The sequence below is a fragment of the Arachis stenosperma genome, chromosome 2 (assembly GCF_014773155.1).
Source record: "Arachis stenosperma cultivar V10309 chromosome 2, arast.V10309.gnm1.PFL2, whole genome shotgun sequence".
Classification (NCBI taxonomy): domain Eukaryota; kingdom Viridiplantae; phylum Streptophyta; class Magnoliopsida; order Fabales; family Fabaceae; genus Arachis; species Arachis stenosperma.
The window spans coordinates 79,533,616-79,677,794 of NC_080378.1; the positions used below are offsets into that span (position 1 = coordinate 79,533,616).

Consider the following 144,179-nt stretch of genomic DNA (forward strand, 5'->3'; position numbering starts at 1 on the left):
CTATAATGCTATTCTGTAAGTCAGAGGACTCTTACAGAGGTATCAAGAAAACACAATTAGCATGAACTCCTATAAGTCAAAGGACTCTTACAGTGAGTGTGTGTGTGTGTGTGCACTCCTGTAAGTCAAAGGACTCTTACAGTGAGTGTGTTGGGCAGATATAAGTTAACTAGCTCCGCCATGCAAGTCAAAGGACTCTTGCAGTGGGTTGCTAGTGCCGCCCTATAAGTCAAAGGACTCTTGCAGTGGTTTGCCTCGCAAGTCAAAAGACTCTTGCGAGGAGCATTGCCAACAGGGAAGCCTTACCTGGTCAAAGGACTCTGGGTAACGTCGGGAGCGGGTATGTAACCGACAAATGAGCTCATTACCTGCACTAGGGCTAAACATGCATCATACTTGGTTGTGCATTTCCTCTGTTATGTTTGTTGTATGAACATATGCTTTCTTTGTTTGTATTATATTCTTTGTATTTGTGTTTTATTTTCTTGTATTCTTTTGTTTGTGTTCTGCTTTTTGTTTTCTCTATTTTCTTTATTTATCTTTGTCTTCTGTTTACTACTTCACTGTATTATGCTATTTGTCTACGAGAAAACACAGAATCAATGAACTTAACTAATAACCCCGGCCCTACTAAGAACTCCCTAATTCTTACCCCTTATCTCTCCCTTCCCCCTTCAGATGGAAGTAAGAGTACCTTACCATAGTTCGTTGATGATCTGCAAAGAGGATTCCACTCTAGATAGTCTTCTAAGTCTTGGGTGAATCTCGTTCTCTATTTATATGTATATACTGTGAGACCAGCCAATGTCTGCACCCCATTTGTACGTGAACTTTAACCTAAATTATGTGTACGAGACTCCTGTTGTGTGGCTATTTGATGAGGTACCAGAGAGACGACATATGACAATGTCTGATCATGCAGAGGAGTAGCAGATGATGTTCTACCTTTTGATGACGTTCTACCTAACTTGTGTTTTGAAGACTTAGAACGCATTTTCCCTCGCTTTAGTAGTTTAGATGGACTAGGTAAGTATAGAGTCTAGGCTAGCCTAGGTGCCAGCTTAAGGACTTCTTGAACAGGTCAGGGCCTGTGATGTTGTATGTATATACATGTATATAGTTATTATCTACCTATATCTAGGGGTGTTCTAACTAAAAGTCTATACTTAAATAAAGGCTGGATCACTGAATGTTGTTAACTGCTTGTGATGTATTTATGTGTGGTTGTTTATAACTGTTTTATCTGTTATGAGTTGCGAATTAATTAAGAATAATTCTGTCTATTAATCCAAACGTTTTAAAAAAATACTTCGCAAATTGACTGCATTTTTAACAACGAATCAGGCTCATATGATAAATAATAGATAATAATTAGGAAGACAAATTGGTAACGCTCAGTTTCCGATATGATCTAGACATATTGAAATTTGGGTCGTTACAATTTGGTATCAAAGCTGTTCATTCCCAGTAGAGCCTAGGGAGTTGACTGACTATGCTTTACTGCAATCTGCTTGTGTGTCTCATGCCGTTAGGGTATCTTTAAGATATATTTGGCATGAATGTCTATGAGCGCTCATTCTGGAAATGTTCGTGCTTAACTTGAGATATTAAGATTGATCACCTTAATGTTGATTGATTGGTGCGGATAAGACCTCAATGACTGTGAATAGGCATGGTTTAATCGAGTTCTGAATGAGGAATCGATGTGAGCCACAGCTATCTTCATAGCTGTTATGTCCATGGCTATGAGCCTAAGACTATGTGAGATTTAGGTGTTATAGGGAACGGATCGATCTTTTCGTTAGGATGGCTTGAAGGAAAAAGATCGCTTGAAGATGGATTCTTACATATGGCTGAAATTTTGAGGGCAAAATTTTCTTTTAGGAGGGTAGAATGTACAACCCCGTTTTTTGAGTACGCGAGATCTTTTTTGAAGACACGGATTTTTTCAGAAGATTAGTAAAGGAAACACCTCTGCTGTATCATCAAGCATCTCAATCCTCATTGTCATTATGTCATCTTTAAGCTAGAACCTCTTTTGGCGTACGCTTGACAACGCAATCACGAAGAACCTAGTTTTTGAACCGTATCGATTGGCAGATTTGATTCTGATTTTCGTAAGTAGTATCAGTTTGACGAACCAGACTCGATTCATGAGAGAAGAGATATAATAGTATAATATTATCATTAAATTATTATTAGAAGATGCTTGAATGATATTATAAGGTTACCTGGCCTGTTTTAGTTAAAATCAGGAAATCGATTTAACCGGGTTCACAGTTTACTGGTGCAGCTTAGCACCAGTACTCCCTGATGATTTTAGCAATGCTAAGGCTTCATCATACATGTTCTATTCTCATATTAAATATGTTACTAGTGTCATTTATGCTAGTAACTCAGAAAAGAATTTTTAGAGATGTTTTTACAAGTGTTCCGATACATCTAGTTTTTGTAGTTGTACACCAGAGATATTTTAATATTATTTTAATCCACCTCCAAGACAACCAATCACAAGTCACCCTACACCCCCAAAACCTCTAAGGCTGGTTCATTTTCACTTTGTGGCCGAAATTTCCAAGAGAGAAAAAGAGAGAAAAGTTCTTAGTTCCAAATCTTCAAAGCTTGATTTCTGCTGAACTAAAACTCAAATCAAAATTCTAATCCAACCAAAATGATACTCTATTCTTTCTCTACATGATCATATGACTTATCAAGGCTGGAATCAAGGTGAGTTGGCTGCACCATCTCCCTTTTGCTTCGGTTTCAAGGAAACATGCTTAAACATGTGTTTTCTTGATGTTCTTCCTTAGGAATCATGCTTAACCTGACTTGAGGGTCAAGAAATGTTAATTTCCAACAACTCTAAGGTGAGAAATCCTTTCCTAATGTGATGAGTGAGATTTGGTCAGTTGAGAGTTTTTGGATTTAAAGTTGTTCTTGATGTGATTTAGGAGGAAAAAGTGCTTAAGCACCACCTGAAAGTCTAACCGAATTAGGAGCAACAAAACTAGGTAGGGTTTAACGAAATTAATCTTGATTAATTGTGTTTGAGTTGTGTAATTATGATATGGTTTGGTTATGCTTGAAATTAGTGGTTTATATGAGTGATTCTTGTTGAAATTTTGGTGAAAATTTGATGAAATTTGATGATATTCAACTTTGAACTTATGTTCTTCATGGCTGCTGGAAAAACGAAACCATAGGCCCTAAATTGGGGTTCAATTTGTGTTAAAACAATGTAGAAAAGATGGGATTTTAGTGGCTGGGAATTTCTTTTGAATTATGGTAAAAATCGGTTGCTGAAAAGACTGAAAAATGGGTAAAAGCAGAGAAATAATCTGAAGAATTTATGAAGAACACGAAGAACACTTTGAGTGTGATGAAGAACATGGAAGAGCAGCCCTTAGATCTTGAAAAGGGCAAGGAAGTAAAATTTTTTGTGTTTGGGGGGTTATTTGATAATTTCCAAAATTTAGGGTGGTTAAAGTAGAAATATTAAAAGTTACGGGTGGTAAAAAGTAAATTTTAAAGGTTAAAAATTAAAGTGGGGTAATTTTCAAAAATTTAATGATAAAATAATAAATAATAATAAAATATTAAATAATAATATTTAAATAAAAATAATATTTTAATGAAAATAATAAAATAATGCAGAAAAGGTAGTTTTTCGTAAAAACTTTAGAAATACAACTATGAGCTCAGAATCTCATAATCACCTTCATAAAATACTTAGGGAGTGGTAAAAACATATTAGTGAGATAAAGACAAAGGAAAGATAAAAAGTTAAAGAAGAGATAAAAATCAAAGAAAAAGTCTGTCAAGTTTTAATGACAAAAAAATGGACAGAGGTTAGTGAACGAACTAGGACAACATAGTTAGTCCTTGAGTTGCGACTAGGGTTAGGTATTATATGAAAAGTTAAACTATTTCAGTATAGACTTAATGAACCTATACTTGGGACAAGCTAACTATTCATACCAAAATTTACATAAGCGTTAAATACATACGTTAAGCAAAGAAATCAGAGCAGAATAAAGAAACACAGAGAATAGAGTAATCAGAGTAAAGTAAATAGATAAAAAGAAAAAGAGTAATACAGATACAGAGGAAAGAGAAATCAGAGAAAAGTATAGAGATATAGAGAAAAGAGTAACCAGAGTAAAATAAAGGGATACAGAGAAAAGAGAAATCTGATATAGAGAAATGGTTTGAGTTAAGATGTTGTAAAAGTAAAAGCTGTAGAGTTTGTATAGCATGATTGAACAGAGAAAGAAAGAGGTACTGCATAAGAATGTGAATGTGATGATGAATAATGAGAATGATAATGAATGATGACAATCAGAATGATTATGTAAGAATCTGCTGCAGAGAGGCAGTCAAATAGATGGTGGTACGACCACTGAGAGCTCTTCCCTGGGATACTTAGCTATGATGCTATTCTATAAGTCAGAGGACTCTTACAGAGGTATCGATAAAACACAATTAGCATACACTCCTTTAAGTCAAAGGACTCTTATAGTGAGTGTGTGCGTGTGTGCACTCCTGTAAGTCAAAGGACTCTTACAGTGAGTGTGTTGGGCAGACATAAGTTAACTAGCTCCACCATGCAAGTCAAAGGAGTCTTGCAGTGGGTTGTTAGTGCCGCCTTACAAGTCAAAGGACTCTTGCAGTGGTTTGCATCGCAAGTCAAAGGACTCTTGCGAGGAGCACTGCCAACAGGGAAGCCTTACCTGGTCAAAGGACTCTGGGTAACGTCGGGAGCGGGTATGTAACCGATAAATGAGTTCATTACCTGCACTAGGGCTAGACATGCCTCATACTTGATTCTGCATTTCTTCTGTTATGTTTGTTATATGAACGTATGCTTTCTTTGTTTGTATTCTCTTTTTTGTATTTGTATTTTATTTTATTGTATTCTTTTGTTTGTGTTCTGCTTTTTGTTTTCTCTATTTTCTCTATTTATCTGTATCTTCTGTTTACTACTTCACTGTATTCTGCTATTCGTCTGTGAGAAAACACAAAATTAAAGAACTTAACTAATAACCCTGGCCCTACTAAGAACTCCCCAATTCTTACCCATTCTCTCTCCCTTTCCCCTTCAGATTGAAGTAAGAGTACCTTACCATAGTTCGTTGATGATGGTTCTGCAAAGAGGATTTCGCTCTAGATAGTCTTCTGAGTCTAGTGTAAATCTCGTTCTCTGTTTATATGTATATACTATGAGACCAGCCAATGTCTGCACCCCGTTTGTACGTGAACTTTAACCTAAATTCTGTATACGAGACTCCTATTGTGTGGCTATTTGATGAGGTAGCAGAGAGACGTCAAATGGCAATGTCTGATCGTATAGAGGAGTAACAGATGATGTTCTACCTTTTGATGACGTTCCACCTGACTTGTGTTTTGAAGACTTAGAACGTACTTTCCCTCGCTTTAGTAGCTTAGAGGGACTAGATGAGTATAGAGTCTAGGCTAGCCTGGGTTCCAGCTTAAGGACTTCTTGAATAGGTCAGGGTCTGGGATGTTGTATGTATATACATGTATATAGTTATTATCTAGCTATATCAAGGGGTGTTCTAACTAAAAGTCTATACTTAAATAAAGGCTGGATCACTGAATGTTGTTAACTGCTAGTGATGTATTTATGTGTGGTTGTTTATAACTATTTTATCTGTTATGAGTTGTGAATTGATTAAGAATGATTCCATCTATTAATCCAAATGTTTTCAAAAAAAAATACCTTGCAAATTGACTACCTTTTTAACAACGAATAAGGCTCATATGATAAATAATAGATAATAATTAGGAAGACAAATTGGTAGCACTCAGTTTTCGGTATGATCTAGACATATTGAAAATTGGGTCGTTACAATTTAGTATCAAATCAGTTCATTCCCAGTAGAGCCTAGGGAGTGGACTAACTATGCTTTACTGCAATCTGCTTGTGTGTCTCATGCCGTTAGGGTATCTTTAAGATATATTTGGCATGAATGTCTATGAGCGCTCATTCTGGGAATGTTCGTGCTTACCTTGAGATATTAAGATTGATCACCTTAATGTTGATTGATTGGTGTGGATAAGACCTCAATGACTGTGAATAGGCATGGTTTAATCGAGTTCCGAATGAGGAATCGATGTGAGCCACAGCTATCTTCATAGTTGTTATGTCCATAGCTATGAGCCTATGACTATGTGAGATTTGGGTGCTGTAGGGAACGGATCGATCTTTTCGTTAGGATGGCTTGAAGGAATAAGATCGCTTGAAGATGGATTCTTACATATGGCTGAAATTTTGAGGGCAAAATTTTCTTTTAGGAGGGTAGATTGTAACAACCCCATTTTTCGAGTACGCGAGATCTTTTCTGAAGCCACGGAATTCTTCGGAAGATCAGTAAAGAGAACACCACTGCTGTATCATCAAGCATATCAATCCTCATTGTCATTATGTCATCTTTAAGCTAGAACATCTTTTGGGGCAAGCTCGACAACGCAATCACGAAGAACCTAGTTTTTGAACCGTATCGATTGGCAGTTTTGATTCTGATTTTCGTAAGTAGTCTCAGTTTGACAAACCGGACTCAATTCAAGAGAGAAGAGATATAATAGTATAATATTATCATTAAATTAGTATTATAAGATGCTTGAATGATATTATAAGGTTACCTGGTCTGTTTTATTTAAAAACAGGAAATCGGTTTAACCAGGTTCACAGTTTACTGGTGCAGCTTAGCACTAGCATTGCCTGATGACTTTAGCAATGCTAAGGCTTCATTATACATGTTCTATTCTCATATTAAATATGTTACAAGTGTCATTTATGCTAGCAGCTCAGAAAATAATTTTTAGATATGTTTTTACAAGTGTTCCGTTATATCTAGTTTTAGTAGTTGTACACCAGAGATATTTTAATATTATTTTAATCCACCTCCAAGCCAACTGATGAGCGGATATTTCATACGCTTTTTGGGGGTAATTTCATGTAGATTTTAGCATGTTTTAATTAGTTTTTAGTTAAATATTATTAGTTTTTAGGCAAAAATCATATTTCTGGACTTTACTATGAGTTTGTGTGTTTTTCTGTGATTTCAGGTATTTTCTGACTGAAATTGAGGGAGCTGAGCAAAAATCTGACTTAGGCTGAAAAAGGACTGCTGATGTTGTTGGATCCTGACCTCCCTGCACTCGAAATGGATTTTCTGGAGCTACAGGAGTCCAATTGGCGCGCTCTCAACGGCGTTGGAAAGTAGACATCCAGGGCTTTCCAGCAATATATAATAGTCCATACTTTGCGCAAGGATAGACGACGTAACTTGGCGTTAAACGCCAAGTTCATGCTGCTGTCTGGAGTTAAACGCCAGAAAAACGTCATGATCCAGAGTTGAACGCCCAAAACACGTCATAATCTGGAGTTTGACGCCAAGAAAGGTCTTTACACGTGGAAAGCTTTAGTCTCAGCCCCAGCACACACCAAGTGGGCCCCAGAAGTGGATTTCTGCACCAATTATCTTAGTTTATTCATTTTCTGTAAACCTAGGTTGCTAGTTTACTATTTAAACAACTTTTACAGACTTATCTTGTACCTCATGACATTTTTAGATCTGAATTACATACTTTGTGACGGCATGAGTCTCTAAACTCCATTGTTGGGGGTGAGGAGCTCTGCAGCGTCTCGATGATTTAATACAATTCCTTTGTTTTCCATTCAAACACGCTTGTTCTTATCTAAGATGTTTATTCGCGCTTAATTGTGAAGAAGGTGATGATCCGTGACACTCATCACCTTCCTCAACCCATGAACGTGTTCCTGACAACCACCTCCGTTCTACATCAGACTGAATGAATATCTCTTAGATTCCCCAACAGAATCTTCGTGGTATAAGCCGGATTGATGGCGGCATTCATGAGAATCCGGAAAGTCTAAACCTTGTCTGTGGTATTCCGAGTAGGATTCTGGGATTGAATGACTGTGACGTGCTTCAAACTCCTGAGGGCTGGGCGTTAGTGACAGACGCAAAAGAATCAATGGATTCTATTCCAACCTGATTGAGAACCGACAGATGATTAGCCGTGCTGTGACAGAGCATAGGAACGTTTTCACTGAGAGGATGGGAAGTAGCCACTGACAACGGTGACACCCTACATAGAGCTTGCCATGGAAGGAATCTGCGTGTGAGAAGAGGATTTCAAGGAAGAGTTGAAGTCAAAGGACAAAGCATCTCCAAAACTCCAACATATTTCCCATTACTGCACAACAAGTAACGCTGTTATTCTCTATTATTTTAACTTACAAGTTTAAGTAGTTTGTAGTTTGGCTTTTTACAAATAAATCCAAATAACTCCCTTAGCATCCTGACTAAGACAAATAAAATAAGTATTGATTGCTTCAAGCCAATAATCTCCGTGGGATCGACCCTTACTCACGTAAGGTATTACTTGGACGACCCAGTGCACTTGCTGGTTAGTTGTGCGAATCACAAATTCGTGCACCAAGTTTTTGGCGCCGTTGCCGGGGATTATTGAGTTTGGACAATTGAAGGCTTATTTTATTTCTTAGATTAGGAATAATTTATTTTTATTTTTATTTTTAGTTTTATTGTTATAGAGTCATTAAATCTGGATAGGATAGTTTCTTTTCAAAAATATTATTTTTCTCAAATTAATTGTTAATTTTTCGTGAGTTTAGTGTCTTGTTCTAAGTTTGGTGTCAATTGCATATCTCATATTTTTCTTTAAAATTTTCGACTTGTGTTCTTTGTTCTTCATTAATCTTCAAGTTGTTCTTGCTTAATTTTCTTGTTTGATCTTGAGTTTTTCTTGCTTTGTGTCTTTTCTTGTTTCACTTGTGTTCTTTTTAAAGCACTAATTGGAATATCTAGAACAAGTGTTATATTTATTCCCAATTGGCTAAAGCATTAGCTTATATTCTTGAAGAGGGAGCACCAGTACTTTTGAAAATCTTTTTCAAAAATAATTTTTCTTGACTTAATCTTGTGCCAAACTTTAAGTTTGGTGTTTTCTTGTTAATCTTTCATAATTTTCGAAAATTTCATCAAAGTTTTCTAAAAATTTTAAGTTTGGTGTTCTTCCTTGTGTTCTTGGTGTTCTTGTGAATCTTCAAGGTGTTCTTGAGTTTTTCTTGTGTCTTGATCTTAAAATTTTTAAGTTTGGTGTTCCTTGGTGTTTTTCCTCCAAAAATTTTCGAAAATAAGGAGCATTAGATCTAAAAATTTTAAGTCTTGTGTCTTTTGTGTGTTTTTCTCTTTCATCATAAAATTTAAAATTCAAAAAAATTTTATTTTTCTAACTAATTTTGAACTATTTTTTTTCGAAAATCTTTCATAAAAATTCAATTTTCAATTTCAAAAAAAAAAAAAAATTTCCACTTTCTTTTATTTATTTCGTTTTTATTTTATTTTATAAAAATTAATTTTCATAAAATAAATAATATCAACATATAAATTATCCCTTGTGATCTAGTATGGAAGCAATTGGGAAAGAATAGTCCAAGAGGACTTTGGGGTCATATGCTAACCCCACTACTGCTTCATATGGGAGTAGTATCTGTATACCCTCCATTGGAGTTAGTAGCTTTGAGCTGAATCCTCAGCTCATTATCATGGTGCAGCAAAACTGCCAGTATTCTGGTCTTCCACATGAAGAACCTACAGAGTTTCTGGCACAATTTCTGCAAATTGCTGATACAGTACATGATAAGGAAGTAGATCAGGATGTCTACAGACTATTACTGTTTCCATTTGCTGTAAAAGATCAAGCTAAGAGGTGGTTAAATAACCAGCCTAAGAACAGCATAAAAACATGGAAACAGCTGTCAGAAAAATTCCTGAATCACTATTTCCCTCCCAAACGGATGACACAGCTAAGGCTAAACATCCAAGGCTTCAAACAAGGAGATAATGAATCCCTTTATGATGCTTGGGAGAGATACAGAGAGATGCTAAGAAAATGCCCCTCTGAAATGTTTTCAGAATGGGTGCAATTAGACATCTTCTACTATGGGCTTACAGAAAAAGCTCAGATTTCTCTAGACCACTCAGCTGGTGGATCTATACACATGAGAAAAATAATTGAAGAAGCTCAGGAGCTTATTGATACAGTTGCCAGAAATCAGCATCTGTACCTAAGCAGTGAATCCTCTATGAAAGAAGAAGCTAAAACAGTAACTGCAGAACTCAGTCCAGTGGATCAGGCTAATGAATTCAATCAGCAATTAGATTTTCTAACCCAGCAGCTAGCCGAATTCAAGGAAATATTACAGGAAACAAGAATGGCTAACAAGAACATGGAAGTACAATTAAAGCAGACAGAAAAGCAACTGTCAAAACAAATAACAGAAGAATGCCAAGCAGTTCAATTAAGAAGTGGGAAAACATTAAATACCTCACTTCAAAGTAGCAGGAAACCAAGAAATGAACAAGAGGATACTCAAAATCCCTCTGAGGACAATCAGAGCCCAGAGAGGAACAAAGCTGGCGCTGAACGCCCAGACCATGCTCATTCCTGGCGTTCAACGCCAGAAACAAGCATGAATCCGGCGTTAAACGCCCAAAGGGAGCATGGTTCTGGCGTTCAAACGCCAGTAACAAACAAGGAAGTGGCGTCTAATGCCACTCCAGCTCCCACCACTGGCATTCAAATGCCAGTGGGGAATCAGTCACATACAAGTGCTGATAACAACCTTTCTAAGAAGGCTTCCCAACCCACTTCTGTAGGTAATAAACCTGCAGCAACTGAGGTTGAGGAATACAAAGCCAAAATGCCTTATCCTCAAAAACTCCGCCAAGCAGAACAGGATAAGCAATTTGCCCGCTTTGCAGACTATCTCAGGACTCTTGAAATAAAGATTCCGTTTGCAGAAGCACTTGAGCAAATACCTTCTTATGCTAAGTTCATGAAAGAAATCTTAAGTCATAAGAAGGATTGGAGGGAAACTGAAAAAGTCTACCTCACTGAAGAATGCAGTGCAGTCATTCTGAAAAGCTTACCTGAGAAGCTTAAAGATCCTGGGAGCTTTATGATACCATGCACATTAGAGGGTAATTGTACCAAGCAAGCTTTATGTGATCTTGGGGCAAGTATCAACTTAATACCTGCATCTACTATCAGAAAGCTTGGTTTAACTGAAGAAATTAAACCAACCAGGATATGTCTTCAACTTGCTGATGGCTCCATTAAATACCCATCAGGCGTGATTGAAGACATGATTGTCAAGGTTGGGCCATTCGCCTTTCCTACTGACTTTGTGGTGCTGGAAATGGAGGAGCACAAGAGTGCAACTCTCATTCTAGGAAGACCTTTCCTGGCAACTGGACGAACCCTCATTGATGTCCAAAAAGGGGAAGTAACCTTGAAAGTCAATGAGGAGGAGTTCAAGTTGAATGTTGTCAAAGCAATGCAACATCCAGACACCCCAAATGACTGCATGAGTGTTGATATTATTGACTCTCTGGTAAAAGAGGTCAATATGGCTGAGAGTCCTGAATCAGAGCTAGAGGACATCTTTAAAGACGTCCAGCCTGATCTGGAGGAGTCAGAGAAAATAATGGAACCTCTGAAAATCCCTCAGGAAGAGGAGAAACCTCCTAAACCCGAGCTCAAACCATTACCACCTTCCCTAAAATATGCATTTCTGGGAGAAGGTGATACCTTTCCTGTAATCATAAGCTCTACCTTAGAGCCATAGGAAGAGGAAGCACTAATTCAAGTGCTAAGGACACACAAGACAGCTCTTGGGTGGTCCATCAGTGATCTTAAGGGCATTAGCCCAGCTAGATGCATGCACAAAATCTTACTGGAGGGTGACGCCAAACCAGTGGTTCAACCACAAAGGCGGCTGAACCCAGCCATGAAGGAAGTAGTGCAGAAAGAGGTCACTAAGTTACTAGAGGCTGGGATCATTTATCCTATTTCTGACAGCCCCTGGGTGAGCCCTGTCCAAGTCGTCCCTAAGAAAGGTGGCATGACAGTGGTTCATAATGAAAAAAATGAACTGGTTCCTACAAGAACAGTTACTGGGTGGCGCATGTGTATTGATTACAGAAGGCTCAATACAGCCACCAGAAAGGATCATTTTCCTTTACCATTCATAGACCAGATGCTAGAAAGACTAGCAGGTCATGAATACTACTGCTTCCTGGATGGATATTCAGGTTATAATCAGATTGCAGTAGATCCCCAGGATCAGGAGAAAACGGCATTCACATGCCCATCTGGAGTATTTGCATACAGAAGGATGCCATTTGGCCTGTGCAATGCACCTGCAACTTTTCAGAGGTGCATGCTCTCCATTTTCTCTGATATGGGGGAAAAATTCCTGGAAGTCTTCATGGACGACTTTTCAGTATTTGGAGACTCATTTAGCTCCTGCCTTAACCATTTAGCACTTGTTCTGAAAAGATGCCAAGAGACTAACCTGGTTTTAAACTGGGAAAAATGTCACTTTATGGTGACTGAAGGAATTGTCCTTGGGCACAAAATTTCGAACAAGGGAATAGAGGTGGATCAAGCTAAGGTAGAAGTAATTGAAAAATTACCACCACCTGCCAATGTTAAGGCAATCAGAAGCTTTCTGGGGCATGCAGGATTCTATAGGAGGTTTATAAAGGATTTTTCAAAAATTGCCAAACCTCTGAGCAACCTGCTAGCTGCTGACACGCCATTTATCTTTGATGAAGAGTGTCTGCAGGCATTTGAGACCCTGAAAGCTAAATTGGTCACAGCACCAATCATCTCTGCACCAGACTGGACATTACCATTTGAATTGATGTGTGATGCCAGTGACCATGCCATTGGTGCAGTGTTGGGACAAAGGCATGACAAGCTTCTGCACGTCATTTACTATGCCAGCCGTGTTCTAAATGATGCACAGAAGAATTACACAACCACAGAAAAAGAGCTACTTGCAGTGGTTTACGCCATTGACAAATTCAGATCCTATTTAGTAGGATCAAAAGTGATTGTGTACACTGATCATGCTGCTCTTAAATATCTACTCACAAAGCAGGATTCAAAACCCAGACTTATAAGATGGGTGTTGCTTCTGCAAGAGTTTGATATAGAAATAAGAGACAGAAAAGGGACAGAAAATCAAGTAGCAGATCACCTGTCCCGAATAGAACCAGTAGAAGGGGCGTCCCTCCCTCTCACTGAAATCTCCGAAACCTTTCCAGATGAGCAACTGTTTGCCATCCAGGAAGTGCCATGGTTTGCAGACATTGCAAACTACAAGGCAGTGAGATTCATACCCAAAGAGTACAGTAGGGTGCAATCAAAGAATTTAATCACAGATGCAAAGTACTATCTTTGGGATGAACCATATCTCTTCAAGAGATGTGCAGACGGAGTAATCCGTAGATGTGTGCCTAAAGAGGAAGCACAGAAGATCCTTTGGCATTGCCATGGATCACAGTATGGAGGACATTTTGGAAGTGAGCGAACAGCCACAAGAGTCCTCCAAAGTGGCTTCTACTGGCCTACTCTCTATAAAGATTCCCGAGCATTTGTGCTTAATTGTGACAGTTGCCAAAGATCAGGCAACCTACCTCACAGTTATGCCATGCCTCAACAAGGAATCTTGGAGATTGAGTTGTTTGATGTATGGGGCATTGACTTCATGGGACCTTTCCCACTATCATACTCAAACACTTATATTCTGGTGGCAGTGGATTATGTATCCAAATGGGTGGAGGCTATTGCAACACCCACTAATGACACTAAAACAGTGTTAAAATTCCTCCAGAAACACATCTTCAGCAGATTTGGTATCCCTAGAGTGTTAATTAGTGATGGGGGCACTCATTTCTGCAATAAACAGCTTTATGCTGCTCTGGTACGTTATGGAATCAACCACAGGGTGGCTACTCCATATCATCCACAAACTAATGGGCAAGCTGAAGTCTCAAATAGAGAGCTCAAAAGAATCCTGGAACGGACTGTAATTAACCGTAGAAAGGATTGGGCAAGAAGCTTGGATGATGCTCTGTGGGCATACAGAACAGCATTCAAGACCCCCATAGGGACCTCTCCATACCAACTTGTGTATGGAAAGGCATGTCACTTGCCAGTGGAACTGGAACATAAGGCCTACTGGGCAACCAAATTCCTAAACCTTGATGCCAAATTAGCTGGAGAAAAACGATTGCTCTAGTTAAATGAGCTAGAGGAGTTTAGACTCAATGCTTTCGAAAATGCAAAAATTTACAAAGAGAAAGCAAAAAGATGGCATGATAAGAAATTGTCATCCAGAGTCTTTGAGCCGGGACAGAAAGTTCTGCTATTTAATTCAAGGCTCAAATTATTCCCCGGAAAATTAAAATCCCGGTGGAGAGGACCATATGTCATTACAAACGTATCACCATATGGATACATAGAGCTTCAGGATAATGACTCTAACAAAAAGTTCATTGTTAATGGACAAAGAGTCAAACATTATCTTGAAGGCAATTTTGAGCAAGAATGCTCAAAACTGAGACTTGATTAAAACTCAGTAATAGTCCAGCTAATGACATTAAAGAAGCGCTTGCTGGGAGGCAACCCAGCCAATCACAAAATTTAATTTTATTCGTATTTAATTGATTTTTACAGGTTTAAGTCCAAGTATCTCCAAGGTAAAATAGCAATTGGTTGGATTCACAGAGTTATAAAGGAAATTGGAAGCTTACTGGCGTGAAAAAGCCAGTAAGAAACATTTTGGGCGTTGAACGCCCAAAAGAAGCACCCACTGGGCGTTCAACGCCAGTAAGGGTAGCCTTCTGGGCGTTAAACGCCAGAAAGAAGCACCTTCTGGGCGTTTAATGCCAGTTTGGCAGCATCCTGGGCGTTTAGAAAAACGCCCAGTAACAAAGGACTTCCTGGCGTTCAACGCCAGAAAGATGCAGCAAATGGGCGTTGAACGCCCAGGAGAAGCAACTATTGGGCGTTAAACGCCCAACACATGCATCATGTGGGCGTTTAACGCCAGGATGGTGGGAGGAGGTAAAAATTCGTTTTTCTTTACAAATTTTCTAAATTTTTAAGTTCAATTCATGATTTCTTGCATAAACATGTTTCAAAATGTCATCTTTCAAAATCAAATTGGTTTTCTAAGAACCCTAATTTCTAAAATCCCTCTTTCAAAAATATCAAATGTATCTTAATTCATAAAATCTTTTTCCAATCCAATTCTTTTTCAAATATTTTTAATTTCTTCTCATATCTTATCTTTTTCAACTCATCTTATCTTTATGTGAAAATGCCTTTCCTTCTACTCCTCTCCTTTCCTTTCTTTTGCTTGAGGACAAACAAACCTCTAAGTTTGGTGTGATTTGCCATGATCACTGAGCTAAAACTCATTAAGATCATGGCACCTAAGAGAACAGGAAGAGCAAGGATGTGAACTTAAGGGAGCTGAAGCGTCAGAAATTTATTCTTGAAGGCACCCCACAGACTAGAGGAACATCCACTTCCCAAAATACAGGTTGTTAAGTTCTAATTCCAGCTTTAACTCTGTGATAGTATTATTATAGGATTTTACCTTAGGAGATATTTAGTTTGTCTATTTTGATTTTATTTCCAATTAAAGCTATAATTTATTTTTCTCATCATCATCAGGCATGAATAAAGTAGTAGAATTTTTTTTAGAATAAAGAAGTAATCTATATTTATGAGTTCTTAGTAATAAAGACTATAATATGTGGTGGCAATACTTTTTGTTCTCTGAATGAATGTTTGAACAGTGCATAAATTGTACTTTGAATTTGATGAATATTGGCTCCTGAAAGGATGAGGAACACGAAAAATATTATTGATGATATGAAAAATCATGAAATTGATTCTTGAAGCAAGAAAAAGCAGTTCAAAAAAAAAAAAAAAAGCCATGAGCACTAGCCAAGAGTAAAAAAGGGATCCAAGGCTTTGAGCATCAATGGATAGGAGGGCCCAAGGAAATAAAATCCAGGCCTAAGCGGCTAAACCAAGCTGTCCCTAACCATATGCTTGTGGCATGCAGGTCCAAGTTACAAGCTTGAGACTGAGTGGTTAAAGTCGTGATCCAAAGCAAAAGAGTGTGCTTAAGAGCTCTGGACACCACTAACTGGGGACTTTAGCAAAGCTAAGTCACAATCTGAAAAGATTCACCCAGTTATGTGTCTGTGGCATTTATGTATCTGGTGGTAATACTGGAAAACAAAGTGCTTAGGGCCACAGCCAAGACTCATAAAACAACTGTGTTCAAGAATCAACATACTACACTAGGAGAGTCAATAATACTATCTGAATTCTGAGTTCCTAAGGATGCCAATTATTTTGAAAATTTAAAGATACAGGGGGATGCCAAAACTGTTCAGAAACAAAAAGCTACAAGCCCCGCTCATCTAATAAGAACTTGAGCTTCATTTAAAACTCTAAAATATTTATTACTTCTTAATTTCTGTTAGAACCTATTTTATTCATCTAGTTGCTTGAGGACAAGCAACAGTTTAAGTTTGGTGTTGTGATGAGCGGATATTTCATACGCTTTTTGGGGGTAATTTCATGTAGATTTTAGCATGTTTTAATTAGTTTTTAGTTAAATATTATTAGTTTTTAGGCAAAAATCATATTTCTGGACTTTACTATGAGTTTGTGTGTTTTTCTGTGATTTCAGGTATTTTCTGACTGAAATTGAGGGAGCTGAGCAAAAATCTGACTTAGGCTGAAAAAGGACTGCTGATGCTGTTGGATCCTGACCTCCCTGCACTCGAAATAGATTTTCTGGAGCTACAGAAGTCCAATTGGCGCGCTCTCAACGGCGTTGGAAAGTAGACATCCAGGGCTTTCCAGCAATATATAATAGTCCATACTTTGCGCAAGGATAGACGACGTAACTTGGCGTTAAACGCCAAGTTCATGCTGCTGTCTGGAGTTAAACGCCAGAAAAACGTCATGATCCGGAGTTGAACGCCCAAAACACGTCATAATCTGGAGTTTGACGCCAAGAAAGGTCTTTACACGTGGAAAGCTTTAGTCTCAGCCCCAGCACACACCAAGTGGGCCCCAGAAGTGGATTTCTGCACCAATTATCTTAGTTTATTCATTTTCTGTAAACCTAGGTTGCTAGTTTACTATTTAAACAACTTTTACAGACTTATCTTGTACCTCATGACATTTTTAGATCTGAATTACATACTTTGTGACGGCATGAGTCTCTAAACTCCATTGTTGGGGGTGAGGAGCTCTGCAGCGTCTCGATGATTTAATACAATTCCTTTGTTTTCCATTCAAACACGCTTGTTCTTATCTAAGATGTTTATTCGCGCTTAATTGTGAAGAAGGTGATGATCCGTGACACTCATCACCTTCCTCAACCCATGAACATGTGCCTGACAACCACCTCCGTTCTACATCAGACTGAATGAATATCTCTTAGATTCCCCAACAGAATCTTCGTGGTATAAGCCGGATTGATGGCGGCATTCATGAGAATCCGGAAAGTCTAAACCTTGTCTGTGGTATTCCGAGTAGGATTCTGGGATTGAATGACTGTGACGTGCTTCAAACTTCTGAGGGCTGGGCGTTAGTGACAGACGCAAAAGAATCAATGGATTCTATTCCAACCTGATTGAGAACCGACAGATGATTAGCCGTGCTGTGACAGAGCATAGGAACGTTTTCACTGAGAGGATGGGAAGTAGCCACTGACAACGGTGACACCCTACATAGAGCTTGCCATGGAAGGAATCTGCATGTGAGAAGAGGATTTCAAGGAAGAGTTGAAGTCAAAGGACAAAGCATCTCCAAAACTCCAACATATTTCCCATTACTGCACAACAAGTAACGCTGTTATTCTCTATTATTTTAACTTACAAGTTTAAGTAGTTTGTAGTTTGGCTTTTTACAAATAAATCCAAATAACTCCCTTAGCATCCTGACTAAGACAAATAAAATAAGTATTGATTGCTTCAAGCCAATAATCTCCGTGGGATCGACCCTTACTCACGTAAGGTATTACTTGGACGACCCAGTGCACTTGCTGGTTAGTTGTGCGAATCACAAATTCGTGCACCACCAACCAATCACAAGTCACCCTACACCCCTAAAATCCCCAAGGCTGGTTCATTTTCACTTTGTGGCCAATATTTCCAAGAGATAAAAAGAGAGAAAAGTTCTTAGTTCCAAATCTTCAAAGCTTGATTTCTGCTGAACTAAAACTCAAATCAAAATTTTAATCCGACCAAAATGATCCTCTCTTCTTTCTCTACATGATCATATGACTTATCAAGGCTGGAATCAAGGTGAGTTGGCTGCACCATCTCCCTTTTGCTTTGGTTTCAAAGAAACATGCTTAAACATGTGTTTTCTTGATGTTCTTCCTTAGGAATCATGCTTAACTTGACTTGAGAGTCAAGAAACGTTAATTTCCAACAACTCTAAGGTGATAAATCCTTTCCTAACGTGCTGAGTGAGATTCGGTCAGTTGAGGATTTTTTGATTTAAAGTTGTTCTTGATGTGATTTAGGAGAAAAAAGTGCTTAAGGACCACCTGAAAGTCTAACCGAATTAAGAGCAGCAAAACCAGGTAGGGTTTAACGAAATTAATCCTGATTAATTGTGTTTGAATTGTGTAATTATGATATGGTTTTGTTATGCTTCAAATTGATTATTTATTTGAGTGATTCTTTTTGAAATTTTGGTAAAAATTTGATGAAATTTGATGATATTCAACTTTGTACTTATGTTCTTCATGGCTACTAAAAAAACGAAACCCTAGGCCCTAAATTGGGGTTCAATTTGTGTTAAAACAATGTAAAAAAGATGGGATTTTAGTGGCTGGAAATTTCTTTTGAATTATGGTAAAAATCGGTTGCAGAAAACACTGAAAAATGGGTAAAAACAGAGAAAGAATCTGAATAATTTATGAAGAACACGAAGAACACTTTGAGTGTGATGAAGAACATGGAAGAACAGGTCTTAGATCTTGAAAATGGAAAGGAAGTAAAATTTTTTGTGTTTGGGGTTATTTGGTAATTTCTAAAAGTTAGAGTGGTTAAAGTAGAAATTTTAAAAGTTAGGGTGGTAAAAAGTAAATTTTAAAGGTTAAAACTTAAAGTCGGGTAATTTTCAAAATTTTAATGATAAAATATTAAATAATAATATTTAAATAAAAATAATATTTTAATAAAAATATTAAAATAATGCAGAAAAGAGAATTTTTGGTAAAAGCTTTAGAAATACAACTATAAGTTCAGAATCTCATAATCACCTTCATAAAACACTTAGGGAGTGGTAAAAATACATTAGTGAGATAAAGACAAAGGAAAGATAAAAAGTTAAAGAAGAGATAAAAATCAAAGAAAAAGTCTGTCAAGTTTTAATGACAGAAAAACGGACAAAGATTAGTGAACGAACTAGGACAACATAGTTAGTCCTTTAGTTGCGACTAGGGTTAGGTATTATATGAAAAGTTAAACAATTTCAGTATAGACTTAATGAACCTATACTTGAGACAGGCTAACTATTCATTCCAAAATTTACATAAGCTTTAAATACATACGTTAAGCAGAGAAATCAGAGCAGAGTAAAGAAACACAAAGAACAGAGTAATCAGAGTAAAGTAAAGAAATAAAAAGAAAAAGAGTATATAGATACAGAGGAAAGAGTAATCAGAAAAAAGTATAGAGATACAGAGAAAGGAGTAACCAGAGCAGAATAAAGGGATACAGAGAAAAGAGTAATCTGATACAGAGAAATGGTTTGAGTTAAGATGTTGTAAAAGTAAAAGCTGTAGAGTTTGTATAGCATGATTGAACAGAGAAAGAAAGAGGTACTGCATAAGAATGTGAAAGTGATGATGAATAATGAGAATGATAATGAATGATGACAATCAGAATGATTATATAAGAATATGCTGCAGAGAGGCAGTCAGATAGATGGTGGTACGACCACTGAGAGCTCTTACCTGGGATGCTTAGCTATAACGCTATTTTGTGAGTCAGAGGACTCTTACAAAGGTATCGAGAAAACACAATTAGCATACACTCCTGTAAGTCAAAGGATTTTTACAGTGAGTGTGTGTGTGTGTGCACTCCTGTAAGTCAAAGGACTCTTTCAGTGAATGTGTTGGGCAGATATAAGTTAACTAGCTCCGCCATGCAAGTCAAAGGACTCTTGCAGTGGGTTGTTGTGCCGCCCTGCAAGTCAAAGGACTCTTGCGAAGAGCATTGCCAATAGGGAAGCCTTACCTGGTCAAAGGACTCTGGGTATTGTCAGGAGTAGGTATGTAACAGACAAATGAGCTCATTAACTACACTAGGGCTAGACATGCATCATACTTGGTTGTGCATTTCTTCTGTTATGTTTGTTATATGAACGTATGCTTTCTTTGTTTGTATTTTATTCTTTGTATTTGTGTTTTATTTTCTTGTATTCTTTTGTTTGTGTTCTGCTTTCTGTTTTCTCTCTTTTTTCTATTTATCTGTATCTTCTCTTTACTACTTCAATGTATTCTGCTATTCGACTGTGAGAAAACACAGAATTAATGAACTTAACCAATAACCATGTCCCTACTAAGAACTCCCTAGTTCTTACCCATTCTCTCTCCCTTCCCCCTTTAGATGGAAGTAAGAGTACCTTACCATAGTTCGTTGATGATGGTTCTATAAAGAGGATTCCGCTCTAGATAGTCTTCTGAGTCTAGGGTAAATCTTGTTCTCTGTTTATATGTATATAATGTGAGACCAGCCAATGTCTACACTCCATTTGTACGTGAACTTTAACCTAAATCCTATGTACGAGACTCCTGTTGTGTGGCTATTTGATTAGGTACCAGAGAGACGTCATATGGCAATGTCTGATCGTGCAGAGGAGTAGCAGATGATGTTCTACCTTTTGATGACGTTCCACCTGACTTGAGTTTTGAAGACTTAGAACGTACTTTCCCTCGCTTAGTAGTTTAGAGGGACGAGGTGAGTATATAGTCTAGTCTAGCCTGGGTGCCAGCTTAAGGACTTCTTGAACAGGTCAGGGCCTGGGATGTTGTATGTATATACATGTATATAGTTATTATCTAGCTATATCAAGAGGTGTTCTAACTAAAAGTCTATATTTAAATAAAGGCTAGATCACTGAATGTTGTTAACTGCTTGTGATGTATTTATGTGTGGTTGTTTATAACTGTTTTATCTGTTATGAGTTGTGAATTGATTAAGAATGATTCTGTCTATTAACCCAAACATTTTCAAAAAAATACCTCGCAAATTGACTACGTTTTTAACAATGAATCAGGCTCATATGATAAATAATAGATAATAATTAGGAAGACAAATTGGTAGCGCTCAGTTTCCGGTATGATCTAGACATATTGAAAATTGGGTCGTTACACTCTCTTTGCTTGTGAGTGATCTCTTCAATGGCAGGCTGTATGAGATTGACACTGGTTTGAGCAGCTGCCAATACTCCTCCGGATCTAAACCCCAGGTTTAGTGTGGATCCATCTCTAGTTGAGGGTGAGGCGCGTGCAGTCCGTTATCCTTTATGATTCTACTCAAAACGCCACAGACAAGGTCGGATCTTCCGGATCAGAGAATGGTGTATCTTTGGGTTCTTGTCTCTACCACAGAGACCTTAATCTCCCAAAAAATTGGCTGAACTGATGTCTCGAGAAGTCCCTAACGAAGTCGTGGATTAGTCGTCTGAGAGATGTATATTAAAGCTGTTGGTCGTCCTTGTCCGGTGAAAGACGCATTCTGACCCAAGTAGACGCGGGTGTTTGTCAGGCACGTTCGTTCTAACGTGATGAATAGAGCTAATTGGTTAGATTATCCTATTCACCATGATGAAGTACGAATATACATCTTAGAATTAATCAAACACAGATCAAAGAGTGGTGCACGAATTTATGATCTGCACAACTAACCAGCAAGTGCACTGGGTCGTCCAAGTAATACCTTACGTGAGTAAGGGTCGATCCCACAGAGATTATTGGTTTGAAGCAAGCTATGTTTATATTATTATTCTTAGTCAGGATATTAATTAAAGTTATCAGTTGGAATTATTAGATTGGAAGAATAAAAGAGAATAATAGCGTTACTTGTTGTGCAGTAATGAGAAATATGTTGGAGTTTTGGAGATGCTTTGTCCTCTGAACTTCAACTCTTCCTTAAAATCCTTTTCCACACGCAAGGTCCCTTCCATGGCAAGCTCTATGTAGGGTGTCACCGTTGTCAATGGCTACTTCCCATCCTCTCAGTGAAAACGTTCCTATGCTCTGTCACAGCACGGCTAATCATCTGTCGGTTCTCAATCAGGTTGGAATAGAATCCATTGATTCTTTTGCGTCTGTCACTAACGCCCAGCCTTCAGGAGTTTGAAGCTCGTCACAGTCATTCAATCCTAGAATCCTACTCGGAATAACACAGACAAGGTTTAGACTTTCCGGATTCTCATGAATGCCGCCATCAATCTGGCTTATACCACGAAGATTCTGATTAAGGAATCTAAGAGATACTCATTCAATCTAATGTAGAACGGAGGTGGTTGTCAGGCACACGTTCATGGATTGAGGAAGGTGATGAGTGTCACGGATCATCACCTTCTCCATAATTAAGCGCGAATGAACATCTTAGATAAGAACAAGCGTGTTTGAATGGAAAATAAAGGAATTGTATTAATTCATCGAGACGCTGCAGAGCTCCTCACCCCCAACAATGGAGTTTAGAGACTCATGCCGTCAAAAAGTATGTAATTCAGATATGAAAATGTCATGAGGTACAAAATAATTCTCTAAAAGTTGTTTAAATAATAAACTAGTAACCTAGGTTTACAGAATATGAGTAAACTAAGATAATTGGTGTAGAAATCCACTTCTGGGGCCCACTTGGTGTGTGCTGGGGCTGAGACTAAAGCTATCCACGAGTAGAGGCTTTTCTTGGAGTTGAACTCCAAGTTATGACGTGTTTTGGGCGTTCAACTCCGGATCATGACGTGTTTCTGGCGTTTAACTCCAGACAGCAGCATGTACTTGGCGTTCAATGCCAAGTTACGTCATCTATCTTCACGCAAAGTATGGACTATTATATATTTCTGAAAAGCTCTGGATGTCTACTTTCCAACGCCGTTAAGAGCGCGCCAATTGGACTCCTGTAGCTCCAGAAAATCCATTTCGAGTGTAGGGAGGTCAGGATCCAACAACATCAGCAGTCATTTTTCAGCCTAAGTCAGATTTTTGCTCAGCTCCCTCAATTTCAGCCAGAAAATACCTGAAATCACAGAAAAATACACACACTCATAGTAAAGTCCAGAAATATGATTTTTGCCTAAAAACTAATAATATTTAACTAAAAACTAATTAAAATATGCTAAAATCTACATGAAATTACCCCCAAAAAGCGTATAAAATATCCGCTCATCACAACACCAAACTTAAACTGTTGCTTGTCCCCAAGCAACTAGATAAATAAAATAGGATGAAAGAATTTAAGAAGTAATAATATCCAAGAGTTTTAAATGGAGCTCAGATTTTTATTCAGATGAGCGGGGCTTGTAGCTTTTTGTTTCTGAACAGTTTTGGCATCTCCCTTTATCCTTTGAAATTCAGAATGATTGGCATCCATAGGAACTCAGAATTCAGATAGTATTATTGATTCTCCTAGTGTAGTATGTTGATTCTTGAACACAGTTATTTTATGATTCTTGGTCGTGGCCCTAAGCACTTTGTTTTCCAGTATTACCACCAGATACATAAATGCCACAGACACATGACTAGGTGAACCCTTTCAGATTGTGACTCAGCTTTGCTAGAGTCCCCAGTCAGAGGTGTCCAGAGCTCTTGAGCACACTCTATTTGCCTTGGATCACGACTTTAACCACTCAGTCTCAAGTTTGTAACTTGAACCTGCATGCCACAAGCACATGGTTAGGGACAGCTTGGTTTAGCCGCTTAGGCCTGGAACTATTTTCTTAGTCCCTCCTATCCATTGATGCTCAAAGCCTTGGATCCTTTTTACCCTTGCCTTTTGGTTTTAAGGGCTATTGGCTTTTTCTACTGCTCCTTCTCTTTTTTTTTGACTGCTTTTTCTTGCTTCAAGAATCAATTTCATGATTTTTCAGATCATCAATAATATTTTTCGTGTTCCTCATTCTTTCAGGAGCCAATATTCATAAAATTCAAGATAAAAATTGTGCACTGTTCAAGCATTCATTCAGAAAACAAAAAGTATTACCACCACATGTAATTAATTATAATTTTTATTATTAAGAACTCGAAAAATATAGATTACTTCTTTATTCAAAAAAAATCTACTACTTTATTCATGCCTGATGATGATGAGAAAAATAAATTATAGCTTAATTGGAAATAAAATCAAAATAGATATACTAATTACTACTACTATATATCTCCTAAGGTAAATTTCTATAATAACACTATCACTAAGTTAAAGCAGAAAAATTGGAACTCAACAACCTGTTGTTTTGAGGAGTAGATGTTCCTCTAATCTGTGGGGTGTGTTTCAAGGATTAATTTTTGGCGCTTCAGCTCCCTTAGATCACGCCCTTGCTCTTCCTGTTCCTTAAGCAGTTTGCAAAGCATGCTACTTTGATTGTTCTGTTCTTCCTTTATTTGGTCCATAGCTTCTTGCAATTTGGAAATAGAAGCCTCAAGATGTCCCCAATATTCGAATTGAGGCAGTTCTGGGAGGGCTTCCTGTGCTCTCCTCTTGGCTGAATCATCTTGTTGCTGTTGTCTGACCATTGATATTCCAGTGATTGGCCTCTCAACTGGGATATACTCTGTTATTCCCATCTTCACTCCGGCATCTTTGCAGAGCATAGAAATTAAGCTTGGATAGGCCAACATGATGTAGTGAATCATTACTGCTCTTTTAATGGTAACTTCAGAACGGTTGCTGGTGGGCAATATAGAACGCCCAATGAAATCCAGCCAGCCTCTGGCTACTGGTTTTAGATCTTCTCTTTTGAGTTGAATTGGGGTGCCAGTGGTGCTGGTGGTCCACCTGACTTCAGGGATGCATATATCCTCTAGAATCTTGTCTAGACCTTTATTTACCCTCATCATTCTCCTATTAAAGGAGTCTGGGTCATCTTTCAGTTGAGGAAGCTTAAATATCTCCCTGATCTTGTCAGGATGGGTATGAACAATCTTTCCTCTGACTAAGGTCCGATGATCATAGAGAGCAGCTCCAATTATTCTTTGCCTGTCTGTCTGCCATAGATTAGCATAGAACTCCTGAACCATGTTCCTTCCCACTTTCGTTTCAGGATTGGCCAGAATTTCCCAGTTCCTGTTTCGAATTTGCTCTTGGATCTCCGGATATTCATCTTCTTTCAGATCAAATTTGACTTCCGGGATCACTGATCTGTGACTCATTATTTTGTAGTAATGGTCTGAATGTTCTTTAGTTAAGAACTTCCCTTGATTCCAAAGTGGCTTCGGAGTATTCTCTTTCTTGCCTCTTGGGGTGGGTTGTTTTCCTTTAGGAGCCATGATCTTAATGAGTATGTTTTTGTGATCACGGATAAACACACCAAACTTAGAGTTTTGCTTGTCCTCAAGCAAAAGAGAAGAAAGAAGAGGGATAGGAGGAGAGCAAGTGTGGCATGGTGAGGATGAGAGGGGCGCCGAATTCAATATATAGGGAGGGGGGGTGGGAAATTTTCGAAAATAAGAAAAAGATAAGATAGAAGATATGATTTATAAAAGATAGATATGATAAGAAAAAGATATAGTTTAAAAACAGAAAGATATGAATAATAATTAAAAAGATAGATTTGAATTTTTAATTTTGAAAAAGATTTTAAAAAGATAATTGAGTTTTGAAAACAAACTTTAAAAGAGTTGGATTGGATTGAAAAATAATTTGTCTTTATGGATTAAGATATATTTTAAATTTTTGAAAAAGGGATTTTAGAAATTAGGGTTCTTAGAAAACTAATTTGATTTGAAGGATGACATTTTGAAACATGTTGATGCAAGAAATTGTGAATTGAAACATAAAAATTTAGAAAATTTGTAAAGAAAAATGAATTTTACCTCCTCCCCACCATCCTGGCGTTAAACGCCCAAACGCTGCATGTTTTGGGCGTTTAACGCCCAAATGTTGCTTCTCCTGGGCGTTCAACGCCCAGCTGATGCATCTTTCTGGCGTTGAACGCCAGGAAGTCCTTTGTCACTGGGCGTTTTTCTGAACGCCCAGGATCTGTCAATCTGGCGTTAAACGCCCAGAAGGTGCTTCTTTCTGGTGTTTAACGCCCAGAAGATGCTATTTTCTGGCGTTTAACGCCCAGATGGCTACCCTTACTGGCGTTGAACGCCCAGTGGGTGCTTCTTTTGGGCGTTCAACGCCCAAAATGTTTCTTACTGGCCTTTTTTCGCCAGTGAACTTCCAAATTCCCCTTTAACTCTGTGAATCCAATCAATTGCTTTTTTACCTTGAAGATATTTTGACCTATACCTGTAAAAATCAACAGAAACAAATAAAATTAAATTTTGTGATTGGCTGGGTTGCCTCCCAGCAAGCGCTTCTTTAATGTCATTAGCTGGACTATTACTGAGCTTTAATTAAGTCTCAGTTTTGAGCATTCTTGCTCGAAATTTCCTTCAAGATAATGTTTAACTCTTTGTCCATTAACAATAAACTTTTTGTTAGAGTCATTATCCTGAAGCTCTATGTATCCATATGGTGATACGTTTGTAATGACATATGGACCTCTCCACCGGGATTTTAATTTCCCAGGGAATAATTTGAGCCTAGAATTAAATAGCAGAACTTTCTGCCCCAGCTCAAAGACTCTGGATGACAATTTCTTATCATGCCATCTTTTCGCTTTCTCTTTGTAAATCTTTGCATTCTCGAAAGCATTGAGTCTGAATTCCTCTAGCTCATTTAACTGGAGCAATCGTTTTTCTCCAGCTAACTTGGCATCAAGGTTTAGGAATCTGGTTGCCCAATAGGCCTTGTGTTCCAGTTCCACTGGCAAGTGACATGCCTTTCCATACACAAGCTGGTATGGGGAGGTCCCTATAGGGGTCTTGAATGCTGTTCTGTATGCCCACAGAGCATCATCCAAGCTTCTTGCCCAATCCCTTCTACGGTTAATTACAGTCCGTTCCAGGATTCTTTTGAGTTCTCTATTTGAGACTTCAGCTTGCCCATTAGTTTGTGGGTGATATGGAGTAGCTACCCTGTGGCTAACTCCATAACGAACCAGAGCAGAGTAAAGCTGTTTATTGCAAAAATGAGTGCCCCCATCACTGATTAATACTCTAGGGATACCAAATCTGCTGAAGATGTGTTTCTGGAGGAATTTTAGCACTATTTTAGTGTCATTGGTGGGTGTTGCAATAGCCTCCACCCATTTGGATACATAATCCACTGCCACCAGAATATAAGTGTTTGAGTATGATGGTGGGAAAGGTCCCATGAAGTCAATGCCCCATACATCAAACAGCTCAATCTCCAAGATCCCTTGTTGATGCATGGCATAACTGTAAGGTAGATTGCCAGATCTTTGGCAACTGTCACAATTAAGTACAAACACTCGGGAGTCTTTATAGAGCGTAGGCCAGTAGAAGCCACATTGGAGGACTCTTGTGGCTGTTCGCTCACTTCCAAAATGTCCTCCATACTGTGATCCATGGCAGTGCCATAGGATCTTCTTGTCCTTCCAGCCTTTAGGTACTTTCTTTTTAGTACCTCTGTGTTTAGAGCTTGTTGAGGGCTGCCCAACACCAAACTTAAAATCGATGTCTAGGGGCTCTATAGAGCTTTGCACAGAAAGAGAGGGTTGGCACACTAGGTGTTATACATTTATCTCTCTTTTAGAGGGAGAGCTAGGATGAGACATCTTGAATAAGATGTGATCCTTCCCTAACTTTAGGGTCAGTTCTCCCTTAGCTACATCAATGATAGCATTGGCTGTGGCTAGGAAAGGTCTTCCAAGGATGACTGTCCTTTCTATTGTGCAGGACAATAAAGTTTGCAGGGATATAGTGGTTTACAACTTTAACCAAGATATCCTCCACTAAGCCATAGGGCTTCTTCATGGTCTTGTTTGCCATCTCTAAAGAGATGTGTGTAGCTTGTACCTCAAGGATTCCTAACTTCTCTATTACAGAGAGTGGCATGAGGTTGATGCTTGAACCTAGGTCACACAGAGTCTTATCAAAGGTCATAGTGCCTATGGTGCAAGGAATCAGAAAGCGTCTGGGGTTTGGAAGCTTTTGAGGTAGCTCTTGCTGAACCAAAGCATGGAGTTCTTTGGTGAACATTGGAGGTTCTTCCTTTAGAGGCTTTGTACCAAATAGTGTGGCATTTAGCTTCATTAGAGCTCCTAGGAAATGAGTAACTTGCTCTTCCCTAGTGTCTTCATCCTCACTTGAGGATGAGTAGTCATCAGAACTTATGCACTGCAGAAGTGCATTCAAAGGAACCTCAATGGTCTTTTTGATTTTGATGAGCGAATATTTTATACATTTTTTGGAGGTGTTTTCACTTAGTTTTTAGTAGGATCTAGCTACTTTTTAGTACATTTTTATTAGTTTTTATGCAAAAATCACATTTCTGGACTTTACTATGAGTTTGTGTGTTTTTCTGTGATTTCATGTATTTTCTGGCTGAAATTGAGGGACCTGAGCAAAAATCTGATTTAGAGGCTGAAAAAGGACTGCAGATGCTGTTGGATTCTGACCTCCCTGCACTCAAAATAGAATTTTTGGAGCTACAGGGGTCCAAATGGCGCGCTCTCAATTGTGTTGGAAGTAGACATCTAGGGCTTTGCAGCAATATATAATAGTCCATACTTTACTCAAGTTTAGACGACGCAAACTGGCATTCAACGCCAGCTTTTTGCCCTATTCTGGCGTTGAACGCCAGAAACAAGTTACAAACCAGAGTTAAACGCCAAAATCAGGTTACAAATTGGCGTTTAACTTCAAGAATATCCTATCCACGCGAAAGCTTCAATGCCCAGTCCTAACACACACCAAGTGGGCCCCAGAAGTGGATTTCTGCGCTATCTATCTTAGTTTACTCATTTTCTGTAAACCTAGGTTACTAGTTGAGTATAAAAATTACTTTTAGAGATTTATTTTGGATCTCATGACATTTTTACATCTGAAATTGTACCTTTGATGGCATGAGTCTCTAAACCCCATGGTTAGGGGTGAGGAGCTCTGCAGCGTCTTAATGAATTAATGCAATTATTTCTATTTTCTATTCAATCACGCTTGTTTCTATTCTAAGATATTCATTCACACTCGAACATGATGAATGTGATGATCTGTGACACTCATCACCATTCTCAACTTATGAGTGCGTGCCTGACAACCACTTCCGTTCTACCTTAGATTGAATGTATGTCTCTTGGGTTCCTGGCTCACGAGTTTGACTGCCTCTCCTGACAACAGAGCATTCGAATCTGTGAGATCAGAGTCTTCGTGGTATAAGCTAGAATCAATTGGCAGCATTCCTGAGATCTGGAAAGTCTAAAACTTGTCTGTGGTATTCCGAGTAGGATCTGGGAAGGGATGACTGTGACGAGCTTCAAACTCATGAATGCTGGGCGTGGTGATAGATGTAAAAGGATCACTGGATCCTATTCCAACACAAGTGAGAACCAACAGATGATTAGCCATGTACATGGACCCTTTTTCCTGAGAGGACGGCTGGTAGCCACTAACAATGGTGATCCACCAACATACAGCTTGCCTTGGAAGGAGACCTGTGTGCGTGAAGAAGAAGACAGTAGGAAAGCAGAAATTCAGAAGACAAAGCATCTCCAAAACTCCAACCCATTCTCCATTACTGCATAACAAGTAATTATTTAATGTTCTTTTATTTTTCACAATTAAAACTAAGAACCCTATTGATATCCTGACTAAGAATAATAAGATAACCATAGCTTGCTTCAAGCCGGCGATCTCCGTAGGATCGACCCTTACTCACGTAAGGTATTACTTGGATGACCCAGTGCACTTGTTGGTTAGTTGTGCGGAATTACAAAGTGTGATTATAATTTTTGTGCACCAGATTTCCTTTGGTTCTGGGTTAGAGGGTTCTTGAGTGGGATTTAGGCACTCAGAGGGTGTGTTTGGGCTGGCGTTCAATGCCTTGCCATTCTCCTCTAATTCGGCCTCAACCTCCGTGGTTTTGGTGTTGCACTCTTCTCTAGGATTAATCTTAGTATTATTGGGAAGAGTGTCAGGAGGGATCTCAGGGATCCTCTTGCTAAGTTGACCAACTTGTACCTCTAATTTTCTAATCGAGGACCTTGTTTTATTAATGAAACTATGTGTGGTCTTAGTGAGGCTGGAGACTAGAGTGGCTAAGTCAGAAAGGCTCTACTTAGAGGTCTCCATATTTCCTTGAGAAAATGGGAATGATGGTCTGTTGTTGAACCTATTCTGGTTCCTACCACCTTGATTGAAACTTTGCTGAGGTTTCTGTTGATCATTCCATGAGAGGTTAGGATGATTCCTCCATGAAGGGCTGTAAGTGTTTCTATAGGGCTCTCCCATGTAATTCACCTCCTCCATGGTGGGTTGATCAGGATCATAAGCTTCTTCTTCAAGAGAAGCTTCCTGATTACTTCCAGCTGCAGTTTGCATCCCCGTGAGATGTTGAGAGATCATGTTGACCTGTTGGGTCAAGATCTTATTCTGAGCTAGGATGGCATTCAGAGTCTTAACTTCATGAACTCCTTTCTTTTGAGGGATTCCATGGTTTACAGGATTCCTCTCAGAGGTGTACACGAATTGGTTGTTTGTAACCATCTCAATGAGCTCTCTTGCTTATGCAAGTGTTTTCTTCAAGTGGAGAGATCCACCTGCAGAGCTGTCCAATGAAATCTTGGACATCCCTGACAAACCATCATAGAACACGCCTATGATGGACCACTCTGAGAGCATGTTAGGAGGACATCTCCTGATCAGTTACTTGTATCTTTTTCAAGCTTTATAGAGGGATTCACCTTCTCTTTGTCTGAAGGTATAAACTTCCACTCTAATCTTGCTCATCCTTTGAAGGGGAAAGAATTTAGCAAGAAAAGAATTAACTAGCTTTTCCCAAGAGTCAAGACTCTCTCTAGGTTGGGCATCCAACCAAAACTTAGCTCTATCTCTTAAAGCAAAGGAAAAGAGCATAAGCTTGTAGACTTTAGGGTTAACTCTATTAGTCTTTACAGTATCACAGATCTGTAAGAATTCTGCCAAGAACTGATGTGGATCTTCCAGTGGAAGTCTATGGAATTTGCGATTCTACTGCAGAAGAGAGACTAACTGAGGCTTAAACTCAAAATTGTTAGCTCAAATGGCAGGTACAACAATGCTTCTGCCATAAAAGTCAGAGGTAGGCATGGTGAAGTCACCAAGGACCTTTCTAGGCTCCTCTTGTGGTTCGGCCATATCCTCCAGTTCTTGTTCAAAACGTTCTGGAAGGTCTCTTCCAGAGTGTTGTGCTTTAGTTTGTTGTAAATGCCTCCTCAGAGTCTTTTCAGGTTCAGGATTAGGAGTCAAGAGGGGTTCTTTATCCCTATTCCTAGTCATAAACAAGAAGCTAAAAAAAAAGGAAAAGAAAGAGACTTTCAATAGACAAGAAGCTCCTCCTTAGAGTCAGAATAGGAGAAAGAAGAAGAAACAAAAGAAATAAATACCTTGGATATAGTACATAAGAGTAAATAAAGAAAGGAAATCACAAGAAAGCTTTTTGTGCCAATTGGCAAGAAGCTTCAAGTGAGATGTGAAGAAGAAAAGAAAGAAGATAAATAAGTTGAGGTAGACCAAGAGTTGAAAGAATTAGAGTTGAATGAATAGAGATGAGAAAAGAAGAGGTATAAATAGAAATAAAAAAGTAAATAAGAATTAAAATATTTTTATTTTTATTTTGTTTATTATTTATTTTTTAGAATTAAATTTATTAATTTAAAAATATTTGAATTTTAATTGTTGAGTTTTAAAAAATAGAGGAGGGAAGGGAAGAAGAAGTTTTTGAAAATTAAGAGAGAGAAGAGTTAGTTAGGTAGTTTTAAAAAAAGAAGAGAGAGAAGAAGAAAGATATTTTCAAAAATTAAGGAAGAGATGGGTTAGTTAAGAAGTTTTGGAAAATAAGAGAGAGAAGAGGGAGAGATATTTTCAAAAATTTGAGAGGGAAAAGTTAGTTAGGAGATTTTGAAAAAGATGAGAGAAAAGATAAGATATTAATTAAGAAAAAAAGAAAAAAATAATTAAAAAAAAGATAAGATAAGAAAAGATTTGAAATTGAAATTTAAAATTAGAAAAAGATAAGATAAGATTTTAAAAAGTTTTGAAAAATATATGTTTTAAAAATGAGAAGTTAGAAAAGATAAATAAGAAACAAAAAAGATAAGATTCGAAAATTGATTTTGAAAAAGATATGATTTTAAAAAATTTGAATCTTGAAAAAGATAAGATAAGATTTGAAAAAGATAAGATTTTTTAAAAAGATATAATTTTTATTTTTGAAAATTTTGATTTTTTGAAAACTTGACAACTAAGATATGATAAGATAAAATTTTAAAATTGAAAAATCTGAATTTTATTTAAAAAAATTCGAAAATTATGGTTGAAAATTAGTTAGAAAATATATTTTTTTACTTTTTGAATTTATGATGAAAGAGAAAAACACAAAAAAGATACAAGACTTAAAATTTTTAGATCTAGCACCCTTGTTTTTCAAAAATTTTGGAGGGAAACACCAAGGGATACCAAACTTAAAAATTTTAAAATCAAGACACATACGAGACTTAAGAACACTTTGAATACTAACAAGAACACAAAGAATAAAATTTAAAGACTCAAGAACATAAGAACATAAAAAATGACACCAAACTTAAAATTTTTAGAAAACCAAAAGTAAATTTTTGAAAAACACAAAGAAAAATAACAAGAAAACACTAAACTTAAAAATTGAAACAAGATTTAAACAAAGAAAAATTGTTTTTGAAAGATTTTTGAAAGAAGGACTCAAAGAATGTAACACCCTACCATATAGAGTCTTATGCTTAAGTCATAATTCAGAGATGGCAAGGTATTACGACCTCTAAAATAAAAATTTAGTACATATAGTAGTATGAATGATTGATTATAACTAGGAGCCTTTGTAGAAAAAGGGGTAACAAAAATCGCAACTCGAAAGCGCAACACTCCGATCGATAACGTAGCGAACAAGGATAAACCAACGCGAGATTATATATATACAAAGGAGTGTCAAAAACAGGAATATCAAGACTCAAGATCCGGCTGCGAAGATAACCGGTCCGAGCTTAGCAATATATACATATGATAAAATAAGGAAAACCCCAAAGGAAACCCAAAAGGGACACAAAAACATAAAACCTATTCTCCAAAATCTCCCATAAGAGGAGTCATCACAGTTTATATTATTTAATGGAGATAAAAGTATCTAAGCAAAACATATAAACCAAAACATGGCCCCGAGAACAAAGGATCTTCGCAAATCTAGAAGTCTCCAGCATGCCTCAACGGGAAACCTCACGTCCTGCATCTGAAAACCACAAAATATGCATGGGTGAGAACCAATGGTCCCCAGCATGGTAACAGCTTCCACATATATAATACATAATAATAGAGGAAAGCCGAAGGCAATCCTAGAACTTCCTCCAGATAAAATTAAAGCTTATAAACAAGTTAAACCATAAAGGGCATCTAACTAAAGATCCTTCAGTCTAACTAATACTTCCCTTTCCAATTCCTTCAGACCTCCCAACCACCAGCAGGAGTATAATGTAGCAAACACAGTTATATCAAACAAGAAATATACAAATAGGAACAATTAAGGCATTTAGACAATTAGCAAATAATATGCAGTCAAGTAGGCAATCTCAAACAATTCACATAGTATGCATATGATGAATGCCTGTCCCTAGTGGCTGATGATATCACCTGTCGGTTATAGAGCCAACCCAACAAGTCCTGGCAGTTAACCATTGGACTGTCCCTCTGTCGTGTCTCCCCAACTTGAGTCATACTCAATATAAACTTGATCATAATCATGATCCATATCCATCACCCTCACTGGTGAATATTTATCCATCACCATCACTGGTGAATATTTTTGGGGGTGAGCTCGTCCGGGAATTTCACAGTGCCCGGCCACCCTGACGACATAGGGTTAACAGAGCTTCGAGTCTCAACCTAGAGCACGTGGTGGCTAGCCACTGCTTTCTCCCAGGGAAACTCTCATCTCCGATAATGGAAGTGCAACATTCACAATTCATTCAACAGCATATATATGCATTTATACATAGCCATAATCATGGCTCCGCCGTAACACGGCAATAATCCAGCCATCTAGCTCACGGTTAAATCCATAACTAGCCACCCGGCTCACGGTTAAATCCATAACCAGCCGTTTCATTAACAATTACAGCCTTTCGGCCTATGGCATAACAAGCACTTCCACCACCATCCTCCGCATCTCACATAATCATGCTTGATCCTCATTGATCATTCATTTTTCCCTTGCTTCACTCGCAAGTTACCACATTCACTAGCCCTTCTTCTCATAGCTAGACATATCATAATGATTTAAGACATAAGTGGTGAGATCGGAGGCTTAGAAGTATGAGATTTGGCTTTTAAAACTCAAAAATCAACTTTGGGATGAAAACAGGGCCACGTGTACGCGCACTCCACGCGCATGCGTGGATGGCCTCAAAAACTCATCGACGCGTATGCGTCATGCACGCTAACGCGTGGATTGACAAATACCCAAGCGACGCGCACGCGTCAGTCACGCGTACGCGTGGGTACTCTCGTGCCCCAGGCACAAAGCTGGCACAGTTTTCGCACAACTCTCTGGAAAATGGTTGGGCATTGGGTGCAGCACAATCGGCGCGCCCGCGCACATCACGCGCACGCGTGGATGGCGTTTTCTGGAAGAACGGCGCGTACGCGCCAAGTGCGTCCACACGCAAGGGGTCATTCTGCTAAAAATTTTCTAAGTTAAAAGCTGCAGAATTCACAGATTTAAACCCCAATCTTCCGACGGACATAACTTCCTCATTTTAAATCGTTTTTCACCCGTTCTTCAAACGGCATGGACATCACGGATCCAATTTCATTTCTAAATAGATTTGGCACAAAACAGAGATTTGTAGTTGATGAGCGGATAATTTATACGCTTTTTGGCATAGTTTTTACATAGTTTTTAGTAAGTTTAAGCTACTTTTAGGGATGTTTTCATTAGTTTTTATGTTAAATTCACATTTCTGGACTTTACTATGAGTTTGTGAGTTTTTCTGTGATTTCAGGTAAATTCTGACTGAAATTGAGGGATTTGAGCAAAACTCTGAAAAAGGCTGACAAAAGGACTGCTGATGCTGTTGGATTCTGACCTCCCTGCACTCGAAATGGATTTTCTGGAGCTACAGAACTCCAAATGGCGCGCTCTCAACGGCGTTGGAAAGTAGACATCCAGGTCTTTCCAGCAATATATAATAGTCCATACTTTATTCGAAGATTGACGACGTAACTTGGCGTTAAACGCCAAGTTCATGCTGCTGTCTGGAGTTAAACGCCAGAAAAACGTCATGATCCGGAGTTGAACGCCCAAAACACGTCATAACTCAAAGTTCAACGCCAAGAAATGCCTTAGCTCGTGGATTGATCAAGCTCAGCCCAAGCACACACCAAGTGGGCCCCGGAAGTGAATTTATGCATCAATTACTTACTCATGTAAACCCTAGTAGCTAGTCTAGTATATATAGGACATTTATCTATTGTATTAGACATCTTTGGTCTCAGTTTTGTTTTATTCTTCATCTTAGGAGATCATTGATCACGTTTTAGGGGGCTGGCCATTCGGCCATGCCTGAACCTTTCACTTATGTATTTTCAACGGTGGAGTTTCTGCACACCATAGATTAAAGGTGTGGAGCTCTGCTGTACCTCAAGTATTAATGAAGTTCTATTTTCTTTTATTCGGTCTCTATCTTATTCTTATTCCAAGATATTCATTCGTATCCAAGAACATGATGAATGTAATGAGTTAGATAACCCTCATTATTATTCTCACTTATGAACGCGCGTGATTGACAACCACTTTCGTTCTACATGCAACAGAGCTTGAATGTGTATCTCTTAGATTCCCCAACAGAATCTTCGTGGTATAAGCTAGATAGATGGCGGCATTTATGAGGATCTGGAAAGTCCAACCTTGTCTGTGGTGTTCCGAGTAGGATCCTGGGAATCCGGAAAGTCTCACCTTGTCTGTGGTATTCCGAGTAGGATTCCGGTAATGAATGACTGTGACGTGCTTCAAACTTGCAACCTGCTGGGCGTTAGTGACAGACGCAAAAGAATCAATGGATTCTATTCCAGTAGGAGCGGGAACCAACCGGTGATTGGCCGTACTGTGACAGAGTGCGTGGGCATTAGCTTTCACTGCGAGGATGGGATGTAGCTATCAACCATGGGTGATGCCTCCAGACTGGTTAGCTGTGCGAGTGACAGCCGCATAGGATATTTCCCCGAGAGGAAGAAAGTAGCCACAGCTGATGGTGAACCCCTATACAAAGCTTGCCATGGAAAGGAGTAAGAAGGATTGAGTGGAAGCAGTAGGAAGGCAGACGTCCGTGAGTCATACAGCATCTCCATACACCTATCTGAAATTCTCACCAATGAATCTACATAAGTATTTCTATCCTTTTTATTATTTATTTTCTATTTTATTATTCCTACCCTCGAACCCATAAATAATGTTTAATTCGCCTGACTGAGATCTACAAGGTGACCGTAGCTTGCTTCATACCAACAATCTCTGTGGATTCGACCCTTACTCACGTAAGGTTTATTACTTGGACGACCCAGTACACTTGCTGGTTAGTTGAACGGAGTTGTGAAAATAAACAGTGCCCTAAGAGTAAATACATACTAAAGCTCAAAAGATAGTAATCACAATTTCGTCCACCAAGTTTTTGGCGCCGTTGCCGGGGATTGTTCGAGTATGGACAACTGACGGTTCATCTTGTTGCTCAGATTAGGTAATTTTCTTTTCAAAAATCTTTTTCAAAAATTTTTCTTTTTATTTTTCGTTTTTCCAAACTATATTTTCGAAAAAAAAATTAATAAAAAATACAAAAAAATTAGAAAATCATAAAAATCAAAAATATTTTGTGTTTCTTGTTTGAGTCTTGAGTCAATTTTTAAGTTTGGTGTCAATTGCATGCTTTTAAAAATTTTTCTTGTATTTTTCGAAAATACCATGCATTCATAGTGTTCTTCATGATCTTCAAGTTGTTCTTGACAAGTCTTCTTGTTTGATCTTGATGATTTCTTGTTTTATGTTGATTGTTGTTTTTCATGTGCATTTTTTGTTTGTTAGAATCCATGCATTAAAGATTTCTAAGTTTGGTGTCTTGCATGTTTTCTTTGCATCAAAAAAATTTTTCAAAATTATGTTCTTGATGTTCATCATGATCTTCATAGTGTTCTTGGTGTTCATCTTGACATTCATAGCATTCTTGCATGCATCTTGTGTCTTGATCCAAAATTTTCATGTTTTGGGTCATTTTTGTGTTTTTCTTTAAAAATTTAAAAATCAAAAATATCTTTTCCTTATTTCCCTCCAAAATTTCGAAATTTTGGGTTGACTTGGTCAAAAATTTTTCAAAATTAGTTGTTTCTTACAAGTCAAGTCAAAATTTCAATTTTAAAAATCTTATCTTTTTAAAATCTTTTTCAAAAATCATATCTTTCTCATTTTTTTATATTTCTCGAAAATTTCAAAATTATTTTTCAAAATATTTTCAAAATCTTTTTCTTATCTTTACATCATATTTTCGAAAATTAGCTAACAATTAATGTGATTGGTTCAAAAATTTGAAGTTTGTTACTCTCTTGTTAAGAAAGGTTCAATCTTTAAGTACTAGAATCTTATCTTGTGGTTTCTTGTTAGTTAAGTAATTTTAAAAAATTAAATCTTTTTCAAAATATCTTTTCTTAAAAATCTTTTTATCTTTTATAAAATTTTATCTTTTTCAAAATTTGATTTCAAAATATCTTATCTAACTTCTTATCTTCTTATCTTTTTAAATTTTGATTTCAAATCTTTTTCAATCAACTAACTAACTTTTTGTTTGTTTCTTATCTTTTCAAAACCACCTAACTACTTTTCTCTCTCTTCTATTTTCAAAAATATCTCTCTCTTTTTCAAAAATTCTTTTTAATTAACTAATTGTTTCAAATTTTAATTTTAATTACATTTTATCTCTAATTTTCGAAAATTACTAACTCCTTTTTCAAAATTATTTTCGAAATTTCTCCTCTTCTCTTCTTCTATTTAATTATTTAATTACTAACACTTCTCTCCACCTCTCTTCATCTAAAATCCGAACCCTCTTCTTCATTCTTCTACCCCCTTCTTTTTCTACTAACATAAAGGAATCTCTATACTGTGACATAGAGGATTCCTCTTCCTTTTCTTGTTTCTTCTCTTTCATATGAGCAGGAACAGGGATAAAGGCACTCTTGTTGAAATTGATCCAGAACCTGAAAGGACTCTGAAGAGAAAATTAAAAGAAGCTAAAATTACAACAATCCAGAAGAGACCTTCTAGAAATTTTTGAACAAGAGAAAGAGATGGCAGAAGAAAATAATAATAATAATGCAAGGAGAATGCTTGGAGACTTCACAAAGCCAACGTCCAAGTTTGATGGAAGAAGCATCTCCATTCCTGCCATTGGAGCCAATAACTTTGAGCTTAAGCCTCAACTAGTTGCTTTAATGCAACAAAACTGCAAGTTTTATGGACTTCCATCTGAAGATCCTTACTAGTTTTTAACTGAGTTCTTGCAGATCTGTGACACTGTAAAGACAAATGGAGTTAATCCTGAAGTCTACAGACTCTTGCTTTTCCCTTTTGCTGTAAGAGACAGAGCTAGAGTATGGTTGGATTCACAACCCAAGGATAGCCTGGACTCATGGGATAAGCTTGTCACTGCATTCTTAGATAAGTTCTTTCCTCCTCAAAAGCTGAGCAAGCTGAGAGTGGATGTTCAAACCTTCAAGCAAAAAGATGGTGAATCCCTCTATGAAGCCTGGGAAAGATACAAGCAGCTGACCAAGAGATGTCCATCTGACATGTTTTCAGAATGGACCATATTAGATATATTTTATTATGGTCTCTCTGAATTTTCGAAAATGTCATTGGACCATTCAGCAGGTGGATCTATTCACCTGAAGAAAACGCCTGAAGAGGCTCAAGAACTCATTGACATGGTTGCAAACAACCAGTTCATGTACACTTCTGAGAGGAATTCAGTCAACAATGGCATACCTCAGAAGAAAGGAGTTCTTGAAATTGATGCTCTGAATGCCATATTGGCTCAGAACAAAGTGTTGACTCAACAGGTCAACATGATCTCTCAAAATCTGAATGGATTGCAACATGCATCCAACAGTACTAGAGAGGCAGCTTCTGAAGAAGCTTATGATCCTGAGAACCCTGCCATGGCAGAGGTTAATTACTTAGGTGAACCTTATGGAAACACCTATAACTCATCGTGGAGAAATCATCCAAATTTCTCCTGGAAGGATCAACAAAAACCTCAACAAGGTTTTAACAATGGTAGACGTAATAGGCTAGGTAATAGCAAGCCATATCCATCATCTTCTCAGCAACAGATAGAGAATTCTGAACAAAACAATTCTAATTTAGCAAATATAGTCTCTGATCTGTCAAAGGCCACTTTTAGTTTCATGAATGAAACAAGATCCTCTATTAGAAATCTGGAGGCACAAGTGGGCCAGCTGAGTAAGAAAGTTATTGAAACTCCTCCCAGTATTCTCCCAAGCAATACAGAAGAAAATCCAAAAGGAGAGTGCAAGGCCATTGACATAGTCAAAGTGGCCGAATGCACAAGGGAGGAGGAGGACGAAAATCCCAGTGAGGAAGACCTCCTGGGACGTTCCTCAAACAAGAAGGAGTTTCCTATTAAGGATCCAAAGGAATCTGAGGCTCACCTAGAGACCATAGAGATTCCTTTAAATCTCCTTCTGCCATTCATGAGCTCTGAAGAATATTCATCCTCTGAAGAGAATGAAGATGTGACTGGAGAGCAAGTTGCTCAATACTTAGGAGCTATCATGAAGCTGAATGCCAAGCTGTTTGGTAATGAGACTTGGGAAAGTGAATCTCCCTTGCTCATTAGTGAACTAGATACTTGGATTCAGAGAACTCTACCCCAAAAGAAATAAGATCCTGGCAAGTTTCTAATACCTTGTACCATTGGCACCATGAGCTTTGAAAAAGCTCTATGTGATCTGGGGTCAGGGATAAATCTTATGCCACTCTCTGTAATGGAGAAGCTGGGGATCATTGAGGTACAACCTGCCTTGTTCTCATTACAATTGGCAGATAAGTCCATAAGACAAGCTTATGGAATAGTAGAGGACGTGCTAGTAAAGGTAGAAGGCCTTTACATCCCTACTGATTTCATAATCCTAGACACTAGGAAGGAAGATGATGAATGCATCATCCTAGGAAGACCTTTCCTAGCCACAGCAGGAGCTGTGATAGATGTCAACAGAGGTGAGTTAGTCCTTCAATTAAATGGGGACTACCTTGTGTTTCAGGCACATGGCCATCCCTCTGTGACAAAAGAGAGTAAGCATGAAGAGCTTCTCTCAGTTCAGAGTCAAGAAGAGCCCACACAATCAAACTCTAAGTTTGGTGTTGTGAGGCCACAACCAAACTATAAGTTTGGTGTTCAAACCCCATATCCAAACTCTAAGTTTGGTGTTGGGAATACCACACACTAAATTGACCTGATCACCATGTGGCTCCATGAGAGCCACTGTCAAGCTATTGACATTAAAGAAGCGCTTGTTGGGAGGCAACCCAATTTTATTTATCTAATTTTATTTTATTTTGTTTCTTTGTTATTTTTGTGTCTTATTAGGTACATGATCATGAGGAGTCACAAAAAAAATCAAAAAAAAATTAAAAACAGAGTCAAAAACAGAAGAAAAAAATTTTTCACCCTGGAAGCAGCGCAGACTGGCGTTCAACGCCAATAAGGTGCATCTTGCCAGCGTTCAACGCCAGAACAGAGCACCATTCTGGCGCTGAACGCCCAATACAAGCAACAACCTGGCGTTAAACGCCAGGATGCGCACACAGAGGACAAACTGGCGCTGAACGCCAGAAACAAGCATGAAACTGGCGTTCAACGCCAGAAACATGCATTACATGGGCGTTTAACGCCCAGAACATGCACCAATGGGCGTTTAAACGCCAGAATGTTGCATGAAGGCAATTTACACGCCTAAATGGTGGAGGAATGGTATTTGTTTTCACCTCAGGATCTGTGGACCCCACAGGATCCTCACCTCAGGATCTGTGGACCCCACAGGATCCCCACCTAACATATTCACACCTTACCTTCTAATCCTAGTTTTTGTGAATGTGATCACTCTTCCCCATGTCACACTTCCCAACATCTTCTTCATCAATCACCTCAATTCCTCTTCCCAATTACCCCATTCACCATTCACATCAACCCCCTCTTCCCCATAAACCCCACCTACCTCCATAAAATTCAAATTCACTTTCCCACCCATTCCCACCCAAATTGGCCGAACCTATACCCTCCCCTCTCCCTATAAATACCCTTCCATTCTTCATCATTTTCACACAACACAAATACCTTCTTCTCCCATATAGCCAAACCCACTCTTCTCCCTCTCTTCCAATATTCTCTCCTTCTTCTTCTACTCTTCTTCTCTTTCTTGCTCGAGGACGAGCAAATTTTAAGTTTGGTGTGGTAAAAAGCCTAAGCTTTTTATTTTTTCATTCACCATCAATGGCACCCAAGACCGGAGTTTCCTCAAGAAAAGGAAAAGGAAAGGCAAAAGCTTCCACATCCGAGTCATGGGAGAAGGAGAGATTTATCTCCAAAAGCCATCAAGACCACTTCTATGATGTTGTGGCAAAGAAGAAAGTGATCCCCGAGGTCCCTTTCAAACTCAAGAAAAATGAGTATCCGGAGATCCGACATGAAATTCAAAGAAAAGGTTGGGAAGTCTTAGCCAACCCCATGCAACAAGTCGGAATTCTAATGGTTCAAGAGTTCTATGCCAATGCATGGATCACTAGGAACCATGACCAAAGTATGAACCCAAGCCCCAAGAATTATCTCACAATGGTTAGGGGGAAATACTTGGATTTTAGTCCGGAAAATGTGAGGTTGGCGTTTCACTTACCCATGATGCAAGGTGATGAACGCCCCTACACAAGAAGGGTCAACTTTAACCAAAGGTTGGACCAAGTCCTTATGGACATATGTGTGGAAGGTGCCCAATGGAGAGTAGACTCCAAAGGCAAGCCAGTCCAACTAAGAAGACTGGACCTCAAACCTGTGGCTAGAGGATGGTTGGAATTCATTCAAAGATCCATCATCCCTACAAGCAACCGATCTGAAGTTACTGTGGATCGGGCCATCATGGTTCATAGCATCATGATTGGAGAGGAGGTGGAAGTTCATGAAGTCATCTCCAATGAACTCTACAAAATAACTGACAAGCCTTCACCAATGGCAAGGCTAGCCTTCCCCCACCTTATATGCCATCTATGTTACTCAACTGGAGTTATCATAGAAGGAGATGTTTCCATTGAAGAAGACAAGCCCATCACCAAGAAAAGGATGGAGCAATCAAGAGAAGTTCCTCACGGCCATCAAGAAGAACATGAGGAAGTTCATCATCAACAAATGCCTCAAGGAATGCACTTTCCTCCCAACAACTATTGGGAGCAACTCAATAACTCTTTAGAAGATTTGAGCCATAATGTTGAACAATTAAGGGTGGAACATCATGAGCACTCCATCATTCTCCAAGAAATAAGAGAAGATCAAAGAGCAATGAGGGAGGAGCAACAAAGGCAAGGAAGGGACATAGAAGAGTTGAAGAACATCATTGGTCCTTCAAGAAGAAGACGCCACTAAAGGTGGATTCATTCCTTGATCTTTATTTCTTTCTGTTTTTTGGTTTTTTAAGTATTATGTTTATCTATGTTTTGTGTCTTTCTTTCATGATCATTAGTATGTAACCATGCCTTAAAGCTATGAAATAAAATCCATTAGTCCTTCACCTCTCTTAAAAGAAAAATGTTTTAATTCAAAAGAACAAGAAGTACATAATTTTCGAAATTATTATTGAATTTAGTTTAATCATATTGATGTGGTGACAATGCTTTTTGTTTTCTGAATGAATGAATGAACAGTGCATATGTCTTTTGATCTTGTTGTACATGAGTGTTAAAATTGTTGGTTCTTGAAAGAATGATGAACAAAGAGAAATGTTATTGATGATCTGAAAAATCATGAAATTGATTCTTGAAGCAAGAAAAAGCAGTGAATGGCAAAAGCTTGCGAAAAAAAAATGGAGCTAAAAAGAGTATACAGAAAAAGAAGGAGTAGTAGAAAAAGCCAATAGCCCTTAAAACCAAAAGGCAAGGGTAAAAAGGATCCAAGGCTTTGAGCATCAATGGATAGGAGGGCCCAAGGAAATAAAATCCAGGCCTAAGCGGCTAAATCAAGCTGTCCCTAACCATGTGCTTGTGTCATGAAGGTCCAAGTGAAAAGCTTGAGACTAAGTGGTTAAAGTCGTGATCCAAGGCAAAAGAGTGTGCTTAAGAGCTCTGGACACCACTAACTGGGGACTTTAGCAAAGCTGAGTCACAATCTGAAAAGGTTCACCCAGTTATGTGTCTGTGGCATTTATGTATCCGGTGATAATACTGGAAAACAAAGTGCTTAGGGCCACAGCCAAGACTCAAAAGTAGCTGTGTTCAAGAATCAACATGCTTGACTAAGAAAGTCAATAACACTATCCCAAATTCTAAGTTCCCCAGAGACGCCAATCCCTCTAAACTACAAAGGAAAAAGTGAGATGCCAAAACTGTTCAGAAGCAAAAAGCTACAAGTCCCGCTCATGTAATTAAATTAATATTCATTGATATTTTGGACTTTATAGTATATTCTCTTCTTTTTATCCTATTTGATTTTCAGTTGCTTGGGGACAAGCAACAATTTAAGTTTGGTGTTGTGATGAGCGGATAATTTATACGCTTTTTGGCATAGTTTTTACATAGTTTTTAGTAAGTTTAAGCTACTTTTAGGGATATTTTCATTAGTTTTTATGTTAAATTCACATTTCTGGACTTTACTATGAGTTTGTGTGTTTTTCTGTGATTTCAGGTAAATTCTGACTGAAATTGAGGGATTTGAGTAAAACTCTGAAAAAGGCTGACAAAAGGACTGCTGATGCTGTTGGATTCTGACCTCCCTGCACTCGAAATGGATTTTCTGGAGCTACAGAACTCCAAATGGCGCGCTCTCAACGGCGTTCGAAAGTAGACATCTAGGGCTTTCCAGGAATATATAATAGTCCATACTTTATTCGAAGATTGACGATGTAACTTGGCGTTAAACGCCAAGTTCATGCTGCTGTCTAGAGTTAAACGCCAGAAAAACGTCATGATCCGGAGTTGAACGCCCAAAACACGTCATAACTCAAAGTTCAACGCCAAGAAATGCCTTAGCTCGTAGATTGATCAAGCTCAGCCCAAGCACACACCAAGTGGGCCCCGGAAGTGAATTTATGCATCAATTACTTACTCATGTAAACCCTAGTAGCTAGTCTAGTATATATAGGACATTTATCTATTGTATTAGACATCTTTGGTCTCAGTTTTGTTTTATTCTTCATCTTAGGAGATCATTGATCACGTTTTAGGGGGCTGGCCATTCGGCCATGCCTGAACCTTTCACTTATGTATTTTCAACGGTGGAGTTTCTGCACACCATAGATTAAAGGTGTGGAGCTCTGCTGTACCTCAAGTATTAATGAAGTTCTATTTCTTTTATTCGGTCTCTATCTTATTCTTATTCCAAGATATTCATTCGTATCCAAGAACATGATGAATGTAATGAGTTAGATAACCCTCATTATTATTCTCACTTATGAACGCGCGTGATTGACAACCACTTTCGTTCTACATGCAACAGAGCTTGAATGTGTATCTCTTAGATTCCCCAACAGAATCTTCGTGGTATAAGCTAGATAGATGGCGGCATTTATGAGGATCTGGAAAGTCCAACCTTGTCTGTGGTGTTCCGAGTAGGATCCTGGGAATCCGGAAAGTCTCACCTTGTCTGTGGTATTCCGAGTAGGATTCCGGTAATGAATGACTGTGACGTGCTTCAAACTTGCAACCTGCTGGGCGTTAGTGACAGACGCAAAAGAATCAATGGATTCTATTCCAGTAGGAGCGGGAACCAACCGGTGATTGGCCGTACTGTGACAGAGTGCGTGAGCATTAGCTTTCACTGCGAGGATGGGATGTAGCTATCAACCATGGGTGATGCCTCCAGACTGGTTAGCTGTGCGAGTGACAGCCGCATAGGATATTTCCCCGAGAGGAAGAAAGTAGCCACAGCTGATGGTGAACCCCTATACAAAGCTTGCCATGGAAAGGAGTAAGAAGGATTGAGTGGAAGCAGTAGGAAGGCAGACGTCCGTGAGTCATACAGCATCTCCATACACCTATCTGAAATTCTCACCAATGAATCTACATAAGTATTTCTATCCTTTTTATTATTTATTTTCTATTTTATTATTCCTACCCTCGAACCCATAAATAATGTTTAATTCGCCTGACTGAGATCTACAAGGTGACCATAGCTTGCTTCATACCAACAATCTCTGTGGATTCGACCCTTACTCACGTAAGGTTTATTACTTGGACGACCCAGTACACTTGCTGGTTAGTTGAACGGAGTTGTGAAAATAAACAGTGCCCTAAGAGTAGATACATACTAAAGCTCAAAAGATAGTAATCACAATTTCGTCCACCAGTAGTCCAAGTTATGTCCCGTCAAAGTATGCCCATAAACCATATTTTTCATACAAAACCACAAGGTGCCATTTTCAAAACAAGCTATTTTCAACTCTTTTCAAAATCAATCAAAACATGCCAATTTCATCCCTTTCCTTTTAAATCAATCAAAATATATCAAATTCAACGTCAAGCCTCCTCAACTCACACATTGACATATTACCACAATTTACCAAAATCACTACCTCATCATTTTAACCCACTTCACTCAAGTGGCTCAAACCCAAACACATTGACATATCACATACTCTTCCTCATGCTAATTTTCAACAACACCAATTCCAATAAATCACCATTGTACACAATCAATATCATACTCACCATCAACATGGTTCAACCCACAATTCAACCATAACCAATCATCAAGCATATATCACAACATGCATATTTCTCATACATCATACCACTAAGGCATCAATAATCATCATCACATATATGACCACATCATATATCTCAATCATTCAACAACATCAACCATTCAATGCCTATCTTAGGGCCTCTAGCCTAAGTATTTCCTACCACATTACATATTAGATACGGGAAACCGAAACCATACCTTAGCCGATTTCCCAAGCTCAACCGGAGCACTTCCAAACCACTTATCCACAAGCTCTCAAGGCCTCAATACCTCCAAGAACAGATTTTTCACCACCAAATCCCTTTTTCAAGCTTTTCAAAATCACCAATCATGCTCTAATATTCACATATACACAACCTAAGCCACAATCATCATACCCATACACAACATCTCAATACCCAAACATCATAGAACAACAAAATTACACTAGGGTTGAGAATCTTACCACACCCAAGGTCCAAGGAGACAAGATTAACCTTCTCCTTCAAGAGAGTTGGGTCCTATAACATCAAAGAGCCCAAAATCTCAACATTTTTGCTCATAAAACTCGAAAACAAGGCTGGAATTTCGAAGAGCAAAACGTGGCTTACCTCAAGATTAATTGTATGGGTTTTGTAGAGCTCTCCGTGGTGAACGCGTTGCCGCAAACGGTGCGGCAATCGGAGCTCTAGATCAAAAGTTATGGTGGTTTGAAGATCAAGTGAGAGAAAGAACTTGAGAGAGTGTTCTTCCCTCCATGGCCTCCATTTTCAGCATGTGAGTGTGTTTAGTGAGGAGAGAGAATGCTGAAAACTAGGGTTTTAGTCTAGTTATATTGGGCCAAGGGCCCACTTTGGGTCCGGTTGGCCCGGTTTGGCCCGTTCGGTCCAATCTTGGTCCGAATTTCATAAAATTGGTACCGAAATTCTCGTCTCAATCTCCTCTATCACATTTAGCCATAAAATCATATTTTGGGCTTTCTAGAATAAATTCTCATTTATGGGTTAATTAGCTGTTAATTAACCGGGTTTTACAAAGAACATAAACACAAGGACTCAAAGACAATTCTGAGGATGCCAAAAATAAACTATATGAAAAAGGTTTTTGAAAGAGTTTAAAATTTTTTGAAATTGAAAAGCATGAACATTCAGAATTCAAACTAAGAACATGAATTAAACAAAGAAAAGAAAAATATTTTTGAAAAAGGTTTTGAAATTTTTGAAAATTTGAAGAAGAAGAAAATAAAAATAAAAGACTTTAATCAAAGTTATACTCTTGCAAAAATCAAAGACTTAACAAGAACATAAATTGAACAAAGAAAAGAAAAATATTTTTGAAAAGGTTTTCATTATTTTTTTTCGAAAATTAGAGAAGAAAGCAAAAATCAAAAGACTCAAATAAAATAAAAATTACCTAATCTAGGGAGTAAGACAATCCTTCAGTTTGTCCAAAATCAACAATCCCCGGCAATGGCGCCAAAATCTTAGTGCGTGTGTACGCTAAACCCACACTATTTCGTACAGCAGCAGTACTAGCAAGTGCACTGGGTCGTCCAAGTAATACTTGAGTGAGTCAGGGTCGATCCCACGAGGATTGTGGCTTGAAGCAAGCTATGGTTGTTCTGCAGGTCTTAGTCAGATGGAATCAGAAGGTTGTTAATTGTACGTTGATTGATTATATGTAAATGCTTGGATGGGATAAAACCAATTGGATTAGCTATTAGGAATTATATGCTGGGAATAGAGTTGAGAGTCGGAGTTGCTTTGCCTTTCTGAATTAACTCTGGTACTACTACTCTCTCTGCTTGTGAGTGATCTCTTCAATGGCAGGCTGTATGTGATTGACACTTGTTTGAGCAGCTACCAATACTCCTCCAGATCTGAACCCCAGGTTTAGTGTGGATCCATCTCTACTTGAGGGTGAAGCACATACAGTCCATTCTCCTTTATGATCCTACTCAAAACGCCACAGACAAGGTCAGATCTTCTGAATCAGAGAATGTTGCATCTTTGGGTTCTTGCCTCCACTACAGAGACCCTAATCTTCCTGGAAATTGGCTGAACTGATGTCTCGAGAAGTCCCCAACCAAGTCGTGGATTAGCCGTCTGAGAAATATATATTTAAGCTGTTGGTCGTCCTTGTCCGGTGAAAGACGCATTCTGACCCAAGTAGACGCTGGTGTTTGTCAGGCACATTTATCTTAATGTGATGAATAAAGCTAATTGGTTAGATCATCCTATTCACCACGATGAAGTACGAATATACATCTTAAAATTAATCAAACACGGATCAAAGAGAAACAGTAGTACTTTTATTAATTCATAGGATTCAGCAGGGCTCTTCCCCTCAACCTAAGAGGTTTAGAGACTCATACTGAAGTAAAATACAATGGTAAATGAAAATATGGTAGACCTCTCCCAGTGAGAGGTGTAAAAGTTCTTTAAATACTAGGTTAATGACTAAGGATTACACAGAAAGGGTAAAACAGTCTATTTAGTGCTAAAATCCACTTCTAGGGCCCACTTGATGAGTGTTTGGGCTGAGCTTTGATGAGATCCACGTGTTGTGAGGCTCTTTGGGCATGGAACGCCAGCTAGGGGGTCCTCTCTGGGCCTTTGGACGCTGAGCTCCGCTCTTTGGGCGTTGGATGCCTAGAAGGGGGTAGAAAGCTGGCGTTGGACGCTAGTTTTGGGCCTTCTAATCCGAAGCAAAGTATGGACTATTATATATTTTTGAAAAGTTCTGAAAGTCAGCTTTCCACAGCCATTGAGAGCGTACGATTTGGACTTCTGTAACTCCAGAAAAGCTCTTTCGAATGCAGGCAGGTCAGATTTTGACAACATCTGCAATGCTTTCTTTGTCTCTGAATCAGACTTCTGCTCCAGCTCCTCAATTTTAGCCAAAAAATACCTAAAATTTTCCAAAAACATAAAAACTCATAGTATAATCGAAAAATATGAATTTAACACTAAAAGCTATAAAAACTCAATAAAAACTAAATAAAAACTACTGAAAACTATATGAAAATGATGTTAAAAAGCATATAAAATATCTGCTCCTCACTTACACCTTTAACTTCTGTCAACATTGTCAAGGAGTCTGTCATTGATGCTGTCAGATCGCTTTTCCTGTGCTTTGTCAATGGCATTATCAGAGGTCCACTCAGCAACACTATCACGTACACCGTCGTAGATTCACCTTTTAGAGGGAGAAGAGAAAAAGATTCTAGAACTTTCTGTAAATTAAGGTTAGGGATAGGGGTTATATAGAAAGCTAGTATACACACTCAATGAACTATTTTGATCATTTACAAAATAGCAACGTTTTGGTCGAAAAAATAGGGATGAATCGATGTCTGTCCATTTTTTACTAGCCATCCCGACACTTACCAGGCAACTCATTGACACATCATTAACGCGTAAGTAAATTCTGTTAGGTCTTGATGCTAGAGATGATGGAAAGACCACCATGTCTCACAACAAGCAGGAACAAGGACCAAGGAGTACCATTTTTTGGACAAAGATCACTTTGTCCTTCTAGAGACTACACAGAAATTTTACTCATACTATTAAGTAATATTTGGGGACAAAGAAAGAAAATACAATATATAAAAAAATACTAGTGAGATGTTCATTTAAAAAAGGTGTAGGAATACCAAATTATTCTTTAATAAATTTTAGATTAAATATTTTAGTTGATAAATTTTTATTATTGTAAAAAAATTTTAGAATTATTTTTGTCAAATAGATTAGTCTCTTTATCGTCTTTAATAAAATTTTTAATATACGTATTAAGCAAAATAGTACTATATAACAAACTTTATTATAAGAAAATTAAGTTCACTAAAAAACCACTATAATTATAAGACAAATTCATCCTTTTTTTTCTTTTATGGAGGATCAATTCATCTTAAAAACTTTAGAAGAATAATAAAAATTTGTTAAAGATCAAAGTGTCTGATATAACATTTTTTAGAAATAAAATAACTTGGGTGTTTTCTTCTTAAAACAAATATGGAAGAAACAGAGAAAGATATGAAAAAAGAAAAAATGAACATAATAGTGTATACAAAGAGCTATAACTAACAATTCTATATAATATAACTTATGTAACAATAATTAACAAATAGGTGAGCATGCAAATCGTTTATGAGGATGCTCTCCTTTTCTCAATTTGCTTTTCCATAACTGCTCTCTTCTCCTTATTGTAGTGTCCAAGATATATTAAAAGAACACGAAGTGCATTCCTATCCAAATTTGGGCAATTCTCAAATGAAAAATATGTGTTAAAATAATCTGGCCCACTTTCATACCTCCTGAAGTCATCTTCACTTATTTGTTTCTTGAACAGTTTGACGTGTTGTTTGAGCATTTTAGGTGTTGGAGTGAACACTGTTTTCAAGGATGTGCAATCACTGACTTCCAAGTATTGTATAAAAGGTGGAAGCTCAGGCAATGATTGAAGCCTCCTACAACTCCCCAAGTAGAGAGATCTCAACTTTCGAAGATGTTTGATGCTCTCTGGCAAGCTCTTCACATTAGTTCCCTTTACTGATAACCAACATAACAATGATAAGTTGTTGACATTGTCTGGTAGTTTATCCAAGTTATGGCACCGACCCAAATTGAGCCTTTCTAATGATGATAACCCACTAAATAAAATGTGTAGGTTTGATGTGTCAAGTTGCTGGCATCCTTCAAGGTAAAGCTCTTTAAGAAATTCTAATTTGGATGTGCTATCTGGCAGATGCTTTAGACTCTTGCATCCTGACAGGTTCAAGTGTTCAACCTTACTGCTGCTGCTACACTTACCTAAATACATCATCATATTTATCATCTATTTCATTTCAATTTGATCTTTTTTATGCATTTTTAGTATGTAAAGTTGCATTATATTTTCTTGCAATTGTTAGCCAACTATTATTACTATTTTACTAATATATTAAAGTGTTATGTTAGGTAACCAATGATTTTCTTGAACAATATGAACAATAGGTTTTAAAATTGACCCAATTCAAGTAAAACACACTACCCTCTAAATTATTCACCTAAATCTTAATATTAGAATAACCATCCGCACTCCTAGTGAATTAAACATCCGATATATTCATTGTTCACGTTGTTTAATATTTTCATTATCTACCTCTACTTTTCTTATATTAAATGATACGTCTGTATACTATATAGCATTGGTTAATGATGTGACATATCACAGAGGGAAGTGTGATTAGAATTTAGAAGAATGTTTTTATATGTTTAGAAATTTTAACTAAAAACTTTATATTGAAATGCTTTTTCAATGCATGTTTCTACTATATCTTCTATTATTTTAATATCTATTTTTTGGAATGTCTCGTTGGATCTTCATGTTAGAGCTTTCTGGAAATTTGAATTGTGGAAATTCGTAAATTATCATGTTTAATAACTGCCTCATTTTTTGTTTAGCTCTAAAATTATAATTTAGTTTTGTAATCTTGTAATATATTTTATAAATTACATCTAAAGCATCGTACTTTTTCTCAATAATATCTTTTGGATTCTAATATATAATTTTAAAACTTTCGTAGTATATCTATTTTAATTTTTAAGCTCAGCAAAATTTAGATAATAATTACAAAAATATTGGAACGTTATGCAATTACTTTTTAACATAGTGATTAAAGAATCTTTAAACTTCTTAATTTAAGACTATTAGTATGCTCACATTTATCAATAATTCTATACAACTATGTTTTTTACAAAATCAAATCCAACTAACTCATGATATATTTATTATTATTATTTTATTATATTTATTACTTCATAGTTGGGACTTTATTATAAATATGTTATTCTATAAAATTTAAGATTAATAAAAAAACTTTAGAAGGTAATTTAACGTTATGAAAATATTTTAACAATGAATTAATCTCAACATTTGCTTGAATATTACCGTAACTCACCTGGAAGTTTCTTCAACTTTATACAACGCTCTAGGTCCACATGAATTAGTTTTTGGAGGAAGAAAATAGATGGATGAACAGAGCACAAATTTTCACAGTCACAAAGTGATAATGTTTCAAGATTTGAGGCTTTGGAGAGGTCTGGAAGCTCTATCAATTGCTTGGATCCATCAAGATCAATGCGTCTTAGATTAGCCAAATTCTGTTTCAAATTATCAAATAAAATAGGTAAAACTTAGAGGGCAAAAGTAGTCATGTAAAATTATTTTAAACATGTATTCAACCACGTAATAACGCATTAACAAAAGTAATATATTAATCGCATGAAAGATGAATATAATTAAATGTCTATGTTAAATATTATATATATATTAAAATTAAACTCATATCTTATTATATTCACCATGCAATAAACATATTTTATAAGTGTTTAAATATAAGTAGTAAACAAATATTATTTCCACGCACCTGTATGTCATTCCAAAGTTTTTTGACGTAACTTCCTTGCATATCAAGTTCAACAAGATTCTCTGCATTAAATTTGGTGGGCAAGGATTCCAATGGGTAATCATCCCAGTGGAAAAGTTTTAGTTTGTCTGGCAATTTTTCAAGGCCTTCTGGAAGGTGTACCCCATATGTATCATATGAATAGAATCTCAGAAAGTTAAGATTTTTCATTTTTGCAAGGGAATGACGATTTAACCTCAGATCAGGAGCACTTGACATGTTGAAGGTTATGCTTTCAATACGATCAGTCCCCTATCCAACAAAAATTAATACGAAATACATAATTTCAAAAGAAAAATGATATATTCTTGAAATTTAATTTTGATTCGTGTTTACACGTGCACTAATGACATAACAGCACATTAGCAAAAAAATTGACCGCGTGAATGGTTATTCATAAAAATATATATGATTATACAACTGTGTAAATTATTTTATATTGTCAATACATTAAAATTAAACTCGTTATTCTTGACCAACATATCAATTAAAAAGTTTAAGTAAAGATATAACAAACTATTGTTCAAAAGATACTGATTAAGAGAGTAATAAGTTATCTAGTTTCATACCTGGTCCTGCTTTAGTACTTGAGTTATGTCTATAGGATCCCATAAATGACTTCGTTCCCCAAATTTTTCAATGTTTTGCCGACGAACAATTTCTCGACCCATTTCTCGAATCAAATCATGCATGGTTACGTGCTTTCCATCTTTTGAAACAATTATAAGAGCTCTGTCATGAAGAGTTTTCAAAGCAATAGCTGTTGAGTAACCACATGCATCCAGTAAAATTTTAATGTTATCATCTCCTTTGAAAAAACAAGCAATATATAAAAATATGTTGCTTTCTTCTCGATCTAGTCCTTCGTAACTTAATCTCAAAACATTTTGGATTTCGTTGAATGACATTTTCTCAAGTTTTTGCAATTGACTTTCCCATTCTTCAGCACTTTTTCCAGAAAGAAAAGTCCCTAACACCTTTAAGGCTAAGGGGATTCCCTGGGCATAATCAACTACTTTTGTCATAAGATTATGCTGATTCATTTGTAGGCTCCTTCCATTGAAGGCATGCAAATTTAAAAGTTGCAAAGCTTCATGGTGTTCCAATGCCCCAACTTCATAAATATCATCGGCTTCTTTACAAATCACATGCTTATCTCTAGTTGTGATGAAGATTCTGCTACCTTGACCCAACCATTCATGTCCTCCAACTAAGTTTTGAACGTGATCTGGATTATTAACATCATCAAGAACAACAAGAATCTTCTTGCGACCAAGTCTCTTCAAAACATAACTTGGTACTCCATTAGCACCAATGTTTAGATCTTTTTCCTCTAACAATATGGAAAGAAGTTTATCTCTTAGTTGGATTATCCCATTCTTCTCTGATTGTTCTCTGACATTTGGAACAAAACAGCAACCTTCAAATTCAGAGCATAATATATTAAATAACGCACTGGCTATAGTGGTTTTACCAATACCACCCATACCCCAAATTCCTATAATATGAACATCTTTCGACGCAGTGCATGACATCATTGATTGAAGCTCATCAATTGGTTTATCGATTCCAATAAGACCTTTGAACTCAATTTGGGGCATGTAATTCAACCTTGTTAACACACTTTGTACAACTTTCTCAATAAGTTCAGCTTCAGTCCTATAACAAAAAGTAAACAAAATTTATTGTTATCAATCATCCAAGGAATATGAAACAACTCATAAAAATATATTTTTCTTTTCTATAACATTTCATTTATGATTGACTATTACTAAACGAGAAAGTATATGAACAAACTTTTATTTAGTCAAACTATTTAGGGTTTATAATTTAATGCAGGGTTAAGGATTTATGATTTAGGATCTAGAATTTTAAATAAACAAAATAATTTTTAAAAAAGTTAATTAATGTTGGCTGAAAAAAAAAATTAGCTACAACCTAACATTACTGTTCAACATGCAATTCATGGTATACAAGAAGTTGTTTCATCATATTCTTTATTTGCTAACCAATAATAATAACAATAATAAGTACTATGACGGCTTGTATAAATTCTCAAGTCTCATCATTCATTATTCATGAACTTGTATAAGAAACCATGTGATTTTTCCATTTATAAAGAAAAACAAAAACGAAACAAAAGAATCCAGAAAATAGGCTAATTTGTTATGATTTGGCCTGAACCTGCTTAAGTTATGAGTTATTTTAGCCAAGTCAAAATAACTCGCTTCTAAAAGAGCCATATTTTTGCTAGCTTAAATTGTTAGTTCTTTGCAATTCAACCAAGTCAATTATGGATTTCAATTTGTTTTTAAGGCTCTATGACCGCATAATGCTCTAGAAAATTGTTCATATCTTGACCCAAAAATATAATCAAGTCTAAAATGAATAAAAGCCCACTCAAGAAATTTAACTACTATAGCTACCCGACCTCATAGAGGTCGGGTGCAACGATAAATACACTGACACCCTCAAATATATTTAAGATTAAATCTACTAAAAAGCTACTTTAGCCTTTGCTAACTTAAACATCGGAGTTCCTTGTAGGTATTACCTTCTACCTCCTCACGAAGAATTTAGACGGCGACACTTTGGCACCAATAAAGTCGGACGCTGTACAAAAGGAGTCTGGACTTCACATTCAAGCCTAAAAGCAGCTCAGTTTTAAGTAACTAACAGGAGTCATGTCTAAATTGTGATGTAATGTTTACACATACAATTTGCCATGCATCATAAGCTTGAAATAGTGAGTAGTGTATTTGTTTGACAAAATAGCAAACTCAATGCTGTGCTAAAGTTTAAAAGAAAAAGTCAAATACTAATTTCATAATATATATTAAAGTGAATATATATACACTTACCCGAAATTTATGGAATGAAATCCTGATAAATTGGCAACTCTTTTCAAGGAAAGTTTCCATTTTTCTACAGTCATGATGTTGTCTTTGAAACATTTTTCATGATGAACAAATGCATTTTGGTAGCACCCCTTTTGACGTCGTACATCTGATGGATCTATATTGTAGAAGATAGGTATTACAATTTGCCAATTTTCTATCATGCATTCTGTTATTTTGACAAGCTCTTCCAAACACCATTTTGAAGAAGCATAATCGCTGGAAAATATAACCAATGCAATTTGTGATTTCTCAATTACTGTAAAAAGGGCAGGCAATAACTCATCTCCTTCTTTGAGCCTGTCATCCACATATGCATCAATTTGTTTCTCCCTTAATGCCTTAAGCAAATGGCTTAGAAAACCGCGACGGGTGTTTAAACCTCTAAAACTGATAAAGACATCATATTTTATCTGAGATGAAGACGAAGCCATGATATGAAGGGCACTTATTGTATGAATCTAGATCATCCACATAGAAGTGTATCTGAAAGGAACAATTTATATAAGAACAAAATAACACATTATCATTGCCGAAAAGAGAAACAAACTCCTTTGACATTTTTCATAAGCTATTCAATAAAATATGGGAGAAAAAGAGAGAGAATTGAAACTAGGTCATGACAACTTATCAACAAACTATATCAAATATTGTGATCTTATATGTAACGGTAACTTAAATGTCATCAATTCAATTCTGGTAATAGTAGGCATTTTTGTTTTGTGAAAAAAATGTTAATGCTTTGATACTGAGGGCTGCTAGATTTCTAAAGAAATATGTTTACCTATAAAGATACATTTTTCTTAATGATTTTTGCTTTAGAATTTTCTAATCATTTAGTTGTTTTTTTTTTAAATAAAGTGCCTCTTAACCGAACACATGACATATTTTCAATATAAGCATAACTAGTATGAGTAAATGATCCTTAAAAGATCACGTGATCTCCAAATCAAATTTCAAAAAATGTTTTTAATCAAATCCATAACTCCGCCTATGTTACACTTGCGGTACATAGCCGGTCCCAAGCCCGGATAAAAGAGGAGGGTTGTGTTAGGTCTTCGGCAACCAACATAAAAATATAGCCGAACCCCCCATGACATGAATCAAAGACATTATTGTGCTAAAACTAGGTCGTTGTCCGGAAGCAACGTGCCGTATGGCTCAAGTACGGTGTCAAAGCAAGAGCCGCTGCATCGGTGCCCGGATGTAGTGTTAAATGAGCAAGAGTTCTCGCGTTTTCATGAATGGACGAGGGTAAATAAGCTAGTTCACAAAGTAAAAGGTAAAGGTCGAAGCGACAGAAGGTTGAGATTTGGGACATGGAACATAGGCATTCTAACAGGAAAGTCCATGGAGGTGGTGGACACCATGACAAGGAGGAAGATTAACATTATGTGCCTACAAGAAACGAAACGGGTTGGTGCAAAGGGTAGGGAGTTGGATACTTCTGGTTTCAAACTTTGGTATACAGGGAAAGGTGAAGAATAGGAATGGGGTTGGAATAATTGTGGATAAGCAGTGGAAGAAGGACGTAGTTGATGTCAAGAGGGTGGGAGATCGTATCATCTCTATCAAACTTGTGGTGGAGGGAGGTGCTTTCCATGTGATTAGCGCATATGCACCGCAAGTGGGTTCGGACGAACAACACAAGATAAGATTTTGGGAGGATCTAGAGAGTTTGGTTCAAGGCATACCTTTGGGAGATAAGATTTTCTTAGGAGGAGATTTAAATGGCCATGTTGGGAGAGAAGTGACTGGATATGGGAGTATTCACGGAGGCCATAGTTTCAGGGTGATCAATGCCGAGGGTAAAACTATTTTGGACTTTTCCTCAACCTTTGATCTTCTCATCGCAAATACATGTTTTAAAAAGAGAGATGAACACCTTATAACCTATAAGAGTGGCATGACAAGCTCTCAAAGAGACTTCTTCTTGTTGAGGAGAGTCGACCAAAAATTTTGCATTAACTGTAAAATTATCCCGGGAGAGAGTTTGACAACACAACATAGGGTGCTCGTCACGGATTTTCGCGTTGAGCAAAAGTTGAGGAAAAGACATCATACGAAGAACCCAAGGACGAGGTGGTGGCGGATGAAAGGTGAGGAACAAAGAAGGATCCTAAGACGGGTAGGAGAAGAGGCAAAGTGGGATGGGAATGGAAGCACGGAAGAGATGTGGAGGGAGATGGCAGAAGTTATTAGAAGAACAGCAAAAGAAAGTTTTGGTGAATCTAAAGGAATAGGACCAAGAGACAAGGAGTCTTGGTGGTGGAATACGAGTATACAAGAAAAGATAAAGATAAAAAGGGAATGCTTTAAAGAGTGGTCTTTGTGCCGCAATACAGATAACTGGGAAAAATATAAGGCGGCTAAGAAAGAGACAAAAGTGGCTGTAAGTGAAGGAAAAACAAGAGCATATGAGGGTCTCTACCAGTCTTTGGGCACGAAAGAAGGAGAAAAAGGTATATATAGAATCGCAAAGAGCTGGGAAAGAAGAACGAGAGATTTGGATTAGGTTAAGTGCATAAAGGATAAGGATGGAGAGGTGTTGGCTCAAAAGGAGAAGATTAATGAAAGGTGGAAGAGCTACTTCTACGAGTTATTTAATGAGGGACAAAAGACTCTTCCGAGCCTTGGTCGATTATGCACAAGGGAAGAAGATCAAAACTTTGACTACTATCGAAAGATTCGAGACTTCGAGGTAAAAGAGGCTCTAAAGCAGATGAAAAATGGCAGGGCAGTAGGACCTGATAATATCCCGATTGAGGTTTGGAAGGGTCTTGGAGAAAAAGGCATCAACTGGTTAACCAAGCTTTTTAATGAGATTTTAAGGTCAAAGAAGATGCCTGATGAGTGGAGAAAGAGCACCTTGGTACCTATCTACAAGAATAAGGGGGATATACAAAGTTGCGGAAACTATAGAGGGATTAAGCTTATGTGTCATACTATGAAGTTATGGGAAAGGGTGATAGAACGGAGGTTGAGAAAAGAGACACAAGTAACAGAGAACCAATTTGGATTTATGCCAGGAAGATCTACCACTGAAGCGATATACCTATTAAGAAGGATGATGGAGAGGTATCGTAGTAATAAAAGGGATTTACATATGGTGTTTATTGATTTGGAAAAAGCGTATGATAGGGTACCAAGGGAGGTCTTATGGAAGGTTTTAGAAAAGAGGAGAGTAAGGATCGCATATATTCGGGCAATTAAAGACATGTATGATGGGGCCACAACTAGTGTGAAGACTCAAGGTGGTGTGACGGAGGAATTCCCTATTAGTATAGGATTACACCAGGGATCATCCTTAAGTCCATACCTTTTCACATTAGTCTTTGAAGTACTCACAGAGCACATCCAAGAGCCTGTGCCATGGTGCATGCTTTTTGCCGATGATATAGTCCTTATGAGAGAGTCAAAGGAAGACCTAAATAAGAAGTTGGAGTTATGGAGAGAAGCTTTAGAAGTGTATGGTCTGCGCATAAGCCGTAGCAAGACGGAATATATGGAATGTAAGTTCAGTCTGAAAAGGAAAAACCCTAATATAGAGGTGAAGATTGGAGAAAACATCATAGAAAAAGTTAAAAGTTTTAAGTATCTTGGGTGCATCATACAGGATAATAGAGAGATTGAATAGGATGTAAATCATAGTATCCAAGCAGGTTGGTCAAAATGGCGGAGTGCATCTGGTTTTATATGCGACAAAAAAGTGCCTTTAAAACTTAAAGGTAAATTCTATCGTACCGCTATTAGACCGGCTATGCTGTATGGTACGGAGTGTTGGGCGGCTAAAGGGGAGCACGGACATAAACTGAGTGTGGCAGAGATGAAGATGTTGAGATGGATGAGTGGTCATACGCGATTGGATAAAATAAGGAATGAAGATATAAGGGAGAGAGTTGGAGTAGCACCCATTGTGGTAAAGATGGTTGAATTGCGTCTCAGGTGGTTTGGACATGTGAGAAGAAGACCGATAGAACATCCAGTTAGGAGGGTGGATGAGATGGAAGATGGACAAAGGGCGAAAGGCATAGGAAGACCTAAGAAGACCATTCATGAGATAGTCAAACGAGATCTACATGTAAACGGTCTCTCTGTAGAGATGATACATGACAGAACACAATGGCGTCGCTTGATTCATGTAGCCGACCCCACTTAGTGGGACAAGGCTTTGTTGTTGTTGTTTGTTGTTTTTAATCAAATCCATCTTTAAAAAATTTTAAGTTAGTTGCATCACTCCTTCCGTCACTTCTCATACTAACCGTGTTAACGAAAATTGACGTGGTCTATTAAGTTATATATCAACATACACATATAATACCTAATTGGCCACAACATGATAACCTTTTGAAATTTGATAAAATCAATCCAATAAACCCTAATCCCAAACTGGTGAGTGGAGAATTGGGACGAGATTGACTTTGAATTCTTGGAGAATGTGAGTGGAGAGAGCCTTACATTCTGCACACCAATGTGTTCAATAATGGCAAAGGTAACAGAGAGCAACAATTTTCTTTAAGATGCAGGGAGAATATATATTCTAAAAGTTTTACCAAGCTTCAAAAACAAAAATGATTTCCATGATTAGAAATCAAAATTAATGTGTATATAAAAAAAGTTCTAGTCAATGAGTCAAAATAAATTAGAATATGGGGGCGTTGACCTTATTTTTGAGGGCTGCTGGGAGAAATACATCTTCAAAGCAAAAGTAGATGCAGAAACAGAAGTACATTGGTTGTAAATATTAATGGTAATGAATCTTTCAAAAGCACAGGCGAAATAATTAAAATATATATAAGAACTTACTATTGAAAAATAAAATGTAATTTTTATATACTACAACTAGAAGCACAAATAAACAGGCTCGGTTATATAGAAAGCAAGTAGTGATAAAAATTGGGGATTAAGTGATTACATTAGACATCAGTTGCATTCTCCCCTTTTAGTACAAAATTTTCTTTCAAATTTATTTTTGTATCAAACAAAAATCAAGTTTTTCCACAGGCATGCGTACCTTGATTACAATAGAGAAACAGGAAATTGTGGGGAAGGCAAAATGCTACTGTTTAAATTCATTTGCAGAAGAGAAGGTTCTGATTCTAATATGGCAATACTTGATTTTCGTGGAAATTCTACCTTTTCATCAACTTGTCCAATGAATTAAGTCTTTTAGTCACTGCTTTAACAATCATGATTATAAATACAGATAGGTATAGATCCTTTCCAAGCATCATTCACTGTTTTTTACAAAAGCTTCAATGCAAATGCATGCGTTCATTCATCATCATACAGTTCTTCAAACTTTGTCTCCTCCTCATGGCTCTCAGAAGAGTTGGACTGACAACAGGTCAAGAGAGCACTGCAACTTCACTCCAAAAGAAGGGGATATATATGCACTGGTTTAGGATTAGGTTTATCGCTTAAGATTGATTTGATCAAATTTTATAATGTTATCACGCTAACACTCAATAAGGAGACACATGTGTGCTAACATGGACATGTAAGTTATGTAACCATTCAGGAAAAAAAGTAACGGAAAAACTAAATAGACTAACTTAAAATCTTTTAAGGATAGATTTGATTAAAAAAATTAAGAATTGATTTAGAAATTGTGTAAATTTTTAAAGACCAATTTCATCATTTACTCCATAAATTTACGATTATTAAATTGTCTTAATGAAAAAATAAATAAAAAGTATGTATGAATGTTTATTGTCAAAGATCATTATTGAAGAAAGAAAAAGATCATAAGACATTAGAAGTGACATTTCAATTAATAAAGATAAAAGTTGACTAGACAATATTAATGTCTTATGTGTTTGCTAGCAAATATTAATGCGCTTCAAAAAAAGTAGAGTGTACCGCTTCTTAAGCGCCTAAACTTTAAAGCCTAAGTAAAAAATTTTGAACCTTCTTAAATTCTAAAGATTTAACTCTAGATCCTAAGATTCTAAACTTTAAACCTTAAATTTTAAACAATAAATCTTAAATCCTAAATTATAAACTCGAAATTTGAGTCATTGATATAAAATATAACAAATAAAGAGTTAAAATTTATTTAAAGGAAAAGTCTAGGGGCCAGATTTGTTAAAATTTGGCCAGCACTTAGCCAACAAAACAAAAATGAGTGATTCTCCACCATTAGATAAAATCTTACACCATTAAATACACTATTGATGGCTAATTGATGGCTACAACTCACAAAATCTGCTGGCCCCTAGCCTTCCTCTTTATTTAATTAGCAAGGGGTGCAACACTCCTTACTTTGTTCTCATGTTTATATACTATTTTTGAAATAGAAATACATAGATAACAAACACAAAATTTCGTTTGGTTATGAAAATAGGAAGACACAATTTTTCTTTCTTAGAGATTAAAATTTATGTATTTTCTATATTTTCATAAAATGGTGATAAAAAACACATGTCTTCTTCTCTTTACTTATGTGTTTTGTCCTTATATTTCTATTTTAGATATAGTATCTAAATGCATTATTAAGAACCTTCCTAAGTTTCAACCCCCTTGATAGTGGGCTATGAAGATTTTCTATTACCTCTAGTTGTATTTTTTAGTTTGTTTTTTGGCTAGAGATAGCCTTTTAATGGTAAGAATATTATATAACTATTTTTTTTCAATTTGAGAGTTGCTACAATAAAGATTCCTGAGACTTTATGTGAGTGTTGTGAATCTGAATTTGGATATAGAAAATTCTGAGAATGCTCCATATGTCATTGTCCTAGTGTGGCTAAGGGTACCTACAAGGACTCTTAATCATTTTAGTAAAGGAGATAATAGTAAGATTTAATTATTCATACATGTGGGTATTTATAGGGAGCTTGAGGACTAGATCTTGAAAACATATAGTTTATCTATGATCACCTCTTTAGGAGCTATTTCTAAAGATGTGGGCAGTTATTAGCTTGGGATCTAAGTCATGTTCATAATCACTAAGTCATGAGGTTAGAGAGCTTAGTCTCCAAGTCAAAGAGAGAGATTCCTACATTAAGGCTTTGTAGTTGGTTTGCAACCTAAATTGGGTTATCGTATCAAGATGGGATCTAAGGATCGATGTTGGGCCTATATCAGATTCCTTTATATGTTGGTCAATCTTGTAGGTCAGGCATCTAGTGATATTTGTAGACTCGATGTTGTTTGTGAAGACTAAAGTCTCGTGGTATTGTACATTGTTTCATAGTCAGATTCTTTTTGTAGCTTATCTTGGTTAATCATCAATGGTTGACTACCAAGCTCGTTGGCTGACTATGAGGAGTTGAAGTGTGCTTTTGTATGGTTTGGTCTAAGATCTCGTATGTCAAGTTGCTTTCACATAGTGGAGTATTCTTGGTCTACTACATCTACTGTTATAAAGTTGAAAGTGTTATAAAAGGGCTTTGTCCTAGTGTCTGATTTTGTCATGGTTGCCTTGTGCGCTTAATCGTCATTTTCGATTTTCATACTTGGTTCTCATGACGTTCTTATGTGGAAGTTAGGCTATGCCTTAACAAATTCTGGTATGAGCCTATGAGTCTATAGAGATGAACTCGATGTTATCCTTAGCGACGTGTGTCTCTTTTGAATTTCCTCACGTGTTGCTCCGCTTCGTGCTTGGGGCGTCGCACTCATCATTAAACTGCCACTGACATTATTAGAACACATTTCATTAATGTAGTGAAAAGATATTTTTTCACCCATGTTCTCTTTGTTCCATTTCATTTATTTTATAAAAACAACTTCTCCTTTCATTTTTTTTGTCACTGCTACCATTTGCATAAAGAAAGATTTATGTGCTTATTGCTTTTATTGCTATTGGCCTTGTTGTCTATTGTTTTCTGTTCTCCATCTGTCCTTTAACTAAGGTTGGTATCCATATAATTCTTGTTCTTTTCATTTTTCTTTCTTTTATAGTTTTATTGTGCATTCTGACTTCGTTAGTATAATGCTTCCATTTATTTTTTTACCCTTTGCTTAGAGTGCAGTAATAGTAGCATAATGATGGTGGTAGTTGATGTTATGTGTGGTGTCTCGACTTCTATGTGATCCCTTCACATTGGTGGTGTTAGTTGTGCTCTGTCGTAGTGGATTTTATTGTTGGCCTATAGGAAGGAAATTATTTGAGTAAATGGAAGGAACCACTAGTAAGTTAGTTTTGTAGCACCCTTTGATATTTTTTATTTTGGAACTACTTTCTTATTTTTGAGCTTCTTATGTGGATGGTGTTTCTCTTGTACATATTATCCTGTCATATTAAGGAGAGCTCCCTTAAGAAAGCTCCCCTTACTCTTCCCTCCGAGATACTCCAAAAGTTAAAATGGGTTGATATTTGAGGTGGATGAGGATTTCTCTCACACTGTTTCATTAAGTCCAACCATAGGGGCAAATGTAGATGGAAAAGTCAAATATGAACCTGCAGTATTGGCTATTGACAAGCAAGTCTATGATTTCAACTTAAAATATTCTCGAGTTTTTCATTCAGTGTCTATGCATGAATCCTTTTTTCTTTTGCCTTTTCAAATAAAGGATTTTGGTCTTGCTTCTTCCTAACTATATCCATATAGTTGGGCAGTGGTCAAGGACTTTTAAATCATTTGCAACATTCTCCTATTTTATGTTTATGCTCTCACGTTCTTCTACTTGTTTAATATTACCAAGGCATTTAATGTTAATGGGTGCCATTAATGTCAATCTTTCTACACTTTTCTTTGTCAAAAGATAGTTGATCTCTTTGAGGATACCTTCCATGAGTTCAAAACCATATTCTTCATGTTCTGTTTTCATGAGCGTGATCATCCTTTTTTTTGTCACATGAGGGTAAACTCCGTTTCAATATAAATTAGTGTGAGCATGTGAAGTTGCTAAAGTATGATTTCACAGACTTGGATGAGAAGGAGAGGTTGGCGGTTGAGGTCTTCTTTGAGTGTCAATTCGTGGTCTTTAAACTTCCTTTTGAAGCTAAGTATATGTTAATCTTGAAAAGGTTGTATTTTTCCAAATTGAGATTGGTATATATATCTTACACTTTACAAATTTTTTATTCTTTTATGGGAAAAAGACTAATTCCCTGGCTTCTGACAATGTTTTTGTTGATGTTCCATCCTTGAATCCACAGAAGGTGGTTGATTCAAATAGTAATCTTGCTAAGAAGAAGAAAGCGGAAGTGACATCTGACTTGCCAATATTTTGTATGAAATTCCCATTGTGACTTTCATAAATGCATCCCTTCTCTTTGATGTTGCCAATTCGAGCTTGTTGGTAAGATTTGTATATAAACCTTTATTAGGCTCGGAAGACTTCTATAACATTCGTGGCTCTTGCCTAGATGGAGATAATCTCTTCTACTGATCAACTTCATGATGTGATTAGCTTAGAAATTAGATTCTTTGTATCTCATTACATTAGACCTTAAGAATGAGAAAAATAAGCTTAAGGGGAAGGTCGAGGTTAGAATTCTATTCTGAAAAAGTTGCACGACTTAGTAAAGTTAATATACATGGAGTAGGAGAATGTAGACATGAAAAAGGAACTGGCTAAGCTTGAAGTTGAGTATAGACAACTCAGAGAGGACACCTTAGTTGAGGTAGATGAGGTCATGGTAACGTTGGAGGCTCATGTTATTGTTCTTCCCCCGACCTTCAGGTTTACATGCTTGATCTGTCGAAAGTCATGATTAACTGCTAGATCGTTAATGCTTCTCTTTCTTGATGTAGTTTTTAACTTTTTTGATCTTGGATAGTTTAGCCTAAAAATGTCTCTTTTATAACAGTAAATACATTGCCCTTTGAGATTTTAACTTTAACATTCTTGGCATGCAAGTTATTTGCCCTTCAATATGGACCTTTTGCATTTTTATCGTTTTCTTATGAGTTTTTTATTTACCTATTTGTAACAATTTTGTATGCATGTTTACTTGAGTTTCTTGCTTATTTCTCATGTAACTTAGTTTTAGTCTAATCGATTTTATGCTTTTCTGACTTATAATGTTTGCCATTTTTATAAAGTTGCCTTTTCGTTCTCCTTTTTGACTTTTTCCCTTTTGTAAGTTGTATTGCCTCTGTGCTTTCTGGATTTAGCACCAGCCATTGTTTTTACGATTTTGGACTTGTCTTTTGCCTTTGGCAAGTCCTCACATTTCTTGAGCTTACGATTTTTACTCATACACCTAAATATTTTGGCTGTGTGTTTCATTTCACTTTTGTCAGAAGGTAACCACTTCAAAGACGATTTAGGAATTAAACCCTCTTTAGATCAAGTCAGGAGTTTAACCCTCTTAAGATTGCTAATTCTAAGATTAGTATAGGTCAACCTTTTTGTATTTTAGAGTTGGCTCCAATAGATGAGAGCAAATTGCTATTCTGAGATCGGATCCAAGCTTAAGGTATTCAAGAAATGAAGTCTTCTAGCCTTTTTGAACTCGACATTAGTAGGATCTTTTCAATGTAACTTTTTTGTATGCTCAGCTTTGTATTGTGGTTTTCTCGTAGAACTTTGTAGGGGTGTTTATGGCCAGGTGAAATCAGGTTTAGTGTGGCCTATATCCGACTCGAAATATATACCGGACCTATTTATTAGACTCGAATCTGGCCCTAAACCCGATGAAACCTAAACACTTTCGGGCCACGATTATACCAGATAAAAAATGGGCCGTTAACATTACATTACCTTGATATCTTCTTGTAAACTAGCATGTGAAAATATTCAAATTTCCAAGACTCCAACCATTATTTGACATGGTAAAATTCACTTAGAAAAATATAACAAGAACCAATCATTCTCTAAAATTAAAGTATAACCACAATTAATACTAATATTGTCTAATAACACCAAATATTTAAATCAATACAAATAACACAATATTATGCGTTAGTCTAAAGTCTTATGTATTTTAAATATAAAACATTAACTTATAGTCTTATAATGACTAATAACACAAAAATATTAAGATTTTTAATACTTAAATTCCACATAAGAATAGTCATCATCCATCATTAATAACACAAAATATTAATTGTGTATGATGACCGGGCCACCGGGCCGAGTTTGGGTGGCCTGAGCTATGGCCCGGATCCGACCCGAAATGGATTTGGATCCTCTAAAGTTTGAATTTCACTTTAGAAAATAAAGTGTGATCTCTCACCATTTATTTCATAGGTGGGACCAAAAATAAATATGAAAGAGAAACTATTCAAGGGTAGAAGATCACACTTTACTCTCTAAAGTAAAATTCAAACTTTAGAGGATCCAAATCCACGCGAATAATGACCGGTCTATTTTTGAGACCCTTACCGGACCCTAGACCCAGTGGAATCACACCAAATTAGCTCCTAAAATGTTCGGGACTAGACCGGATCTTCGAGTCGGACCGGACCATGCACACTCCTAGAACTTTGGTTCTTTTATCTTCTTTATTGTCAATATGTCGGGCTTGAATTAACTCAAATTCAAATAACAAATAAGGAATTTATCTTGATAAATTTTTATTGTGGTAACCACCTTTATTGGTTGGTGATCTTTAATGATTTGGAATGTAACAACTTAGGACTTATTGAACACAAGCACTTAGGATGCCTCCATATCTCTAGCCCACAAGTCGGTGCGGTTGTCTTTTAAGATGGTTCTTAGCTTGTTTCCTAGTTTGTTGGAGGACCACCAACTTAGATTGTCCATGTCAGACGTGTTGGTGTTCTGGTTACTTTTCATCTTGGTCATTCAGTCTTCCAAGACTTGATCGTTATTTCACGCTTGAGGTTAAACTCAAAAGATTCTAGAATATTAGCCTCGTTAGTCATGAGGTCCTTATTTTGTTAGTGCACTTAAAGAGCTTGATGCTAGGATCTTGGTGAAGGAGAAATTTTCAATGTTTAAGAGAACTTTACTATATTTATCCTTACAAAAATAAAGATAAAGTTGCCTATATACATTTTAAGTTGTATAGTTTTTTTATGGTTGCTAGGCTTTCCATGTCTCTTGTAATTTATGTCTTACAGGTTTCAATTTTGCCTTTTCTGCTAGGCTCGTGATAGTACATGGATTGGTGGTGGTGATATGAGATCAAGCTTTCCTAGATAGGTAGAGTTTGCACCAAATGGTGAAAGCTTATTCTTCAAGTCAAATAAGAAAGTCATACTAGTTTAGGTCATCTTCTCTAGGACTTTATTAATTTGTAAGGCTTCTACTTTGTAAGTTAATTATGATGCTTCTTTTTGTTCATTTGATAACCAACATGTGCTAATGTGGATTTGGTACCTAAAACTTTTGAGTTCAAAAGTTTTCCCAGGGTTGTTATGCCTCTTTTTACTCCTGGCTTTTACCTGGTATAAATGGTGCTTGGGATATCAAGGAATGAGTCATTTTCTCGACTTTGGATGTGGTGAACACATTTGCGATATATTCTTCTAAAAGACATGATTTGTCTTGTTAGAAGAATTTGTTTGCAATCGAGTTCATTACATGTGTTTACCATTTTCTTTTATTTTATCTGAGTTACGTCCTCTTAACTCGGTTAGGTATTTGTCCAACCCTTTTTCTTTTATCAAGCATGCTCTTTGAGAATGTCATAGTGGGTATCTTGCATTGCTGACAGTTTCTAACTTGATGATATTAGGTTTGCATCAATTCAATCTATATATGAAAAAGTAGTTTTTTCATGAAATAGATGTTCCTAAAAAATTTCCAAAGATTGACAAAGTAATATCAGCTGTATATCATTATACTTTTGTAACTCTTGAAGAATCATTTTTCTTTTTGTCAGAATTTGTGCCATGTGAGGTTGAGGTCAAAATTCTTATCTTCTTGACTTCCAGTCAAACGTCTCTTCCTCATTGATCTACATCAACGCTCTTCCGTTCAGTCTCTTGTGCAATTTCATATTCTAATTGGAGCAAGTTACTATTGTAATATGGGTTAAACTCATGACCTTGGATTGATGTTGTTCTAGTGGTAGAGGCATGCGACTTTGGGAAACCACATGAGATGTAACTTAGGTGAGCTTGGTTGAAGATTAGTGTTCGTACCTAACCGTTGATACATACTTATGAGAATCCAAAATCCCGATGTGAAGGTCAGGAGGGCAACCTGCAAGCACTCCAAAGCTTAAGTCACTAAAATCAATAGTGCGTTCCTGGAAGTGATAAAACCCATTTGCAGAGCTCCCGTTTTATGTGTTTTCCTAAGTATCCATTGAACATTTATTGCTTCGAATTTACGTTTGCCTTGCTTGTTTGCTGTTTTACCAACTCGGAATTACTTTCGTATTTATGTTACCTGTGTTCTTCACATAACGTTAGTAATGTATGATTCTATATAGTCGGATTCTCGCTATTCATTATTGTCCAAAACAGTTCCCTCAACTTGGGTTTCTTGGCTTGTGACATTGTCAAGTATGCCCAAGTTTAATTGGACCGGGCCCATCTAACCCTCTTCTCTTTTTTGTATTTTGGGCATTTTTAAGCGCCCAAAAAATTTTCTTCAAAAAGAAACCTTTCGGAAGCGGTTTTAATTTCTTTTCTTGGTTTTCGAATCGTTTCTGAACCGTCGCCTCTACATTTTTCTCTTTCTTCATCAGTCAATCAATTAATGAAGCATTTACTCTTACGAGAAAGTTTTACTTTATTTTACTTTATTTCATTTCCTATTTTTGCATTTGCTATCTCTTGTTTTTGCGTTTGCTCTGGAAAAGCCATCGTCTATTCTCTGAAGAGAAGAGGAATTCTATTCGTTGTTTGTCACGGTGTTTTGGACCCTTGCGACTTTCTCATCTGCTTTTCTTTCTTTGTGGTTCTTATCTAGGTAAAAATTTTGTTCTCCTTGCACTCACATTTTCGTTTCGTTCCTTTATGCTTTGTGAAAATAGAATAGATTTTTTGCATGTGTGCAATCATTCCTAAAAATGCGATATTTCCTTTGTTGCCTGGTATTTCCTCTGTTGTTTGTCTCTGATTTAATAACCGAATCGCTTTAGTGGGAGTACCACTATCTAGTTTTTCCCCTCCTTAGGGTACAAATAGTTTGCAAGGTTCTTTGCATTTTTTATGGAAATTTTGATATTTTAGGGATAGATAATCTCTTCTTCACAGGGAGGAAAGGGATTTTTCCTCTATGACATGGTGGTGATGCCCTTGTAGGTATATCGAGATGTCGAGGAAAAAGGTGACAGCTTCTCGCGAATGAGTCGGGATGTCTTCCTCTAGGCCGGCTCCGTCTTCTGCTCAACGTGAGGGTGAACGTGTTATCCTTACTCCTGTGTTTCCGAAGAAGTAAGATCTAATCCTTTTACTATCACCGAAGATGAACTTAAAGCTATGCAAGAAGCTGGGGTTATCTTTGATTCTGACTTGGAAAATCTATACGTGCTTTCTGTTCCTCATCCGAATGATCGCCTCTACCATTTCAACCATCATGTGGGTTACAGACTTGATTGGTTATAGATGTATGAGACGTTATTTACACGTCTTGGAGTTTGTCTTCCATTCTCCAGCTTTCAACAAGATATTTTAAGTTATACTAGCTACGCTCCTTCATAATTGCATCCAAACACTTAGGCTATCATCCCAACAAGATATTTACACGTCTTGGAGTTTGTTCATTCTTAGGGTTGAATGCCTGTTATAGAGTCTTCTTCTATTTTTTTTGAGAGTTTAACCATGCCTTTTAGCTCCTAGGGTCGCAGGTTTATCTCCTCCAGAGGTATCCCAAATAGGAGGATTTTTACTCTTTTTGAAGAGTCTTACCATGGTTTTAAAGAAAAGTTTTTTAAAATTGAGAGGGTAGAGGAAAACTACGGCTTTTTTCATGCCTTTAGAAGATGAAAAAAGTTTAATTTATATTGGAATTTTAATGTGTCATTCCCCAAGATCCAATTGCAAGGTGTTAACACTTCCGAGTTTGCGAGTATCCAAATGCTTTTGGAGCTTTGGAATGAAAATCCTTTAAGTCTTCGAACTGTTTTTCCCGATGAGCATGCAGCTCGAAATGCCATTGGTAAATACTTTACGTTTGGTCTTTTAATTATGCAATTTGACGCTCTGGTGATCTCACCATTTTCCTTCCTTCTCTTCTTTCTTTTTCACAGTTGACATGGCTAGGGGATTGGAGGATATTATAGCAATGAAAAGGAGATTGACTTTCTCTGATGCTAATGTTGCTACCAAGCTGGGTAGTGGTGATAGGGTCTCCTCTTCTGCTACACTGAGCAATATCCAGCCTTCGCCAAAATTTAACTCAAAAGCTGAAGTTCATGATGTCGAGGATATTTCTCCTCCCCCTTCTCCCATTATGAAAAAAAAAAGAGGTAAGAGCCCCATATCTGAGGTTCCTACTCCATCTTCCTTTGGATGTATCTTGGAGAAAGAGTTTCAAGCTCCTGAGTTTCTTAATGAATATCTCCTTAACGAGAGAACGAAGTTAGGTTTCACATAACTCCCTTTGGATGAAACTCTGCCTCGTGTTCAGAGGATGTTGCTTCGCTCGTCCACCTATATCAGGGATGCCGAGAAGGAAATTGGTATCTTCCAATCTGAAGTGTCAGAGCAGGAGAAAGAACTGAAAGATGCAAAATCAAAAGCTGAAAACATAAATGAACCCATGAAAGTTCTTAAAGGAGAAAAAGAGAGTTTGAGAGCCAAGGTTAAGACATTGGAAGAGGCAAAAATGTCTTCTGACGCTAGGGAAGAGAAATACAAACAACAAGTTTTGGAGCTCATGCAGGGAATTGAAAATCTCTCCCTTTCGGTAAAAAAGGCCGAGCAAGCTGCCATAATTGGAGTTTTTGACGTGGAAAAGAGTATGTTGGGCCAAATCAATCTTATAGCTCCCGACTTGGACATCTCCAATGTTGGTGCTTTTAAGAAAGTGGTTGATAGGAAAACTGTTGATATCATCTAATTTCCCTTGTTTAAATTTTCTAAGTATGTTTATGTAGTTATCTCATAACTTTGTTTTGGATGTAACTAACAATTTATTTATGTCGTTACTGAAGTGACGTTAGTACCTGCCGCCTTCAGGCTCGGGAACTTTTGTTTCCGTTACATTATTTAAAGGCTTTTATTTGTTTGCCATTGTCTCGGTTTTAATATTTATAGGCACCTTTCTTGGTAGATCACCTTTCCATTAAACCAATTCTTTTATTTTCAGATGAATCAAAAATAAAAAATCGAGTAATTACTATTGAATTGTATTTTATTATGAACCATTCCAGTACAACAAGTTTATACTGAGGTCTCATTAAAAATCTATATTGATAGGAAAATAGTGCCTCTTATTGTAAGAGTTCTTTTAAGAGTTTTTAAAAGATGGAAAAATTTTCTAAGGATAATACCTTTTTAAATGAATTGCATTCCATGACCTCGGGATCTCGGCACCATCTAAACTCTCTAACTTATAACCTCCCTTTTCTAAGCTCTTTTTGATTCTGAAAAGGCCTTTCCATGTTAGGGCCAACTTCCCTAGAGTTCTCGATGCCCCAGCATCATCCTGTCTTAATATTAGATCCCCGACGTGGAAGCTCCTAGGCTTAACCTTGGTGTTGTATCATTTCGCAATACGTTGCTTCAATGCTTGCTCATCTAGGTTGGCTGTATACCTTATCTCGTCAATCAGGTCTAACTCATCATGATTCTTAGTGTTCCAGAGGAGTAGCCTTGGATTGGGTTCATCGATCTCTATTGGTATCACTGCTTCCTCTCCATAGGTAAGTTAGAAGGGTATTTCTCTTGTAGAGGATTGGGGGTAGTTCGATAGGACCACAAAACCGACCATACCTCGTCAACCCATGATCCCATAAAGTTGTCTAACCTCTTCTTCAATCCCTTTAGGATTATTTTGTTTGTAGCTTTAACTTGTCCATTGGTCTGCGGGTGTTCTACTGGCACAAATACTTGATATATTCCCAGGTCAATTAGAAATTCTCAAAATTTAACTTCTGCAAACTGAGTTCCATTGGCAGTCACTATCACTTCGAGGATTCCGAATCTCGTTAGGATGTCTCTCCATACAAATTTATGACAATGAGACGTTATCTTCGACAGTGAAATGGCTTCGATCTACTTGGTAAAATAATCAATTGCCATTATCAAGAATTTTACCTGACCAGTTCATTGAGGAAAAGGTCCCAGTAGGTCTATTCCCCATTTCATGAAAGGTCTTATCAGTATCATGGAAGCAAGTTCCTGAGGTGGAGCTTGATGGAGGTTACGATGAATTTGCCATTTTTGGCACTTCCTCACAAAATCCGTTGCATCCTTTTTTGATAGTGGGCCAATAGTACCCAACACTGACGACCTTCTAAGCCAACAAATTGCCCCCCCCATATAGTGTCCACAGCATCTTTCGTATACTTTTTGCAACACAATTAATTTGTTGAAGTGTTAGGCATTTAAGCAGGGGTTGAAAAATGCCCTTTTTATACAATTGACCATTAATCATGGTATATTTTGCTGATTTCAAGTGCAGCTTCCTAGCTTCTTTGGGATCACTTGGAAGGATCTCATGTTCTAAGTACATGCAAATAGGATCTAACCAAGTAGGGTTAGTTCCATATGGTAATATCATGACATCAGAGGAACCCACGGATGGTTTCGAGAGTACCTCGCTCCTAAATTAAACTCCGATTTCCACTTCCTGTCTTGGTATTGGCTAATTTTGACAAAATATTAGCTCGGGTATTTTATTCCCGAGGCACATGCTTAATACAGAATGTCTTAAAATTTGAAATTTCATTTCGTACCTTTTTCAAATATAATTACAACAATAGATCCCGCGTCCGATACTCGCCATTAACTTGAGAGGTTATGATATAGAAATCACTTTACACAGTTAGCATTATTGCACCGACTTCAGTTGCTAATGACAATCCTACAATCAAATCCTTATACTCAGCCTGATTGTTTGAGATCGGAAAATCAAACTTCATAAAAGTTTCGATGACCAGATATTCCTCTTTAGTCAAGATGACACCTGCACCCCCATGCCTTGTTTGGGATGCTCCATCAATGTGAAGTTCCCAAACTAGTGACTTGGAGAAGAATAAGTCATTTTGGCCAAAGTCCACCACTGCTTGTGCCTTAAGGGCTGAGCATGGTTCATATCTTATATTAAATTGTGACAATTTTATTGACCAGCTCATCATTTAACCTGTCAAATATGGCTTTTGCAAAACTTTTTTAATCAGCTGGTCAGTTCGTACGATTATCTAGTAACTTTGGAAATATTATCATAGATGATGTGTCAACATTAGTACTGCAAAAGCAAGATTTTCTAACTTTGAGTATTTCACTTAGGGACCTTGAAGGAACCTACTAATAAAATACACAGGTCATTGTGCTAAAGCTATGGATTCATCAGTGACAAATAAATATAGGTATAGCAACTTCCTGAGCTCCGGCTTTGCGAGGACAAGAGGAAAAGATAATAAAGTTTTAAAGTGTGTGAAAGATTTTTCACACTCTTGTCCATTCAAAAGCTACTCCTTTCTTAATTAATTTAAAGAAAGATTTTGCTTTTTCAATAGAGGATCTAAGAAATATTGACAAGGTGGCGACCCGACTTGTCAACCTTTGCACCTCCTTAATATTCTGAGGGTTTGACATGTTTAATATGACTTTACACTTTTTTGGATTAGCTTCAATACCACTCTGAGTGACCATGAATCCGAGAAACTTTCCTCCCCAAACTCCAAAATGCAAACTTTTTGGATTCAACCTCATGTTATGAAGTCGGAGGTTATCAAAAGTTTCTCATAAATTAGTTACAAGGTCATCATCCGATCTAGTTTTTATAAACATGTCGTCAATGTAGATGATGACAAGTCATCATATACCCATTTTTCAAGCTAATTTCACTTGTTTTGTTAACATTTATGCACTTTCTTGCTTCCTAAGTAAGTGATTTGGAGTGAAAATGCACAACTTCTCTAAATCAAGCAACCACCATGAAATTAATGATAATCCATGAGGTTTGAGCTAATTTTAATTGAATTTTAATTGATTTATAAGCCTCTTGAATTTAGTGATACTTTGAGTGGTTGTTTGGTTTATTATAGGTGAAGAAAAGAAAAGAAAATGAAAAGCGTGGCCTAAGAAGTGTAACACAAGAAAAGGAAAGCGTGGCAAAGGAGAGGAGAAGCGTGCCGCAACTAATGGGGGAAGCAACATTGCCCTCCACAAGGGCACACTGCCCTCTAGGAGGGCAACATTAGGTGACCAAGCAAAGGAAGGCAATTCTGCCCTGCCCACTCCAAGGGCAGAGCACAAAATGTGCCTTGGAACCAAGAGAAAGAGAACCTTGCCCTGCCCTTGTGGAGGGCAGAATCGGGCTCTCCAAGGAAGAAATTCAACAAAAAAAACATCATCCATGCATGCCACAAGGTTCGAACAAAGAACCATGAGGAAGCCAAGCTCTAAGACCCATTGCCGTGCCAAGAAATCAAGAAAATTAATGAAGCGTGTGTATCCGCCCAGGTTCGAACTCGAGACGTGAACAAAGGAACATTGCCCTGCCCTTGGCGCGGGCAGGGCAGCATTTGAAGTGGCGCACCAAGAAGCAAAACGCGCGCACCAAGTTTTGTTCCTGGCAGCACCAACCGCGCGCACCAACGTCCCTGGCGCATCAAACCTTTCCTGCCCTGCCCTTGGCGCGGGCAGGGCAGCCTCCCACGCACCAGCGCGCATCGCGCACAACCATGGCCGCACCAGGCTCGCACAAGGCTGCACCAACACGCACCAATTGCTAGCACCATGCATCAATTTTCTGCCCTGCCCTCCACAAGGGCAGGGCAGCCTCCTGGGAGTGACTTTCATGGGCCGAAAATTCAATTAAAAATCCAATTGAATTCATTTCTTCACCAACTCAAAAGCCCATCCAAATCCCAATATCTAAGAATAGAAAGTGTATAAATAGAAGCTAGTTGGATGTAATTAGTACTTATACTTTTGGCTTTAAACTTTTGAACTTTTGAATTTTTACTTTGGCATTTTTACCTTCACTTTTGAATTTTACCTTTCTTTGAGCTTTGGCACTTGTTCTTGGTGACTTGACTGAGAATTCTGGGAATTGGGGAGGAGAATTGATCTCTCTTCTTCCTCATTCTTACTTGGGCAATTCTACTCTTGTGTTTCTGAGTTTTGGGTGTGTGAAATTGGGGAAATTCTGTCCCAATTCCCATTCAAACTCTTTTCAAATTGTTTTCTGCATAATTCAATTTCAATTCTGTTCTTCTATTGCTTCTTCTTTAAATTTTCTGTCAATTGCTTTGATAACTCAGATCTGGGAAGGAAATTGAGTTTTAGGCTCTGCTACCTAAGCTCTTGAGTCCTGAGATCAAAATTCACTTTGGGTTCTTCTGTGAACCTTGCTGCATTTTATTTCCTTTCTGTTTGAATGCTTATTGCTTCTGATTCAATTTTTGCTCTCTTAATTGTTGCCATTTACTTTCTCTTGGTTTAGATTCTGCAATCCCAGTCCTCAAACCCCTTTTATATTCAAGCCATTTATCTTTCTTGCCATTTAAGTTACTGCAATTTAAGTTTCTTGCACTTTAAGTTTCAGTCATTTATTTTCTTGTTCTTTAAGTTTCTGCAATTTTACCTTCCTGTTCTTTAATTTACTGCATTTCTCCCTTCCCCCTTTACATTTACTGTCATTTACTTCTTGTTAAACACAAATCACTCAACCAAAACTTGATTCGCTTGACTAAATCACCCACTAAACTAAAATTGCTCAATCCTTCAATCCCTGTGGGATCGACCTCACTCATGTGAGTTATTATTACTTGATGCGACCCGGTACACTTGCCGGTGAGTTTTGTGTTGGATCATTTTCCACACATCAGTAGACTTCTATGTTTCTCCCGATCTACTATTTAAACTCCTTGGCCATTAATCTTCGATAAGTAGCCCTTGCATTTTTTAAAACAAAAGATATTATAGTATGACAATAAATTCCTTCTAGAGTGATGAAGAGTTATAATCACTATATGCATTTAAAAAACTTAGAATTCAATATCCTGATGAAGAGTCTATCATATTACCAATGTTAGGTAAAGGAAAACAGTCTTTTGGACAAGTTTTATTCAAATCAGTGTAATTCACACACTTTCGTCATTTTCTATTAGACTTTTTTTCCATTACAACATTGGATAACAAAGTTGAATACGTGAGCTCTCTAATAAAATCAGCATTCAACAACCCTTGTACTTGTCTCTTGACCTTGTTAAACCGGTCTTGGGACATCTTACGATGTCGTTCTACAACCAATTTATACGAGGGATCCATAGCAAGTTGATGGGACATGAACGTGGGATCAATTCCAGAAATATCGGATGGTTTCCAAGTAAATAAGTTGACGTTACCTTTTAGGAATCTTGAAGTTCCGACTTCAAGGGGTAAGGCAAGTCTTTGTTGATGAATGTATATTTTCAGCTTCATGCCCAATTTGAAAATTTTCCGAATTGCCATCAGGTATGGGCCTCGGCTTTTCCTGAACTCATGAATCAAGTCCACAAAGAATACTCTTGTAGATTCATTTGCTTTATCCATTAAGTTCAAACTTACAGTGTTGCATTTGATGGCGGCCACTCGATCTCCTCGAATTGTGGCTACACGACCTTTTGCCGACATATACTTCATAATAGAAAATTTGGTTGAAATGAAAGCACAGAGATTGTTTAAGCATTTTGCGTCTGAGGATAACATTGTAAGCCGTTGAGTCTTTCAAAACGATAAACTCTGCTTGCACAACCCGAGCTTCCAGTCCCTCCCCTATCGTAAAGAAGAGGTTGATAACTCTGTCATGCTTAATATAGTAATGTCCCAAACCCACTACCCCAGGTAGGTATGGTTTGAGATGTTGATCCTTAAGCCCTAAGGCGTCAAATGCGTTCCTGAACAACAAATTTGAATCTGCTCCAGTGTCTATCAGGATTCTCTTCACAATCCCATTTCCTAGCCTAGCCGTGATTACCAAGGGCTCATCATCTTCCAAAATGGTATATTGGAAATCCTCAGCAGTAAATTGGACAATTGAAAAACTTTGTATCTTTAGGACTTCGAACTTCTGGATTTGGCATCCTTCTTAACTGCGTTTTTGGTTTTTGTTGAACCATTTTTTTTCCCAGCATGACATTTACTACCACTTGTGTAGCGGCATCCTAGTTCTCACTGGTTTTATGCTTTCTGGGGTTCCTTATTTCTCGGTCTTTGTCAATGTTTTGCCGTTGGGGTAGCCTAACGTGTTGAATGATTTCTGAAAGCTTCATCTTGGATGGCCTGTTCCAAAGCATCCTTTAAGTCTATGCAATCTTTCGTCCTATAACCATAGGATTTATAGTAATCACAATATTGTGATTTATTCAAAGAAGCCCTTGATCGTATCTGCCTAGCTTTGGATAATATGCCTCAGTGTGAAACTTGTTGATAAACTTCTGCCAGTGACACCACTATGGTATATATGTTGAGAACTTTCCCACACGAGGAATTGTTGCTCCCAGGGCATTTTGTCCCGAGCTTCTGGCCTTATTAGGCGAGGGAGCTGGGTTTTTCCGCTTTGTCGAGACTACCTTCGAAACATCTTCATCCCTCATGTATTCTAGAGCGATTTGGTGGATTTCTTCCATAAACTTCACATCTTTTGAGGTGAGGTGCCTTCTGAAGTCTCCTTCGACAATCCTGCTATGAGACAAAGGCAAACAACCTCAGGAGTTCGGGTATTAACCTCCAAAAGTGCTTTGTTGAAACTATCTAGATAATCTCATATGCTATCTCTAGTCCTTATTCTATTCCAAGTAAGAAGATTGAGTGCTTAGCTTGAGTTTGCCTGATTGTGAAGTGAGCAAGAAACTTGATCTTGATGTCGTGAAATAAGGAGATAGAACCAGATGGCAAAGGCTGGCCCAGAAAGCATGACTGGAAACACTTTGTAGGGGATATTATCCCCTACACCTTCCAGGTTCATTCGTGCTTCGAAAGCATCTATGTGCTCCTGAGGATCAAACTTTTCTTCATACTTGAGATCCGTTGGTTTATCAAAGTGTTTGGGCAGTCTGACTTGTAAAGCGTGTGAGGCAAATGAGGTCTACCCCATGATTACGTGCTCCCTAGAATCCTTATACCGCCTAGGGCTTGGGCTCTTGTTCGGAGTTCATTTCCTTTTAGATTGGGCAGATTGGGAGTTGGACCTTCCTCATCTTTTATAGTCATGATAAGCCTCCTCATGACGAGGGGATCCTCCAAGTTTTCCGGAGTCAACCTTTCCCGTTTATCCGGGTGATCTCTATCCGTGCGGCTACGAGATCGAGTTCTTTGGGATTGTGAGCGTTCTTCCAGCTTGCGCTCTAGTTCCTTCATTTTATGTTGCATTTCCTACATTTCTCGCATCTTGTGACGCGTCTCTTGCATTGCATGGTCATAATCTTGTGGTCCCAAACCAACGATTCGACAATCTCCAGTGTTATGCTCGAACCCTGGAGACACTTGGTGTTCATCAATAGAATTGGAGTCAGTCTCGTGAACATCCTCATGATGTGTTTCTTTGAGTGGAGTGTTTTGATCAATGGTTGATTGAATCTTGTGTTCAGCTATGGTATGAAACAAATTCAAGATCCTTACATACAACATCAATGTTCGTACTTGACTGTTGAGACGTACTTATGAAAATCCGAGATTTTAATGTGAGTTGTTCAGACCAAGCCGGGAGGACAACTTACAAAGACACTTTGAAATTTAAGTCAGTAGTATATATTTGGTGGTGACAATGTGTCTTGTCTTACCTAATTACATTTGTCTTGCTTGTTTGTCGTTTTACCGACCCGGAGTTAGTTTTGTATTTACGTTACCCATATTCTTCACAAAACGTTGGTAACATATGATTCTATGTGGTCGGATTCTCACTATTCATTATTCTCCAGAATAGTTAGATTTGGTATTCCTGCTTTGTTGTGTGTGACTTCACGTTAAGGGAAGCACGCCCATCTTGATGAAAGTAGTGCTTGCTTGTCATATGTGGATGAGCTCTGGGTCCCTAGCATTAGTGTTACGATAGGAGTGTATGAGACTTTTATGCGAATGTTCTGGATACGGACTTTGAAAATCTAAAAAATTTTAGGAATGTTCCACGTCGTTACCCTAACAGAGCAGGGGATCCTACAAGTTAATAAAGGAATCAGCAGAGGAGTTATGAGGTTGAATGATTCATACTTGCCATCGGTCACATTATAGGAAGGTTAGAAGTTGGACCTTAGGGACTTAGTGTGTTTGTAATCACCTTTTTAAAGCTCTTGGCTAGAGATGTAGGCAGTTACTAACTTGGGAGCTAAGTCATGTTGGGAACTCCCAAGTCGCTTATTCTCCAAATCAGAAGGGGAGATTCCCACATTAAGATTTAGCTTGCAGCCCAAATTTGGTCGGGTCTTGGTGGAGCAGGTTTGTCCTTACCTGTTTTGTTAACAAAGGTCATATTGAAATGGATTAACTAGTTTAAATTTGATGGTCAAAAGAATAGGTCCATTTAACATGACATGCTCAAAGAGTCAAACTCATAGTGATCAAACATGGACCAAACCCAGTATGAGGCAAAACTTACTATTATGCTATGTTGTTATTCATTATATATGTTGTTTTTTTTAAGAGAAATGCTATATAGCTAATAACTCATCATAAGCCTTTGAACAACCATTAAATTTAGAAATTTAATTATATTATATCAATTTTTTATATGTTCAATTTTCAATTTTTTAGGATACTAATATCCAATTTAAATTAAATTTGATTTGCATTTTTAAGTTCTCTCAAACTCATCAAACATCCTAAAATTAATTAACGAGTCTAAGGTTTAAATTTTGTGGTTTATGATTTAAAATTTTGAATTTAAAATTTATGATTTAGGGTTTATGATTTACGATTTAGAATTTAAGTTTTAGAGTTTGAAGTTTAAAATTTGGATTTTTTTTCACGATTAAAAATTTAAGTTTTAAGATTTAACTTTTAAGATTTATTATATTTGTTTAAATTATGTTTTATTTTAATTTTAAATGCAGTCTGACTTTGTATTTTAAATATATGAGAAATAAATGATGAGACATCGATCAAATCTAATAATGCGTTTCTTATATTTATTTAAATTAATCTTAATAGTCATTGGTTAAATAAAAGAGAATTTTATTAGTTACTAAATTAATCCTATTATCTTTAAAATACATATTACATGAATAAAATTACATTATATTTTTATGTATTTGAATTAATTAATTTTTATTTAACCAGTATAAACTAATAATATACTCATTAAACTTCTAATAGAGTGACTTAGTTTCTTGATAACTGGTTCAATTCCTGAGTTGATTTGACTAATGTTTGGGAGTCAAAATTTAGAAAATAATAAAAGAGTCATAATTTTTTTTACTTTTTTTAATGAATTTATTTTTATTTTATATTCTTTAAGTATTATTGAATAAATAAATAATTTTAAATATAATAATTAATAAATATATAATTATAAATATTATGCATATAAAATTATAAAAATTAAGTTAAATAAAATGATTTTATTTATATTATTATTGTTCTGACCTGTTGATGCCGGATATAACTCGTCCTCCGGAATAGGTCGGGTGAACTTTTTCTAGCCGAACACAAAACGTGGCGGTTGGAACCGAGGTGGTGGGTACCTGCAAAGGCACTCTGATGCTTAAGTCAGTAAGAGAAATTTTCAAGTATCTGCTTATTCTCAGATCGAAATGGCTTACCTTTTTAGCTTCTATTTTTTGCCTTTTATATGGTCGGTCGCAAATGGCCGTTTTTTAGATAACGTCTGACCATTAATTCGTATATCCGACGTTATAAGAAGGAGGTGAATGCCGACTTAATTATAGTGATCAGCTATGATTATGAATATACGTTACTGAGCTATAATGATTATGAATATGCGTTACCGAGCTATAACTCGTAACCGACTTTTTACCCGTTCATACCACAGCCCCCAAGCTTGGCCTGATCTGAGGAGAACAGGTTGAGCTTTGTTTGGCGAGTAATAGCTCGGTACAGTCACAAAATCAAATCGCACAATTGGAACAAGCTCGCTTGGAGCATAATAATGATAACCGCGAACACGGGAATGACGAACGGCGATCGTTGCCAACCCACGTCTCTGACACACCACAGCATGGAGATGACGAGGAGCCACAGAATGAAGAGCCCGAGGATGAGGGGGAAAACCCCGACAACTCTGTAGGACCATTCACAGCCGAGATAATGAATTTCCAGCTACCAAGGCAGTTCACCCTGCCGACCACATTAACTCCATACGACGGGCTGGGAGACCCTAAACAGCATGTTAAAAAATTCCGATCAATCATGATTGTCAACGGTGCCTCTGATCCTATTTTATGCCGATGTTTTCCTTATTTTTTAGATGGTCCTGCACTTGACTGGTTTTGTTCTTTGCCTGCAGATTCCATCTCACGCTTTCAGGAGCTAGCCAAACAATTTGAGGACCATTTTGCAGCCTCGGCCATATACCTCCACGACTCAGATTATTTAACAACCATCAAGCAAGGCCCGCAAGAGAGTTTAAAGGATTATATAACCCGGTTCACTAAGGTTGCCATGAGTATTCCGGATCTCCATCCCGAAGTGCATCTTCACGCCATTAAAAGCGGCCTCCGACCAGGAAAATTCCAAGAAACTATTGCGGTATCTAAACCGAAGACTCTAGCTGAGTTCCGCGAAAAGGCCAAGGGGCAGATAGATATCGAAGAGCTGTGCCAGGCACGTAAGTCAGAGAAGCCCACCTTTAAAGACGACGAAAAAGCTCGGGATACCAAAAAGGGTTTCAAACCGATCCCCCGTTACGAGTCATACACTCAGTTTAACACCAAGAGGGATGACATCATTAAGGAAATTCTGAATTCCAAACTGATTAAACCGCCCCGCAAGGCAGGACATTACCCCGAGCCCAAAAACATTGACAAGTCAAAATACTGCACCTTTCACCAGAAGCACGGACACACAACCGATGAGTGTGTAATTGCCAAAGACCTCCTCGAAAGATTAGCTCGTCAAGGCCATCTCGATAAATTCATCACAGGTCATATGCAAAAAAGAGCAGCATCCCATTCCGAACAACCCTCCGCAGGCCAGTCATCAAAAGAAAAAGATAAGGCCCCAGCTCAACCACGAGGGGTAATAAACTGTATTTCCGGAGGTTACGCCAGTGGTGGAAGTTCCAGTTCGGCCAGAAAGCGAACATACCGGGCTATGTTAATGGTAGAAAGCGCTGATCAAAACTTGGAACTAATTCCAGACGTTCCAGAGCTGACATTTCGCCCTACAGACTTCAACTCCAGACACACCAACTACGACGACCCTGTAGTCGTCTCTATCCAATTAGGCGACCTCATTGTTCGGAAAACATTGCTCGATCTAGGGAGTAGTGCTGATGTACTTTTTTTTGCAACATTTCAAAAAATGAAATTGAGCACTAATATTTTGCAGCCATATTCAGGAGATCTCGTCGGATTCTCAGGAGAGCGAGTCCCTGTCCTGGGGTCGGTATGGTTGCAAACCACACTGGGTGAACAACCATTATCCAAAACACAGGACATCCAGTACCTAGTCGTAGACTGTTTCAGCCCTTATAACGTTATTTTAGGGAGACCTTTTTTAAACAAATTTGCTGCTATTGTTTCTACATATCACCTCTGTGTCAAGTTTCCTGTGCAGGATAGTAGAATTGCAACCATACACGGTGACCTCCAGGAAGCTCGGCAATGCTATAACATAAGCCTGAAGCCTATCAAAAGAAACACTGAAGCTCGGATTAACTCAATTCAATCTGAGCGACCAATCTTGACAGAATTAGATCCAAGGGCCGATTTTCTTGAACGCCCTACGCCAAATGAAGATCTTCAAAAGGTCGCCTTAACCGACGATCCATCAAAATTCACATTCATCGGAACATCAATGAAGGAGGAGGCTAAGATACAAATAACAAATTTTTTACGTGCAAACGCCGACCTTTTCGCATGGACTTCAGGGGACATGCCGGGGATTAGTCCATCATCGGTAACACATAAGCTAGCTGTTAGTCCGGCGGCTCGACCAATCTCCCAAAAGAAGAGAAACCTCGGCGCCGAGAAACGATCAGCTTCCATGGCAGAGGTCAATAAGCTCCTGGAGGCAAAATTCATCCGCGAAATCAGATTCACCACCTGACTCGCCAACGTCGTTATGGTAAAAAAGAATAACGGTAAATGGCGCATGTGCGTCGACTTTACTGACTTAAATAAAGCATGTCCAAAAGATGCTTATCCTTTACCTTGCATAGACACATTAGTAGATAATTCCTGTGGATATGACACTTTAAGTTTTATGGATGCATATTCGGGATATAATCAAATCCTTATGCATCCATCTGACCAAGAAAAAACAGCTTTCATAACTGAATACGGAAATTATTGTTATAATGTTATGCCTTTCGGTTTAAAGAATGCAGGGGCAACATACCAAAGATTGATGAACAGGATTTTCCACAAACAAATAGGCAGAAATATCGAGGTGTACGTCGACGATATGGTCGCCAAGACCAAGATCGGCCAATCACACATTCAAGACCTCGAAGAAATATTTGCTCAAATCAGGCAGTATAACATGCGACTAAACCCGGAAAAGTGTGCCTTCGGGGTAAAAGGGGGAAAGTTCCTCGGATTCATTCTGACAAGTCGGGGAATCGAAGCAAACCCAGAAAAGTGTCAGGCAATACTTGATATGTGCAGTCCAAAGACAGCAAAGGATGTCCAAAGGTTGACAGGAAGATTAGCAGCATTGTCGAGGTTCTTACCATGCTTGGCCTTCAAATCTTTCAACTTCTTCCAGTGTCTAAAGAAAAACACAAAGAGCTTTTCCTGGGATGAAAAATGTGAAGAAGCATTTCTGGGCTTGAAAAATTTCCTATCCAAGCCACCTGTCTTGCAGAAACCAAAGCTCGGCGAACCCTTATACATCTACTTATCTGTCACCGAGTTGACCATGAGTTCAGCTCTTGTTAAAGAAGATGGCAAAGACCAGCAACCAATATATTTTGTGAGCAAGACACTACAGAATGCAGAGCTTAGATATCCAAAGCTTGAGAAGCTCGTTCTAGCACTTATATTCTCGGCAAGACGCCTCCGACCTTATTTTCAAAGTCATACAGTCATCGTCCGAACAGAGCATCCGCTTAGACAAATCCTCTCTAAGCCCGAGCTGGCGGGGCGACTAACTAAGTGGTCAATTGAACTCTCTGAGTTCGACATATAATTCCAACCAAGGGGATCCATCAAGTCATAGTCTCTAGCCGATTTTGTAGCAGAATTTACAAACACTCCACCAGAAGGAAGAGGTCACTTATGGACATTATTCGTCGATGGAGCCTCAAATACTAAAGGGGCAGGAGCAGGAATACTACTAGAAAGCTCGGATGGTATAATCCTCGAACATTCTCTCAGGTTTTCATTTAAAGCCAGCAATAATCAAGCCGAATATGAAGCCCTCATAGCTGGGCTCAGGTTAGCCACTGATTTAAACATTTATGATCTAAAGGTTTACTGTGATTCTTTATTAGTCGTACAGCAGACAAATCAAACTTTCCAAACAAAAGATCCAGTTCTCTCACAGTATTTAAAAATCGTTCGCAGTTTATTAAACAAATTCTCTCATATAGAAATCGTTCACATACCCAGAGAACAGAACCATAGGACAGATGTTCTATCCAAACTAGCAACAACACAAGCACACACGGCCACACTTTTACAATCAACCTTAGATAAGCCGAGCATTGAGTCGGAGCAAATTCTTAACACCCTGACTAAAGACAGTTGGCAACAGCCTTATATTCAATACCTCCGTAACGGAACTATTCCGGAGGGAATTGAAAATAAGGGTAAATTCAGAAGACAAGCTTCTTTTTTCACATTGATTAATAACATTCTGTATAGGCGAGGATATTCTCGACCATTGTTGAAATGTTTAGACAGAGAGGAAGCCGATCTTCTCTTAGCAGAAGCTCATGAAGGAATCTGCGGTATACATTCAGGAGCTCGAAGCTTGGCACAGAAGGCTCTACGAGCGGGATTTTATTGGCCGACAATATGGGAAGACAGTAAACATAAGGTCAGAACCTGCGACAACTGTCAAAAACACTCACCGATCATTAATATGCCTGCCGAACATCTCCACCACTCAGCGGTAAGTTGGCCGTTCAACAGAGGGGAATAGATATACTCGGCCCCTTCCCTACTGCTCCAAGACAGGTAAAATTTTTGGTAGTTGCAATAGATTACTTCTCTAAATGGATTGAGGCTCAGCCGCTTGCAAAGATCACCTCATCACAAATGATAAGTTTCGTATGGAAACATATAATTTATAGATTTGGTATACCCGGCCATATCGTCACAGATAATGGTCGGCAATTTACTGACAGTACTTTCAAAGAATTTTTACAGAACTTAAAAATAAAGCAACACTTCTCCTCCGTGGAACACCCGCAGTCCAACAGCCTGGCAGAAGCGGCAAACAAGATCATCCTGCAAGCATTAAGGAAAAAGCTCGATAACGCAAAAGGTCTATGGGCCGAACTTATCCCTGAGGTTTTATGGGCATATAACACAACAACCCATTCAACGACCAAGGAAACTCCGTTCAGACTGGTCTATGGATCAGAAGCAATGATCCCAATGGAAATATCCCAAGGCTCTATGCGGACATTAGCCGAAGACCATGACAAGTCAAGGCAAGCAGAGCTCGACCTAATTGAAGAAATTAGAGAAACAGCAGCAGTTCGACACAGAGCCCTACAACAACAGGTAGGCCGACGATATGATCGGAACGTGGTTCCAAGAGCATTCAACAACGGAGACTTAGTACTACGGAAAACTGAACAAGCTCGACGACCCCCTTCTCATGGAAAGCTCGCCGCCACTTAGGATGGCCCATACCGAGTTTCTGAGGTACTAGGCCGAGGAGCATATAGGCTAGAGCAACTAGATGGCACACAAATTCCAAGCACATGGAACGTCAACTCTTTGAAACAATATTTCAGTTAAATAACAAAGTATCTCGCCAGTACTCTTTTTCCCACCTTGAGAATTTTTTCCCCAACAAAGGGGTTTTTTGCTCATAGGGGGTTTTAATGAGGCTGGTTAACTTGAAACAAACTTGTACAGGTATCATTCATTTTAATACTAATCTTCTGTTATATATACTTTTTACGTGCCATTTATCAAATACAACGTTCCTATCCAAAAAAGGAATAACTGATGAAAACAGTAAAGTCGCATTATCATACGAATGCGCAAACATAACAGTTGTCCGAGCCTTAAACCGGCCACATCAAAAAAGCTAATTAGGCAAAATAATAAAGCCTAACCGACCAGTTTTAACCAAGCTATTTCAGTTCACAAAATCGAAACATCAATGCAAATCCAGACAAATACATAAAACTTTTAACAAAGACAAAATACTAAAATCAGTCGGCAAGGTTGTCATTCTCAGAGACTTCCTCGTCATCCACGAGTTTACCATCTCGAATTACTTTAGCAGGGTCCATGGCACCAAAATCACCATCCGGAAAAAGGAACTTCGCCTGATTAACAGCTCGCACGAAGCCTTCAGCAAAGGCATCTAAAATGTCACCTTGTTTGTTTTCTTCAAGCTTTTTCATCTTCGCAGATAAATAGGTAAGCCGCTCATTCACACTTGAAAGATCATTTTCCTTTTCTTTTAATAACGCAGACATCCTTTCATGGCATTCTTTCTCAACTTTAAGTTCAGATTCGGTGTCAGTCAACTTCTTCTTTAAGTCTTTAGCACTAGACTCACTCAATACCAATTCCTCCTTCAGCTTAACAATCTTTGAAGCTTCGGACAAACCCCTCCTGTGTTTCTTCTCTTGACTACGGCCAATACTAGCCAATCGAAATCCTAAAACCTGAAAGCAGCAAAACACCATCATTACACGGACCATTATGAAATTCAAAAAAAAAAAACTATATAAAACAAAAAACACAGCACCTGTAAGTACTGATCAACACCTACATCCCCAACAGCTTCCACACGATTCTTATCTATCTCAGATTGAACAACTTCATCGGCAACAACACTAAAAGGAAATTTCTTACACCAAACAGAAGAACTTTCTTCATCCTCATCGAAAGAATGCAACTTCTCCTGCCTTAAAACAAAATTTGGCAAATCGTCAAGTTGCAATCTTTCCTCTTCCGGTCCCTCATTTTCTGCAACAGCATCTGACTTCCTTTTCTTGAAAACAATACTTTTCTTCTTCAGGGGCTGATCCACCTCCGCCCCACCATCCGCTTTCTCAACATTTGACGAGGATCCCTCAAAATTCTTGCTTTTGAACCGAGATCTCAAACTAGAAGCAGTCACTCCAGGGAAGTTACCAGCTGTAGACACGCATAAGGAAAAGAGGTTAATAAAACTTAAACAAGTTCTAAGTAATTATCATAAAAGATAACCGCTAAAAATCCTCACCGAAATACTCTACTACTACAGCTTTATTTTCCTCCCACAATAGAAGGTCAGAAACAGAAATTAGTCCCCCTTTATCAACCATCTCAATCAAAAATGAGATTATACATTCATTACGACTATTGATAAGATCAGGACCCAGAATATGCTGCGGATGGCAACACCAGTAAAGCGGGAATTTTTCCCCCAAATTTTCGTCTAGGTAAAAAGGAAACTCCTCATTTACAGATTTAACTTTCACAAACATTTCTTTGAAATCCTTAAAGGATGATTTATACAGTTTGAAAATAGAAAATCCAGGGGTACTGTTTAGATTGATCCATAAACCTTTCCAAACACCTTTAGCTTGGAACAGAGAAAAGAACAGTTCCAAATCAGGTTTTATTTCAAGAAAATCCATTAAACCCTCAAAACATCTGATAAAAGCCCACCCATTCGGATGGATTTGGGATGGAGCACAGTTCAACTGTTTCATCACGCTACACTCAAAATCAGAAAACGGAAGTTTAATTTTCAGTTCTTCAATCAGGCAGCTATAAACATAAAAATATTCAAAATCATCCAATCTATGAAAAACGCGGTCTGAGCGGCTGCATGGCAGCAACTCTATGCGAAACCCAGCTCTCACCACTCTACCCACATTTATCCTCCTCACACTCTCAACATCCGAAAATAGCGAGGCACGTATGTGAACATCCTTATCAACCCAATCATATTTCCCAGAAATTTCAGTCGGCCGTAACACATTTTTCTTCTTCTCACTCATTTTTTACAAACATGGCAAAGCAAATTACAGAAAATAAAGGAAGAAGAAGAAACAGAACTAACCTCTTCTACTCATTCTCACTTAAAAACTGCTGTCTTCAAACTTAAAACATAGCGTTTATGAAAGCTTCAGCTTCAAGAGCAAATTTAATTAACTTTTCAGTTCCAACATTTAATCCCATCCGCACGTTCTAAAGATTACCTCAACGGTCCAAGATAAGCGTTGGAAGTTGAACCAAGTAAAACATTAAATAAACACACTCACCCATAAAGCAAACCGTTACCAATTTATAATAAAAAATAAACTTTTCATGTGCCAAGGAGGAAATCTGATAAGACACGTTGACCTGGGGGCTGACTGTACCGAGCTATTACTCGCCAAACAAAGCTCAACCTGTTCTCCTCAGATCAGGCCAAGCTTGGGGGCTGTGGTATGAACGGGTAAAAAGTCGGTTACGAGTTATAGCTCGGTAACGCATATTCATAATCATTATAGCTCAGTAACGTATATTCATAATCATAGCTGATCACTATAATTAAGTCGGCATTCACCTCCTTCTTATAACGTCGGATATACGAATTAATGGTCAGACGTTATCTAAAAAACGGCCATTTGCGACCGACCATATAAAAGGCAAAAAATAGAAGCTAAAAAGGTAAGCCATTTCGATCTGAGAATAAGCAGATACTTGAAAATTTCTCTTACTGACTTAAGCGTCGGAGTGCCTTTGCAGGTACCCACCACCTCGGTTCCAACCGCCACGTTTTGTGTTCGGCTAGAAAAAGTTCACCCGACCTATTCCGGAGGACGAGTTATATCCGGCATCAACAGGTCAGAACAATTATTATTATTATTATTATTATTATTATTATTATTATTTTCCTACCATTTCTCGTTCCTTTTGATAACTAAGGTAAGACGTGTGCGGCTTAAATGGTGAGACTAGGCTATTTGATAGCTTTACGAAAGAGAAAAAAAGATCACTAAAGAAATAAGAATAACAACGATATGCTAATACGAAAACCAGAACTATCACGGTGGAATTGGTCAAAATGATAAATACCTTTCTTCCTTAACCAACCAATTATTTGGGTTTTGAATCTCAAGAACGGAAAGGGACGATCATAGTTGAATCAATGGTAGTTGACTAGTTGCAAAAATGAAGATGATCCCACCAGACCAAGTATTCTTTGCTCGTTCAACTCCTGTGCATAACTCTGAAGAAGGAGCATGCTTTCTTTGAAGCAGGACAAAAAAATACAAGGAGGATTCAAAGTTCAAACGCATAAAAAAAAAACGAAAAACAAAAAACAAGGGAAAAAAAAGGGAAACACAACTCACAAAATAATCAGTTACTCCAAAAGATTTCTGTAACCGACACCGACAAAATACAAATCAGCATTTTTAAGAATAGACCCAAGAATATCTCAGATTACTCTAAAATATAAACAGTAAATACCTAGCTACCACATGGATCTAATTCAAGAGCATGAGAGGATTCCACAAAACTGAAAAGGGGAAAAAATTTGCAAAATTATTATAGTGAAATAATAAAAATAGAAAGTAGATTTGTTCTCACCTTTAAAGCGAAAGTGACGATCAGCGGTGTAAGCACTAAGCAAAGTAAAGTCCAAGTCTATCTTCTATCTTCTATCTTCTTTCTTCTTTCTTCTTTCTTCTTTCTTTGGCTGTGGACTAAGACATTATTGGTTCAGCTTTCAACTATATATTGCGAGTTGTGAAGTGTGAACAACACTACTAAAACGAAGTAACCTTCATAAATTAGAGAAACAAATTATCCTAACATTATATATTCTAAAAATTTAAATAACAAGTGTATAAAGACTAATAGTATGCTTGATTCCACGTATTAATAAAAGGACAAATATAATGTTTGGACAACAAGCCAAAATAGCCTATGGATATATAAATAACATAGAGTAAATGATTAAAATCACTTTTCACTTTTAAAGGCATCGATAAAAATATTTTTAAAATATTGTAAAATGTGATAAAAATAACTAAAAAATTATTATATTTTTCATATGTAACCTAATTTTTGTATTTAGTAAATTTTATAAAAAAAAAAAAACAGTAAATATGAACGGAAAAAAAGTAATGGCAATTCGCTAGTGTCAATATTCACTGATGCATATGTATCATGAGTTGTTTTTTATGGTTTATTTATATAGAAAGTCAATAAATTATGAAATGTTTTGTGCTTTAATTGAATATTACTTTAATTATTTTGAGTTTGGAAATTTTTGTAGAAATTGATAGAAAAAGAAGTAACAAAGACATCAATAGAGAATTACTTATTCAACACTTCTAGAGCAACATTATAGAAAATCAAGAAAGAAGGATTGTTGAGCAACTTTTTGAAGACAAACAAGTGAAATGGTGCAAATTTTGAAGGCTCCAATTCAAGCATTATGAGTTGCGTCTCCAACTCCATTCAATTGGAGTCTTCAACGCCACCCCAAGGACTCCAATTTGATGCATGAAAGTGGAGTCTCCAACGCCCAACGTATGGAGCCTTAGACGCCATACAAAGCACACTCCAAGGAGCACCATTGTGGCGTCCAAGACGCCAACTCCTTCATCAACTTTGTAGCGTCTTAGATCCCTCCTCCATCCATCAAGTTTGAAGCCTCCTTTGGTCCAATTCATGGCATCCCAAATACCACTTTTCCTTCACCAAATGGGCGCCCCCAACGCCAAGAAGTTGCCCTCCAAAAGCCTTCCAATGGTGGCGCCTTAGACGCCACTTTCTTCCCTTCAAATTGGTGTCTTCAACGCCAAGGGAGTTCACATCCAGGGCCTCCATTTGGTGCACAATCTTGACCTCTCCAACGCCACCAAAGGCACCAAAATGTAAAGCATCCTCCGTCATATGCGCCTTCGAAGAAGCATGGCCAAAGGGGCTTGAATTTGGTGTCTCCAAATCTATGCAAAGTGTCTCCAACGTAGCCCTTAAGCACACTTCCTTTGGCCACATTTTTAAGCTTCATTTTGGTTCATGAAAAAGAGCATATTGCATGCTACATTTGGTATTTAATTTGATTATTCAATGACACAATAATTGTTCCTCAAGCCCACTTAATAAAGCCCACAACCATCACAACGATTGACAAGGCTCACGACTTAATAGAAGCAATGAAGATCACTAGGATAGTTAGTTTGAAATTGTATTTGCTTGTAATTTGAATTTCATTTGACTTTGTAATTTAGAATAGATTATAAATAGAGGATGAGAAGACCTCATATATCCGGAAACTTCTCCTTCCACTTCTTTTCAATTCTTCTACTTTTTATTTTTATTTTTATTTTCTCATATTTTGTAAGCCATGAGTAGCTAATTTTCTTTTTATTGGAAAAAAGAGCTCTATAAAATTGAATGGATTAAATGTGATTTAGTCTCCATCTTCACTTCATCTTTCATTTGCTTCTTTAGAAAGAGTCTTCATTCTTCATTTCCAAGAATTCAAATCTCTTGGAAAATAGTTTGAATCTAATTAAATTGAGTTTTATGATCACTTGGAAAACTAGATTCATGAAACTAAGTTTGAAGCTCTTTTTTTCAATTCTTGTGATTAACAAACTACTGATTGATTGATTACCTATATTAGACACTTGTTTCTTTCTTATTTTAGTCATTTGGTTACTTGTAATTCTTTCTTTTCTTTTGTTCTCTAACTATTTGTATTATTGCCTCACTTGAAGTTTCTTTCACTTTGACAAAAAATTTTTAAATCTCTTTTCTTTTGTTATTTTCTTTTTATATATGCAAGAAAATCAAGAAGAGAAACATCTCCTTTTTGATTCAGAAATTGAGAGAACTCTCTAGAGGTTAAGAAAGCAAGCAAGAAACGAAAGAGTGCTAGAAGAAAGTAAGAGAGTTTCAGACACAATCATAGCTGAACCTCACAACAACAATGAAACCAATCGTACTCCATATGCTAGACAGACATTAGGGTCTTATACTACTCTTGATTCTAGAAATTATGGAGTAGTATTGTGATTCCCAATGTCAATGCAAATAACTTTGAACTTAAACCACAATTGATCACTCTTGTCCAACAAAACTGCCAATTTGGAGGAAGCCCCCAAGAGGACCTAAACCACCACATCTCAAGTTTTATTCAAATTTGTGATATAGTGAAAATAAATGGGATGCCAGATGAAGCATACAGGCTACTCTTGTTCCCATTCTCTCTTAGAAATAGAGCTGCACAATAGTTGAAATCACATCCTAAAGAAAGCATTTCTATATGGGAAGACTTAGTAAGTTTCTAACTAAGTTCTTTCCTCCTTAAAGATTGATCAAGTTGAGGACAGAGGTGCAAACTTTCAGGCAACTTAAATGAGAATCTTTGTATGAGACTTGAGAGAGATATAAAGAGATACTAAGGAGATGTCCACCAAACATATTTGCATATTAGGTCTAGCTACAAATTTTCTATGATGGAATCACTCAAACCTCAAGAAATTCTTTAGATAATTCAACAGGGGGATTCCTACACATGAAGACTCCTAGTGAAGCTATGGAACTCATTGACATTGTGGCAAACAATCAATACCTCTACTCCTCCGAGAGAAATATGAACATGAAAAGAGGAGTGATGGAGCTAGAAACTTTGGATGCTTTAGTTGTTCAAAATAAAATCATGTCTCAACAACTCTTCACACTCATGAAGCAAATGGGAGAAATGCAAGTATCTCCCATCAATACACAAAGCTCATGGTATGACATGAATGGAGAAAATCAATTTGGTAAAAATTTTGATTCATTTAACACTAACCAATCACAAGTGGAGCAAGTCAATTTCATGAAAAACTCTTTCAAAACACAACAAAATGATCCATATTCAAAAGTTTATAATCCTAAATGGAGGAATCATCCTAATTTTGGATGGAAAAACCAATAAAGCCAAGATCAGAGAAGCAATAATTTTAACCATGCAAACAACTTCAACCCCAATCAAACACCCAAAATTATTTTTGAAATCCACAAAACATACCTCTCAGTTCTCAAAACAAGTCTCACCAACCATAATCACATCCCACACAACCATCTTAAGATTCTCAAAGGCTCTCTAATCTTGAACTTGCCATGGAGAAACTATCTCAAAATACAGCCACATTCATGCAAGAAACTACAAGCTTCATGGATAAAATAAGGTTTAACTTCCAGAATCAAGATTTTCAATTAGGAAGTTAGAAATGCAAATTGGCCAAATTCCTCAACAATTGGCAAAATCTAGCAACATACTCCCAAGTGATACTGAGGTCAATCTAAGAGAAAAATGAAAGGCAATCATGTTGAGAAGTGGGAGAGTTGTGAAAAAAGAAGCCACTAATCATGAGGTTCACAATGAAGAAGCTGCAACCTGCAAGAGAGGAATTAGAAGAGCAAAAGCAAGGACAAGAAGCCTCTACACAAAGTGACATTCCAATGAAGAAGGATACAGTGGAGGCATACAAATCAAGAATCTCATACCCTGAGAGGCTCAAGAGAGAGATCAAGGAGAAGAAATACTCCAAATTCATAGAGGTATTCAAGACACTCCACATAAACCTTCCATTCATAGAAGCACTTGAACAAATGCTAATGTATACTAAGTTTATGAAAGAATTGTTGTTCAAGAAAATATCGTTGAAAGGAGGACAAACTGTGGTTATGACTAAGGAGTGTAGTACTATCATCCAATAGGATTTTTCAAGAAAGAAAAAAGATCCATGGAGCTTTCAAATTCCCTACACCATAGGGAGCATAACATTTGAAAGAGCATTATGTGATTTTGGAGCAAGCATCAATCTCATGCTTCTCTCTGTGATAAAAAAGCTCCAAATCCATGAAATAAAACCAACAAAAATAGCTCTTCAATTGGCTGATAGATCCTTGAAACAGGCACATAGAGTTGTAGAGAATATTTTGGTAAAAGTGAAAAAGTTCTTCCTGTCAGCTGATTTTGTCATTCTTAATATGGAAGAAGACTACAACACCCCATCATTTTAGAGAGGCCTTTCTTGACTACTGGTAGGGCTTTAATTGATGTTGAAAAGAAAGAATTAATGCTGAGAGTGCATGATGAACATTTAGTATCCATGTTTTCAAAATCATGCACTATTCCACTCAGGAGAAGAATTGTATAAAGGTTGAGTTCATGAATCCAAACTTGAAGGAGGCACCTGATGAATCGCTTCTAAAACTTCCACTTTCATGCTTGAAAGAAAGAAAAGAAGTAGAAGTGGTGCAACAAGTTGAAAGAACTAATGAAGCCAAAAAGGATTTGCAACCAAAACCTCTATTTGTGATAACCAACGAGATCCCTCCTGACATTGAGTAAAAGATTGATGTTAAGCATGAATCACCACCTAAAAGAGAGAAGAATTTGAAGAAGACAGTGCCTAGAGGTTAGAGAAACAAGAAGATCTCCATTGAAGATTTTTCACCAGGGGATAAAGTGATGCTAGTATACCAACCAATAGAGCCATCTCCACATTTGTCTAAACACTACACACTCAACAAGATTCTTTCTCTTGAGCATGTTAAGATCATCAAAAAAGACACTAGAAGAAAGTTTATAGTGAGAGGAGAAAAATTGAGGCATTATGATCATCATCCACTATACCAAGGATCAACCATCAAACTAATGACGTTAAAAGAGCGCTTGTTGGAAGGTAACCCAACACGGGTAACAAATTTCTTACTATACTTTCTTTAAATTTCAAATAATATGGTATGTGATTGCATAGAAAAAGTTTGGTGTTGCCATGCAACCCATTTAATTTTTAATCTTTACTGGGGTACTAAGCATTATTTTAAAATGAAAGTGTCACACCAAGTTTGGTGTTAACACATATTTCTCATGCAATATACCATGCCCAACCTACTTGTCCATATAATGAGAAAAATGCTAACAACAATGATGATGAAGTGATCCCCAAGGTGGTTAGGTTCCTTTTCCTCTAATTTGCTTTATATACTTTCAATTACATGCATGATTGTCTTCTATTTCTATAGTATGCATGTGTGATCTTCCATCTTAGATAAGCATATTAGGAGTCTAATTGTGAATTATAACTTGTTGCTATTACATCATTATCACCACATTGAAGTTTGTTAGTCAAAGCAAGTAAGAATCATTAACATAAACAAACAAGGTGAAGTAAAGAAGAAGCTAGCATGAGCATATGAGTATTGAAAGGCTAACATAACTATTTAGCTCAATACATTTGAACCTGATTGTTGAGGTTGTCATCTAGAAAAACTTTGTGAAATCCTTGAAACTTTGAGAACCTTGAAGAAGCAAAAGTCATCAATTAATGATCAAGTAAGAAAAAGGGAAAGAAGGAAAAAGTTGAAGGCTCTGAGTACCAATGACTAACTAATTAGTCAAGTACTTATGGTATTTATGTATCAAGAAAAAAGGTTGAAAATAAAACACTTAGAGTCAAAGTTAGGCTCAAGTGCAAAGAAATTTCCCAAAGCTCAAGGCTCTGAGAATTAATGACTAGAGAGAAAGGAAAGAAACAAATACAAAGCTCAAAGAGTCCTCTAGTCATATGCTTGTGGTGTCTATATATTAAGAAGTAATACTTGAAAACAAAACACTTAGAGTCAAAGCTAAAATTCATGGTGTAAAGCACCTAATAAGAGAAGCTAAGAAAGAAAAAGAAAACAAGCTTGCTTCAAGGAAGGAATATTAGAAATGATTTCATAATGTGATCAAGATAGAAACATCAACATTTAGAATTCTTTTGTGATTGATGCATGCATAGTGAACAAGCCAACTAAGAACATTAAGAATTGTTATTCTTCCTACCTTAGATAGTCAAGATTGAAACCATAAAGATGACTACATGATTCTTTATTTGCTTGAGGATAAGCAAAGTTCAAATTTAGTGTTGTGATGTGATGAGCGGATATTTTATACGCTTTTTGGGGGTAATTTCATGTAGTTTTGAGTATGTTTTTGTTAGTTTTTAGTATATTTTTATTAGTTTTTAGGCAAAATTCTTATTTCTGGACTTTACTATGAGTTCGTGTGTTTTTCTGTGATTTCAGGTATTTTCTGGCTGAAATTGAAGGATTTGAGCAAAAATATGATTCAGGCTAAAAAAGGACTGCTGATGTTGTTGGATTCTGACCTCCCTGCACTCGGAATGGATTTTATGGAGTTAAAGGAGTCCAATTGGCGCGCTCTCAATTACGTTGGAAAGTAGACATCCAGGGCTTTCCAGCAATATATAATAGTCTATACTTTGCTCGAAGTTAAACGATGTAAACTGGCGTTTGATGCCAGTTCCATGTTCAATTCTGGCGTTAAACGCCAGAAATAGGTTACAACCTGGCGTTTAACTCCAGAAACAGCCTATGCACATGTAAAGCTCAAAGCTCAGCCCCAGCACACACCAAGTGGGTCCCAGAAGGGGATTTCTGCACTATCTATCTCAGTTTACTCATTTTCTGTAAACCTAGGTTACTAATTTAGTATTTAAACAACTTTTAGAGATTTATTTTGTACCTCTGATAAACCCCGATTTTGTGATTTATCTTGTGCTTATTTTGGGAGATTTTATTGCCTTTTTCCACATTTTTTAATGAAATAGCATGGTTTTGTAATTCTCCTTTAAATTGTGCTTAAATGTAAAAATATGCTTTTTAGGCCTTAAACTGGTGATTTTAATTCACTTTAATTCCATTCGATGCCTTGATGTGTTTGTTGAGTGATTTTAGGATCATAAGGCAAGTATTGGATGGAAGAAATGAGGAAAAAAGCATACAAGGAGGAGAATGCATGAAGAAACAAAGATTGGAAGTGCATCAAAGGGGCGCGCACGCGCACAAGGCGCACACGCGCAGAAGAGGTTCATGTAGGCACGCACACGCGAACATGACGCGCCCGCGCAGATGAAAGATTTGCCAATCGACGTGCAAGCGCAAAGCGTGCGTACGTGCCGATGCTCGCACGTGACTCACTTAAAGGCAAATCGCTGGGGCGATTTCTGGGCCACCCAGGCCCAATTCCAGCTTGTTTCTGAGTGTATTTCATGCAGAATTGAAACCCAAGCAAGAAAAGAAGGAAGAAGGAAGAACATTAGTTAGTATTAGCATCATGTAGTGTAGTTTCTAGAGAGAGAAGCTCCATCTTCTCTCTAGAATTATGATAGATTAGGTTAATTTCACTTTAATCTAGTTCCAATTTCATGTTATTCTCTTGTTTTTATCTACAAATTCTTGTTTCTAGCCTTGATTATTCTTAGTTCTCATGGTAACTTTCCTTTTTGTTATCTTTTGTGATGATAAATTCTTGTTGGGTTTGGATCTTTTCTTAATTACAATTTAATGTGTGATGTTCTTTTGTTGCTGAATTGAGTTGTGATCTCATTTTCTTTACAATTGTTATTCATTAGATTTCACCAATTTTTGTTAATTGTTGTATATTCCTTTTATGCCTTCCAAGTGTTTGACAAAATGCTTGGAAGGATGTTAGAATAGAATTTTATGTTCTTGGCTTGGGAAGGTAACTTAGGAACTCTTGAGTTGCTAATGTCCAAGTGATTGATGATTGGGAGCCGTTAACTGTAATTCTAACTAATTGAATTAGTAAGGAATTAGGACTTATGGTCTTGGATTGACATAGCTCATTTGACTTTCCTTTATGAGTTAGAGGATGACTTAATGAGGTTGATCCTTGCCAATTCTCATGTTGTGGTTAGTAATTATGATAGAGATCCTTGACCACCAACCCTTGCCAAGACCCCTTTGTCATTTGATCTCTGTTATTAATTACTCTCATGTCTATCATTCCAAAATCCCCAAAAACACACCCTATAGCCAATAACCAAGCATTTCATTGTGATTCCTAGGGAGACGACCCGGAGTCTAAATACTCCGGTTAATTTTCATTTGGGGTTTATTACTCGTGACAACTCAAATTTTTTATGTGAGAATTGTCTGATGGTTTGGAGCTATGCTTACAACGAAGTAGTTCTTATTTCTATAAGAAGGAAATCTAGACCATCGAGCAAGGTTCAATCATCAAAATGGCGCCGTTGCCGGGGATGACAATGGTGCTATGTTATTGGCTATTGTATATATTTTGAATATATTGAATTTGGTTTGTTTGTTTGTTTTACTAGTTAGGATTTTGTTTTCCTTGTTTGTTAGTAATACTTGTTTTCTTTTATACTCTCTTTCACTATGAATTCTCACCCCTTTTGCTATGAGTGTAGTTTTAACTATATTGTAGGAAATAGAGGCTTCAATGAGGGTATGCATCAAGAATTTGGGAATCAAGGATGGGAGAAACTTCAAGCTTATGAACAACCTTCATGGCAACAACCTCCTACGAGCTCCTATGGGTATAATCCTAATTCTAATGTGTATCAACCCAATATATGTGATGACCCTAATTGTGGTTGTCAACCACAATCATCATATGCATATGATCCCATCTCTCAATATAGTTACACACCACATTCACAAGCCTCACATCACCATTCAACTCTATATGGCCATAATTCACACACACCATATCAACCACTGATGAGCGGATAATTTATACGCTTTTTGGCATTGTTTTTAGTATGTTTTTAGTATGTTTTAGTTAGTTTTTATTATATTTTTATTAGTTTTTAGTTAAAATTCACTTTTCTGGACTTTACTATGAGTTTATGTATTTTTCTATGATTTCAGGTAATTTCTGGCTGAAATTGAGGGACCTGAGCAAAAATCTGATTCAGAGGCTGAAAAGGACTGCAGATGCTGTTGGATTCTGACCTCCCTACACTCGAAGGAAATTTTCTGGAGCTATAAAAGCCCAATTGGCGCGCTCTCAATTGCGTTGGAAAGTAGACATCCTGGGAATTCCAGCAATGTATATTAGTTCATACTTTGCCCGAGATTTGATGGCCCAAACTGGCGTTCCATTTCAACTCAAAACTGCCCGGCGTTAAACGCCGGAACTGGCACAAGAATGGGAGTTAAACGCCCAAACTGGCACAAAAGCTGGCGTTTAACTCTAGGAGAAGTCTCTACACAAAAATGCTTCAATGCTCAGCCCAAGCACACACTAAGTGGGCCCGGAAGTGGATTTTTATGTCATTTACTCATCTTTGTAAACCCTAGGCTACTAGTTCTCTACAAATAGGACCTTTTGCTATTGTATTTAAATCTTTTAAATCTTAGAAATCTTTAGATCATGTTTTTATGATTGAACCCTCTTTGGGAGGCTGGCCATTCGGCCATGCCTAGACCTTGTTCTTATGTATTTTCAACGGTGGAATTTCTACACACCATAGATTAAGGTGTAGAGCTCTGCTGTACCTCGAGTATTAATACAATTACTATTGTTCTTCTATCCAATTCAGCTTGTTCTTATTCCGAGATATTCATTCGCACTCAAGAACTTGATGAATGTGATGATTATGTGACGCTCATCATCATTCTCACTTATGAACGCGTGCCTGACAACCACTCCCGTTCTACAAGCAAACAAGGCTTGAATGTTTATCTCTTGGATTCCTTAATCGGAATCTTCGTGGTATAAGCTAGAATTGATGGCGGCATTCAAGAGAATCCGGAAGGTCTAAACCTTGTCTGTGGTATTCTGAGTAGGATTCATTGATTGAATGACTATGACGAGCTTCAAACTCCTGAAGGTTGGGCGTTAGTGACAGACGCAAAAGAATCAATGGATTCTATTCCATCCTGATTGAGAACCGACAGATGATTAGCCGTGCCGTGACAGGGTGCGTTGAACATTTTCACTGAGAGGACGGGACTGTAGCCACTGACAATGGTGATGCCCAACATACAGCTTGCCATGGAAAGGAGTAAGAAGGATTGGATGAAGACAGTAGGAAAGCAGAGAGACGGAAGGGACAAAGCATCTCCATACGCTTATCTGAAGTTCTCACCAATGAACTACATAAGTATCTCTATCCTTATTTTATGTTTTATTCATATATCATCCATAACCATTTGAATCTGCCTGACTGAGATTTACAAGGTGACCATAGCTTGCTTCATACCAACAATCTCCGTGGGATCGACCCTTACTCGCGTAAGGTTTATTACTTGGACGACCCAGTGCACTTGCTGGTTAGTTGTGCGAAGTTGTGTTTATACCATGGTATTGAGCACCAAGTTTTTGGATTCATTACCGGGGATTATTTGAGTTGTGAAAAGTAGTGATCACAATTTCGTGCACCAAGTTTTTGGCGCCGTTGCCGGGGATTGTTTCGAGTATGGACAACTGACGGTTCATTTTGTTGCTTAGATTAGGTATTTTTCAGAGTTCTTAAGAATGAATTCTAGTGTTTCAAGGTGATGTTCTTATCATCACCAAAGCTGATTGATTTTCATCAATTTAGCTCTTGAATGCTATGTCCTGCTGAAGCTTAGCTAGCCATGTCTAATTCCTTTAGACTAAAGCTTTAGACTAACATTGCATGATTCCTGGAATTCTCATTAAGAATTTTGATATCTTTATTTTCTTCTTCCACTTAATTTTCGAAAAATCCAAAAAAAATTACAAAATCATAAAAACCAAAAATGTTTCTTATTGAGTCTAGTGTCTCATTTTAAGTTTGGTGTTAATTGCATGTTTCTGTTCTTCTTGCATCTTTCGAATTCATGCATGTGTCTTCATTAATCTTCAAGTTGTTCTTGATGATTTTCTTGCTTTGATCTTTGAATTCTCTTGACTTGAGTGTTTTGTTATATGCATTTTCATTTTGTTAGTGTCAGTAGCATACAAACTGCTAAGTTTGGTGTCTTGCATGCATTGTTATTTGATTTTAGTTGCATGTTGATTATTCCTCATTATTAAAAATCCAAAAAAATTTTTAATTTGTGTCTTTTCAAGTCAATAATACAGAGAATTGAAGATTCAGAACATTCAGCAGAGGAATTACACAGAAAAAGCTGGGCGTTCAAAATGCCCAGTGAAGAAGGAAAACTGGCATTTAAACGCCAGCCAGGGTGCCTGGCTGGGCGTTTAACGCCCAAAAGGGTAGTGCTTTGGGCGTTAAACGCCAGAATGTGCACCATTCTGGGCGTTTAACGCCAGGATGGCACAAGAGGGAAGATTCTGTTTTCAATTCAAATTTTTTTCAGGTTTTCAAAATTTTTCAAAATCAAATCTTTTTCAAATCATATATTTTCAATCAAATCTTTTTCAAAATCAATTTCTTTCCATTTTCAAAAATACTTGCTATCAATTAATGATTTGATTCAACATTTCAAGTATGTTGCCTTTTTTGTTGAGAAAGGTTTGATGTTTGAATCATATCTTTTCTTATTAGCCAAGTCATTAATTTTTAAAAATCAAATCTTTTTAAATTGTTTTTCAAATCATATCTTCTCAATCACATCTTTTTAAAATCATAACTTTTCAATCATATCTTTTTAATCACATCTTTTTCAAAATAGTTTTCAATCATATCTTTTTGATTTCTAATTTCAAAATCTTTTTCAAAAATCACTTGATTTCTTTTCTACTCTTAGTTTTCAAAAATCAATTAAAGTTTTTCAAAATGTTTTTATAATCTTTTTACTTAATTTTCGAAAATTTATTCCCCTCTTCTCACATCCTTCTATTTATGGACTAACACTATTCCTCAATGAACAATTCGAACTCCATCTCTCTTGATAAGTTCGAATTCTTCTACTTCTTCCTTCTATTTTTCTTTTCCTCTGACACCTCAAGGAATTCCTATACTGTGACATAGAGGATTCCATATTTTCTTGTTCTCTTCTCTTTCATATGAGCAGGAGCAAAGACAAAAGCATTCTTGTTGAGGCTGACCCTGAACCTGAAAGGACCTTGAAGCGAAAGCTAAGAGAAGCTAAGGCACAACTCTCTGTAGAGGACCTAACAGAAATCTTCAAAGAAGAAGACATGGCAGCCGAAAACAACAACAATGCCAACAATGCAAGGAAGGTACTGGGTAACTTTACTGCACCTACTCCCGACTTCTATGGGAGAAGCATCTCTATCCCTGCCATTGGAGCAAACAACTTTGAGCTTAAGCCTCAATTAGTTTCTCTAATGCAACAGAATTGCAAGTTCCATGGACTTCCATTGGAAGATCCTTATCAGTTTTTAGCTGAATTCTTGCAAATCTGTGACACTGTCAAGACTAATGGGGTTGACCCTGAGGTCTACAGACTTATGCTATTCCCATTTGCTGTAAGAGACAGAGCTAGGATATGGTTGGATTCACAACCTAAAGAAAGCCTGAACTCTTGGGAAAAGCTAGTCAATGCCTTCTTGGCAAAGTTCTTTCCACCTCAAAAATTGAGTAAGCTTAGAGTGGAAGTCCAAACCTTCAGACAGAAGGAAGGAGAATCCCTCTATGAAGCTTGGGAAAGATACAAACAATTGATCAGAAAGTGTCCTTCTGATATGCTTTCTGAATGGAGCATCATAGGTATTTTCTATGATGGTCTGTCTGAACTGTCCAAGATGTCTTTGGATAGCTCTGCTGGAGGATCTCTTCATCTGAAGAAGACGCCTACAGAAGCTCAAGAACTAATTGAAATGGTTGCAAATAACCAATTCATGTACACTTCAAAAAGGAATCCTGTGAACAATGGGACAAATCAGAAGAAAGGAGTTCTTGAGATTGATACTCTGAATGCCATACTGGCTCAGAACAAAATATTGACTCAGCAAGTCAATTTGATTTCTCAAAGTCTGGCTGGAATGCAAAATGCACCTGGCAGTACTAAGGATGCTTCATCTGAAGAAGAAGCTTATGATCCTGAGAACCCTTCAATGGAAGAGGTGAATTACATGGGAGAACCCTATGGAAACACCTATAATTCTTCATGGAGAAATCATCCAAATTTCTCATAGAAGGATCAACAGAGACCTCAACAAGGTTTCAACAACAATAATGGTGGAAGAAACAGGTTTAGCAATGGCAAGCCTTTTCCATCATCTTCTCAGTAACAGACAGAGAATTCTAAGCAGAGCCACTCTGACTTAGCAACCATGGTCTCTGATCTAATCAAAACCACTCAAAGTTTCATGACTGAAACAAGGTCCTCCATTAGGAATTTGGAGGCACAAGTGGGACAGCTGAGTAAGAAAGTTACTGAACTCCCTCCTAGTACTCTTCCAAGCAATACAGAAGAGAATCTAAAAGGAGAGTGCAAGGCCATTAACATGACCTACATGGCTGAACTTGGAGAGGAGAAAGAGGCAGTGAACGCCACTGAGGAAAACCTCAATGGACGTCCACTGGCCTCCAATGAGTTCCTTAATGAGGAACTATGGGAATCTGAGGCTCAAAATGAGACCATAGAGATTCCATTGGACTTACTTCTGCCATTCATGAGCTCTGATGAGTATTCTTCCTCTGAAGAGGATGAGTATGTCACTGAAGAGCAAGTTGCTAAATATCTTAAAGCAATCATGAAGCTAAATGACAAATTATTTGGTAATGAGACATGGGAGAACGAACCTCCTTTGCTCACTAAAGAACTGGATGACTTGTCTAGGCAGAGATTACCTCAAAAGAGACAAGACCCTGGGAAGTTTTCAATACCTTGTACCATAGGCACCATGACCTTTAAGAAGGCTCTGTGTGACTTAAGGTCAAGTATAAACCTCATGCCTCTCTCTGTAATGGAGAAGCTAGGGATCTTTGAGGTACAAGCTTCAAGAATCTCACTAGAGATGGCAGATAATTCAAGAAAACAAGCTTATGGACTTGTAGAGGATGTTCTGGTAAAGATTGAAGACCATTACATCCCTGCTGATTTCATAATCCTAGAGACTGGGAAGTGCATGGATGAATCCATCATCCTTGGCAGACCCTTCCTAGCCACAGCAAAGGCTGTGATTGATGTGGACAGAGGAGAATTGATCATTCAAGTGAATGAAGAATCCTTTGTGTTTAAGGCTCAAGGATATCCCTCTGTCACCATGGAGAGGAAGCATGAAGAGCTTCTCTCAAAACAGAGTCAAACAGAGCCCCCACAGTCAAACTCTAAGTTTGGTGTTGGGAGGTTCCAACATTGCTCTGAGTATCTTTGAGGCTCCATGAGAGCCCACTGTCAAGCTACTGACATTAAAGAAGCACTTGTTGGGAGGCAACCCAATGTTATATTTAATCTATTTTCCTTTGTTACTTTATGTTTTCTGTAGGTTGATGATCATGAGAAGTCACAAAATCAATTGAAAAAGCAAAAACAGAATGAAAAACAGAAAGAAAAATAGCACACCCTGGAGGAAGACCTTGCTGGCGTTTAAACGCCAGTAAGGGCAGCAAATGGGCGTTTAACGCCCAGTCTGGCACCATTCTGGGTGTTTAACGCCAGAAAGGGGCACCAGACTGGCGTTAAACGCCAGGAAAGGGCAAGAAGTTGGCGTTAAACGCCAGAAATGGGCACCAGCCCGGCGTTTAACGCCAGAATTGGCATGAAGAGCATTTTTGCTCGCCACTTGGTGCAGGGATGACTTTTCCTTGACACCTTAGGATCTGTGGACCCCACAAGATCCCCACCTACCCCACCACCCTCTCTCTTCTTCTTCACCCATTCACCAATCACCTCAACCACTCTTCCCCTTAAACCCCTCACCTATCAAATCCCATCTTTCTCTTCACCACTCACATCCATCCTTCATAAAACCCCACCTACTTCACCATTCAAATTTAAACCACTTTCCCTCCCAAACCCACCCTCCCATAACCGAACCCTACCCCTCTCTCCACCCCTATATAAACCCATATTCACTCCCTCATTTTCACACACCCTAAACACTACTTCTCCCCCTTTGGTCGAAACACAAAGCCATCTTCATCTCCTCTATTTCTTCTTCTTCTACTCTCTTCTTTCTTCTTTTGCTCGAGGACGAGCAAACCTTTTAAGTTTGGTGTGGTAAAAGCATTGCTTTTTGTTTTTCCATAACCATTTACGGCATTCAAGGCCGGAGAAACCTCTAGAAAGAGGAAAGGGAAGGCAAAAGCTTTCACCTCCGAGTCATGGGAGATGTAGAGATTCATCTCAAGGGTGCATCAAGACCACTTCTATGAAGTTGTGGCCTTGAAGAAGGTGATCCCCGAGGTCCCTTTCAAACTCAAAAAGAGTGAATATCCGGAGATCCGACATGAGATTCGAAGAAGAGGTTGGGAAGTTCTTACCAACCCCATTCAACAAGTCGGAATTTTAATGGTTCAAGAGTTCTATGCCAATGCATGGATCACCAAGAACCATGATCAAAGTGTGAACCCGGACCCAAAGAATTGGCTTACAATGGTTCGGGGGAAATGCTTAGATTTTAGTCCGGAAAATGTAAGGTTGGCATTCAACTTGCCCATGATGCAAGGAGATGAACACCCTTACACTAGAAGGGTCAACTTTGATCAAAGGTTGGACCAAGTCCTCATGGATACCACTAAGAAAAGGATAAAGCAAACAAGAGATCCCACTCATGGACATGAGGAGGTTCCTCATCATGAAATCCCTGAGATGCCTCAAGGGATGCACTTTTCTCCACAAAACTATTGGGAGCAAATCAACATCTCCCTAGGAGAATTGAGTTCCAACATGGGACAACTAAGGGTGGAGCACCAAGAACATTCCATCCTCCTCCATGAAATTAGAGAAGATCAAAGAATCATGAGAGAGGAGCAACAAAGGCAAGGAAGAGACATTGAGGAGCTCAAGCACTCCATAAGATCTTCAAGAGGAAGAACAAGCCGCCATCACTAAGGTAGACTCGTTCTTTAATTTCCTTGTTCTTTATTTTCCTGTTTTAATGCTTATGTTTATCTATGTTTGTGTCTTATGATCATTAGTGTCTTAGTGTCTATGCCTTAAAGATATGAATGTCCTATGAATCCATCACCTTTCTTGAATGAAAAATGTTCTTAATTGAAAAAGAGAAGAATTGCATGAATTTTGAATTTTATAACAGATTAATTATTTTGATGTGGTGGCAATACTTTTGTTTTCTGAATGTATGCTTAAACAGTGCATATGTCTTTTGAATTTGTGGTTCATGAATGTTGGCTCTTGAAAGAATGATGAAAAAGGAGACATGTTACTGAGGATCTGAAAAATCATAAAAATGATTCTTGAAGCAAGAAAAAGCAGTGAATACAAAAAAAAAACGAAAAAAAAGGGAGAAAGAGAAAAAGAAAGAAAAAGAAAGAAATAAAGTTGTGATCCAAGGCAAAAAGAGTGTGCTTAAGAACCCTGGACACCTCTAATTGGGGACTCTAGCAAAGCTGAGTCACAATCTAAAAAGGTTCACCCAATTATGTGTCTGTGGCATGTATATATCCGGTGGTAATACTGGAAGACAAAGTGCTTTGGGCCACGGCCAAGACTCATAAAGTAGCTGTGTTCAAGAATCATCATACTTAACTAGGAGAATCAATAACACTATCTGGATTCTGAGTTCCTATAGAAGCCAATCATTCTGAATTTCAAAGGATAGAGTGAGATGCCAAAACTGTTCAGAAGCAAAAAGCTAAAAGCCCCGCTCATCTAATTAATACTGATCTTCATAGATATTTTTGGAATTCATTGCATATTTTCTCTTCTCTTTATCTTATTTGATTTTTAGTTGCTTGGGGACAAGCAACAATTTAAGTTTGGTGTTGTGATGAGCGGATAACTTGTACGCTTTTTGGCATTGTTTTTAGTATGTTTTTAGTATGTTTTAGTCAGTTTTTATTATATTTTTATTAGTTTTTAGTTAAAATTCACTTTTCTGGACTTTACTATGAGATTGTGTATTTTTCTGTGATTTCAGGTATTTTCTGGCTGAAATTGAGGGACCTGAGCAAAAATCTGATTCAAAGACTGAAAGGGACTACAGATGCTGTTGGATTCTGACCTCTCTGCACTCGAAGTGAATTTTCTGGAGCTACAGAAGCCCAATTGGCGCGTTCTCAATGGCGTTGGAAATTAGACATCCTGGGCTTTCCAGCAATGTATAATAGTCCATACTTTGCCCGAGATTTGATGGCCCAAATCGGCATTCCAAATCAGCTCAAGAATGCCTGGCGTTAAACGCCGGAACTGGCACAAGAATGGGAGTTAAACGCCCAAACTGGCACAAAAGCTGGCGTTTAACTCCAAGAGAAGTCTCTACATGAAAAGGCTTCAATGCTCAGCCCAAGCACACACCAAGTGGGCCCGGAAGTGGATTTTTATGTCATTTACTCATTTCTGTAAACCCTAGGCTACTAGTTCTCTACAAATAGGACCTTTTGCTATTGTATTTTCATCTTTGGATCTTTGATCATCTTTAGATCTTTGAATATTTTGATCACTTTAGATCTTGGTTCTTCTGGTTCCCTCTCTGGGACCGAAGCCAATGATCACTTTTGTTCTTATGTATTTTCAACGGTAGAGTTTCTACACACCATAGATTAAGGTGTGGAGCTCTGCTGTACCTCGAGTATTAATGCAATTACTATTATTCTTCTATCCAATTTAGCTTGTTCTTATTCCAAGATATTCATTCGCACTCAAGAACTTGATGAATGTGATGATTATGTGACGCTCATCATCATTCTCACTTATGAACGCGTGCCTGACAACCACTCCCGTTCTACAAGCAAACAAGGCTTGAATGTTTATTTCTTGGATTCTTTAATCGGAATCTTCATGGTATAAGCTAGAATTTATGGCGGCATTCAAGAGAATCCGGAAGGTCTAAACCTTGTCTGTGGTATTCTGAGTAGGATTCAATGATTGAATGACTGTGACGAGCTTCAAACTCCTGAAGGCTGGGCGTTAGTGACAGACGTAAAAGAATCAATGGATTCTATTCCAACCTGATTGAGAACCGACAGATGATTAGCCTTGCCGTGACAGGGTGCGTTGAACATTTTCACTGAGAGGACGAGACTGTAGCCACTGATAACGGTGATGCCCAACATACAGCTTGCCATGGAAAGGAGTAAGAAGGATTGGATGAAGACAGTAGGAAAGCAGAGAGACGGAAGGGACAAAGCATCTCCATACGCTTATCTGAAGTTCTCACCAATGAACTACATAAGTATCTCTATCCTTATTTTATGTTTTATTCATATATCATCCATAACCATTTGAATCTGCCTGACTAAGATTTACAAGGTGACCATAGCTTGCTTCATACCAACAATCTCCGTGGGATCGACCCTTACTCGCTTAAGGTTTATTACTTGGACGACCCAGTACACTTGCTGGTTAGTTGTGCGAAGTTGTGTTTATACCATGGTATTGAGCACCAAGTTTTTGGATTCATTACCGGGGATTATTTGAGTTGTGAAAAGTAGTGATCACAATTTCGTGCACCATTGACTCAGCAAGTCAACATGATTTCTCAAAGTCTGAATGGATGGCAAAATGCATCCAACAGTACTAAAGAGGCATCTTCTGAAGAAGAAGCTTATGATCCTGAGTACCCTGCAATGGCAGAGGTAAATTACATGGGTGAATCTTATGGAAACACCTATAACTCATCATGGAGAAATCACCCAAATTTCTCATGGAAGGATCAACAAAGGCCTCAACTAGGCTTTAATAATGGTGGAAGAAATAGGTTTAGCAGTAGCAAGCTTTTTCCATCATCTTCTCAGCAACAAACAGAGAATTCTGAACAGAGCACCTCTAAGTTATCAAACATAGTCTCTGATCTGTCTAAAGCCACTTTAAGTTTCATGAGTGAAACAAGGTCCTCCATTAAAAATTTGGAGGCACAAGTGGGTCAGCTGAGTAAGAAAGTCACTGAAACTCCTCCTAGTACTCTCCCAAGCAATACAGAAGAGAATCCAAAGAGAGAGTGCAAGGCCATTGATATAGTCAATATGGCCGAATGCAAGGAGGAAGGGGAGGACGTGAATCCCAATGAGGAAGACCTCATGGGACGTCTCCCAACCAAGAAGGAGTTCCCTATTGAGGACCCAAACGAATATGAGGCTCATATATAGACTATAGAGATTCCATTAAACCTCCTTCTGCCATTCATGAGCTCTAAAGACTATTCTTCCTCTGAAGAGGATGAAGATGTAACTAGAGAGCAAGTTGCTCAATATCTAGGAGCCATCATGAAGCTAAATGCCAAGTTATTTGGTAATGAGAGGAAGCATGAACAGCTTCTCTCAATGCAGAGTCAAACAGAGCCCCCACAGTCAAACTCTAAGTTTGGTGTTGGGAGACCACAGCCAAACTCTAAGTTTGGTGTTGAACCCCCACATTCAAACTTTAAGTTTGGTGTTGGGAGGTCTCAACAATGCTCTGAACATCTGTGAAGCTCCGTGAGAGCTCACTGTCAAGCTATTGACATTAAAGAAACGCTTATTGGGAGGCAACCCAATTTTTATTTATCTAATTTTATTTTTCTTTTTATTGTTCTTTTATGTTTTATTAGGTTCATGATCATGTGGAGTCACGAAAAAAATATTAAAATTAAAAACAGAATCAAAAACAGCAGAAGAAAAATCACACCCTGGAGGAAGGACTTACTGGCGTTTAAACGCCAGTAAGGAGCATCTGGCTGGCGTTCAACGCCAGAATAGAGCATGGATCTGGCGCTGAACGCCAAAAATATGCAGCAATCTGGCGTTTAAACGCCAGGATTGCACACTAAGGAAAGCTGGCGTTCAACGCCAGAAACATGCTGCAGATGGACGTTGAACGCCCAGAACAAGCTTAGAGCTGGCGTTTAACGCCAGAAACAAGCACCAATCTGGCGTTAAACGCCAGAATTGCATGCAGAGGGCGTTTTACACGCCTCATTGGTGTAGGGATGTAAATCCTTGGCACCTTAGGATCTGTAGACCCCACAGGATCCCCACCTACCTCAACTCACCTTCTCTCTTCTACACCAATCACCTCCATCCATCTCTTCCCCACCCAATCCCACCCATATGGCCGAAACATACACATCTCTCCCTATCCTCCATATCTTCTTCTCCTTCCATTCTTTCTTCTTTGCTCGAGGACGAGCAACATTCTTAGTTTGGTGTGGTAAAAGCATAGCTTTTTTGTTTTTCCATAACCATTGATGGCACCTAAGGCCAGAGAAACCTCAAAAAAAAAGAGAGAAAAGGAAAGACAAAAAAAAATTTTCCACCTCCGAGTCATTGGAGATGGAGAGATTCATCTCAAGGGTCCATAGCTCAGTAATAGAGCATTTGACTGCACATCAAGAGAGCATGAGGAATTCCCTCATCAAGAAATCCCTGAGGTACCTCAGGGGATACATTTTTCTCCACATAATTATTGGGAGCAACTAAAGATAGGAGCACCAAAATCACTAGGGATCAAGTAACAGAGGCAAGGAAGAGACATAGAGGAGCTCAAAAAGCACCATTGCTCCTTCAAGAAGAAGACGCCACTAAGGTGGACTCCTTCCTTGTTCTTATTTTTCTGTTTTTCGATTTCTATGCTATATGTTTATCTATGTTTTGTGTCTCTACTTCATGATCATTAGTAGTTAGTAACTATGTCTTAAAGCTATGAATAATTTCATTAATTCTTCACCCCTCTTAAATGAAAAATGTTTTTAATTCAAAAGAACAAGAAGTACATGAGTTTCGAATTTATCCTTGAATTTAGTTTAATTATATTGATGTGGTGACAATACTTTTTATTTTCTGAATGAATGCTTAAACAGTGCATAATTTTGATCTTGTTGTTTATGAATGTTAAAATTGTTGGCTCTTGAAAGAATGATGAACAAAGAGAAATGCTATTGATAATCTGAAAAATCATGAAAATTGATTCTTGAAGCAAGAAAAAGTAGTGAAAAAGCAAAAGCTTGAAAAAAAATTAGAAAGAAAAAGAAAAAGCAAGCAGAAAAAGCCAATAGCCCTTAAAACCAAAAGGCAAGGGTAAAAAGGATCCAAGGCTTTGAGCATCAATGGATAGGAGGGCCCAAGGAAATAAAATCCAGGCCTAAGCGGTTAAATCAAGTTGTCCCTAACCATGTGCTTGTAGCATGCAGGTCCAGGTGAAAAGCTTGAGACTGAGTGGTTAAAGTCGTAATCCAAAGCAAAAAGAGTGTGCTTAAGAGCTCTAGACACCTCTAATTGGGGACTTTAGCAAAGCTGAGTCACAATCTGAAAAAGGTTCACCCAGCTATGTGTCTGTGGCATTTATGTATCTGGTGGTAATACTGGAAAACAAAGTGCTAAGGGCCACGGCCAAGACTTATAAAAGTAGCTGTGTTCAAGAATCAACAAACTTAACTAGGAGAATCAATAACACTATCTGAAATTCTAAGTTCCTATAGATGCCAATCATTCTAAACTTCAAAGGAAAAAGTGAGATGCCAAAACTGTTCAGAAGAAAAAAGCTACAATTCCCGCTCATCTAATTAGAATTAATATTCATTGATATTTTGGGATTTATAGTATATTCTCTTCTTTTAATCCTAATTGGTTTTCAGTTGCTTGGGGACAAGCAACAATTTAAGTTTGGTGTGGTGATGAGCGGATAATTTATACGCTTTTTGGCATTGTTTTTAGGTAGTTTTTAGTATGATCTAGTTACTTTTAGGGATGTTTTCATTAGTTTTTATACTAAATTCACATTTCTGGACTTTACTATGAGTTTGTGTGTTTTTCTATAATTTCAGGTAATTTCTGGCTGAAATTGAAGGACTTGAGCAAAACTCTGATAAGAAGGCAGACAAAGGACTGCTGATGTTGTTGGATTCTGACCTCCCTGCACTCAAAATAGATTTTCTAGAGCTACAGAACTCCAAATTGTGCGATGTTAATGGCGTTGGAAAGTAGACGTCTAGAGCTTTCCAGAAATATATAATAGTCTATACTTTATTCGTAATTAGACAACGTAAACTGGCGCTCAACGCCAGTTCCATGCTGCATTTTGGAGTCAAACGCCAGAAATACGTCACGAACTAGAGTTGAACGCCCAAAACATGTTACAACTTGGCGTTCAACTCCAAGAGAAGCCTCAGCTCATGGATAGATCAAGCTCAGCCGAAGCACACACTAAGTGGGCCCCAGAAGTGAATTTCTGCATTAATTACTTACTTCTGTAAACCCTAGTAGCTAGACTAGTATAAATATGACTTTTTACTATCATATTAGACATCCTGGATTGTATTTTTGATCATGTGATCACGTTTGGGGGCTGGCCATTCAGCCATGTCTGAACCTTCATCACTTATGTATTTTCAACGGTGGAGTTTCTACACACCATAGATTAAGGGTGTGGAGCTCTGCTGTACCTCAAGTTTCAATGCAATTACTATTGTTTTCAATTTAATTCGACTTATTCCTATTCTAAGATATTCATTGCACTTCAACATGATGAATGTGATGATCCCTGACACTCATCATCATTCTCACCTATGAATGCGTGACTGACAACCACTTTCGTTCTACCTTAGACCGGGCGCATATCTCTTGGATTCCTTAATCAGAATCTTCGTGGTATAAGCTAGAATTGATGGCGGCATTCATGGGAATCCGGAAAGTCTAACCTTGTCTGTGGTATTCCGAGTAGGATTCTGGGATTGAATGACTATGACGAGCTTCAAACTCGCAATTGCTGGGCATGATGACAAACGCAAAAGAATCAACGGATTCTATTCCAACATGATCGAGAACCGACAGATGATTAGCCGTGCTGTGACAGAGCATTTGGACCATTTTCACTGAGAGGATGGGATGTAGCCATTGACAACGGTGATGCCCTACATACAGCATGCCATAGAAAGGAGTGACAAAGATTGGATAAAAGCAGTAGGAAAGCAGAGATTCAGAAGGAACACAGCATCTCCATGCACCTATCTGAAATTCCCACCATTGAATTATATGAGTAACTATTTTCTATTTATTTATTATTATTATTCGAAAATCCAATAATCTCTTAATATAGTTGAATCCACCTGACTGGGATTTACAAGATGACCATAGCTTGCTTCATACCAACAATCTCTGTGGGATCGACCCTTACTCACGTAAGGTATTACTTGGGCGACCCAGTACACTTGCTGGTTAGTTGTGCGGAGTTGTGACAAAGTGTGATTTATGTTTAAGAGCACCAAGTCTTTGGAGCCATTGTTGATGATCACAATTTAGTTCACCAGATACCATGCACATTAGAGGGTACTTGTACCAAGAAAGCTCTATGTGATCTTGGAGCAAGTATCAACCTAATACCTACATCCACTATAAAAAAGCTTGGTTTGACTGAAGAAGTCAAACCAACCTAGATATGTCTTCAACTTGCTGATGGCTCCATTAAATACCCATCAGGGATTGAATGACTGTGACGAGCTTCAAATTCACAAGAGTTGGGCGTAGCGACAGACGCAAAAGAATCAATGGATCCTATTCCTGCATGAGTGAGAACTGACAAATGATTAGCCGTGCGGTGACAGCGCACCTGGACCATTTTCATTGAGCAGACGGATGGTAGCCATTGACAATGGTGATCCATGCAAAGCGTCTCCAACGCAGCCCTTAAGCACACTTCCTCGGGCCACGCTTTTAAGCTTCATTTTGGTTCGTGAAAAGAGCATATTGCATGCTACATTTGGTGCTTAATTTGATTATTCAATGACACAACAATTGTTCCTCAAGCCCACTTATTGAAGCACAACTATCACAATAATTGACAAGGCTCATGACTTAATAGAAGCAAGAAAGATCACTAGGATAGTTAGTTTGAAATTGTATTTGGTTGTAATTTGAATTTCATTTGAATTTGTAATTTAGAATATGTTATAAATAGAGGATGAGAAGATCTTGTCTAGAGACTTCTCCTTCCTATTTTTTTCACTTTTTTTTACTTTCTATTTTCGTTTTTTACTTCTTTTACATTTTGTAAGCTCTAAGTAGCTAATTTCCTTTTTATTGAAAAAAAAGCTCTATTAAATTGAATGGATCAAATGTAATTTACTTTTCGTCTTCAGTTCATATTTCATTTGCTTCTTTAGAAAGAGTCTTTATTCTTCATTCCAAGGATTCAAATCTCTTGGAAAAGAGTTTGAATCTAAATTGCATTTTATGATCACTTGAAAAAGTAGATTCATAAAACTATACCTGAGGTTCTTTCTCTCAATTCTTGTGATTTTGGATTTGGATTCATAATGTGACGTTTAATCAACTAACATATAGATTCATGAAATTGTATGGTACTAAATCAGAGAACAAGCTTTATCTCTTTTCATGAGCAATTAGATTAAGAAATTGACAATTGATCAAGTCAAGAGAAATTGAATTACCAAAGAATTTGGAATTCAATCACTTATAATTTGTCAAGAGATCAATAATTACATAATTGAATTGAGATGAATATTATTTAATCTAGAGAATTCAATATCTCTGTACCCCAATGATCCTCCCATTATCCTTTTCTATCCTTACTTTAAAATTACCTTAATTTGATGTTCATTTACATTATTTTTTTATATTCTTGCAATTTACTGTTCTTGTACTTTAAAGTTCCAGTAATTTACATTTATGTTATTTACTTTCAAGTCATTTATTGCTTTCTTTTACTTCTTGCTCAAGTCATTTATATTACATGCTTTTATTATCAATTGTTCAGTATCAAATCATGAATTGTCTAATTAGAATACTCAATCAATCATTGTTTACTTAATTTCTTAATTTTCGTGAGAATAATAAACTACTTATTGTGATATTATTTGATGTGATCTGATGCACTTACAAATAGGTGAAATTTTGTATTAATCATAGATTGTACAAAAATTATTTCATTTAGGATCTAACATAAAAATGATAGTCAATCCATTTATTTTTTTGGCATCACACATGCACGTCCCACCATTTATTTTTCTATCATCCTAATTATGTAGATAATTATTTTTTAATTTCACTTTTTTAGTAACAATAAAAGTAATAATGTTGTAAGTTAATTATGTTCATATTGATTAAATGATAGTGGTATATTATATTGCGTCTAAATAATATGTATTACTCAGTTAATTTATGTTGTTGATATGAGATAGTTAGTATATGTATATGTTATTAGAAATTTAGAATGATATTTTAGATATTTTTGAAGCTAAATTATATTTACTATTATAGAAGATTAAATTTGTATTTTTAAATTATGTTATTGTTGGTGGATATGACATTTAGGATATTTGGGGTGCGGTTGTAGATTTTTTTTCCTATTAGTATTTTTTGGATAATTAATTATTTCTTGTAATAATATTAGTTATACATTATTGAGAATTATATATTTTTATAATTTTATTAATTATATTAGTTTGTATGTGAATATAAATTAAAATTATTTTGGGGTAAAATTATTAATTCTACTTGTTATTAGTATGTGATAGGAATTAGAGTTTATTTTTTGGGTAATGTTACCGATAATATTAGCATGTAATAAAAGTTATAATTATATTTGTGGTAGTTTTTTTTAGTGTTATTAGTTGTTGTTAGAAATTAAAACCAATTATCTCGATAATTTTAATAATTAAATTAATAAAAATTATAATTATTTAGGATTTATAGATAATTTTATTAATTATTTTAGTTTGTATGTATGTATACATGTATTTTTGGGAAAATCTATTTATTAATTATTTGTTAGTATGTATTGTTATAAATTAGAATTAATTTTTTTAGTATTCTTAATTGTAAAATCAGTTATTATGGTAATTAAGTTAAAATTATTTTACTGATAATTTTTTTAATTATACTAGTTAAAATGGATGTTAAAAGAAATTATTTTTAATATTTGTCTATATTTTATAAGGTTAACAATTGTTGTCATGTGTGCACCTAGTTCCACTGGATGCATACAATTTCATTGTGGAAGCTCTTATTTAAGACATTAGTTTTTATCACGTTTCTCAAATTAACTGATCTAATGTCAACCGACTTTGGTAATAGTTTTAGTTGAAAGGTAAAACTCATTCACTTATATTTTTTATTTTCAAATCAGTGAATGCGCTGTTACATTGGAAGATGCGACTCTAATTCTAGATGATGCATATGGAGTTTTCTTGATTAGTATTAAAAATTTTGATTGGTCCACCAACCAGATAAAGTAATAGATCAACCGATATACTCACGTTCTTGCTAAATATCATATGCTTTTACAACATCTATTGGATATTTACAAGTAGGGTACTGCACGACATATGATAGTCACTTATACTTGTCTAACCTTGTGTTGTAAGAAAATCAAGAGGGCAATGTTATGATGAATCAGCCACCACCACCAGAGTCATAACCACTGTCACAACAATCCCCACATCCACCACCTCAGCAGTCTTCGATCCCATATATTCCTCATACGCATTCCACGTCACATTATACAACTTCATACCCCCTATATCAATAATATTGGAGTGTATTATACTTGAACACAGGGGACCCAACATCCTTCAGCTAACTGCTTGGATTCATGGCTCCAAATCCATGTCATTCATAATTGTGTGACCAAAGCGACACCCCCTCTCTATCCGGCGCACCTGAACGTATTGATTTTGGGAAGGAGGTCTCTGGATTCAAGGCTTTCATGCCCCATTCCCTCAGAAAATTCTAGAGGTAGAATGTTTGTTGATTCGAGCAAGAATGATGGGAGTCGAGAGGTTGTAAAAAGTGAAAACTTTTGTCGTATCCTAATGGATCTAATTGAGAAAAGCGTAAGGCGGGTTGATGGTGATGATAAGGACTACCTTGCAGAGGATAAGTGATGAGCGGATAATTTATACGCTTTTTGGCATTGTTTTTAGGTAGTTTTTAGTATGATTTAGCTACTTTTAGGGATGTTTTCATTAGTTTTTATGATAAATTCACATTTTTGGACTTTACTATGAGTTTGTGTGTTTTTCTATGATTTCAAGTAATTTCTGTCTGAAATTGAGGGACTTGAGCAAAACTCTGATAGGAGGCTGACAAAGGACTGCTAATGCTGTTGGAATCTGATCTCCCTACACTCAAAATGGATTTTCTGGAGCCATAGAAATCCAAATGGCGCGCTCTCAATGGCATTGGAAAGTAGACATCCAGAGCTTTCCAGCAATATATAATAGTCCATACTTTATTCGGGAATTGACGACGTAAACTGGCGCTCAACGCCAGTTCCATGTTGCTGTCTGGAGTAAAACGCCAGAAACACGTCACGACCCGGAGTTGAACGCCCAAAACACGTTACAACTTGGCGTTCAACTCCAATAAAAGCTTCAGCTCGTGGATAGACCAAGCTCAGCCCAAACATACACCAAGTGGGCCCCGAAAGTGGATTTATGCATCAATTACTTACTTCTGTAAACCCTAGTAGCTAGTTTATTATAAATAGAACTTTTTACTAGTGTATTAGAGATCTCTGGACGCCTAGTCCTTAGACCATGGGGGCTGGCCATTCGGCCATGCCTGAACCTTTCACTTATGTATTTTCAATGGTGGAGTTGCTACACACCATAGATTAAGGGTGTGGAGCTCTGCTGTACCTCAAGTTTTAATGCAATTACTACTGTTTCTATTCAATTCTCTTTATTCCTATTCTAAGATATTCGTTGCACTTCAACTTGATGAATGTGATGATCCATGACACTCATCATCATTCTCACCTATGAACGCGCGTGACTGACAACCACTTCCGTTCTACCTTAGACCGGGCGTATATCTCTAGGATTCCTTAATCAGAATCTTCGTGGTATAAGCTAGAATTGATGGCGGCATTCATGGAAATCCGGAAAGTCTAACCTTGTCTGTGGTATTCCGAGTAGGATTCCGGGATTGAATGACTGTGACGAGTTTCAAACTCCTGAAGGCTGGGTGTTAGTGACAGACGCAAAAGAATCAAGGGATTCTATTCCAACCTGATTGAGAACCGACAGATGATTAGTCGTGCTGTGACAGAGCATTTGGACCTTTTTCACTGAGAGGATGGGATGTAGCCATTGACAACGGTGATGCCCTACATACAGCTTGCCATGGAAAGGAATGATGTAAGAAAACTGTAATTTGAGCAGTAGGAAAGCAGAGATTCAGAAGGAACACAGCATCTCCATACGCCTATTTGAAATTCCCACCATTAATTTACATAAGTATTTCTATCCTATGTTATTTATCTTTATTTCCTGTTTATTATTTATTATTATTCAAAAATCCATAATCAATTATAATCCGCTTGACTGAGATTTACAGGATGACCATAGCTTGCTTCATACCAACAATCTTTGTGGGATCGACCCTTACTCACGTAAGGTATTTCTTGGATGACCCAGTACACTTGCTGGTTAGTTGAACGGAGTTGTGACCACACATAGTTGTGAACCATGGTATTGGCATCATATTTTTGGCGCCATTACCAGGGAAAGAAAAAGCAATGAATTTTACAAAATACAATAACAAATGAATCACAATTTCGTCCATCATGTTTTTGGCACCGTTGCCGGGGATTGTTCGAGTATGGACAACTGACGGTTCATCTTGTTGCTCAGATTAGGTAATTTTCTTTTCAAAATTTTTTCAAAAAAAAAAAATCTTTTTCAAAATTTTCTTTTCTTTTTCGTTTTTCCAAAAATATTTTCGAAAAAAAATTAATAAAAATCCAAAAAAAATTCATAAAATCATAAAAATAAAAAATATTTTATGTTCCTTGTTTGAGTCTTGAGTCAATTTTTAAGTTTGGTGTCAATTGCATGTTTTAAAAATTTTTCTTGCAATTTTCGAAAATTCCATGCATTCATAGTGTTCTTCATGATCTTCAAGTTGTTCTTGACAAGTCTTCTTGTTTGATCTTGATGTGTTCTTGTTTTGTGTATTTTCTTGTTTTTCATATGCATTTTTTGTTTGTTAGAGTCCATGCATTAAAGATTTCTAAGTTTGGTGTCTTGCATGTTTTCTTTGCATAAAAAATTTTTCAAAAATATGTTCTTGATGTTCATCATGATCTTCAAAGTGTTCTTGGTGTTCATCTTGACATTCATAGTATTCTTGCATGCATCATGTGTTTTGATCCAAAATTTTTATGTTTTGGGTCATTTTTGTGTTTTTCTCTCTCATCATAAAAAAATTCTCAAAAATTAAAAAATATCTTTTCCTTATTTTTCTCATAATTTTCGAAAATTTGAGTTGACTTAGTCAAAAATTTTCAAAATTAGTTGTTTCTTACAAGTCAAGTCAAATTTTAAAAATCTCATCTTTTCAAAATCTTTTTCAAAAATCACATCTTTTCCAATTTTTCCTTTTTTTTCGAAAAATTCAAAAATCTTTTTCAAAATATTTTCATAATCTTTTTCTTATCTTTATATCTAATTTTTGAAAATTATGCTAACAATTAATGTGATTGATTCAAAAATTTGAAGTTTGTTACTTTCTTGTTAAGAAAGGTTCAATCTTTAAATTCTAGAATCTTATCTTGTAGTTTCTTGTTAGTAAAGTAATTAATTTTAATTTTAATAATTTAATCTTTTTCAAACATATCTTATCATATCTTTTATATCTTATCTTTTTTATCATATCCTTTTCAAAATTTTATCTTTTTCAAAAATTTGATTTCAAAATATCTTATCTAACTTCTTATTTTCTTATCTTTTCAAATTTGATTTTAATTTCTCTTTCAACTAACTATTTGACTTTTTGTTTGTTTCTTATTTTTTTCAAAACCACCTAACTACCTTTCCCTCTATAATTTTCGAAAATATCTCATCCCTTTTTCAAAAATTCTTCTTAGTTAATTAATTGTTTTAAATTTCAATTTTAACCATATCTTATCTTTAATTTTCAAAAATTACTAACTCCTTTTCAAAATTAATTTTCGAATTCTCCCTCTCTTTTCTTATTCTATTTAATTATTTATTTACTAACACTTCTCTTCACCTCTCTTCATCCAAAAATCCGAACTCACTTCTCCCCCTGTGTTTGGATTCTTCACTCTTCCTTCTTCTATTCTCTTCTTCTTTTACTAACATAAAGGAATCTCTATACTGTGACATAGAGGATTCCTCTTCTTTTCTTGTTTTCTTCTCTTTCATATGAGCAGGAGCAAGGAAAAAAGTACTCTTGTTGAAATTGATCCAGAACCTAAAAGGACTCTGAAGAGGAAACTAAGAGAAGCTAAACAATCCAGAAACAACCTTTCAGAAATTTTCGAACAAGAGAAGGAGATGGCAGCCGAACCCAACAACAATAATGCAAGGAGAATGCTTGGTGACTTCACAAAACCAACGTCCAAGTTTGATGGAAGAAGCATCTCCATTCCTGCCATTGGAACCAACAATTTTGAGCTTAAACCTCAACTAGTTGCTTTAATGCAACAGAACTGCAAGTTTTATGGACTTCCATCTGAAGATCCTTACCAGTTTTCAACTGAGTTCTTGCAGATTTGTGAGACTGTTAAGACAAATGGAGTAGATCCTGAAGTCTACAAGCTCATGCTTTTCCCTTTTGCTGTAAGAGACAGAGCTAGAATATGGTTGGACTCTCAACCTAAAGATAGCCTGGACTCCTGGGATAAGCTGGTCACGGCTTTCTTGGATAAATTCTTTCCTCCTCAAAAGCTGAGCAAGCTTAGAGTGGATGTTCAAACCTTCAAACAAAAGGATGGTGAATCCCTCTATGAAGCTTGGGAAAGATACAAGCAGCTGACCAAAAGGTGTCCATCTGACATGTTTTCAGAATGGACCATATTAGATATATTCTATGATGGTCTATCTGAATTTTCGAAAATGTCATTGGACCATTCTGCAGGTGGATCCATTCACCTAAAGAAAACACCTGCAGAAGCTCAAGAACTTGTTGACATGGTTGCAAACAACCAGTTCATGTACACATCTGAGAGGAATTCCGTGAATAATGGGACACCTCAGAGGAAGGGAGTTCTTGAAATTGATGCTCTGAATGCCATATTGGCTCAGAACAAAGTGTTGACTCAGCAAGTCAACATGATCTCTCAAAGTCTGAATGGATGGCAAAATGCATCCAACAGTACTAAAGAGGCAGCTTCTGAAGAAGCTTATGATCCTGAAAATCCTGCAATGGCAGAGGTTAATTACATGGGTGAACCTTATGGAAATACCTATAACTCATCATGGAGAAATCACCCAAATTTCTCTTGGAAGGATCAACAAAAGCCTCAACAAGGCTTTAATAATGGTGGACGCAACAGGCTGAGCAATAGCAAGCCTTTTCCATCATCTTCTCAGCAACAGACAAAGAATTCTGAACAAAGCTCTTCTAATTTAGCAAACTTAGTCTCTGATCTGTCAAAAGCCACTTTCAGTTTCATGAGTGAAACAAGATCCTCCATTAGAAATCTGGAGGTACAAGTGGGCCAGCTGAGTAAGAAAGTCATTGAAACTCCTCCCAGTACTCTCCCAAGCAATACAGAAGAGAATCCAAAAGGAGAGTGCAAGGCCATTGATGTGATCAATATGGCCGAATGCACAAGGGAGGAGAAGGACAAAAATTCTAGTGAGGAAGACCTCCTGGGACGTCTCTCAAGCAAGAAGGAGTTTCCTAGTATGGATCCAAAGGAATCTGAGGCTCATATAGAGACCATAGAGATTCCATTAAATCTCCTTCTGCCATTCATGAGCTCTGAAGAATATTCTTCCTCTGAAAAGGATGAAGATGTGACTAGAGAGCAAGTTGCTCAATATTTAGGAGCTATCATGAAGCTGAATGCCAAGTTGTTTGGTAATGAGACTTAGGAAAGTGAACCTCCCTTGCTCATTAGTGAACTAGACACTTGGATTCAGCAAATCTTACCTCAAAAGAGACAAGATCTTGGCAAGTTCTTAATACCTTATACCATAGGCACCATGACCTTTGAAAAAGCTCTATGTGATCTGGGGTCAGAGATAAATCTTATGCCACTCTCTGTAATGGAGAAGCTGGGGATCATTGAGGTACAACCTACCTTGTTCTCATTACAACTGGCAGACAAGTCATTGAGACAAGCTTATGGATTAGTAGAGGATGTGTTAGTAAAGGTTGAAGGCCTTTACATCCCTGCTGATTTCATAATCTTAGACACTAGGAAGGAAGAGGATGAGTGCATCATCCTTGGAAGACCTTTCCTAGCCACAGCAGGAGCTGTGATAGATGTCAACAGAGGTGAATTAGTCCTTCAATTGAATGGGGACTACCTTGTGTTTAAGGTACATGGCCATCCCTCTGTGACAAAAGAGAGTAAGCATGAAGAGTTTCTCTCAGTACAGAGTCAAGAAGAGCCCCCACAGTCAAACTCTAAGTTTGGTGTTGGGAGGCCATAACCAAACTCTAAGTTTGGTGTTACATCCCCACAACCAAACTCTAAGTTTGGTATTGGGACTATACAACATTGACCTGATCACCTTTGTGGCTCCATAAGGGGCCACTGTCAAGCTATTGACATTAAAGAAGCGCTTGTTGGGAGGCAACCCAATTTTTATTTATCTAATTTTATTTTATTGTTCTTTTGTGTTTTATTAGGTACATGATCATGTGGAGCCATGAAAAAAATATAAAAATTAAAAACAGAATCAAAAACAGCAGAAGAAAAATCACACCCTGGAGGGAGGACAGACTGGCGTTCAACGCCAGTAAGGAGCATCTGGCTGGCGTTCAACGCCAGCACAGAGCATGAATCTGGCGTTGAACGCCAGAAACAAGCAACATCCTGGCGTTTGAACGCCAGGAATGTGCCTTGAGGAAAGCTGGCGCTGAACGTCAGTAACAAGCATGGAACTGGTGTTCAACGCCAGAAACAAGCTACACATGGGCGTTGAACGCCCAGAATGTGCATCATCTCGGCGTTCAAACGCCAGAATGGTGTGCAAAGGCATTTTACATGCCTAATTGGTGCATGGATGTAAATCCTTGACATCTCAGGATCTGTGGACCCCACAGGATCATCTCAGGATCTGTGGACCCCACAGGATTCTCACCTAACATATTCCCACCTTACCTCTTAATCCTATAACACCCTTCCCCAAAACACACTTCCCAACAACTTCAATCTCTCTTCCCAATTACCCACTTCACCACTCACATCCATCAACTCTTCCCCATAAACCCCACCCACCTTCAAAATTCAAAAAAACTTTCCCACCCAAACCCACCCTAAATGACCAAAACTACACCCTCTCCCCTCCCTATATATACCCTTCCATTCTACTTCATTTTCACACAACACAACCCCCTCTTCTATACCTTGGCCGAATCCATCTCCCTCACTCTCCTCCATATTTTCTTCTTCTTCTTCTCTTCTTTCTTCTCTTGCTCGAGGGCGAGCAATATTTTAAGTTTGGTGTGGTCAAAGCATAATCTTTTTTTTTGTTTTCCATTACCATCAATGGCACCTAAGGCCGGAGAATCCTCTAGAAAAGGAAAAGGGAAGACAAAAGCTTCCATCTCCGAGTCATGGGAGATGGAAAGATTCATCTCCAAAAGCCATCAAGACCACTTCTATGATGTTGTGGCAAAGAAGATGGTGATCCCTGAGGTCCCTTTCAAACTCAAGAAAAATGAGTATCCGGAAATTCGACATGAAATCCGAAGAAGAGGTTGGGAAGTCCTAACCAACCCCATGCAACAAGTCAGAATCTTAATGGTTCAAGAGTTCTATGCCAATGCATGGATCACTAGGAACTATGATCAAAGTGTGAACCCGAGTCCAAAGAATTATCTCACAATGATTCGGGGGAAATACTTAAATTTTAGTCCGGAAAATGTGAGGTTGGCATTCCACTTGCCCATGATGCAAGGAGATGAACGCCCCTACACTAGAAGGGTCAACTTTAATCAAAGATTGGACCAAGTCCTCATGGACATATGTGCGTGTGGAAGGAGCTCAATGGAAAAGAGACTCCAAAGGCAAGCCAGTTCAACTGAGAAGACTGGACCTCAAGCCTGTAGCTAGAGGATAGTTGGAGTTCATTCAACGCTCCATCATTCCCACTAGCAACCGATCTGAAGTTACTGTGGATCGGGCCATCATGATTCATAGCATCATGATTGGAGAGGAAGTAGAAGTTCATGAAGTCATATCCAATGAAATCTACAAAATAGCCGATAAGTCCTCCACTATGGCAAGGCTAGCTTTTCCTCACCTTATTTGCCATCTATGTTACTTAGCTGGAGTTATCATAGAAGGAGACATCCTCATTGAAGAGGATAAGCCCATCACCAAGAAGAGGATGGAGCAAGCAAGAGAGACCCTCCACGGATCTCAAGAGATGCACGAGGAAGCTCATCATCAAGAAATCCCTGAGATACCTCAAGGGATGCACTTTCCTCCCAACAATTATTGGGAACAACTCAACACTTCCTTAGAAGATTTGAGCTACAATGTGGAACAATTAAGGGTGGAACATCATGAGCACTCTATCATTCTCCATGAAATAAGAGAAGATCAAAGAGCAATGAGGGAGGAGCAACAAAGGCAAGGAAGGGACATAGAAGAGCTTAAGGACATTGTTGGTCCTTCAAGAAGAAGACACCACTAAGGTGGATTCATTCCTTGTTCTTATTTCTTTCTGCTTTTCGGTTTTTATGTTGTGTTTATTTATGTTTTGTGTCTCTACTTCATGATCATTAGTGTGTAGTAACTATGTCCTAAAGTTATGAATAATTCCATTAATTCTTCACCTTTCTTAAATGAAAAATGTTTTTAATTCAAAAGAACAAGAAGTACATGAATTTTGAATTTATCCTTGAATTTAGTTTAATTATATTGATGTGGTGACAATACTTTTTGTTTTCTGAATGAATGCTTGAACAGTGCATATTTTTTATCTTGTTGTTTATGAATGTTAAAACTGTTGGCTCTTGAAAGAATGAAGAACAAAGAGAAATGTTATTGATGATCTGAAAAATCATGAATTTGATTCTTGAAGCAAGAAAAAGAAGAAGCTTGCGAAAAAAAAATAGAAAGAAAAAGAAAAAGCAAGCAGAAAAAGCCAATAGCCCTTAAAACCAAAAGGCAAGGGTAAAAAGGATCTAAGGCTTTGAGCATCAATGGATAGGAGGGTCCAAGGAATTAAAATCCAGGCCTAAGCGGCTAAATCAAGCTGTCCCTAACCATGTGCTTGTGGCATGCAGGTCCAAGTGAAAAGCTTGAGACTGAGTGGTTAAAGTCGTGATCCAAAGCAAAAGAGTGTGCTTAAGAGCTCTGGACACCACTAACTGGGGACTCTAGCAAAGCTGAGTCACAATCTGAAAAGGTTCACCCAGTCATGTGTCTGTGGCATTTATGTATCCGGTGGTAATACTGGAAAACAAAGTGCTTAGGGCCACGGCCAAGACTCATAAAAGTAGCTGTGTTCAAGAATCAACATACTTAACTAGGAGAATCAATAACATTATCCGAAATTCTAAGTTCCTAGAGAAGCCAATCATTCTGAACTTCAAAGGAAAAAGTGAGATGCCAAAATTGTTCAGAAGCAAAAAGCTACAAGTCCCGCTCATCTAATTAGAACTAATATTCATTGATATTTTGGGATTTATAGTATATTCTCTTCTTTTTATCCTAATTGATTTTCAGTTGCTTGGGGACAAGCAACAATTTAAGTTTGGTGTTGTGATGAGCGGATAATTTATACGCTTTTTGGCATTATTTTTAGGTAGTTTTTAGTATGATTTAGCTACTTTTAGGGATGTTTTCATTAGTTTTTATGATAAATTCACATTTCTGGACTTTACTATGAGTTTGTGTGTTTTTCTGTGATTTCAGGTAATTTCTGGCTGAAATTGAGGGACTTGAGCAAAACTCTGATAGGAGGCTGACAAAGGACTACTGATGCTGTTGGAATCTGACCTCCCTGCACTCAAAATGGATTTTCTAGAGCTACAGAACTTCAAATGGCACTCTCTTAACGAAGTTGGAAAGTAGACATCCAGAGCTTTCCAGCAATATATAATAGTCCATACTTTATCCGAGAATTGACGACGTAAACTGGCGCTCAACGCCAGTTCCATGTTGCTGTCTGGAGTAAAATGCCAGAAACACGTCACGACCTGGAGTTGAACGCCCAAAACACGTTACAACTTGGCGTTCAACTCCAATAAAAGCCTCAGCTCGTGGATAGACTAAGCTCAGCCCAAACATACACCAAGTGGTCCCCGGAAGTGGATTTATGCATCAATTACTTACTTCTGTAAACCCTAGTAGCTAGTTTATTATAAATAGAACTTTTTACTAGTGTATTAGAGATCTCTGGACGCCTAGTCCTTAGACCATGGGGGCTGGCCATTCGGCCATGCCTGAACCTTTCACTTATGTATTTTCAACGGTGGAGTTTCTACACACCATAGATTAAGGGTGTGGAGCTCTGCTGTACCTCAAGTTTTAATGCAATTACTACTGTTTCTATTCAATTCTCTTTATTCCTATTTTAAGATATTCGTTGCACTTCAACTTGATGAATGTGATGATCCATGACACTCATCATCATTCTCACCTATGAACGCGCGTGACTGACAACCACTTCCGTTCTACCTTAGACCGGGCGCATATCTCTTGGATTCCTTAATCAGAATCTTCGTGGTATAAGCTAGAATTGATGGCGGCATTCATGGGAATCCGGAAAGTCTAACCTTGTCTGTGGTATTCCGAGTAGGATTCTGGGATTGAATGACTGTGACGAGCTTCAAACTCCTGAAGGCTGGGCGTTAGTGACAGACGCAAAAGAATCAAGGGATTCTATTCCAACCTGATGGAGAACCGACAGATGATTAGCCGTGCTGTGACAGAGCATTTGGACCTTTTTCACTGAGAGGATGGGATGTAGCCATTAACAATGGTGATGCCCTACATACAGCTTGCCATGGAAAGGAATGATGTAAGAAAACTGTAATTTGAGCAGTAGGAAAGCAGAGATTCAGAAGGAACACAGCATCTCCATACGCCTATCTGAAATTCCCACCATTAATTTACATAAGTATTTCTATCCTATGTTATTTATCTTTATTTCCTATTTATTATTTATTATTATTCGAAAATCCATAATCAATTATAATCCGCCTGACTGAGATTTACAAGATGACCATAGCTAGCTTCATACCAACAATCTCTGTGGGATCGACCCTTACTCACGTAAGGTATTACTTGGATGACCCAGTACACTTGCTGGTTAGTTGAACGGAGTTGTGACCACACATAGTTGTGAACCATGGTATTGGCATCATGTTTTTGGCGCCATTGCCAGGGAAAGAAAAAGCAATGAATTTTACAAAATACAATAACAAATGAATCACAATTTCGTCCACCAATAGGGCGATGACAAGGATGAAAATAATGACGAGGATAATGATCATAATGATGACAATATGATTACGACTGTGGTGATGACCCTGTGCCTAGTGCATGTAATGTAGTTATGATTATTCAAACATTTAAAATTAATTCTATCATATTTTATTAGCTGGTTATTTTATCTGTTGGGATTAACATGTTAGGTTTAATTTATACGTAGGTGCCATATGCATACTGACAGGTGGTGCCTCAACTCCATCTAGTCGAAGCAAGGGCAAGAATCTTAGAGTTGTGATAAACCAAAACTTGATACGCTCATATATTAACAAATGCACCAAATCGCTCCAAGTAATACTACAGTGAGTGGATATCATTCCCACGAGGATTAACGGATTGAATCAAGCAACGTCTAATTGAATCTTTAATTAGATCAATCAAACCTTGGCAAGCGGATTGTGGATCTTGAAATAGAAGCAAAAAACAATAAAGAAGTGTTGATTGTGAACGAGAGAAAGCTAAGAGATTTTGGAGAAGTAATCAGGGAATGGGATGTTAAAGGTTTCAAAGGTGTTTAATTCTCATAAAAAGTAACACTTGTGTTTTTCTACTTTAACTCATGCAAAAATCTTTTCATTAGCAAATTATTTATAACTAAATTCCAATCCCTTGGCAATTTAATTTTTCTTAATTTAATTAATCGCCAATATCTTGATCAACTAATTAAGAGAAGATGTTAAGCACGGTTTCGATTTAAAGCCACATAATATTCAAAGAATATCCTAAGCTGAATTAGATGTCACGTATTTAAAGACTAGTTCTAGATACTTGAAGATTATGAGATGAGTTTCAAGCTAATCTGATATTAAATTTTCCAAAATAATAACAGAATTCAAGACAAAATTAGAATATTTTCCAATACTTCTAACTATTAAAGATGACAAACGAAACCCAATCTTGAAAAGTAGAAAAGCATGAATTAAAATAAAAAACACTTACATTACTAATCTATAAAATCAAACACAGCTCTTAACCTTTAATAAGAGGAGGTTTAGTTACTCATGATAAAGAAGAAAACAACCTAAAAACTAAAGAGTTCCTTGATCTATAGATTCCAAGATATCTCTCTGTGAGTCTTGTTCACTTATATATATTCTAGCTTCTTAACTAGTTAAAATTCAAAAACTAATCTTATCTTTTGAAGAGTTGTTAGATAACAACTTATTCAAATTCTAATCTAATCTAATCTAATCTAAATTCTAACAACCAAATCTTATCTTTTTAGAAGAAGTTCTTACTAATCATTTAAATATTGAATCTTATGTTGATTTTAGAGCTTCATGGAAGTGAAATTTGGACTTGGTGCTAGGCTCCATTGATTGGCTGTGGGCTTTGAAAAATTTTGGACCAATAGGAGTTGGAATTGCACTTGGAGCTAGGCTTCGAATTTGGGCATTGGGCACTTGGTACTTTGGGATTAGGTTGCACTGGGCGCCACCCCTGCGAGTTGGGTGTCAGCCCATTTTGGCTTCTCCCAGGCATGAAGGCGCCGGGCTTGTAGTGTAGTAGTTGGGTGCCCATTTTGGGCGCTGGTCTTAGAAATTTGGGGACCCAGCTTGTAGATTGGGCACTGGGCTTGGCCTCTTGAAGTCTGGCGCCAACTTCTCTTGAAGTGCACTTGTGTTTTTCGTATAAATTTCATCCCGATTTGTTTAAACTTATCCTAAAAATACAATTATTCTAAAACAACTCTAAACATATGATTAATCATCAAAACTTCACTAAGAACATAAGTATTTTGATTTAAATCTAAGAAAACTAATTAAAAAAAGCTAAAAAATAGCTAAAGATGTCTAGACATTAAGTTAATCATACATGTCAAAACTAATACCAACACACACCATCCGCATTTAATAAGGTTGTCAAGAAATCCAAAAATTTTTACAAAGATGCCAAGTGGAAAATGAGAAAGTAGTATGGGACTAGAAGCAGTATGAGTTGTTCTGGTTTGGTTAAGTATTTTAATCAGTGTGTCGTAGTTAATTATTTTAATTGCTTTGTTGTGGTTTGTTAAAAATTATAAGTGGTATATTGTACTTTGTTATCTTTTTTAAGTGGTATGTTATAATAGTTTCTTAAATATTATAAGTGGTATGTTGTGAATTTTTAATTATTTTAATTGACAATGTTGTAGTTTGACAAATTAATTTAATTTCAAGTTGGCATTATAGATTATGTATCACATAAACTCTTTCTAGATCATGATAAGTCTACGTACTATATCATTCTTGGTTACAATATATAAAAATAAAATAAAAACTTAAGCTAGGTTAAGTTATCCATGCACATTGATAAACCCCAATTTTGTGGTTTATCTTGTGCTTAATTTGGGAAATTTTATCAACTTATCTCACATTTATTCAATGAAATAGCATGATTTTGTAATTCTCCCTTAATTTGTGCTTAAGTGTAAAAACATACTTTTTAGGCCCTTAAATGTAATTTTAATTCACCTTTGATTCCACTAAATGCCTTGATGTGTTTGTTAGTGAATTCAGATCGAAAAGGCTAGGAATGGATCAAAGGAGTGAAGAGAAAAGCATACAAAATGGAGAACTCATGGAAAATCAAGGATTTGGAGTGCATACATGGACGTGCACGTGTGGAGATGAAGTCACCAAGCGATGCATAACCGTGACATGACACGTATGCGTGGGAAGTAAAATTCCAAGCGACGCGTATGTGTGATCCATGCGTACACGTCACAGGCCCAAATCCAATTCATTCCTAAGGCTATTTCATGCAGAATTCAAGCTCAGGCAAAGGGGGAGCATTTAGTTTTCAAATAGAATCATGTAGGTTAGTTTTCTAGAAAGAGAAGCTCTCTCTTCTCTCTAGAATTAGGGTTCCTAGGGTTAAATGTATTTTAGATCTAGGTTCAACTCTTGTTCTCATCTTGTTTCCTTTATAATTTCTTGTTCATACATCGTTCATTCTCTTAGTTTGTAGTGTTAATTTTCCTTTTATGCCTCTTTTAGTTCATGAATGCTCTTGTTTGATTTGGACTTCTTTTAATACAATTTCATGATTGATGTTCTTTTTATTATTGATTTGAGTTGTTATTGTTACTTTCTTGCAATTGGTAGTTGTAGAATTTATTTTTCCTTACAATTTATTATGCTTTCCTTTTATGCCTTCCAAGTGTTTGACAAAATATTTGGTTGGATGTCAGAGTAGATTTTTGAGCATTCTTGACTTGGAAAGAGGAATTAGGCAATCTTGAGTCATGAATATCCAACTTATGTTGGTGATCTAGGGTTGTTAGTTAAAATTGTTTCCATTGACTTTAATACATTGCTAATTCAATTAGTGAGTTGATTAGGACTTTTGGATTGAGATTAACTAGTTTTATTTGACTTTCTCTCATGGGAGATAACATTACACCTTCTTCCAACATTGGAGATGATGAAATAAGATCAGCTCTTGATAATTATTGTTATGATTAGTGACTAGGATAGAAAGCCTATATTCTCAATCCTTACCATGAACGTCTCTCTTTATTAATTGCTTTCTTTAATTGTTTGCTTTACTTTTGTTGCCTTTTTAATTTCTTGTTTTATCAATCAAACCCCTTGTTCCTTCATAGCCAATAATTGATCACTTCATTGCAATTCCTTGTGAGACGACCCGAGGTTTAAATACTTCGGTTAATTTTCATTGGGGTTTATACTTGTGACAACCAACATTAAAACTTTGATTGAGCATTGCTTGTCGGTTGGGAACTATACTTGCAATGAAGTTATTTCCTCTACTCGAGAAGAAATTCTTAGCCGACGGTTGGTGCACGAAATTACAATCACACTTTTGCAATCCGCACAACTAACCAGCAAGTGCACTGGGTCGTCCAAGTAATACCTTACGTGAGTAAGGGTCGAATCCCACGGAGATTGTTGGCTTGAAGCAAGCTATGGTTATCTTATTATTCTTAGTCAGGATATAATATCAATAATAATTTTTAGTTTTAATTGTAAAAAGTAAAAGAGCATGAAATAAATACTTATTATGCAGTAATGGAGAATATGTTGGAGTTTTGGAGATGCTTTGTCCTCTGAAATCCTGCAACATAATGCTTTCTCACTTTCATAAATGCAAGGCTCCTTCCATGGCAAGCTGTATGTAGGGAATCACCGTTGTCAATGGCTACTTTCCATCCTCTCAGTGAAAATGGTCCAAATGCTCTATCACAGCACGACTAATCATCTGTCGGTTCTCGATCATGTCGGAATAAGATCCATTGATCCTTTTGCGTCTGTCACTACTCCCAACACTCGCGAGTTTTAAGCTCGTCACAGTCATCCAATCCCAGAATCCTACTCGGAATACCACAGACAAGGTTTAGACTTTCCAGATTCTCAAGGATGCTGCCAATGGATTCTAGCTTATACCACGAAGATTCTGATTAAGAAATCTAAGATATACTCATTCAATCTAATGTAGAACGCAGGTGTTTGTCAGGCACACGTTCATGGGGTGAGGATGGTGACGAATGTCACGGATCATCACATCCATCATAGTTAAGTGTGAATCAGCATCTTAGATAGAAACAAGCATATTTGAATGGAAAACAGAAATCATTGCATTAATTTATCGAGACGCTGCAGAGCTCTTCATCCCCAACAATGGAGTTTAGAGACTCATGCTGTCAAAGAGTACAAAGTTCAGATCTAAAAATGTCATGAGAGATAAAATAAGTCTCTAAAAGTTGTTTAAATACTAAACTAGTAGCCTAGGTTTACAGAAAATGAGTAAACTAAGATGAATAGTGCAGAAATCCACTTCTGAGGCCCACTTGGTGTGTGCTGGGGCTGAGACTTAAGCTTCTCACGTGCCTGGGCTGTTTCTGGAGTTGAACGCCAGGTTGTAACCTATTTCTGGCATTGAACTCCAACTTGCAACCTGTTTTTGGCGCTGAATGCCAGACTACAACATGGAACTGGCGTTGAACGCCAGTTTACATCATCTATCTTCGCGCAAAGTATGAACTATTATATATTGTTGGAAAGCTCTGGATGTCTACTTTCCAACCCAATTGAGAACGAGCCAATCGGACTCCTGTAGCTCCAAAAAATTTATTCCGAGTGCAGGGAGGTCAGAATCCAACAGCATCAGCAGTCCTTTTTCAGCCTGAATCAGATTTTTGCTCAACTCCCTCAATTTCAGCCAGAAAATACCTGAAATCACAGAAAAACACACAAACTGATAGTAAAGTCCAGAAATATGACTTTTGCCTAAAAACTAATAAAAATCTACTAAAAACTAAGTAAAACATACTAAAATCTACATGAAATTACCCCCAAAAAGCGTATAAAATATCTGCTCATCACAACACCAAACTTAAACTGTTGCTTGCCCCCAAGCAACTAGATAAATAAAATAGGATAAAAAGAAATTAAGAAGCAATGATATCTCAGAGTTTTAAGTGAAGCTCGGATTCCAATTAGATGAGCGGGACTAGTAGCTTTTTGCTTCTGAACAGTCTTGGCATCTCACTTTATCCTTTGAAATTCAGAATGATTGGCATCCATAGGAATTCAGAATTCAGATAGTATTATTGATTCTCCTAGTTTAGTATGTTGATTCTTGAACACAGTTACTTTATGAGTCTTGGCCGTGGCCCTAAGCACTTTGTTTTCCAGTATTACCACCGGATACATAACTGGGTGAACCTTTTCAGATTGTGACTTAGCTTTGCTAGAGTCCCCAATTAGAGGTGTCCAGAGTTCTTAAGCACACTCCTTTGCTTTGGATCACGACTTTAACCACTCAGTCTCAAGCTTTTCACTTGGACCTACATGCTACAAGCACATGGTTAGGGACAGCTTGATTTAGCCGCTTAGGCCTGGATTTATTTTCTTGGGCCCTCCTATCCATTGATGCTCAAAGTCTTGGATCCTTTTCACCCTTGCCTTTTGGTTTTAAGGGTTGTTGGCTTTTTCTTTTTCTTTATCCAATGATTCCTCTCTTTTTTTTCATTGCTTTTTCTTGCTTCAAGAATCAATTTCATGATTTTTCAGATCATCAATAATATTTCTCTTGTTCATCATTCTTTCAAGAGCCAACACTTTTAACATTCATGAAATTCAATATAAAAAATATGCACTGTTCAGGCATTCATTCAGAAAACAAAAAGTATTGCCACCACATCTAAATAATTAGAATTTTTCTTATTAAGAACTCGAAAAAATAAATTTCCACTTCATTCTAAAAATCTACTATTTTATTCATGTTTAATGATAATGCAAAAAATAAATTATAGCTTAATTGGAGATAAAATCAAAATAGATATACTAATTACTACTACACCTATATAACTTCTAAGGTAAATTCCTGTAAGAACAAATATCACAGAGTTAAAGCTAAGATTAGGACTCAACAACATTTATTTAGGGAAGTGGATGTTCCTCTAGTCTGTGGGGTGCTTGGTCCTTCAAGAGATAATTTTTGATGCTTAAGTTCCTTCAAGTCACGCCTTTGCTCATCTTGTTCCCCAAGCAATTTGCAAAGCATGCTATTTTGATTATTCTGTTCTTCCTTTATTTGGTCTATAGCTTCTTGCAACTTGGTAACAGATGCTTCAAGATGCTCCCAGTATTCAATTTGAGGGATTTTCGGGAGGAATTCCTGTGCTCTCCTCTTGATGGGGTCATCCTGCACTTGTTGTTTTTCCATTGATATTTTGGTGATTGGTCGCTCAACTGAGATATACTCAGTTATTCCCATCTTCACTCCAGCATCTTTACATAGCATAGATATTAAGCTTGGATAAGCCAATTTAGCATCTTTGGAGTTCTTGTTTGCAATTATGTAGAGTTCACCCGAAATCAGCTGATGAACTTCCACTTCTCTTCCCAACATAATGCAGTGGATCATCACTGCTCTTTTAATGGTGACTTCAGAGCGGTTGCTAGTGGGCAGTATAGAACGCCCAATGAAGTCCAGCCAGCCTCTGGCGACTGGTTTGAGATCTTCTCTCTTGAGTTGATTTGGGACGCCCTTGGTACTGGTGGTCCACCTATTCTAGGGAGGCATATATCCTCTAGAATCTTGTCCAGGCCTTTATTTGTTCTCATCATTCTCCTATTAAAGGAGTCTGGGTCATCTTTCAGTTGAGGTAGTGGTGCACGAAATCACAATCACACTTTTTACAATTCCGCACAACTAACCAGTAAGTGCACTGGGTCGTCCAAGTAATACCTTACGTGAGTAAGGGTCGATCCCACGGAGATTGTCAGCTTGAAGCAAGCTATGGTTGCCTTGTAACTCTTAGTCAGGATATCAATAATTCTCAGGTTTGATTGTGAAAAGTAAAAGAACATGAAATAATTACTTGTTTGCAGTAATGGGGAACAGGTTGAGGTTTTGGAGATGCTCTATCTTCTAAATCTCTGCTTTTCTACTGTCTTCTTCCTCAAGCACGCAAGGCTCCTTCCATGGCAAGCTGTATGTAGGGTTTCACCGTTGTCAATGGCTACCTCCCATCCTCTCAGTGAAAATGTTCAACGCGCTCTGTCACAGCACGACTATTCATCTGTCGGTTCTCAATCAAGTCGAAATAGAATCCAGTGATTCTTTTGCGTCTGTCACTAACGCCCAGCCTTCAGGAGTTTGAAGCTCGTCACAGTCATTCAATCCTTGAATCCTACTCAGAATACCACAGACAAGGTTTAGACCTTTCGGATTCTCTTGAATGCCGCCATCAATTCTAGCTTATACCATGAAGATTCTGATTAAGGAATCCAAGAGATATCTACTCAATCTAAGGTAGAATGGAGGTGGTTGTCAGGCACACGTTCATAGGTGAGAATGATGATGAGTGTCACAGATCATCACATTCATCAGGTTTAGGAACAAGTGATATCTTAGAATAGAAGCAAGTGTGATTGAATGAAAAACAGTAGTAATTGCATTAATCCATCAAGACACAGCAGAGCTCCTCACCCCCAACCATGGGGTTTAGAGACTCATGCCGAAGAAGATACAATGAGAAACGTGTAATGTGTCAAGAGGTAGAGATACAATATCAAAAGGTCCTATTAATAGTGAACTAGTAACCTAGGGTATACAGAAATGAGTAAATGACGTAAAAATCCACTTTCGGGATCCACTTGGTGTGTGCTTGGGCTGAGCATTGAAACTTTCATGTGTAGAGACTTTTTCTGGAGTTAAACGCTAGTTTTTATGCCAGTTTGGGCGTTTAACTCCAATTTTTGTGCCAGTTCCGGCGTTAAACGCCGGGAATTCTGAAGCTGATTTGCAACGCCGGTTTGGGCCATCAAATCTCGGGTAAAGTATGGACTATTATACATTTCTGGAAAGCCCAGGATGTCTACTTTCTAACGCCGTTGAGAGCGCGCCAATTAGGCTTTTGTAGCTCCAGAAAATCCACTTCGAGTGCAAGGAGGTCAGAATCCAACAGCATTTGCAGTCCTTTTCAGTCTCTGAATTAGATTTTTGCTCAGGTCCCTCAATTTCAGCCAGAAAATACCTGAAATCACAGAAAAACACACAAACTCATAGTAAAGTCCAGAAAAGTGAATTTTAACTAAAAACTAATAAAAATATAATAAAAACTAACTAAAACATACTAAAAATATACTTAAAATAATGCCAAAAAGCGTATAAATTATCCGCTCATCACAACACCAAACTTAAATTGTTGCTTGTCCCCAAGCAACTGAAAATCAAAATAGAATAAAAAGAAGAGAATATACTATAGACTCCAAAATATCAAAGAAAGTTAGCTCCAATTAGATGAGCGGGACTAGTAGCTTTTTGCTTCTGAACAGTTTTGGCATCTCACTTTATCCTTTGAAGTTTAGAATGATTGGCATCTATAGGAACTCAGAACTCAGATAGTGTTATTGATTCTCCTAGTTAAGTATGATGATTCTTGAACATAGCTACTTTATGAGTCTTGGATGTGGCCCAAAGCACTTTGTCTTCCAGTATTACCACTGGATACATTCATGCCACAGACACATACTTGGGTGAACCTTTTCAGTTTGTGACTCAGCTTTGCTAGAGTCCCCAATTAGAGGTGTCCAGGGTTCTTAAGCACACTCTTTTTGCCTTGATCACAACTTTATAATTTTTTTTTCGTTTTTCTCTTTTCTCTCTTTTTTTTTTGTTTTTTTTTGTATTCACTGCTTTTTCTTGTTTCAAGAATCAATTTGATGATTTTTCAGATCCTCAATAACATTTCTCCTTTTCCATCATTCTTTCAAGAGCCAAAAATTTTAACATTCTTAAAGCAACAAATTCAAAAGACATATGCACTGTTCAAGCATTCATTCAGAAAATAAAAAGTATTGTCACCACATCAAACTAATTCAACTAGTTTCAAAGATGAATTCGAAATCCTGTACTTCTTGTTCTTTTGTGATTAAAGCATTTTTCATTTAAGAGAGGTGATGGATTCATAGGACATTCATAGCTTTAAGACATAAACCTTAAATTTTTATTAATCATGAATTAAGAACAAGACTCAAAAATAGATATAAGATAAGACTAATAGTAATAGAAAACAAAAATTTAAATAGACTCCTAATGATAGAGGTTATCACAGAGTTAGGACTCAACAACCTTGATTTTGAGAAGTGGATGCTCCCTCAACTTGTGGGGTATTTGACCCTTCAAGGGAGAGCTTTTGGCGCTTCAACTCCTATAGCTCACACCCCTGCTTCTCTTGTTCCTTCAGCAATTTGCAGAGCATGCAGTTTTGATTCTGCTGTTCTTCCTTAATTTGTTCCATAGCTTCTTGCAGCTTGGCAACAGATGCTTCTAGACGAGTCCAGTAGTCAATTTCAGGAAGTTCAGGGAGGAACTCCTGCGCCCTCCTTTTGATAGAGTTATCTTGCATTTGTCCTTCCATTGACCTCTTGGCGATTGGGTGCTCAGTTGGGATGAATTCATTTACTCCCATCCTCACCCCAGCATCTTTACATAGCAAAGAGATTAAGCTTGGGTAAGCCAGTAAAGGTGCCCATTCTGGCGTTTAACGCCCAAAGTACCCCTTACTGGCGTTATTTTTGCCAGCAAGCTCCTTTTCTCTACTTTTTGCACTGAATCCTTCTGTAACTCTGTGAATTCCTTCAATTTTGATGATTGCCCTTTGAGAATATGTATCAAACTTTGATTAAACAAAACAGATAACCTGCGAATGACTGGGTTGCCTCCCAGCAAGCGCTTCTTTAATGTCTTTAGCTGGACCTTCACTGAGAATTATTCAAGCCTCAGTTTTGAGCATTCTTGCTCAAAATTGATTTCAAGATAATGCTTGATCCTCTGTCCATTAACAATGAACTTTTTGTCAGAATCAGTATCCTGAAGCTCAACATATCCATATGGTGACACTCCTGTAATCACATACGGACCTATAATCACATACTTCATCTCTTCCCATGAGTAATTAAATCAAGGAATTGGGCAATTGTTCAAGCTTAGAGAGATTGGGTTGTCAAGCAATTGGAACCCAATCACTTAAGATTGCCAAGGAGATCAATGAATGCATTGATTGAGGAAGAGATGAGAATGAACTTGATCCGGAGAATGCAATATCTCTTAAACCCAATAAACTCCCCATCTCTGATCTACCCATTCTCTTTATTTTTTGTTGTTTAGTTTCATGCTTAATCACCCCATTCCCATTTATTTTTCCGCACTTTAATTTCTGCTCTTTACATTCTGCACTTTAATTTCTGTCATTTACATTCCTCGCAATTTACCTTTCCCGCCATTTAATTTTCTACACTTCCAAATTCAAATATGCTTAGTTCAACTAGAACACCCTTCCAATTTAAATTGATCAACCAATCAATCCCTGTGGGATTCGATCTTAGTCTATCGTGAGTTTTTACTTGACGACAATCCGGTGCACTTGCCGGTGGAAATTTGTTGAGAGACAAGTTTTCGTGCATCAAAAACTAACCTACATGATGCTATCCTGAAACTAATTGCTCCCCCTTTGCCCCAGCTTAAATTCTGCATGAAATAGTCTTAGGAATGAGTTGGATTTGGGCCTGGACAGCTCAGAAGTTGCCCCCAGCATTTTCACTTTAATGAGATCATGTGCGAGCTGTGACGCGTAAGCGTCATGTCACGTGTATGCGTCACCTGGCGACTTCATCTCCACGCGTGCGCGTCTGTCATGCGTGCGCGTCTATGTATGCACTCCAAATTTTTTATTTTCCATGAGTTCTCTACTTTGCATGCTTTTCTCTTCACTCCTTTGATCCATTCCTAGCCTTTTCGATCTGAATTCACTAACAAACACATCAAGGCATCTAGTGGAATCAAAAGTGAATTAAAATTACCAATTTAAGGGCCTAAAAATTATGTTTTTACACTTAAGTACAAATTAAGGGAGAATTACAAAACCATGCTATTTCATTGAATAAATGTGAGATAAGTTGATAAAATTCCCTAAATTAAGCACAAGATAAACCACAAAATTGGGATTTATCAAGCCTTCCCACACTTAAACCAAGCATGTCCTTATGCTAAACTCAAGAAAGAAACAAAGGGTATCAACATTTATTCAATGCGAACTATCTATATGCAATCTACCTTTATGCAATCGGTCCAAATGAATGCAATTACTCGGTCAAAATAAATCCATTCCCAAGTGAGCATGTATAAACATGAGGGCTAGAGGTATCTCAATAAGATTAAATCCACAATTGATTTAAGTTATAAAAAGATTTTACAAACTTGCAAGAAAAGATGAATATGGGTGCAAACATGTAATTGAGCAATCGAACCCTCACCGGATGTGTATCCGCTCTAGTCACTCAAGTGTATAGGGTTGATTCACTCAATTCTCCCCTAATCATGATTTCCAAGATTTATTTTTCATCAAACAATCAATAATTATTTCATGCATGCATACAAATATCATGAGGACTTTCCCATAGGTTGTAATGGGGCTAGGGTCAAGGTAGGATTGTATTTGGTTAAGTGGACTAAAATTTGAATCTTTGATTAACTTAAACTTCCCACCTAACCTATATAACAACCTATAAAATTCTAATGCAAACCTAACTTCCCATTCTTCACTTTTTTCACACACTCGTGCATTCTCTTTTTTATCACCACACATATGCATTGATTTTTATTAAACTTTACTTTGGGACATTTTGTCCCCTTCTTATTGCTTTTCTTTTTTTCTTTTTCTATTATTTTTTATATATATTTTTCTTTATTTTGTATATATTTTTTCTTTTTACAATAAATTATATACAAAAGTATCAATGCATATGGTTTTACATTTAATTAACACATGAGTATGTACCCAATTCCCAAAATTTTGACAAAAATATAAAAACACTCTTTTATCTCACCCAATATTCCCAACACTCCCATAATTAAATGATAAATACTCTCACAAGTCTAAGCTAATCAAAGATCCATACACGGGACATTTATTGTTTTTCGCTTCAAGGCTTGTAATGTGCTAAAATTAAGAACAAATAGATTTAGCAAACGCTCAATGCTGGCTAACAATGGAAGATAAAAGGTAAGGCTATTTGGGTAAGTGAGCTATTTGAAACAATGGCCTCAATCATATAAGTGCATTCATACACAAAATAATGGACATAAAGAATCAAACAAATCAAAGATTATAATCATAGAAAGAGAATCATGCACACAAGAATGAACATAAGTAGTTATATGATATAACCACACAATTAGGCTCAAAACTCACATGCTTATGTGTTCTTAGCTCAAAAACATGATCCATAATATATAGTTCAAGCAAGTTCTAAATTTTTTTTTCAATCAATTGGGGTGCCCTAAAGATGAATTTCTTGGAAAATTTCATCATTTTGACTAAGCTTATTATTATTATTATTATTATATATATGCAAAACAAAAAAATGTAACTAAAAATTCCTAAAAGACCTAAGAATGACATGCAAAAGGTGTTGGGATTAGAAATTTGTCACCCAAAAACGCCGACTAGTCGGATGACCTACCCACACTTAAAAGTTTGTACCGTCCTCGGTGCATTCAAAGATGAGCAAGGGGTACGGCGACTTTCCGGATTGCTACCTTCAGCTGGTAGGTCAACCGATTGCTGCGTGTTCTTCTCCTGCTTCCATTTTTGTTTATGACAAATCATCCTGAAAATAGAAAACAGGATAAGAAGACAAGTAAATGCAAAAGTAAGGAAGCATACAATGTTGAAATGAGGTAAATCACTAGAATTGAGTTAGTGAAGTAGTGTGACATTGATGAAAAATAGGTGTGTAGGTCTTAAATTGCATGCGGTTTAGAATTCACACCCTAGTATTTAGAAGCCACGTCACAATTATACAAAAGAAATCATACACTTCACTCATCCTAGTGTGCTTGAAATACTTTAAGAAGACTTGTAAGTCAAAATACAAACAAGTAGTGAAGAGGCATGAAAGCATTCAAGCAATTAATCAAGGAATTGTGAAATTGGATCATGCATGGACATTGATTGATGTGCAAGTAAACTTAGTGAACCAAATGAAATATAGAGCTCACACATCAACCAATGACACATATTGAAGTTGTTGCAACACCTAAGTGACATAGAAGTGGAACACATGGGTGCTATGGAACTTAGGAAAAAGAAGATAGAGGTGAAAATCAATCACATAACAAGCATAGTCCATAAAGCTTAGAAAGCTCAAAAATATGTCACTAGGTAAGCTTTCAATCCAATTTCACAATTCCACAATATCAATGCATGAAATAGGTGATTTAAATAAGGGTTAATCATGAACAAGCATCTCCTAACAAAAAATGTATAGATAATGTACAATTGCCTAACAATGGATTATGAATGCATGGTGGTCAAAACATGCGATTCAAAAGATTTAGAAGCTCAAAGGCAATGTCGTATGTACTTGGTATTCACAAATGTCAAACATGAAAACTCAAAACCAAGTGACAAAAGGTAACCTCAATAGAAGAAATCCAACAATGACAATTAACAACAATGAGGTTAAACTAACATCCTTGTAATAATCAGCAGTAGTAAACAGCAAATAATATTAATAATCCAACACTTATCATGAAAACAAAAATTAAACAAAAATTAAACTAAATAAATAACTAACTAAAAAAAATGGTAATCAATGGTGATTGGTAGTGTTGGATGATGGTTGAAGGGTGGAAAGAAAACGAGAGAAGAAAGAAGAAGGAGAGAAATGGAAAGAGTAGAAGAAATGGAGGTGGGTGAAACAAGGCAGCCACGCGTACACGTGGAGTGACGCGTAAGCGTGGATAGGTGAAATGGGCGAGACGCGTACGCGTGGGTCACACGTACACGTGGGTCACGCGTACGCATGATGGGTTATTCAAAGAGGCGACGCTTACGTGTGGGTGGATTTTATGCTAAAGGCACAATTCCAACCCAAAACTCACACAACTCTCGGGTTTTTGTATGGGAAGTGAAAATTTTGGATCCACGCGTACGCATATGGTCAAATACTTGGGGTCACGCGTACGTGTGGGTGACACGTACGTGTGGCATGGTGCTATGTTTTTTCAAAAATTTTCAAGTTCTTGCACCAAACCAAGCATTCCAAACCTCCAAACAGCTACCGAAACACCATAAAACCTTATTTAACTTATTAGACTCCCAAATAAACTCAACTAACCAATCAAAACATGAAATTAAACTAATTTTTACCAATATTTACAAAAAGGAAAAAGGGAAAGATGTTACCATGGTAGGGTATCTCCCACCTAGCACTTTTGTTTATCGTCCTTAAGTTGGACTTATAGGAAGCTCTCCATCAAGGTGGCTTGTACTTAAATCCATCCTTGAACATTCACCAATGCTTGGACTTCCAATAAGCTCAATCCTTCAAGATTAAAATCTTCAAGCTTTGATGGAGTTCTTCACAAACCGCGGGCTCCCAACATTGATCCTCCTATAGTAATCCGGGATCACATACTTTGTTTTCACACCCGTCTTCAAGTTGATCACGGTAATTTCCTCTGGGTGGAAAGTAAGCCGAATTCTCATGAAGGTACCAAACTACCCTCCTAGACCCATCCAATTGAGCACTAGTCCAACCCATGCTCCTTAATTTTGATCTTCCAACCATAATGAGCCTAGATTTACAACGCCAACCACTAAACATCCTCCTCTTTTGCTTCATTCCATAAAGCGCCCTAAGTTGGCCATCCGTCTCAAGAATACCATATTCAAGTGGGATAATAAAGCTAAGAGTTAGAAGTTTTACCCACTCAAATGAAGGATTAGATGACAACTTAGGTAGAGGGGTTCCCAACGGCCTTGATAAAGCATGTTCCACTCCCGTCCATCCTCTTCTAGAGGCTTCCACCACTTTACAAGGTTCTTCAAGCTCTACCTCTTGCCAAGTTTTCTCAAGTTCACATTCTTCTTCACCAACTTCTTCTAGCTCTTCTCCATCACTCAAATCATATCTTGGAGGTTGAGTGACATCTACCTCCTTATCAATTCCAAGTCCAATGGGAAAGGATTTCTCAAGCTCAAAAGGATCACATATTGATGCGGAATCATAATAGATAGGAGGACTTGTTGCTTGTACCGCTTCTTCCAATTCTTCAATCACATTATGCCTTGGAGGTTGTGCACTAGCCTCCTCAACATCAACTTCAAACTCCATGGAAGAAGGCTCTTCAACTTGAGATTCTTCCTTGCACTCAACATCTCCTAAATCTTTAACCACTACTTCCTCTTGTTCAGTAATCTCTACCTCCTCCTCTTGTTGCACTTCTTGGTTCAACTCCTCTTCTTCACCATGAAGCTCTAAATTCTCCTTCTCATTGTGCTCCTCAACTAATCCTCCACATTCAACAATGGAAGTGTCTTGGATACTTGAGAACAATGATACCAATTGGTTCATCACTTTGGTTAAGTTAGCCATGAATTTTCCTAGCATCTTTTGCTCTTCTTCTTCCTTTAAACACCTAGCTAGAAGTTCTTGTTGTTCTTGCCATAGAGGTTGGAGAGATTGGTTCAATGAAGGTGGTGATGGAAGAGAGGGTTCATTATTTGAGGGAAAGGTATTATAGTTGGAAGATGGTTCATGTTGGTGAAAGTCTTGAGGTG

At 37.4% G+C, this 144,179-nt stretch overlaps 2 protein-coding genes, 2 non-coding genes and 1 pseudogene across 19 annotated transcripts; 2 read left to right on the forward strand and 3 right to left on the reverse strand.

Annotated features, from left to right (window-relative positions):
- Nucleotides 1–33,051: 33,051 nt before the first annotated feature.
- LOC130960176 (disease resistance protein RPV1-like) lies at nt 33,052–90,651 on the reverse strand. 16 transcript variants are annotated; one of them, XM_057885490.1, is made up of 11 exons: nt 90,455–90,651; nt 90,335–90,383; nt 90,217–90,243; nt 89,939–90,112; nt 79,852–80,021; nt 55,570–56,091; nt 53,278–54,367; nt 52,670–52,960; nt 52,202–52,403; nt 50,573–51,071; nt 49,326–49,458 (listed from the first exon to the last, which is right to left on the reverse strand). In XM_057885490.1, the coding sequence occupies exons 6-11, from the start codon at nt 56,037–56,039 to the stop codon at nt 49,455–49,457; spliced, it is 2,556 nt and encodes an 851-aa protein (XP_057741473.1). In that variant the 5' UTR covers nt 56,040–56,091; nt 79,852–80,021; nt 89,939–90,112; nt 90,217–90,243; nt 90,335–90,383; nt 90,455–90,651; the 3' UTR covers nt 49,326–49,454. The 16 variants fall into 16 exon arrangements, with proteins under 16 accessions (XP_057741479.1, XP_057741473.1, XP_057741472.1 ...); XM_057885489.1 differs by having other exon boundaries at nt 49,366–49,495; XM_057885496.1 differs by lacking the exons at nt 49,326–49,458; nt 50,573–51,071 and adding an exon at nt 33,052–33,509.
- On the forward strand, nt 56,698–71,481 carry LOC130963052 (uncharacterized; annotated as a pseudogene).
- Nucleotides 81,837–83,798, forward strand: LOC130963053 (uncharacterized). Its single transcript, XM_057889201.1, has one exon. It carries the CDS (start codon nt 81,837–81,839, stop codon nt 83,796–83,798), a length of 1,962 nt encoding a protein of 653 aa, XP_057745184.1.
- Nucleotides 90,652–103,193: 12,542 nt separating the features above from the next.
- Nucleotides 103,194–103,301, reverse strand: LOC130965080 (small nucleolar RNA R71). The gene has a single exon (XR_009081136.1). It is a non-coding gene; the product is annotated as a small nucleolar RNA R71 (small nucleolar RNA).
- An 18,072-nt stretch (nt 103,302–121,373) lies between these two features.
- Nucleotides 121,374–121,477, reverse strand: LOC130964664 (small nucleolar RNA R71). Its single transcript, XR_009080749.1, has one exon. It is a non-coding gene; the product is annotated as a small nucleolar RNA R71 (small nucleolar RNA).
- Between the last annotated feature and the right edge of the window lie 22,702 nt (nt 121,478–144,179).

Coding starts and splice junctions, on each gene's coding strand:
- LOC130960176 (XM_057885484.1), bottom strand. CDS start 56,039: ATGGCTTCGTCTTCATCTCAGATAAAATATGATGTCTTTATCAGTTTT. Junction 54,368..55,569: donor TTTCATTCCATAAATTTCGG/GTAAGTGTATAT, acceptor TTTTTGTTATAG/GACTGAAGCTGAACTTATTG. Junction 51,072..52,201: donor AAAGTTGAAGAAACTTCCAG/GTGAGTTACGGT, acceptor TGATGTATTTAG/GTAAGTGTAGCAGCAGCAGT.
- LOC130963053 (XM_057889201.1), top strand. CDS start 81,837: ATGAATTTCCAGCTACCAAGGCAGTTCACCCTGCCGACCACATTAACT.